This window comes from Euleptes europaea, chromosome 5 (assembly GCF_029931775.1).
Source record: "Euleptes europaea isolate rEulEur1 chromosome 5, rEulEur1.hap1, whole genome shotgun sequence".
NCBI classification, from domain to species: Eukaryota; Metazoa; Chordata; class Lepidosauria; order Squamata; family Sphaerodactylidae; genus Euleptes; species Euleptes europaea.
Window position 1 is genome coordinate 35926381 of NC_079316.1, and position 133878 is coordinate 36060258.

Below are 133878 nucleotides of genomic sequence, written 5' to 3' on the forward strand. Positions count from 1 at the left end.
AACTGTGTGTCCACAATCCAAGTGCATAACCAGAGGTTTCCCTGTAGTTTTCAATCCGGAGAGCACGAGGGGGCAGAAACAGCTTATACATTCAACAAACTGCTTTTATAATACACACTGTGTGTGTGTGAGAGAGAGAGAGAGAGGTGCTGTCAAGTCGCAGCCGACTTATGGCGACCTCTTATGGGGGTTTCAAGGCAAGAGACTAACAGAGGAGGTTTGCCATTGCCTTCCTCTACATAGCAACCCTGGTATTCCTTAGTGGTCTCCCATCCAAATACTAAGCAGGGCTGACCCTGCTTAGTTTCCAAGATCTGATGAGATCGGGCTAGCCTGGGCCATCCTGGTCAGGGCATAATACACGCACAAAATATACATATTTGCCTCTAATTTAAGAAAGGATTATTAATTCAGAGAGAGGGCAGGGGATGGTTTGCGTGATTTGCTTGAATAAATCCTGTTAGGAGCTCCTTCTTTTCAAGAATACAAGGAAGCTTTTAGTGGCTTATAGGAGAGACTACATTTGTCAAGACAAGTGATAGCCAGGGGGGTTTCAGTCCCTGCTGCTATCAGCACCTCTGCGCTGTCTCTCCCAATCAGCATGAAAAAAATAAAAAGAACAATGTAAAGAGACAAAAAATGCTCAAGAAATTGGTAAATCTAATTTGGGTTGGAAAGCTCCCGCTCTTTCCACTCTTTTTATCCCTACATCTCTTCTCACTGCAGCCATAGGCAACAGTAAATAACTATACAGATTAATGTTTTGTTAGGGTTTTTTTTAATTTCCATCTTCTTCCTTTGCATGCTAGACCAGTGTATGACTAGTGTTTTGTAGCTATTTTTTCCTTGACATTACTTGCCAATGCTGACAATGCATGAACCTTGCTGGCATACACATGGGGCTACATTGCTATAATTATGAATGTGGTGCAGTCTCTACTACTGAAGCCACTGTTCTGTTTGCTTTTTCCTGTCTATGCCACTGTGCACTGCAGCATTAGATGCTTATGTAGAAATAGTGAAGAAATTGCCAGTCAGAGAGTTGAAAAAACAGGATGCATGAAGCGTGAAATCCGAAGCCAATGTTCTGGTACTCTAATCCCTTTGGAGACCAAAGATAACAACCCTGCTATACTTTTCAGGTCTTAACTTTTATCTCAAATAACTTATTTGGTCCATATCTTATACTCTTATGTTCTGTACTTTCCCACAAGTGGGGAAAGTATCTGGTTTATAAAAGTTACATAGCTTGGAGCTTTGAGTATCTAAGATACATCTAATTTCCAGTGACCCCGAAGACAAGAGCATTAAATGTCAGTCTGATCTTCAGGCTTACAAGTAGCCTGTTCATTCTTTTTTTCAATGTCACTCACAATGTACACTGACATTTTAGGCTTCCTATCATCTACAAGATTATCTATATCATAGAAGAAAATATTTGTTTCTAGATTAAATCTTACTTTGCCAAGGAAATCATTTGTGATTTCACCATATGATAATATGATCTCAGCATATAGTCAAAGATAACCGTTTTTATAACATTCTCTTCAGGACTGATATACTACTAATGTAGTAGTTCATCCTTTGTTTGTTTTTAAAATACACAATAATGTTAGGATACAGACAAAATATATATTTTTATATATATGAATGTCCATGGGATGCAAACAAAATAGTAAAACATTACCTACCCAGGTCTCACACATAGGGTTGCCAATTTACCCATTGTGGCAGTTGATTTCCTGCTACTGCTTCCTGGGCCCCTTTGCTGCTCGATGAACGGCAAAGAAAAAATTGGAGTGAGAAGATGTAGTCAACCCATTGAAATCACTTCTGGCTAAAACCTGAATGTGATGTCACCAGTGCTCAAAGATTTTGCCAATCACTATAGCACCAGAGAGATTGGTAAAATCCTAGAGCATGACCAGTGTCACTTCCAGGTTTTGATGTCAACAATGTCTTTCTCCCCATGTCCCATCCTTCAAAGTCTTCTGGAGCTTCCAAACAGCCCTACTCACACACCTTATAAAAATATGTGACATAAATTTTTTATGTAGCACAGCTGTGTGGCACAGAGCATAAAATGAACATCAGTCTATCAGTGCTGTGGTTAGAGGGATCTATCCTTTTACAACTGGGCCCTTTGTACCAGTGTTAAGACCTGTTTAGTATGTTCAGTGAGGTGAGGTCCTTCCAATGTTTTATAGGCTTGGGACATAAATGAATGTATTTAAAGGACTGGGAAAGTAAAGAGTAGATAATCATGCATTTATATTAGCTTTGTTACCACTTTTGGTCCTAAACTATTAAATGAGTTGTATCTATTTTCTCACCATACCGAAATGTAATTCATTATTTATTTATTATTTTTAAATGCTTTATATTCTGCCTTCCAATATTAATTACCGATTGCTTACAAGGGTGGCGTCAGTTTTTTCTAGCATGAGAGGTTTAGGAATTAGATATTTTATTTTATGAAGACGCTATGCATCTGTACAAATAAGAGGGGGACCTGTGTGAATTTGTGAAGAGAAAATTGCATCCTCCATCTCTGCCTCCCCCATGTTTTCCCTCCCTCCCACTTAGCGTTAATTCCAGGTTGGAAAATTCTTGGAAATTAGGGGTGGGGCTTGGGGAGGGCAGGTTTGGGGAAGGACATCAGTGGGGTGTAATACCATAAAGCCCACTCTCTAAAACAGCCATTTTTTCCCCAGGGGAACATATCTCTGTAGTCTGGAGATCAGTTTTAATACTGGGAGATCTCCAGACCCCACCTGAAAGCTGGCAGTCCTACTCCCACTGATTCCTCTTGCCCCGTACTCTGCCTTTTATCCCTCCTATCAGATTCCCTCCCACCCATGCTAGCCATGGCTCCACTTCTTTCCACTCACCTTCTCCACCTGGTTGCGGTGGCTTCTGTAGTATTGGGTTGTATTCTGGGTTGCTATGGCAAACCAAGACATTGCTCTTAACTTTGGTGTGGTTATCCCCAATTTATTTACGTTAACAAATCAGATTTATTTTTGCAAATGCTGAATTGTAGCTGTGGCTGGCCAGCCCTTGACTATTAGATACAAGGAGGTGAAAACTATGTCTATTTAGATCGAACCTGTCACAATCAACACTTTCTGTGGCCTGAAAAGGACACTGGTTCAGCTAGCACTAAGGGCATAAATTATGTGTATTCCGTGTGTTTATATACAGAATTGACCCAAGCAAAGGGGCACGTATGGGTGAGAATGTAGAACCCTGCCCACCACTTGCAACCACTCTTGCCAGACCCTTTTCCCCAGAGAGGTCATTTCAGTATTAAAACTCGGTTGAACTTCTGAATTTTTCCTCTACACACCTCTTTTTTCCTCTTAAAATCAGACTTGATACTCCCTTTCTCTTTCTCTGTTATTGGGCCAGTTCCTTTGTTAAAACACATAAAACTGTCACATGTAATTCACCAAAATTGTTCATGATTTCCCCCTAGCTGGTAGTCACAAGATAGGATCTTGATACTATATTGGAATATGGTGCCAAATATAAATTGGAATCTGAGAATAGCTCAGTCAACCATGGAAAGATGTTCTTAAAAGTCAAGAAAAGGAACGAATGGCTAAGATTCAAAACACTGGAAGGATAAGAGGATGGTCAGATATGTTCAGCAAGTACAGAAAGCAATGGAGCAACAAAGGGACAGCAGGGAGGAGACATTGCTTGAAAACTAGACTTCAGAAAAGACGGGAATGGATTCTCCAAATATGTTAGGGCAAGAGGAAGAACATCTTACAGGTGTGGCAGTTGAATAGAATATGGGTAGTAGCACTTAGCTAGAGTCTGTAGGCTTCCTCTACAGATCCATTATGGTTACTGTGTGATCATTATGTAACCAACATTACTATATGGTGGAAGATACAGCCCATCTCACTAATTTGGCAATGACCGTGATTTATAGCTGGAGGTCTTTATTTCATGAGCTCTCATTAACTAATCCAGCAGCCAGCAACACTTTGGGATTGGCATCAACTCTGCATAATGATGCTGTGGCAGATGATGGTGTTTTTAAAAATGATTTGGCCTTTATATTCACACATTGCTTTGGATTCCGCACTTCGGGAGCACGTGCCGAATGTGCGATACGTGACATTTCAGACATCTTTGCCTGAACTGATGAAGACGCTGGCTGGTCCCAAATCCAGTCCCTCCCATTGTATTCTTTCCAATTGAAGTGCTGAAAATTACCTCCTTTCTTGAGCATGAGGCAGATTGTAATGAGGAAGAAGTACGGCATGCGTTTTTCTTTTATGTTGACATCTGTCAAGTTGAATTAGTGCAGCCAGTATGTCATTTCACGCCCTAGAACTGCTTGCACGAGGGAGAAGAGAGCGCAGCTACTGTGCTGTGGAAGGCAGGCAGATGCTATTATGTCCAACAAAGGGCTCTGTATTCTAGTTTTTAAAATGCACGTCAAGTTATTATTTTATAACTTGCTTCCTAAAAGGACAAAGTAGATCTAATCATTGGGCTAGTGCCATTATCCAGAACAACTGCAGAAACTGAAGTACTCTGAGCTCGATAGGTCTTAAAAAATGAAGCGCATATTTGATTCATTCGTGCTGATGAGTCACTGTAAATACTTGTCCTTTCTCTCTTTCTCTCTCTCCAGCAATTTTGAATCCCCACTGATGTATGAAGTTTCAGAGCACCAAAGTAGTGGCACAGACAGTTCAGGAAGTAGTCTGGGAAGCTCTGTCACAGCATGTAAGAAGGTAATGTCTCTCTAAACTTGCACTATTCTTTGTCAACAGCTCAGTTGTGCTGTTTAACTGTTGTTTGAACAGTAATTAGAATGAAAACTGCAGCTAATGCAAAAACTAAATGGAAAAATCAGTATTAGCGTTTGAGAGTCGGGGTGGTATTGTGGTTAAGAGCTGTGAACTCTAATCTGGAGAACTGGGTTTGATTCCCCACTCCTCCACATGAGCGGGGGACTCTAATCTGGTGACCTGGGTTGGTTTCCCACTCCTCCACATGCAGCCTGCTGGGTGACCTTGGGCTAGTTACAGTTCTCTCTTTTCCAGAGGACAAACATGGGTGGATCAAACATTGTCTGTAAGCTTTGCATTGTTTTCCCCTGATCTATGTATTTGGCCGATTACTTCTGTCAGTTGCACAGATAGGGTACCCAGCAATGAATATTGCACTGATATCCTGTGATATCTTCTGTTTTTAAGGAACGTTGTGTTTTCAACTATTTTAACCAGCACTGAACTGAAAGCATTAATGAGTCATTTTTTTCTGATTTTGCATTAACAAAACAAGGCTTTCATATCTCTCCCAGGAGAAGATGCATGTGCTGTCTTCACATCAGGAACACACGACTGTTTTTTTGAATGTTACTGAAGATGCATAGAAACAGGAAGTGTGATTCAATCACACTTCCTATTTTAGTGCTTTTGCGTGAAAGTACTCTAAATATCCAGGCTTTTACTGCAGTTCCTTAACAGCGTGTTTAATTATCTGTGTAATCTCTCACACACAAAATCCATTTAAAATGCATATGATTTGCCTGTATTTCTGAGGTAGCAGGACTTTACTAGGGCTGTTGAATTAAAAAAAATTCGGTATAGTTCGGATTCAGCTGAATTCGGCCCGTTTAGATTCGGCATATGCCGAAGTCCGAACTCCCCCACTTTGGGTCCGTGCAATTCTGCGGGAATTCAAAGTTCGGGGAAAAAATTCGGCCGAATAAAGCCATTAAAAACACAACCGTGCCTTTCCGCGGCTCTGGGTGGGGGCATTTTTGGGGTTAGAGGTCCCAAACTTTCAGCGGAGCTTCAAAGGACCCTTCTTGCCAGACCCCCCAAGTTTTAAAGATTGGGTCAGGGGGGGCTGAGATATGGGCCCCAAAAGGGGTCCCCCCACCCTTACTGTGCATCTCTGAGCAGAGCTTGCCGCCCACGCACAGAGCTCCCAGCCCCGACAAACACCTGAGAAGTTTGCAAAGCAACCCAGCTGCAAAGCAACACAAACAAGTAAAGCAACACCTTTGCAACTATGCAAAGCATGGAAAGGGACAGAGGCAGCTAGCTATGCATAAGGAGCAGGAGGGGGTGGAATTTCCCCTTTTGCATCGGACTCAGGACCAGGAAAATGCATTCTTTAAGTCACCATTTGAAAATCAGTTTTGAGCAAGGATCAAAATAGACCTAACCAATCTTATGAATGAGGGAAAACCTGAGAATACACAACTGAAGCCCCCCCCTCAAACCAGGGAGAGAGAGACTCGAGGGGGCACACACACCCCAGGCAGAACGGGTGAAAGCCCCCTTTGGCTTCCCCCCCACCCACAGAAACTGCTCTCTCCCCACACACACACAGACTCTGCTTCCCCCCCACACCCACACACACAGGAGAAAAGTATAGATTAAAGCCCCCAAAGGGGTCTTACTGTGGCTGTCTTCTGTTCCATTAGGAGGGGCTGGGAGGAGGACTGGGTAATCCAAGATGATTTCATTTAAGCACGGGACGTTTTGCTCTGGAGATGCATACAGGGTGATCCATTCATCCCAATAGGGAAAAGGGGAAAGCCCATATCTCGGGGGGCCCTGACCCAATGTTTACAAAACTTGGGGGGTCTCTTAAGAAGCCTTGTCTGAAGCTCCACTGAAAGTTTGGGGTCTGTACCCCCCAAAATGCACCCCCTGCAGCCACAGAAAGAGAAAAGGGTGGAGCCGATATTTCTGCCCCCACTGAACCCATCTTTACAAAACTTGGGGGGGTCTCTTAAGAAGGCTTGTCTGAGGATATCTCAAAAGTTTGGGGGCTGCACCCCAAAAAAGCGCCCCCTGCAGCCACGGAAATGGAAAAGAAGGGGAGGGGAAAGGGGTGGAGCCCATATCTCGGGACCCCCTGACCCAATATTTACAAAACTTGGGGGGTCTCTTAAGAAGGCTTGTCTAAAGCTCCACTGAAAGTTTGGGGTCTGTACCCCCAAAAATGTGCCCCCTGCAGCCACAGAAAGAGAAAAGGGGGGAACTCATATCTCGGGACCCCCTGACCCAATGTTTACAAAACTTGGGGGGTCTCTTAAGAAGGCTTGTCTAAAGCTCCACTGAAAGTTTGGGGTCTGAACCCCCAAAAATGCGCCCCCTGCAGCCTCGGAAAGGAGCGAATGTGCACAAGCACCCACACACATACACACACGAGGATTTCCCTCTCTCTCTCTCTCTCCCCGGCCGGGCTGCACATCAGCTGATTCCTCCAGTACTCAATCCTGACTGATTGGCCAGAAGAAGACCCAGCTTGGCCACCGATTGGCCGGGGGAGGAGAATGCTGCTTACTGACGGTTATGCTGCTTACTGATGGCCCGAATTGGCCGGATTTATTCGTGAACTCCAGAACTCGCTGAATTCGGCTCCCCCTTTTCCTGCCATTTTTGAGTTCGGTTCCTCCCGAACTAAAAACCGCCGAATCGGGAAATTCGGCTGTTTTTCAGTTCGGGCCGAACCGAATCGACAGCCCTAGTTAGTACTATAAGATATGTTAATGTACAAAATCTTATCATAAATCACCACTGTCCATTACCTTCTCTCCCACAATATATTACATTAATGATGGAACTGCAGTGGCAGAGAGCAAATTCAGCATCTCATCCTATTTTTTTTTTTACTTTTGATTAGTTATTGCTGGCAGAATGGAGCCTGTGAGGTAGCATATGAGATGCCACAATGCTTCACTGCCCCAGTTCAGAACATGCAGTAAACAAACCCCTGGTGTCACCTCTTATTGTGCGTATCCTAAGCTCATCTCTTTTTGATGAGCTGTAATTAGCCATAGCAATTAAAATTATTGGGCAAGAATATGCTGCTGTCTCATTTGTGGAGCAAAGTGCATTTAGGAATGTATCTATTGTATACCAACTGTAATATTAGTTTCTTAACAACTAAACTTAGGGACATATGTGGTTGCATTGAATCTAGAAGATGTTTTTTCCCCTCTGCCCCCTCCCTCAACCCAGACAGAACCATTTTCATTCCCTAAACTGCTAGAATGTGTTTTGAGTCACTGATTTATTTGTATCCTACTTTTAGACCTAAAGGTGCTCAAAGTAGTTTGCAACATCTTAAAATATAATTTGAACGGCTTCTTTCACCTTCTCCAGATCTCAGTATTTTAGCCCCCATTCATGAGACCCGGTGGCCATGTGCTCTAATTTCTTCCTCCCGGGGCTAAAGATCTTTTCATGCAGTAGGATCCAGGCTTTGGTCTGCCTCATCTGAGAATGGCAGTTATGGGAATGGTTGATGCATGCACTGGGTCCTTCTTTCCAGGATTTAGGAAACTTTCATGTCCCAAGAGCCAGTTGACAAATTACTGGGGAATAACATCTGTTCAGACTAAATATACTTGGGAAACTTTTGTTACAAACCTGGTGTCACTGATGATTTTAGCAACTCTTCATATATGTATTTACTTCATTTAATGCCCACCTTTCTCACCGAGACCGAAGGCAGATTACTACAGATATGTACCAATTCTGTCAGACAGCATAAGATATCCATTAAACAATTCAACAGGACATGGATTACAGAATTAGAAAACAAGGGCCTGCTCACAGACTTAAACTGCAGCAGTTATTGTGGCCGGATGGAAAGGGGAGCAAGAGTCCAGCCTTGGGTCAACGAAGTGGCTCTCACACTGCTTTCAAATGACCTGTACCCATTTGGCCAGTCTCCAATGCAACCAGAAAACTGTTTAAGGCTGGCATGACATACTATAAACAGTGTAGAGAGGTGGAAGACAGTATAATAAAGGAGATGGAAGACAGTGGTGGAAGACAGTACAGTAAAAGGAAGCTGACACATAAAATAAACCTTGGAGTAAAGGAGTACTTATATCCTGAAAGCCCTGACCTGGATGGCCCAGGCTAGCCTGATCTCGTCAGATCTCAGAAGCTAAGCAGGGTCAGCCCTGGTTAGTATTTGGATGGGAGACCACCAAGGAATACCAGGATTGCTGTGCAGAGGAAGGCACTGGCAAACCCCCTCTGTTAGTCTGTTAGTTGCCATGAAAACCCCCAAAAGGGGTCGCCATAAGTCGGCTGCGACTTGACGGCACTTCACACACACATATCCTGAAAAGAAAAGGTCAGCATTAGGGTCCTGCAAAAAAAACAAAAAAAAAACGGTAAATTTCAGGTTTATTGGGTCCCTGCTGTGTTTCTCTCTGACAATTTTGCCTTTGCCAAGCTTCTGAAGGTTCCACTTTGCAAAGAGATAAAATTGGCAACTGCCAACTCATGTACATTTTCTGTGGTGGCTCTCACATTGTTGTTGTTTTTTATTCATTTACGAAATTTGCATCCTGCACTTACAAGGGCACCAAGGCCCTTGTGTACCTGAGACTATTAGGAACAGAGATGCCTGCCTCCAGGTGGGACTTGGGGGATACCCCGGAATTACAATGCATATCCAGACTATAGAGATCTGTTCCCCTGGATAAAATGGATGCTTTGGAGAGTGGAATCTATGGCACTGTACCCCACTGAGGTCCCTGTCCTCCCCAAGTTCCACCCCCTTATCTCCAGGAGTTTCCCAACCTGAATCTGGCAATCCTACTCCCCATCCCCTGCCAGTGGCTGGGGGGACCTGGCAACCCTAGATCCAAGATGGGTGTCAGTGTAGAGTATGGGAGTATTATCAGTCATCTGGCCAAGGGACCCTCAAATTCTGGAACCAGCCTTGAGTTGAGGGTATCCACAAAGACTCTGTGTCCCAAATCCCTGCCATTAAGCACTATATTCAGCATTCTTAAGAGATGCAGGTTTGCTTCTAAGGAAGGAAATTCAACAGTCACCCTGAGCATCTTACTTCACTGCTGAACCCCAGGATTTAAAACTCAAATAGTGTTTCAGAAGGAATACAGACTTTCCTTTCTTGGACTTTATTTAAGCCTTTAAGACAGAACAAGTAGCTTATGAAGATAAAAAGAAACTTTCTTCTCATTTAGATGAACTGAGAATTCATTATAAAAGTCAGGAATTACGGGATTATGTGACGCAAGAATTTGAAAAGCAAGACTAGTGAATATTCCCAAAGGAAAAGTCTTCTTTGAATTAAAACTGCCCACTCTCACATTTGGCTTTTAAATGCTTGAGCATTATCTGTTGGTTTTTAAAAATAAATATTCAATTATTATGATGTCTGAAACTGTGAGTACAATCTTTATACCATTTTGGCTTAAAATAAAGAAAGAGATCTTATTTGCATAGTGATATTCAAAAAGAGTTTCTCATTTCTGGCCTCATCTGAAAAATTCTGTAGTGGCTCATACATTATGGAATATGGGATTATCATTTGGTGTTCATAAATCCTTAGTATTTACACTCTACCATAACATGTAAATAAATTTATCAGCATGCCCCAGGAGAGCAAAACACCGACAGTGCACATGCCAAGCATTGGTTGTAGAGTTGGAGTACTGTAGTTCGTTTGTTTATTTATTTCATTTATCTTTCTCTCCAGTGGAGACCCAAAGCAATTTACATTGTTTTCCTCTCCTCCATTTTATCATTACAACAACCCAATGAGATAGGTTAGGTTGAGTGCATGACTGGCCCAAGGTCATTAGCATCCTATGTATTTTTTTCCATAGGTATTGAGTGTTTTAAAATAGAATATTCCATTTATTTTGTCCCATAATACATCGTAATCAAATATGAATAGACGTTTGTATATTTTTATGTAGAATTCATTGAACTGATTGGAAGGGAAATTCATGAGTTTCTGTTTTCCTTCCATTTAAGATCATGATTTACCAGTTAAAGTATAGTGTGTACGAATGTATTAGCATGCTTCAGAAGCAAGAGGTTGCTCAATGGCACTGTGGGGAATAAACCCCATAATTTTTTCTTCAAAAGTCAAACCTTCAGTCTAATGAAAACATCCTTTTAACTCTTCTGCTACATAAACAGCTAAGAAAAAGCCCATCTTATTCCCATTACTATGAACAACTGACCATTTTTCCTGCTAGCACTGCTTCCATGTTAAGGGATTGCCTGTTTCAAATATGCATTCATTTACATGAATTAACACAAGCAGGTCTATGCAAATTGCTGTTTTTTCTGAAAGTAATCTGATAGTACAGAAGCCTACAGGGAAACAATTAATAACGTTATGTAGTTTTATTTAGTTATTGTTCCTGTTGTTACTTTTATTGCTCCACAATGGCTAATGTAAAGCAAAACTCATCCTTCCAATCAGAAGAAAAGAAAAAGTACAAGTTAAGCTATCTCTTTGTCCAAGGAAAAAGAAATGAATGTTACTGTCCAGTTGAGGCATTCATTTATTAGTGTCAGGATACAATACACTTCTGACTTATGGCTGCCTATGAATTAATTACCTCCAAAATGTCCTATCGTTAACAGTCTTGCTCAGCTTGCAAACTAAGGACCGTGGCTTCCTTAATTGGGTCTTCTTCAGTTTGGTCATTTTAGCGTCTTGTAGTGGTTAAGAGTGATGGTTTGGAGCGGTGAACTTTAATCTGGAGAACTGGGTTTGATTTCCCAGTCCTCCATATGAGTGGTGGATGCTAATTTGGTGAAGTGGGTTGGTTTCCCCACTCTTGCACATGAAACCAGCTGGTGACCTTGGGCTTGCTACAGCTCTCTTAGAGCTCTGTCAGCCCCACCTACTTCACAGGGTGTCTGTTGTGAAGAGGGGAAGGGAAGGTGATTGTAAGGGGGTTTGATTCTCCCTTAAATGGTAGAGAAAGTCAGCATACAAAAACCAACTCTTCCTCTTCTTCTTCCTCTTCCTCTTCTTAGAGTTCAAAAAGACAAATTAGTGGGTTCTAGATCAAATCAAGCCTGAATTCTTCCTAGAAGCTAAAATGACCAAACTGTACTTTGGCCACATTATGAGAAGATAAGAGTCACTGGAAAAGACAATAATGCTAAAGAAAGTTGAAGTCAAGCAGGAAAAGAGGAAGACCCAACATGAGATGGGTTGACTCAGTCAAGGAAGCCTTAGTTTGCAAGACCTGAGCAGGCTGTTAATGATAGGACCTTTTGGAGATCATTCATAGGGCAGCCATAAGTCAGAAGTGACTTGATGACACTTACCACACACACACAAACAAACAAAACCCTCTGAATACCAGTGCCAGTAGGCTACACCAGGGGAAGGCCTCAGCCTTTAAGCCATGTATAACTGCTTTCTCCAGAAACACTGCTTTCTCACTGTGTGAAACTGGATGCTGGACTAGTAGATTAAACATTAGTCTGATCCAGTAGGCTCTTATGTTCTTATGTTTCTAACTCACTTGCAAGTCAGGCTTTAATAGTCAGAACTTGATTTCTTGGCCCAGCTCTCCCATGGCTGCCATCCTGAGGTACATTGCCATTACACTGACACTCTTACTCTCAGGTAGTGTAGTGTTGCCATGGTGACAATTTCAGGCTCTGGCCACTCAGGCCTGGTTTGACTGTTTTGGCAGCTTATGGTAATGGCCTCACTGATGTTTTGTAGACCTGCTGGGAAAGGTGAATGAACAGCAGTCGAGACTCCCGGTACATGTCAAAAATGGTGAATTCAGTTCCCAAGCATAGTAAGAGGGTTTCTTGAGAATATTGGACAGAAGATGAATGACTAACATGACAGAAAGTGAATTCATAACAAATTCTAGATTCAAGCACCACAGAGATACAGTCCTGAGCAAAAGAGAACCAGAATCAATTCTGTAGAGAAATCACAAGAAGGAGCCAGAAAATCAACAGCGGGAGATCAGATGTTGACCTAGAAATAAATAGGGCACCACCCATCTTTTGCCGAATCTAACAGCCTAGATGAAGGTGGGTTAGTGACTTCTTAGAGGACATCATAAACTAACAATTCCCCTCTCTCTGCTAATGTTACCTTATGACTAAAGTCTTGGAAAGCGGACAGACCCTTTCTTAACACATTATTCCCATAATACCAATTTTCCCATAATACCAATTTTTCCATAGTTCCGGATTTCAGAATGTTTTTCACTTGGATACTACGGTGACTAGTTTGAAAAGTAAATTTTAAACAGAGTTCTTTGGACAGTGTTTCATTCACCTGGTAAAATGTCTAAGGCTGGCAAGGCTTTCAGTCCTTTCCATTAAGTGCTGTTCATATTTTAAAAATCACTGATATTCTTGACATTGATTCCAAAAGGACATAAATTTCATCCATTGTAATATTTATCTTAAATCAGTGAATTAGTCCAAACCAAGAAAATTAATCTGCCATTATATCTTTAAATTGCTTGATAACTCAGTGTGGAATTAGTTATGAAACTTCTCTGAGACTACCAGTGATGCAGGATCCAAGCCTAATTATTTCAATGCAAGAAAGACTATGAAATTCTTTTGTTTCTACAGGTCCTCTGCAGCAACAGCTTGCTAGAGTCAACTGACTACTGGCTCCAGAATCAGAGGACACCATGTCGAATTGGCATTGTAGAAGACAAGTTAGAAAAGAACTACACCTCAGTAAGTTCTGTAAAAAGTTGACCTATTGTCAAAGAAAGGGGAAGGAGCTTATTGAAAACCATGCCTTTAGGGGCAAAAAAGCAGTCAGTTATTAATCAATTGAAAATGAAATTAGGATACTGTTATCCATATTTATTTATGATTTCCATTTTTGGGACTGGTTCACGCATGCATTTTTGTTCATGCCATATTCGAGTCCAATAGCTCCTTAGAAACCAACAAGATTTTCAGGGTATGAACTTTCAAGAGTCAAAGGTGGGGAAGCTGTAGGACTTGCAGGGGCACCTCACTTTCCCTGGTTCCCTCCTCCCCACACTAATTTTCTCTTTCCTTCCTCCTGGCAGCCTCCCTTTCCCTGCTTCCTTTTCTCTTTCCCACCCACCCACCTACCTTTTATCTGCCCCCCCACATCTTCAACTATATTTATTTATTTCATTTATACTCTGTCTTTCTCCACTGTGCCAGCGTAAGGCCAAAGGCTGGGCGGTGCCCTCCGAGTCCTCAGCTCCCAAGGCAGGGCCCATGACATCCATAATGAGAACCCAAATCAGCTTATATCATTCTCTTTTCTTCCACGTTATCCTCACAACGACCCTGTGAGGTAGGCTAGACAGAGAGTGTGTGACTGGCCCAGGGTCACCCAGTGAGCTTCCATGGCAGAGTGGGAATTAGAGCTCCCATGGCAGAGTGTGGTCTCCCGGATCCTAGACGGAAACTCTTGCCACTATACTGCAGTAGCTTTCGTGAGGTGGCTGCTATTGAACAGTAGGAAGCAGCTGGGCCTGAGTGAGTCATGGAAGTGATGTGGTAGCAAGTCATCCAGTGGTTCTCGCCATGCCTGGCCCTAATGTGTCCTCTCTCAAAGGCCAAAACTCCCCTCTGCTTTCCACTGATACAAAACAAGGCATGAAGGCTGGCTACACAGTTGCACTTGCCTAGCAATGGCCACTTGGAGTATTAATTTATTAAAGTTATAGAAACTGCTTCTGTCATTTTGAAGGGTTTTAACCCTAATTTATTTTAATTTTTTTTTAATATTTCCAATTTTTTTTTGCAACCTTGAGGCTTTTTTCAGGTTTATGGGGAAAAAACTGTCTTATCTGTACATGGCTCATGGCTCCAGATTTAAGTAAGCCATGTTGAGTTTTATATAAATATATATAGAGATAGATAGTATGTGATTCAGAACTGGGGAGGGATTGCAGTATGGTATAGCCCGATCTCGCCAAATTTCGGAAGCTAAGCAGGTCAGTACTTAGAAAGGAGACCTCCAAGGAAGTTTCTGCAGAGGAAGGAAATGGCAAACCACCTCTGCTTAATCACTTGCCTTGCTGGGGTTGCCGTTATGCTGTACATTGGCTGCGATTTGACAGCACTTTACACACACACACAAAATGCATAACTGTAATTTTGACTTCCAAGCTGATTTTTTTAAAGCAAGTTTTCTTTAATGCTGTACTCCAATTAGTTATGATTTAGCAGTAGTATAAGGATATTTCAGGAATAACAACAAACTAAAGCAGGGGATTATAGCAAAGAGCATCAGTTTGCTGTGCATCTTACAGACCTAGGGTTGCCCACCTCCAGGTAGTAGCTGGAGAACTCTTACTATTACAACTAATCTCCAGCCAATAGAGATCAGTTCACCTGGAGAAAATGGCCACTTTGGCAATTGGACTCTATGGCATTGAAGTACCTCCCCTCCCCAAACCCCACCCTCCTCAGGCTCCGCCCCCAAAACCTCCTGCCAGTGGCAAAGAGGGACCTGGCAACCTTATGTAGACCTGCTGATGCGCTTGTCTTGCTTTCCACCATTGCTCTTCATACTTCGGAAGCTAGTTGGGAATTAGGGGTGTGTTGCTCTGACTTTCGAGTGTGACATTCAAGCTCTCATTAAAATCGCTCAGTCTTTGCTTATTGGGGAGCTTTGTTTCCCTGAACCTAAGCTGTTATTATTAGGGAGGTATTTTTAGTTCTAATCCTCAGCTTACTACTCAGTCTTTAAAACACCTTCATTATATTCTGCCAAGAAAAAAAGAAAAGAATTGTTGGATATTTAAAATTGTGACAGTAATGAAGCTACAGGCCTTTTTGGGGAATGGTGTCTTAGTTGCCCCTGTGGGAGTTATCAATGCCTTAGTAACTGTCAGACCACACTGGAAATCTCTAATTTAAAGAGGTAGCATCACTCGGTTGCAAATAAATCTTTAGTGTTACAAGCTCACAAAAAATTTACTAGCTCCATCTGCTCCATATGTTAATCATTTGCAGCCCAAAAGGGGGGGGGGAATATCCACTGTGTACAAAGTTTTCCTATCTAGTCATCTACATACAGTTCTTCTTCTCCATATTACCAAAACCCAGTTAGAGAACGATCCTAAGCAGATGTACTCAAAATCCTATTTAATTCTATTCAAGTGTTTTTAGGATGGCACTTTTTACTGCCAGCGGATCTATATGCCTTATTTCAACGGCCATGGCAGAGTCAGTATAATTTTGTAAAAATGTATTGCAAGGCTGTTTGCAGGACCTGATTTGGCCCCATTCCTAGTCACCATTCTGCACCTATTGGGCATCTCAGTTGTGAATGCTGAGATCTGAGTAAGAGGCTCTTTAACGTCCTTTAATGTGAACAGCAGCAGAGGTTCTGTCAGCATTCTCCATGTGCTTTAGCCCAGTTATACCAGTGTTGGATACAAGAGTGGAAAGAGCCATTGTTGCTGTCTCTTCACCCTATTTTGGATTACAGCTCTTGTTAAAAACGAGTTGCTGACCAAAATCATAAAGAGTATAAGAAGCATATTACAGCAGAGCTGTTTGGATTTGCCTCACATGCTAGGGGGTTGCCAAATTCCGGGTACTAGCTGGAGATCTCCTGCTATTACAACTGATCTCCAGCCAATAGAGATCAGATCACCTGGAGAAAATGGCCGCTTTGGCAATTGGACTCTACGGCATTGAAGTCCCTTCCCTCCCCAAACCCCGCCCTCCTCAGGCTCTGCCCCAAAAACCTCCCGCCAGTGGCAAAGAGGGACCTGGCAACCCTCCATGCTAGGGGGTTGCTTACATTCCTGTATTGTGTACAAACCTCAGTGCCTGAAATAATCAGAGCAGTGGGTGTGAGGGCACGTTGTTGGCGTATGTTAGGAAGCGTTGCAGCTCAACAGACGAGTAAGCACAGAAGACTCAGCACATATAAATAAGTGCTCTTTTTATTCACAGTGTCAAAATGCTCCGCTTGGTCACCAATTCTCCACAACCCACATCTATACAAGTACTGTACAATATATATACACTTCTGGCCCTGTCCAGCAGCCAATCAACAGTTAGCCACCCAGTGGTCAGATATCATCCTGCTAGAACCAGTTCAGTCCAGCTTTTCTGCTCAGTCATCAGCAGTCATGTGACACCAGCTGTCATCTGGCTGTCACTTAGATTACAGCAATCTACCTGCTTGCTATGTTCAGTCTTAAGTTCCAACACACGTATGGTGGGAAACGTATTCCAAATTATACAAACTTTTTCATTTTCCTGCTTGATACTGTTACCTAGTTTATTCTGTTTTGCTTTGCTCAGAGTGTACTTGAGGTAATTTTTGGACCTGTCCACACAATAATAGGATTATAATACATGCATGACCGTGACTAGATGAATTGGGCCTTTAGCCAGCCAGCTGCGGTAAGGCCGGTAGCGCCAGGTGGTTGAATGGTATCATACTTGAGATCCACTAGAGCACTTAAAAACAGCAGCCCCGTCGGGACTTCCTCAAGTTCTTGTTTATGCACTTGCATGATTTTGCTGCTATCATGAGTGCAGGGCTCGCTGTGACCTGAATGATGTGAGGTATATAGAACTGGTTCCCGGCTAATTATTAGCATATTGTGCAGAAAGAACCAGATGGCATGCATGGCATAAATATTTATTGGTATTTTTTTTAGTATAAATCAGAAGTGACAATTAATTATACCAAAATCAAAAAGAGTAAACTTTCATGACAAGACAAAAATTCACAGCTGTCGAATCTGTGAAATATGAAGGGCTCTGGCAACACATGCCAGTAGTTAAAATAAGGGCAGTCTTTAATGTACCTCTAGTCCCTCCTGGGCATTTTGAGTTATGGACTCCTGAAATATAAGTGATGCAAGGTTTCAGTTACATTTTTTCCCTGAGCAGTTGTTAAAATGTGCTTAGGCCTTTTAATGCCATGTGTGACTTGGGGTGGTGGTGGCAAATATAGCCACATATGTACTCTAACTTAAGACAACTTTCTCACAAAGGGCAAAAATGCATGGTTGCTTTAGCCTCCTTTATTCCCTGTTTCATCCAGGATTCAGCCAGGATCGAACGCATGCGTTTCGCTGAACATGTGTTCGATCCTGGCTGAATCCTGGCTGAAACGGAATAAAGGAGGCTAAAGCGACTATGCGTTTTCGCCCACAGAGGCCCTCCCCAGTCAGGGAGAAAAACATTTGAGACTTTCCAGAAATAACTTCTTACAACCTAGAATATCAGGGTTGAAGAAGACTAATAGTCTTTGAGGGAAGAAAAAGGGAAGAGAGAGAATTGGGGAACTGTTAAGAAGCTGAAAAAAGGGTACCAAGAGAAGAAACCAGAAACTGAGAGATGACCTGTTATATATCTGATAGGTCTCACTTTTTGTTTTGTTAGCTCTGTGTTTTCTATGTTCGCTGATCTCACAATCTGTATTAGATTCAATTGTCTGCTTGCCTTCCAATCCAGTACCAGTTTTGCATTTGTTTCATCCACTATCCAAAAATGTAAGGGTATGTATCACCTTATTACACTCCTACTTTAGGATACATTTCCCCAACAACTTTAATGGATATCCCCCATATCCTGTCAAGGTTGGCCAACCTGCTTTTTCCAAATCTACCCATGCTAGTGGTTTTTCATATGGTTTTTCCAAATCTACCCATGCTTGTGGTATGCAGTTAACATTATCCCCACATCTATTTTGAACTTAATCACTTTCTTATTTCTGCTTATTTTTATATCCACCATTGTTTTCTGTTCTTTCTCTCTGCATTTGTGACTGTTGCCAAAAACAGTGTGTCTGTGCTGCTGTAGATCTCAAGAAGTCATTCTCTGCCATGTATCTCATTCACTTTTTCCAAGATTTCCCCCCCTTTCTTCTGCTTCTGCTTCTTCTACTATATTGGCTAATACCCCGATATCAGTGTTACTATATGCGGATTATACATTTTTGTTAGCTAGATCTTCTGTGGGACTCCAACAGCTGGTGAGAGCCTTTTTGGGATATTGTAATGCAGAGAGGTTGACAATCAACCAAGGGAAATCTAAGGTGATAGTGTTTTCTAAATCTTAATCACCAAAAGAAGTATAATTGGCAAATTAATAGGAAACCTGTAGAGCAAGTAACCCAGTTTTGTTATTTAGGAGTTCAATTCCAAGCTAATTTGGCCTGGAGAGCTCAATTTAAGAATGCTGGTAACAGGCCTTAATCAGAACTTTCGCGGAAGATCACAGGGGTGCCAAGTTGCAAGGCTAATGTCTCTTTAAGGGCAGAACTAGGTTTACAATCTCTGGAAACATGGGTATGGGTAAGGGCCTTTGAGTTTTAGCTGAAAATTTTATTTGCCACAGAAGCAAATGGGTGCCTCTATCTATTAAAATCTGGGTCCTGTGCTACCTCATTGAAGAAATTAATGGAGACCAGACTCCAGTTGCTGGATTTTAGTAGTAATACTGAGTTGGAGATATTGGGAAGATCAGCAGCACACTTTGCAGTGAATAAATGTTAGTATAACTTGGACTTTATCAGCACCACGAAGAGAGCCTGTAGGGTATGCTCCTTTTTATACTTAGAATTGTCTTAACCAAAGGCTCCCTTACCATATTTAGATTTTTTAACTGTTCCTCCGTACAGAAGAGCATTTATGCTTGCAAGATTAAACTCTGTCCCTTCTCAAGTAATGCAAGGTCAAATGCCAGGGACTGCGTACTCTGATAGACTTTGTCACTGTGCTTCTGGACAGATAGAAACTTTGAAGCATTACTTACTGGAATGCCGTACCTTTTGCAGTATTAGGGATTTATGGATTACTCCTCTTTTCTGCAATAATGAGGGGCTGTCAACACCAGATAAGAAACTCTTGGCAGGCGTGGATTTAGGAGTTACATTGGCTGTGGCCAATTTTTTTGCTTGCGTAATTAAATCCAAATGACCTAAAGCATGGTAACCATGCAAATGGAACACGTCTGGGTCAGGTTGCCTGTGCTGTTGGCAGAGTTTGTGGTGGCCAGATGCAATAGAAGTCAGGTCAAGAGGTGCAACAGATGATCAGAAGGTTCAGCTTTTCTTACTCATGTGATAGGACAAGCTATACCTGCCAAACTCCCTTTTTCTATATACCTGTTAAAGGCTCAGGAGCACCACTCAATCCTTGCAAATTAAATTTATGGCACTGAGACATTATAATCTGCCTCTTGCCTTTCAAAACACACGCACATTGGGTTGTGATCAAAATTTCCATCTTTCTCTGTTGTCGGACTTGCATGCCTTAGGCAAACCTGAGAGCCTGTTTGCAGAACCACTTATTTGCTGCTTTTGCATCTAATGGCCTTGCTTCATCTTCATAGGCAGAAGAGGAAAAAAGAATTAGGGCCTAAAACATGTTTTTTCCTGTCTTCTTTCCCCCTCCTTTTAAACATCTAGCTTAATTTTAAAAAGACAGTCTTGAGAGAACTTGAAAGCTTACACACTATTTTTGTGTCATTTTGGTTGTTCCTAGTAAACAGTATCATATAGATTTGTTGGTGTGTTTTTCTTTGACCGACATAGCTACCTGCAACCTCAGCACAGACTATGTGTTTTTCAAAGGGGATGAAAGGTGGCGGAGCAAATGACAGTTTTGGTGTACCATACAAGATTAGCAGTACAATCCTAAACAGAGTTACATCCTTCTGTTTTTGATAAAAATGAAAGATAATTGGTCAGCATGTTCAGAAATGGTTGATATTTATCTAAGGCCATCCTGCTATTTAAAATGAATACTGTTCTTTCTGTCTTACTGAATAGTGAGTGTAGGCGGTTTGTTCTGGGCGGCACTCCCATCAAGTTACATGTGTGTCTGAAGGAGAAAGCTATTTTGCTCTCAGTGGGAATCTTTAAATTCCTCCAGCTGATAGATTTTAATGAGAAAGTTAAAAAGTAAATACAACTGTGCAGAAGGGAGAGAGAAAAAAGAATGTCGTCATTTATGCTTGGAATTTGCACTGTTGTCTTGTTAATAATGTAACATTTCTGAATAAGGCACTCTTTTGGCTGCAATATAAGTTGCTATAGAGGTTTTCATTGTTGAGTCTTGATTCTTCTGTTTTTTCCTCTCTTTGATTTTTCTCCTTTCCCCATTTCTGCAGGGATCTTATAGTGCTTCCTCCTTAGATTGCTTTCTGGTCAGATTTTGGACAGACAATCAGCTACATTGTTATCTGTAGTAAAGTTTCAACCCGGACATTAAGGTTTGCAGTAGGCAGGTGCAGACTAAGAAGAGTTTCTTTTATTGTAAGCTTTAAGTGATGCTTCTGATATACTAAACGGAAAAATTAAAACTTTAATTTGTTTTATGAATAGTTTGGCAGTTTGTCATAATTCTGAGTCAGATTATCTAGACACCCTAAATAGCTGCATCTCATTTTGTACGCTGGGGAGCTGACCTGCTTTTAATGTACTGATTTGGAATTTCGTATTATATTCCATGAGAATTAATCTGAGTTTAGTGCTCTTTACAAAACTGTTGTCTTCATCCTTCCCACTTCCCATTTTGGAATGCATTAATGACAGTTTCAAAACTCAAATATTTCTATTTCCTTGCAGGGCTAGTGCTACATAGGTCTAGGGTTGCCAGCCTCCAGGTACTAGCTGGAGATCTCCCACTATTACAACTGATCTCCAGCTGATAGAGATCAGTTCACCTGGAGAAAATGGCCGCTTTGGCAATTGGCCTCTATGGCATTGAAGTCCCTCCCCAAACCCCACCCTCCTCTGGCTCCACCCAAAAAACTTCCTGCCGGTGGCGAAGAAGAAAAGAAGAAGTGTTGGTTTTTATATGCTGATTTTCTCTACCACTTAAGGAAGAATCAAACCAGCTTACAATCACCTTCCCTTTCCCTCCCCACAGCAGACACCCTGTGAGGTAGGTGGGGCTGAGAGAGTGTGACTAGCCCAAGGTCACCCAGCTGGCTTCATGTGTAGGAGTGGGGAAACAAATCCAGTTCACCAGATTAGCCTCCGCTGCTCATGTGGAGGAGTGGGGAATCAAACCCGGTTCTCCAGATCAGACTCCACCACTCCAAACCATTGCTCTTAACCACTACACCACACTGGGTCTCTCAAAGAGGAACCTGGCAACCCTACATAGGTCCCTTTCCATGTGGGCTCTTTAAAACCCACTTTGGCTTCTGAAGGCAAACAATTTTTTTAAAGTTTCACACACCCTAAAGGATAAAGTGCAACAACAACAAACCCTGGATCAAAACATATTTTGGGAAAACCCAGATTAAAGCTTTATTAACTGTGGGAGGATGGTCTTTTATTTTTAAAACATGTGAAACCTTTAAGAATATCCATCTGCCTTCAGAGAACTCAAAGAAGGTGTGTGAACTCAAAGAAGGTGTGTGAAACCTCAAAAAATCAGTTTGCCTTCCGAAGCCAAAGTGAGTTAAAGAACATGTTTGAAAGAGACCATGGATGCTTTTCAGTAATGGCTGAACATATATGAGATACCTGCATTCCAGACCTACAGACTCACTGTAAGAAAGGGCAGATGTTCCAGGGATTCTAGTGTGCAGAGTTTCATGTGTGCTTCAATGCCCCATGTGTATATCAGAGCTGCTGGAATAGGATGCTTTTGTCTAGCACTTGTTAAAATGTATGGTTGCACATTCAGACACATTTTTACATAAATTAAAATGGATCATATCAAAATAAGGTGCCAAAAGCTACCAGATACCTGAAATTATTTGGGCAACTCTTTTCCTGTCACAATATGCAGTGTTGGCTTGAAGCACTGTCATGGGAATCAAGGTTTTGGATGTGCTTCCAAGAGAAACATCAACATTTCTCATTCTTATAAATATATTTTCACTCTTCTTACCGTGAGCCTGGTTTTATGAGAATGAAACTCCATTTAATCCAGTGTTTTCATTTCTGCCTTCTGTAGCTGTTTTCTTCTCCCCCCTCCCCCAACTCAGTTTTGGCATCCATGAAATGTAGCATGAGAGAAGCACTCTATCAATTTCTTCCAGCTAATTAGTCTGAATACCTTCCAGCGAGTTGGTTTATTCTCTGCAAAGAGCGTATTGCTGTAGAGTCTTTTCTTGACATATTTTGCTTAAATAAGTCATCCCTGAGTCATTTACTGTCTATAGAACACACACTGCTCCTGGACCACAGGCATCGACTGGAGCTGCATAAATTGAGGAGGGGAACTTGGCAGGGTGGAACGGTGTCTCATGGTTCTCTTTTTGCCTATCAATTATCCGTAACTCAAAGTTGAGTCACCCATAATAATATCATGTAACTATGGGAGCAAACACGCAGTCCCAGTGCTCATGTGAGCATCAAGTAAGTCATCAACTGTGAGGAACCAGCAATCACAGTTCCGTGAGAGCATGTGGGCAGTTTGGAACCTGGTTGTACTTTGCAACGTGTTCCATTGGTGCTGAATTAATCATCAGCTGTGACTGTGGCAATCTCTCTGCAGAGAAGGCAGTAACTCGGACCCTTCATACATAGCCAAAGTTCGAAAGAACAACCGCAAAAACCGGCTTTCTATGATATTACTGCATGCCTATTGATATTTGATGTACACGTAAAAGGAATTCATGGCACAATATTAACTGAGCCAAAACAAAGTGCAAATTGGTTCAACAAAATTTTCCTGCGATCGACAAAGCGCTTCAGCCTTAGGCGACATAAGCTTGCTCTTTCAAACTATCTCGCAACCTCTCTCACCTTCTGCAATGCTCTAAAATACGTCAAGTCAGTCAACTCAAAATTCTGAGGTCTAGTTTCAATCAAAGGTTTACAAAAGCATGGATAATAGACCCAATAGGAAACAAACAGTAGCCCAGCTACTGAGATATTTTGAAAGCTATTTCTGTAGCCCTCTGTGTGCGCCATTGCACTCATAGAGCTCACCATGCATAGAGGGAGAGTGGGTATGAATGTGCTACCCCTGCCACCAGCCTAGATGTGATCACCAAGTCATAAGCACAGAGTCCATGGACGTAGGAAGTGTATTTGCACAGGCACCATCCCAGTAATTGGGATGTTAAAACAAGTGTTCCTGCTCACAGGAATGGTGCTATGTGTAGAGTCCATGCTCATGAGCCAGAATCACATGGGGGTGGGGAGATCTGTGTCTGCTCCCTCTCTATATGTGTTCATTTGAACACCTGTAACACCATCTGTAAAGGGCTCCTGACAACATGGTTTATCTCTCGTATCTGCTGTCGTCTTCATAAATTTTACGATTTTCTCTGGGAAGTCTGAGCCTGGCTTTGCTGAGGAGGGTGGGATATAAAATTGATAAAATAAATAAATAATGCCACAGCTAGGCTCATAATAGATATATGTTTTGCTCAAAGACCAAATGGTGATGGAAAGTCCATTGTTGCAGCCAACTTAGGCAACCCCATAGGGGTTTCAAGGCAAGAGACAGACACGATTTGCCATTTCCTGCCTCCGCATAGTAACCCTGAACTTCCTTGGTGTCTCCCATCCAAGTACTATTCAGGGCTGACCCTGCTTAGCTTCTGAGATCTGACAAGATCGGGTAAGGCTGGGTCATCCAGGTCAGGGTAAAGTCTAAATGCTGATGGGCAATGTCTCTAGTGATTTCTGCTGCTCTTCTAGGGAATCTCTGAACACTGCGTCTAAACTTTGAGGAAGTATCCCTCATAACACCCCTGTGGAATAAGAGGAATGTTGGCCTACCTTGCCTAGGATATGCAACTATGAAGACTGGCTTGACAATGAAGTCTTCCTACCTGATATAAGTTATGAAGAAAACAGGAAGATTACACATAGCATGAGCAAGATATACCCTCTCAGGCCTAGTTCTCACAAACAGATGAAGTGATAAATGTATGTTTTGTCTGTACCACTTCTGAGTGTATGTGGGAGCTTCTTCAAACAAAAGCAACTTCCATACCCATTGAAATCTAGAACCATTTTCAGTTGTCATGTTTGGCCATGTGTATGAAGAGAGAGTACTTCATGTGATCATCCCAATATATGCAGTTGCCATTGTACCTGAAAGGATTCTGAACATGTATACCTGGACTGAAAACATGTGTATTGCCCCTTTCAGACAAAATTGTGATCTTGCATAGTGGGCGAATCATATGTAGAGAGTTCTTTCTGTCTGTGCAGTTGCCGGGCTTCCAGTAGAAGTGACCATAATGGCTAAACAAGTCTTAGGATTCTGGTTCAGCTTTCTCTTTTGCTAGTTTCCTTTGAGCAGGAATCATTTTTTCATGGAGGAGCATTCTGTCTTGTGAACGCTTACTTGCTTTCCTAAGTTGTATACTCGAGGCATAGGCTGACACCACATCTGTTGTTTGTGCCAGTTAGGTCTCTACATGGCATTATACAACTAAAAAGAAAGATTCATTTAGGGAACAATATAAAATATGTGCAAAGCAAGCATCCATTATCAAGAGCTTCATGTAGTTTCTCAGCAAGGGATATGTCTTTTTTTCACTGAGATCATTTGGATGGGCTGTTTGTGACAGGAACAGTTTGGCGATGTCTCACAAATTTACAAAAGAACTGCAGGGAAATGATTAAATAGGCTCGTTTATCAGGCAGGTCACAAGCCTCTACTCTCTTCTGAGTGGAGGCACACAAATAATTCCTCAGAGAAGCAGACTTTTCTTCACCTCTGCATGGGGAAAACAATATGAATAACTATGTCAGAGTTCTCTGAGGGATCTTCATATAAAAACTCTTACAGATGTTATACCTGATGTATTAACAAAAATTTATATAAAACACCTAACCAATTTAGTATTTCCTGAACAATATGGTTACTAAGTATGCTGCTTGTTGTTTTGTCCACGGATCTTTACCTGTGGGGTCAATATCACTGTGGGGTAAATCCTAAATGGTGTAATATTGTAGGTAAGATTGTTCTAAAATAGAGATAGTTAAAGCCAGAGAATGGACTGATGAAAAAAATGTGGATATAAACATTCAGACATGCCTCCCTTTCTCTGAATTATACAGTGGCATTTAGGGCTCTGAGAACATATATTTATGTTGTCAAATTAACTGAATTGATGACTCTAGCAGAAATGAACAAGTTGACAAGTACCAATGATTCATGACTCACATAGTACGTTTGCAGCAACTGGTGTGAAGATGCTTCTGTTTTTACAGACATTTACACGTGTGTGTGTGTGTGTGTGTTTTAAAACTGGCATGTGAAGCAGAAAAAGAGGAAGACCCAACAAGAGATGGATTGACTCAATAAAGGAAGCCACGGCCTTCAATTTGCAGGATCTGAGCAGGGCTGTCAAAGATAGGACATTTTGGAGGACTTTCATTCATAGTGTCGCCATGAGTCAGAAGCGACTTGACGGCACTTTAACACACACACATGTGAAGATATAAAAATACTTACCTCAACAAAATCTAATGGTTTCCAAGGACAGACACAACAACTAGAAGAATGTGGTAGCAGCTCTGACACTTCCAGGTGAGAGTTAAGATCAAATGAACATTAGCATGAAAAAGTAGAAAAATTAAAATAACGTTTGGTGGGAATTCGTAAGGTTTCCTCAGTAGAATGAAGGAGTTACCCATTAGTACCAGCAGAAAATTTAAAACATCTGAAATTCACATACTTGAAAACCTCAAGTTCAGCCATGGCTACATTTATCTGAATTATACAGAGTATATATTTAAGTTGATAGACGAAACTAAACGAATTGATGTTACTTTAAACAAACAAAAGGTTACAATGTAAGTGAGAGACATCCACAGAATAAGGTTGCTGTCCCCAACTTGGGAAATTTGGGGGTGTGCCTGGGGATGGTGGAGTTTGGGGAGGGGAGGGAACTCAGCAGGGATATGATGCCATAGAGTCTGCTCTCTGAGGCAGCTATCTCCTCCAGAGGAACCTATCTCTGAACTCTGGAGATCAGTTGTTGCTATTGCAGCCCCAGCTGGAGGTTAGCAACCTTACCATAAGTCTTTGTGGCATGTCCTTTTGACTTTGTTCTGAGCTTTTTGTTGTTGTTACACTTGTATTGTGAAACCTGACTTACACTGGACTGCACCATTTTAGTGAGTGGTGACATTTTTAATGCTCCCTTGCATGTAATGCTCCCTTGCAAAGTACTGTGTGAGTAGGGTTGCCAGTCCCTCTTCACCACTGGCAGGAGGTTTTGGGGGAGGATCCTGAGGAGGGCGAGGTTTGGGGAGGAGAGGGACTTCAATGCCATAGAGTCCAATCGCCAAAGCGGCCACTTTCTCCAGGTGAATTGATCTCTATCAGCTGGAGATCAGTTGTAATAGCAGGAGATCTCCAGCTAGTACCTGAAAGTTAGCAACCCTATGTGTGAGTCATGAATTTTTTCCCCCTGCAAGTACTAAAAAACTAATATATGAGGGCGAAAGTTCTAATCTAGCTAGTTTTCTGCTTATGGGGAGTTTTATACACAGGAGAAACTTTACAGTGAGGCGATCCAGTCTAATCTACCTTCTCGATTTTGGGGTCTGAAGACAGGATTCAGTACTGGCTGGGAGCAGGAACAATACGTGAGTACGGGCAAGGAAGTAAAATTATTGGGAGGCACAAGAGACTGTACAAATTGGATAATTCACCGAGGACCTCATGAGGGGAAAAAATATGGTTTCTTTACACTAACCAGCTACCTCTTTTCTAGTGTTTTCTGTGCAAACAAAAAGGGATACATAAAACGAGAGCAGTATATGCAATGAAACCAAATGCTAGTTGGCCTATTAAAAACAGAATCCTTTGCCCCATGATTACATATCAGCAAGCTTATTATTTTTAGTTATTGCTTCAGGGGGTTGTACTAAGATTACGGTTCAGTAGCTGAAGCAGAAGAAATGTTCCATTGCCAAAGGACCTAAGCAAAACCGGGACTTTAATATTTTGTTAAGGTAGGAATGGGTGGAGGAGTGTCAATGCATCATATTTTTCTGTCAGGTTTTGTGTGTGTGTGTGTGTATGTGTGTGTGTGTGTGTGTGTGTATGTGACAAATAAAAGCTCCGCATAGTTCATCATTTTGGGAGGCATAGTTAACAAAATGACTCACCACCTATTTTAAGAGTTTAATTGTAACCGCTGGAAGGGCAGAAATATCATTACATTCATAATGCATTGTTAACAGCTGGATGGTGTTTTGAGTCTCCTCCTTCGGAAACATGGGAAGTCATGCATTAGTCTTTTCAGTAATTGAACCAGTCACCACACTCATACATACAGGCTGTGGAATCGGTTTTTATTAAAAGTCACAATGTCACAGCCCGAAATGGCAAAATAAGGGGGGGAATCGAAAAGAGCTCAGGTAAGATTCACACTTCATTTGATGCTTGTTTGGGGGAAAAACTTTTGGAAAGGATCATTAAAAGTGTATTGAAGCACACTCTTCCCTGCTTATATTACTGTTTTGCCTAGGGGTGCTGATGACCTGGGGGGGGAAGGTCCTGTCCCTTTAATAGAGGCCTAATGGGATGTTATTTACCAGCTGACGTTATTTACCTGCATGCTGTGAAAAGTTTCAACTGTCCACTTCTACCCATTAAGTTTCTACTGAAGGGACAGGGTATTTTAATCCAGCCTTGTTGACAACCCTAGTTTTGACTAATGTGATGCTATTTTAGTACCCTTCAGTGTAAGTCCTGTTCATGGTAGAAAGTCATGGTGACCACAGTCCAGCGCACTTAAACCTAATATTTGAAAGATTTGAAAAAATCTTTGCCCAAAACCATGGTAGGTGACTTGCACTCATTTAGAATACTAATGGTGAGAAAGGGTACTAAATATAGGGGATACATGGTATATACTTTTGCTTGCAGGAGAGAATGTGCCATAAGTTGCATAGTATCTTGCACAAGTGGAACCATGCTGTAGTACACAGTACTATACAGACTCTTTCACAAACTCTTGGTGCAAATATTGGCAGGTCTTCAAGAGTGAATATTTTCCTTCCATTCCTTTGGCTCCAATCCTTGATCTATCCACCATGGCCTAGCCCAGGGGTGTCACTCATTTGTTATGAGAGCCAGATATAGCATAAATGTCACTTGGTCGGGCCAGGCCATGCCTCGCCAGCCCAGATCAGGACTGGGGGGCAGGGCTGCCTCACGGGCCAGATAAGAGCTCTCAAGGGGCCAGATTCAGCCCCCAGGCTGTATGTTTGACACCCCTGGCCTAGCCTTTATTAATGTAAACAGATAACCAATGGCAATGCTCCCAAGAACTGTCTGTAGCAGGGGTGTCGAACTCATTTGTGAGGAGGACCGAATATAACATAAATGTCTCTTGGTCGGGCCGAAGATGTGTAACAAATAAATAAATAAAATGTAATGCCAGGTACAGGAGATACAAACTTTATAGAAGACACAGGCAAAATCAATTATTGATATTGTTTTTTTACTTAAAACACAAGCAAGCATTTTCTTTTATTTAATATTGTAATTGTTTTAAGAATGTTTGTATTTTAAGTAAAAAGTTAAGTAAAAAATTATATCATTAATTGGCTTTGCCTGTGTCCTCTATAAGGTTAATATTTCTAGTCCCTCGCATCCATTTTAAAACTGCGGTGGGGTGGGGGCAGCTGCCTTGGCTGGCGAGCTCGCAGCGGACTCGCCAGCCAAGATCTGGACAAGGTGGTGGTGTCCAGAAAGGCAGGGAGAAAGAGAAAGAGACAAAAAGAGTGAAACAGATAAGAGAGAAAGGGAAAGAGAGAGAGAGAAACAGGGATAAAGAAAGAGAATGGGTAGACCTGGCCTCCGGAAGGAGACGGGTTTTTCCCCCACGGAGGCCAGGTCTACCTGTTGGTTTGCATGGCAGTAGACCTGGCCTCCTGACGGGGACTTCTTTTTTCCCCTCATGGAGGCCAGGGCCAGGTCTACCCATTGGTTTCTATGGGCGTCTGGAGGCCCATAGAAACCAATGGGTAGACCTGGCCTCCATGTCTGACCGCCTGTCTGACACCCCTGGTCTATAGGATAGTTCATATTCATTCTATAGCTCTCTGACAAATGCTTTCATATTCGCATTTGGAGATAGGATGTGGTTGAAGAAAGTAGTGCCTCTGCTTTAGTGTTGCTTCTTCACTTACGCACTATGAGGTCCCATTGCAGGATGAGATTTCAGGTTCTTCAGCATCCCTGCCAGCCAAGGTTATGAAATGTTTTCATTTGACATCTTTATTTGGTAAAATAATTTGCCTTTTTAAACTAGTCTTATCATTCTTTGCTTTATTGCTTTCAAGTCCTGAAAATGTCTATAGAGAACTATTTAAAATGCAGATAAGAGATAAAGGATTTGAACATTTTTTTGAAAATCATCTTCCTTTGCTTCCTTATAGCTGTTACTAATTCTTTCTAATTCCCTCATCTTATTATAGCAGTTCTGATTAGCTATACTAGTTTAATCCATGCTCTGTGCATTCTAGAATATTTTATAGAGAGGGGAAATAGGCAAATAATTGTTTCAGTTTTTCTCAAATTAAAGGCTGCCTGAAAATAGAACCTTTCACAAATCTCTGGAACACATTTATAACAATATATTTAATATAAAAGTGTCTGTGCCATAGACCAAGAACCCATTCTGGTCATCCAGAATCAACCATTGGATTTATCAGCTCAGTCTAGATAGGATTTAAAGTATGAAGTATAAAATTCATTTTTGCAGATAATCATTCCTGGCCTCAGGCCCATTTGCTTTAATAAAACTTCATAAACTTGATATCCTCAGTGGTAAGCTTCTTCTCATATACTAACAATCTAATGTTTTCTTGAAACCAAGGGCATTTACTGCCACATTGTAAAATACATATGATTTAAGGAGATACCCATATCTCCTCTCAAGAATTCATATGGGTCTCTTACTTCCTCCTCAAGTCTGTCCAATTGCACAACTTTGCATAGTCCCTCTGTATTTCTGACCTTGATGCATTCAGTATGCTTCTCAGAGCATGCCAATGAGGAAGCTTAACTGGTAGGGTTGCCAGGTCCCTCTTCACCACTGGTGGGAGGTTTTTGGGGCGGAGCCTGAGGAGGGCGGGGTTTGGAGAACAGCTTGGAATTCAGTAAAGTTGACTTGCAATTGACCAATCTGGGGTCCATGTTGTCATCCTTGGAGTGGTGGGAGAATGGAAACGGGCCCACTTTATCCCAGCAATACTGTGCCAAAGCTCAGTGCAATATTTCACTTGTGTTCTGCAAATCTGCTGCTTGGCATCCTGGCCTCGACAGTCTTGGCAGACGGTGTTGGGCACTTGTCTATGGTGACCTGGCAGGCACATTTCTGAAGGCCTGTTATCTATCATCAAGACCCTGCACAGCCAATATTGATCAAAGGGCACATAGCTGCACATCTGTTCTCTTGCTTTTTCCTGTGAATTGGCAGAATACTTTTAATACAATCTAAGTGTGGTTTATTTGACTTGACAGGTTTGTGGCTTAGCATTTTGATGCCCACCAACACAAACAGGGCTGTTCTGCAGACTGGAGGAGCAGATGGCTTACCTTGTAACAATCTGCTGAAGGCACCATTTTGTATTCTCCTAACCAGCATCAGAAATGGCGCCTCATTCTTCAAAATGAAACACTGAAACTAAATTTGCGAAAAGTTGGCCTTTTGCCTTTTTCATAATTTCCTGGAGTTGCATTTACTTTCCCCCAAAGAAATATAATGTAAAATGGTATTTTTTGTTTCCAGTCTTTAGCTGACTTCAGCTTTTATAGATGTGCTTCCAGATGTCGAAAGTATTCAAAGGAGCGATAATTTGGAGCTGTTCGGTACTTAGTTGCGATACTGTGGGGAAATTATTATTATTTTAAACCACTTTTGCACAAAGTGTCTGATCTCCCTCCCCAACAATATCTAAATTGAATCCGCTTACTTCAAGTCTGAACCAACAAAATTAAGATTAGAATATGAATTGGGAAACATTCCAAGCATCATTGTTATGGATATGGTGTGGCTGAAATCAACACGGTACAGATCAGTGTGAATAGACACAATCTGCCTGTTTGTTCCTCAAAGTAAATGGGACAGAGGTAACCCAGTGCAGGGTTGTTGCCAAATAAAGCACAATGAGGGTGATTTAAAGAGCAGAAGCTGTTCACGGGAAGGATTCTTGAGGGGGATCCTCTGAAACATTTCTTTTTCAGGCCTACCGGCCTTGCAGGACTTCCCTCTTCAGGACTTCCAAAGCTTAGTAACTTCCATTGGAAGAAAGATGATTGAGGTGAAAGTCTGTGCAGGGAGAAAGGACTGAGGAAGGATTCATCACCTGTCCACTGTTTACATGCCTATATTCTTCCCTTCCATGTTTTTCAGGAATTTGGTGCCACTCCCATTCTAACATACAACCCTATCAGATTACGATTGCAAAGGCAGCGAGTGCATGTGTAGGTGGGGGAAATCAGTATTGTTACTAGAATAGTAAGTTTCTTTTCAGTGAATTAGCCATTGTCAAATGAGCAATACAATAATCTCAATGTATGCAATTTCTCTTCTGCCTCTGAAGACAAATACAGATGTTAATAGCTGTAACTGCAGCTCTGCTCAGTCGTCTCGTCTAAGCAAGAGCACCACTTCTGTCTCCCCTTACATCCTTCAGTTTTCTTCCACGCTAGCTTAGCTTGTTGCTGCTGTTCAGCTCTCTTCTGTGCCAAACAAGAAATTATGTCTGCCATGAGTCAAGCCATTTTACAAACATTGTGAGTGAATGTTCCCAAGCACTCTGTAGCTCAAAGCAGCTTGGGGAGTGCAGGGGAAAAGAAACTTCAGCCTTCCCTCCCTACATGTTGTTTCTTGGGCCAAAACAGTATGTGGATCCCCACAGTGGAGCATATAGGGGCCCCCAGCATCTGTTTTGGCTCAAGAAAACAGTGCCAGGGGGAAGGCTGAAGGTTCCTCCCCCTAGCAATGTTCCCATCCAAATTGGATCTTGGAGCACTCAGGAATGTTAGTTCCCCGACATCATATTTGTCTATAAAATGGGTCAGGGAACCTCAACCTGATTTGTAGCAGAGGTAAGGTCTGATTTCACCCTGTGACACCAACCATGAATGTGAGCACGAAAGAGGCGGGATCAAGTGGGGTGTCTGCTGTGGTTGCTCTTTAGTGGGGACGCAAGCTGGGTGTGCCTCCTGGTGCAGTGTGCCTGACAACCAGTGCCACCCATACCTAACCCTAACCACACACTTACCAGGGCCAGCTAGCCAAGCACTGATAGTTGCTGGGTGCTGCTGTGTCTGGGTCCACTTGCCTGAGTCATCTCGGTGAAGAAGTGGCTGCCAGTGGGGAAGGCAGAGAAAAGAGGGAGGGAGGGAGAAGAGAGCAGGTCCAGGCTTGGTGGTGGTGATAATCGATGAGAAATAAAGCAAAAACAAGATTTCTGTAATGATTTTTGGGGTGGAGAAAGAATGCTTGGGAAGGAGAGGAAGAATGATTATGAGAGGCTGGTAATGGCAAACCACCTCTGTTCACCTCTGTGTAGAGTTGCCGACCTCCAGGTACTGGCTGGCGATCTCCTGCTATTACAACTGATCTCCAGCCGACAGTGATCAGTTAACCTGGAGAATAGCTGCTTTGGCAATTGTACTCTATGCCATTGAAGTCCCTCCCTTCCCCAAACCCTGAGGCTCTGCCCCAAAAACCTCCTGCTGGTGGCAAGGAGGGACCTGGCAGCCCTACATTCGGCTTAGTATTCAGCATTTGTATACGTGGGAGGGTATAGTATAGCCCATCTCATCAGATCTCGGAAGCTAAGCAGAGTTGGTACTTGGATGGGAGACAACCGAGGAAGACTTGGCAGAGGAAGGCAATGGCAAACCACCTCTGCTTAATCACTTGTCTTGGAAACCTTATGGGGTTGCCATAAGTTGGCTGTGACTTGACATCACTTTACACACACATATGTGAGTGGGATTCTAAGGCTTAATTCTTGTTTCTCTGCTTGCTGCTATAAAAGCCGTTGATTTTAGTTTGGTTTTTTTTAAATCTAACTATTGCAGCTGCAGTGCCTAATAGACAGTGCCTTGGTGTTGATGATAAGGTATGCTCAAGCCTCCTCCATTTCCCCTGCATTCTCTTGATGTCAGAGCCATAGCCATCCTTCTGTCAGGACTTGTATAAACTAGTACTTTCCCCTGTTCGTTATAATGTGTGAAGAATCCAATGGATATATCATGTGCAAGCTAACTTTCCTGTACATTTCATGTGCCCCGCACATCCAGTCTTCGTTTTATTTTGACTCAGTTTAAATTATACACCAATTCGTTTGTTTATTTAGGTATTTCCATTCCACTGTTCTCCCTAATGAGGACCCAAAGCAATTTACAACATCGTTTTCCCTTCCTCCATTTTATCTTACATAAGAACATAAGGAAGGCCATGCTGGATCAGACCACAGTCCATCAAGTTCAGCAGTCTTTTCACACAGTGGCCAACCAGGTGCCTCCAGGAAGCCCCCGAACAAGACGACTGCAGCAGCACCTTCCTGCCTGTGTTCCAAAGCACCTAATCTTCACAGCAACAGCCCCGTGAGGTAGGGTAGGCTAAGGAAAAACATCTGGCCCAAAGTCAGTTTGCATGGCAAGGTGGGGATTCAAACATGGGTCTCCCAGATCCTGGTCGGACACCCTAACCACTACACCGCACTGACACTCAATTCACTGTGCCCGGCCAAACTTCTTTTCTCTACAGACTGACTGTCCAACATGCTTTCAGTTCTCTCTCTTCTCAAATACTTTTGCAATACTATGCCTTTAGGATAGTAAACCAAACAAATCACTGCCCAGAATAAGTTTACTCCTTCTGATGTTAAACTGTGGTTGTTATCCAGAAATGAATAATATGTTAGATAAAACAAAAATAACTCTTGTATAAATTATTCTGTTTCCAGTACGCAGGCAGAATTTGACAGTCTGGATTCTGAAGCTTTGGCTTTTGACTTTTAAAATATTGTTTCAAAATGTTACAAAGATGCAAGGAAAGCAGACTTGTGAATGTCTCACACCTTTGCTTTCCCTAGTTCAGTTGTTAACTCCCTTTACTTCCAGTGAGATCCATGAGCACTGGAAGTGAATGGCTTCTGCCTGTAATGTTTGACTCACCACTGTAGTCCCTGAATTTAAGTAAACTGGGGGGGGGGGGAATCATATTTTTTTTTTTAAGTCAGCTTTCCTTTTCTAGCATCCAATAGAAACTGTATTTTTTTTCCCATTGGGGCCTTCTATAATTCAGTTGTACTTGGACAGAACTTTGAACTGGAATAAAGGGAGTGAATTGGTGCCGCACCTGAGATAAATATATGCTAGTAATCTCTTAACAGGATACACTTTCCACAAGCGCTCTGATCTACTTATTTCTGTTATCAGCGGAAATACAGAATCCATTCCTGTTCCATTATACTTGGTACAGAGGCAACACAAAAGCATATTTGCATGTATCTGCTGCAATATTGTTTTAGGCTTATGTACAGTACATTTACTAAATTAACCCACTGGGTGAAGAAACTAGTATCTGTTAGCAAACACTGTTTATATGTAAGAAGCAATTAGTATGCCTGCACATCTTTCGGTTCCTTTCCCTGGAACAGTAAAAGCAGTTGAAATTAATATGATTTTGCATAGCAATTTGGAGTGTTCAAAGAACTACATGTACAGTGAGGGGAAAAAGTATTTGATCCCCTGCTGAATTTGCCCGTTTGCCCTCTGACGAAGAAATGACCAGTCCATAATTTTAATGGTAGGTCTATTGTAGCTGTGAGAGACAGAATAACAACAGGAAAAACCCCAGAAACCCAGAAGACAAAAGTCAGAGATTGATGTGCATTATAATGAGTGAAATAAGTATTTGATCCCTTTGCAAAAGATGACTTAGTACTTGGTGGCAAAACCCTTGATGGCAATTACAGAGGTCAGACGTTTCTTGTAGGTGGCCATCAGGTTTGCACACATCTCAGGAGGTATTTTGTCCCACTCCTCTTTGCAGATCCTCTCCAAGTCAGTAAGATTTCGAGGCTGATGTGTAGCTACTCGAACCTTCAGCTCCCTCCACAGATTTTCAATGGGATTAAGGTCTGGAGACTGGCTAGGCCACTCCAGGACCTTAATGTGCTTCTTCTTGAGCCACTCCTTTGTTGCCTTGGCCGTGTGTTTTGGGTCATTGTCATGCTGGAATACCCATCCTCGACCCATTTTCAATGCCCTGGCTGAGGGAAGGAGGTGCTCACCCAAGATTTGACAATACATGGTCCCGTCCATCGTCCCTTCGATGTGATGAAGGTGTCCTGTCCCCTTAGCAGAAAAACACCCCCAAAGCATAATATGTCCCCCTCCATGTTTGATGGTGGGGATGGTGTTCTTGAGGTCGTAGGCAGCTTTCCTCCTCCTCCAAACGCGGCAAGTTGAGTTGATGCCAAAGAGCTCGATTTTGGTCTCATCTGACCACAACATTTTCACCCAGTTCTCCTCTGGGTCAATCAGATGTGCATTGGCAAACTGCAGACGGGCCTGTACATGTGCTGTCTTGAGCAAGGGGACCTTGCGGGCTCTGCAAGATCTCAGTCCTTCACGGCGTAGTGTGTTACCAACTGTTTTCATGGTGACTATGGTCCCAGCAGCCCTGAGATCATTGACAAGTTCCCCCCGTGTAGTTCTGGGCTGCTTCATCACCGTTCTCATGATCATTGCAACTCCACGAGATGAGATCTTGCATGGAACCCCAGACCGAGGGAGGTTGACAGTTAGGGTTAGGGTTGTCACCTTCTCACCAAGCTGCTTGGCATTAGTCTTGTAGCCCAGTCCAGCCTTGTGAAGGTCTACAATCGTGTCCCTGACATCCTTGGACAGCTCTTTGGTCTTGGTCATGGTGGTTAGTTTGGAATCTGATGGATTGATTGCTTCTGTCGACAGCAGAACCCTAACCCTACCCCTAAACCTAATCTGGCTGGTTGATAGGGGATCAAATACTTATTTCACTCATTATAATGCACATCAATCTCTGACTTTTGTCTTCTGGGTTTCTGGGGTTTTTCCTGTTGTTATTCTGTCTCTCACAGCTACAATAAACCTACCATTAAAATTATGGACTGGTCATTTCTTCGTCAGAGGGCAAACGGGCAAATTTAGCAGGGGATCAAATACTTTTTTCCCTCACTGTAATGTCACACCACCATCAATGGCTGAGAACATGGGATATAAAATCTAAAATAAACAAATGTACAGCAATGATCCAATAATTTATATAGCAACCTTTTAAGGTAGGTTGATATTTTATCCCCATATTACAGTTGTGGGGCTGAGGCTGAAAAATAGTGACTTACAAGTCATCAAGAGAGACCATGACAGAGGCAAGATCTGAGGTGAGATTCTCTAATCCACACTGCAGACTCTTACAAAGCGTCTCCAAAGCAGTTAATGGGCTGAGAAAGATATTAATTTGCTTAGAACTGCCTTGACAGCCATTACATGAAATCAGTTAATATATGCAATTTTCCAAGTGAAGTAGCAGTGACTGGTTTCACGCCAAGCTACTTTGTAGCTTGTAGCAAGATTTTTTAAAAATACCAGCAAGGGTTGCAATTGTTTCCAAGAACAGTTTCCAGGCTGTGAAGAACTCTAAAAGTTGTTTTGTGCCTCCAAAAGGGTTTATGCTGGTGTTTCCCAACAGCAGCCTTTATCACAAATTGTTTCTGATGCTAAAGTGTCAAAGACTGTGAGATTTCATTGTTCCATGGAAACAATTGAAGAATCCTGCTGGGCATGCGCAAGCTCTTGGGAGTGCCAAATCTTGGAGTTTCTTATGTTAACTCAAACTGTCCTTCATACAATTGAAAATGTGTGTAATCAGGATACACACATTTGTGATCAGTTATACAGTATCTGACAGAAACAAGAGTTAAAGGACATTGTGTCCCACTATGGGGAAACCTTTCCTAATTAGGGCCAATGTATTTGTGCAGAAGAATAGCAAAACTAGCACACACTCTTATTTGATTCAAACACAAATCACCTGCTGATTTTAAGGACAGGAAGCAATTCTCTCATACACAGTTTAATCAAGCTAAACCTCTTGCATGACACATAGACATTTGGAGCGCAAATAGTTCAAAATATCCTGATTGTCAAAATATGGCTTTCTTGCCAAAGTCCCAAAACTTTCTACATGGTCAACTTCATGATAGCAGACATCACTCCAGCTGAGGCTGACAGATTTGAGAAAGGTGGGTCTTCCCTTTGTACATTTCAACAATTCTTGGATAAAGGAGGAAAGGCAGCCCAAGGTACTATACATGTACAGAAACAGAGAGGTCAAAGATGTCCTTTTTAAAAAAAATAATCCTTGTATAGGAAGAAGGATTTCTGGTAGAACCAGGAACATATCTGTGCTTGCAGAACAATATTATGATTGTTTTCTGTTAAGATCTGCGGTGTTTGTTATGTTTGAGAGTGTATAGACAGAAAATTAAGAAGCTGGCCCATTTTCTTCCAAACTATGGAGGAAAATCCTGTCTGCGGAAATGGAAAGGTATGGAACTAAATTGCTTCCACCATGGAAATCTGGTCAACAGCTGCCTAGACTGCATTCCCCTATCTCACTTCTTTTTATAGGACTGATTGGCTTATTAATCATCTGCAGACTCATAAGACTAGCTGAGACATGTGTCAAGGCACAAATCTTTGTTTTCGAAAAGACTGTGATGATGCGTGCATGGGTGAGTGAGAAGTGGGAGGACGGGGGGAATACATTCATTTATTTGAATCTTAGAAAGAAAGAAAGTGTAAATGTGAGAAAGGATATTCATACTTAGTATGACTTACAGTGCAATCCAATTCATGCCTTCTCTAGAGGAAGCCCCACTATGTTCAGTGCTGCTTTCTTCCAGGATTGCACCTATCCCACATGTCCAGTGTAAAATGGGTAATGTGGTCTCTTCACTGAAAAGATCTCTTGTCCCATCCCAGGAATATACACACTTGTATGGTGTGCATCATTCAGGGACTATACACACTTCGATTATACGCATCAGTCTTTATGGAGAAGAAGGTGCTTTTGTATTTGTAAGTTTAGAGGAACCTTCACAGAAATGTATTCTGAAAAGGAACATTATTACGGAAAGCAACCTGCAAATGCGTGAAGTCCTGACCTGCCTGAGGCGGTCAGGAAGGCTCCCACTCTCCCGGCTTTCCACAAACTATGCAAAACTGAATTATTCCAGAGGGCTTTTCTACACAGGCAATGGTGTACCACAAAAGGCATCACAAAATTACTTAGATAAATCATTGGGGACTGTTGCCTGTACTACTCTATAATTTGCAGTGGGTTGGCTCCCATTGTGTGATTTTGCATCATTTAATGTGCCATATTATCACTTATGCTTTGCTTCAGTTATGCTTCTAGACTTCTGGATGGATCTACAACCCAAATCGATTTCATTATTTATTGAATGTCCCATCTTCTTGACGGTATTGACTCACTCAGTGTAATCCGCTCTGGGTCTCAGTGAGAAAGGCAGATTATAAATAATGTAAATAAATAAGTGTTCCATGATAGTGGTCAAGCAGGACACACCACTGCCATTCATCATTGTCACTTGTACATATTTTTTTCAGGACTAAGTGGGGAAAGATAAAATATGTCCATTAACAATGATGTGCTTGTGAACAATTTACTGAATACCAGGCCCAGAATACAATGTAAATAGAGCAGTTTTATTGCTGTGGAGATATTTGTAATAGTTTATGGCTCTGACACTTCTAGCAGGGAAAAAGGCCTCCAAGGAGCCACCCTTGCATAAGCTTTCATGGCTACAGTGGCATGTACCCACACAACCAATAAATATTTGATTTAATTGAAAAAGAATATGCTGTTTGTGTTGGGAAATTACATAACTAAGGGGGAAAACAAACCGTTTAAAGTCAAATAAAATTCCTTTTGCCCTTTCTTGGGTTCTCCCTAGGAGGGCTGAATGTTTCCATCTGCTACACAGGCTGTCACTTGCAGATGGCCATATTTTGTACATGCAACAGGAGCATATCACACGGGCTTAAGCTTTTGTGTAAAGCCCGGCACATACGCTGGACTGTGACGCTGGCATACAATGAACACAATGAATCTTTTTCTGTTGCCTGACAGGCCCTCTTCTCTGAATATACCTATACATTCCTTGTGGCAAATTGCCTATGATCTGACTAATCACAGGTTTCTGTTGCAAGGGGTAATCTCTTCGTAGGCTTGAACCCTGGAGAGCCCTGCCTCATTGCCTATCTGCCCTTCTTTCCCCCATACTGTGCCATACTGTGAATCTATGTTATGTTATTAGCAGTGTTTAGTCACTTGATACTCTTAACTTAGGGTTGCCAACATCCAGGTACTAGCTGGAGATCTGCTATTACCACTGATCTCCAGCTGATAGAGATCAGTTCACCTGGAGAAAATGGCCACTTTGGCAGTGGCATTGAAGTCCCTCCCCTCCCCAAACCCCACCCTCTCCAAACCCCACCCTAAAAACTTCCCGCCGGTAGCAAAGAGGGACCTGCTAACCCTACTCTAACTCCAATTGACAATATATTTTTTAAGTAAATGGCGTTTTGAAGTGAGTGTTCTCTTCAATTTCAGCATGCTGAAGTAGTCTTAGAAAACCCACATTACTACATGCTTCAGGTCACAGGGTCCTTCCAGTGGATATCGATAATTTTTTCTGCAGTGTGGCTGAATCCTGTCCATTATGTACCTTGACCATGTGCATCACGTGTGTGCCAAACCCATAACACATAAGATGGGGCTTTCTTGTTATATTGCTTGAAATATTTGGTTCCTGTGCTGTACTATTAAGCCAAAAGGTGGCTGTAAACATTATGGAGAATAGCACTACATTTTCCTTCTTTCCCTGGTTTCATAAGGTCTGCTGAAGAAAACATCTGGTGCTATAAACACGTCGAGACTGTGATTCTGTCTGTCTCGGTATAATTTGCTGTTTTAGAGAATTGGTGTTAGGGAGTTTGTTTAAATCTGGTTCCCTGTCACAAATTTAACTACTCTCTTGGCAAGGAATAGACTAAAAATGCTGTTAAGGAGAAATTTCAGCATCACTGCTTTGCCAAAAGCAAAGCCAAAAACATTTCAGAAGCAGGCTTGGGAATGCTGAGGTCACTCTGAGATAGGACACTGAGGTGACAGGAGAGTGCAGTGAGCCATAACCTAACTTAGTGTGTGTGTGTGGGGGGGGGGTTTCACTTGTTGCTGTGAAAGGAAAGTAGGCTAAGAGAAAGAATGCTTCTGTCCTGCCCATGGTATTTGTGACAGTTGACAGAATTGTAATAATAAAAACAAAGCAATTGAAATTGCTAATAAATGTAGTACAAATTTATTTATTTGCTAGTGTCTCAGCATCCAGATCAGGACAAATTTGAGAGGTTTTCTCAGTGAACAACTTCGCAGAAGTGTCACAGCTAATTGTCAGTTGCTGGGATCTTAAAGGCTCAGATTTTGGAATCAACAAGTACTCACTCCCACTCCCAAACAGGCAAAGTGCTGTGATACCAAATTACTATTTCTCTTATTGGAAGTCAATTTTGCTGCCGGTAGTCTCCCCTGCCCCCAAGATCCCAGTGCATTCCTTGTGTGTGTGTTTTAAACTTCCTTCAGGTGGCAGGCAGATATCCTGCATCAGAAAATGTGAAGTAACTTTTAACTCCGTTTCTGTCTTTCCAATGCTCTTCTCTCAAATGAAAAACAACTTACCTTAGACAATTCTGTCTTTTATGTTAAAAGATGACAAATTGCTAAACATATTTAGAAAAATATTTTTAATTGTTAGAAACTTTATAGATCTTCAGAGGGCCTTAAGAGTCTTATCCGTTCCTCTGTTTCCCTCTCTTTCTCTCTTGCTTTCAGGTTTGCTTTGTGAATCTGGATGCATGCAAAGGTGATTGTGATGAAGAACACATGAAGCAGGCAAGTGCTGAGCTAATACAGTCATACCTCGTTTTATTGTGCTTTGCTTTATTGTGCTTTGAGCAAGTCTATCAGCACCATTTTTCCAACAGCATGTGCTCACTTCGTGCCTCTGTGTCACATATTGGTAATTCTTGCAATATTTCAAACTTTTTCATTATTATTACAGTACATTTTTAGACATAATGCTATTGCACCCTTAATGTGTGTGATTCGCTTTATTGTGATATTCGCAACCGAACCCGCAATATCTCCGAGGTGTGCTTGTACACAAATAGCATGCATGGTACACAAAGAGCCTGAGATTGCTCATAAGAAGAAAAAACAGAAGAATGAACAGATGTCTCAATAACTTCCAAGCTCCAGGAAAATAACATATCATGATGACAGAAGCTACAACAATCATGCGCACAGCCCCCACTTGGAAGTGATGTGAGCATAGCCCTTTTGCAAGCCCACTGGCAAACTAAGACACTTATATGGATATCTCATCAAATGTGAACCAGCTCACACATTCAAAGGTGGGGGGAAAGCCCAATAAAGCCATAGCCCGATAAAGTACAAACCCATCACCTTAAATTAGGACACCATATGCCTGATGCTATCAACAGGAGTTCATTGCTATAGCAGGAGGCATTTTAATCAAATGACACCTTGCCTTATCCCTGCAGCCAGTAGGATAAAAATAGGACCCAGGGAAGGCTAACATAGAGTAATACCATCAGGTATCTTGGCAACTGGAAGGAAGCACCACTATGCTTCTGTGAGAGCTGTGCGTCGCTCACCCTCATATGCCTGTGAATGTCAACTATTGGTACCTAGTTGCAGGGACTGGACACCTCAGCAGAAAGTGCCTTGCAAAACTTGCCTCATAGAACTATTATGTTCTAAGCACCCTGATTTTTTGTCAGATTGGCCACTTCATCTCAAATAATCTGATCCCACAAAACAATCCAAGAGCTAGGGTTTCTGTAAAATATGATCGTCTTGAATTAATTGTTGGGTGGGTAGTGAGAGGGAGCCAGCCATCAGCCCCATAGATACTTTACTCTGGACTGTTAGGCACTTATTTCACAGAAAGAGACTCTGAGCATCAGAATTTGGGTAGGAACAAGGATCTTACCCACTATGGAAGAGTCAACCCCTAGTACAATCCGTAACAGATTACCAGAATTTTCTTGGCAGCCATCAGGAAAGTTGATCCCACAAAATCCAGACTATTTATTCTTTTAGTTCAAACATCATGGTTTGGCTTTATAGGAATGAGCCTTGGCCTTACATGCTCCCTCATGTGCCTCTTTTTTGCCATCAAGTCACAGCTCACATATCGTGACACTGTAGAGTTGTCAAGGCAAGAGATGTTCAGAGATGGTTTGCCATTGCCTGCCTCAGCGTCACGACCCTGGTATTCCTAGTTGGTCTCCCATCTAATACTAACCAGGGTTGACCCTGCTTAGCTTCTGAGATCTGATGAGATCAGGCTCGTCTGGGCTATTCAGGTCAGGTGTGCCTCATACTTACCTCATATGCTCCAATTTCTCCCATCCCATCTTGATTTGTGACAAACAAACCATTGCTGTTACATCCAGATCTGGATGTCTGCGCAAACCAAATTTGGACACCCCTCCCCCAAAATGTTGGTTCCTTGTTTAGGATTGCAGGCAATCTATAGTTTTCCACAAACCAGGTTGTGGAGAAAAAAACTGAAGTATGAAAAAGAGCAGAGATGGAGAGCCAGGGGAGGGAGCACATGAGCTTGAGGCTTCCAGTTGTAACACCAAAAAAAAATGGTTTTCTGTTGTAAGACCAAATCATCCGAACTGGCTCATAGTTAAAAGTTTATCCCTGAATTTTGATGCCCCAATCTCCCTTTACTTAATCTCATGTATTCTTTTCCTGACATTTGGGGATACAGTGAATGTATAGTCTCCTTTTTCTTTTTCATGGCCTCTTAAATACCTGAAAACTGTCCACGCTTCCCTTCTTAAACTTCTTGTCTCTGGAACAGATATGTGTGGTTTACTCAATCATTCTTTTTATGACTTGGTGATGGGCAAATGGGGGATTGCTCCAACCACTAAGGTGATGAGTCCAATAATATACTTTTGTAGAATGGCCATCTGGATATTCTGTTATCTTCTTAATTTTCCCTACCTACACCCAGACCCAAACATTTCTATCACTGAATCTAAACAAAACCGCCCTTGGCTTTTCTCAATTGCTCTGTTTTTACAATGGCAAAATCTAGTAGATTTAGATTTTTTTCTGTATTGGGGATTGACATTATCAAAAAAATTGTTTGCAATTATTTATATATTTGTATCCTGATTTCCTTCCTGATTGCTTACAGCATCATTCTCCCCTCCTCCATTTTATCCTCATATCAACCTTGTGAGGGAGGTTATTCTGAGAGAGGGTAACTGGCCCAAAAATCAGCCAGCAAACTTCCATGGCAAAATGGAAATTCAACCCTGCATCTTCCAGATCCTAGTCTAACACTGTCCACTATGCCATGATGGCTTGTTGTATGTAAGGAAATTTCCAAGCTTTAACAGTTCTGCTGTGTTTAGATAGGTACTATAACTTAACATACCAGTGCTAAACAAATTGGAAATTAAGGTAAAAATCTTAAAGGCTTTTACTGGAAGAGTGCACAAGCTTAATGAGCAAGCCTTCAATATCTCTGCCATCAGAATTATACCAAGGCAGTTCATAAAGTCAAAATTTCATTCACCTAACAGCAACATCAGTGCTTGAAAAAAAACTCACGGCAGGACCTTTTCAGTATTTAATTCAGCTGAGAACAGCCAAGTTGTTCTCTCCTAATTGCCTTCAGATGATTAGTCACTAGTTGAAAATCTTTCTCCAGCTGCTTTCTATAACCAGGGGCTGGAAAAGCTCAAATATTCAATAAATGTCTATACAAATATAGATATACAGTTTCAGAAACTGAGAGCATTTTTCATGTAAAATGGCTGTTTGAACATGGAGACAAGACTGGGAAACTTGACTTGAGAAACCATCCATAGGTGATTTCATAATCCTTCCATTTCTGATATTTAAAGAACCATATAGTGGGGCAGGATAAAATCGTGCTGGAACCTCTGGCCTAAATTTGAGCTTGGCTGATTGCCAGACTTCTTTTCAAAACCGTGCTTTGAAAGGCATGCTTCAGCACTAAACTATATGAAACAGTAATGAAGAAAATCATGCCCCAGAGTGTTGTCATTCTAACTATGAAGGAATTCACTAAATGCTATGTGTATGTTGCAAATACCTACATTTGCAAATACTGACATTCTAGTTAACGATCCTAGCCAAATTTTGTGAATTTCCAATAACAACTTTTGTTAATGTTAATGGACATCTAAATTTACTGATGTATGTCCAAAAGTGGGGAAATATATATCTACTTTTAGACATTTCACAGAATTCACTTGGAATTTGTCAGCATCAATATGCAAATTCTCTACATTTTGGACAATCCATGTAACACATATATATCCAGTTCTCTGTGGATATTAGTAAGAATAGGAATAGAACCTCAGAGGAGTCAATCACAGAAATACAACAAACCATACATATCTGCTGATGTCAGCTCAACCCTTGTCTAAAGACATGTTGCTAAGGAGCAGTTTAGTTTTCATTGCAAAGTGACCTTTTAGATCTGAGGGAACTCTGTGAGTGGTTTCATCACACGCTGAGTTGTGTTGCCACCAGCAGTCACCTGGGAACCTTTTTTAAAAAGCTTTGTTTTGCATAATCCTTCAGGCAGCCAGATGTATGATGAACCCATGAAATGATTGTCTTGTTTTCACGTTCAGGGAGTGGAATCACCTTGTGGTGAAAGCTGATAGAGCAGGAAAGGAATTTGGGGAGATTAGGTAGAGTTGCTACAGGCTTGGCTAAGTTTTACAAAAGGGTTCAATGTCTTTGTAACTGAAATTTTAATGTAAACTGAATAACAAAGGCCCAGGTCATAGAGCTAGAAACATTCTCTTAAATTCATGTTTTAGGACAGAGAGTTCCTTCCTGAGCTCTAACAGTCTTGTCTTGGGCTGTATTTTTTATACCTACCTGTGCCCACATTAGGGTTGCCAGGTCCCTCTTCGCCACTGGTGGGAGGTTTTGGGGGCAGAGCCTAAGGAGGGTGGGGCTTGGGAAGGGGAGGGACTTCAATACCATAGGGTCCAGTTGCCAAAGCGGCCATTTTCTCCTGGGGAACTGATGTCGGCTAGAGATCAGTTGTAATAGCAGGAGAACTCCAGCTAGTACCTGGAGGTTATGTAGAAAAACGGCAGCACACAGGCTCACAACAAATAAAATTAACCACAATTTTTGAGTTTCAATTTTTATTCTTATCACTATAATTATTTTCAATATTTACAACCACATTCAAACAATACACTCACAGGTGTTTCAAACGACATTCAAAATTCTGTATGTAGCACAAAAGCGAAAAGGGACCAAAACACTTGCAGTTCCCAATATAATGGTGCAGAATAATAGAGCTGTGGCAGTGCGCAGATTCTTCAGCAAATAAGTCAAAGTGTGATCATAAGGAAGTGTCCAGAACTCACAGTACAAACACCCAGCTGGCTGAAATAGTCTTCGCCCCGCAGGGCGGGAGACCGGGGAACTCCGGCACAACAAAAGATGGAAGGAGGAATGCTTTCCCGGAATAAGTTCTCACGTTTTCGCTAGTAAGCTTTGTCAGCCAATATCTCAACAAATACAAATTTTCAATGTCCGACCTATTGGTTCTCTAGCAGGATTCACAAGGAATTCTCCAGCTGGAGAATTATATATATATATATGATCGCTCAATAGGTAAAAGGTGGGGTTATGCCTCATCTTATTTTTGATCGCTCAATAGGTAAAAGGTGGGGTTGTGCTTCATCTTATTTTTCTTGTTCTACAGAGATTGATCAGTGTCTCGCCAAATCTTCCAAAGCTTATCAACTCTATGAATGTACAGCCCCCAAAAGAGAATGAAATTATTCTGCTGAGTGGATTAACTTCAGGAAGCCTCCAGGCTGATTTTGAAGTACCCCAGGTATGAACTTTAAATTCGTTTTGAATGCCTTCACACTCTTAACAGGTATTTCATGTATCCTTATGCAGGTAACGCATAAGGATGAATTATAGCTAGGACTACAAAAGAATATTTGTGTATAAAAAGAGAACAATGTTTTAGAGTGTTTGCATATATAACACGCTTCCATTTGTTGCTACCCCTTGTATGTGTGTTATTTATAAACGTATGCACAAATCCAAAATCAAATATTGTATTTAATGCTTTAGTCACAGGCCTTTAGCATTACAGCAAATATAGGTGGGAACATATAACCAAACAAATACTGCACTTAAGTTTTATAAAAGTAGCTAATTGTAAAACCAATATGTTTTACAAATATCAAATCACTGCATTCTAGGTAATGAATACACCTTTCCCTTATCCAGCTTTATTCTAATTTTAGCTATGCTTAAGTGTAAGATATGCTGCCTGTGTACTTCTGACTTCTTTATCCGTTTTATAGGCAGCTTTTTGTGGTGTGAACAGAATGAGATTCTGCCTCGGTCATTAGTCAGGAGGCCGTCAAAGCATGTCAACCAATGGCTGTTGGCACTCAATTGGTATGCTACTGATTTCAGGATATGTGAAGATGCAATTAAAGACATGGCTCCGATCCAGATACAGTTACTGGTGTATTGTTGAAAGTAATGGGACTTCAGTTAGCCATGGGTAACTTGTTCCATTGGGTTTAATGAGGCTTTGTCTTGACTAACTTTATTTGGATTGGGCCTTATCAGCAGGAGATTAGCAAGTGGGTTTGGGTAATTCGAATCAGCTTTTGCTTTGTAAATGACATAATAATATTTGTCTTTTCTGATGATGACTGGAAAAGTACTCAAAAATGGCAGCAAGGAAAAAAACACACGTTAACAACACAGACATGTATCCATTGTATATAAAACACACACTCCCATGAAACCTCTTGAGCCTGTTATCCTCATATTTACCCCATGTAAAACAAAACACCACAATATCCTACCAACATGCAGGAAATTTTACAAGTATTTTTAATTGCAGGAAGTATTTAGAGAGAGTAAAATTTTTAATTAAAGTTCTCTGTTTTCCTTTGACTCGCATAATTCTTTGGGTGTTTTCTCCCCCCCCCCCCCAGTGTTCTTGGCTGGCAGATGTCTGTCTGGTTCAGTGTGCAAGAGGAAACAGAAAGAACAGCACAAGCTGCCTCATCTTTGAAATAAACAAGTTCCTGATTGGGCTGGAACTTGTTCAGGAGAGGCAGCTGCGTGTTGAAGCTAGCATCTTCAAGCCCGAGGATGATACCAACTGCTCGGTGTCGTCAATAGAGGAAGATTTTCTTACGGCATCGGAACACTTTGATGAGGAGAATGAGGCTGATGAGTATATAAATGGTAAAAGTCTGGCACTCAAGCATGTCGGTTGGCTATGTTTGTAGAAATGATGCTGGATGTTCATTGATGCATACTTCTAATTGCTGCTTGAAAAGCAATATAATGAGATCAAGATAAAAGTTTCTTGTACCATTAAATATCACTGCTCATGAGACATATCTGGGGTCATTGTACATGGTGGCTGCACTCTACAGTTCATTTCACTTAGTAACCCTCACTGTTCAGGAAGGGCCATCTGGTTATCAAAAGATTAACGTATTGTTTTCCTTCTCCCAGATCAGGAAAAGCTAAATGGCACGGAACCTTCATCAACATTCAAAAAGTATCAAGGGAAAGGACTTGAAATCCTAGATTGCAAACAGGCCAGATTGCCATTTACTCTAGAAGCTAATTGTGTTAACAAAGGCAGCGCAGCTCCAAACAGGACTTCAAGTTCATCTGAGGAAGACTTTAATTTTGGGGGGGAAGGCAGTGTTTTACAAACTGTCGGTAAGGCCACCAAGCAGCTACACTGGAAGGCTAATGTAGCTGGGAAATCTAAGCCTTCCTCAAATACAGATGACCCGGAATACTCTTCTAGGGGTGATACAGACAACTCTGATGTGTCAGAAGATGCATCTTTGGCTATAATGGCGAAGGAGGAACTGATTTCTTTGGATGATGGAACAGGAGAACAAGATGGTCATTTAGACACATCCGTGTGTGGAGATGAAATAAAACCTCACCCTGCTGTGCAAAATGAACAAGCTACGGCAGGTCAGTTTGCTACAAATTTGGCAGAGTCTGTACTGCAGGATGCCTTCATCAGATTATCTCAGTCTGCTTTTACCAACGAGGCTGCCATCAGCATCTCTGTTGGTAACACCTTAACTTCAGCCACATGTACAACAGAAGATGAAATGGCTTCCCGGCCATGGAATGAACTTCCCAAAATTGTCATAGTTCAAAGTCCAGATGGCTCTGAAAACATATCTGAGTGGTCTGGATCTAGTTTACCAAATCTGAGTCCTGGGTCTGAAATGGAATGTCCTACCGAAGTTGCAGATTTGGTTCAAGACAACACCTCCAGTGGAAGCACTCAGAGTACTTTGGAAGTAGCTTTGGCCTGTGCAGCTACAGTCATTGGTACTATTTCAAGCCCACATGCGGCAGAGCAACTTCACAGCGAACAGGAACCAATGAACTCTGAAAATGATATGGTTGCCAGTGAAGAGTTAGGGCCAAATCCTTCCCAAAGCCTCAATAACTGTACTTCTGTGGACTATTCTTTTCCATCTGCCCTGTGCGGAATGACTCAAGTAGCAAGTGCTGTTGCTGTTTGTGGTCTTGGTGAAAAAAAAGATGACACGTACCCTGTAACTTCAACTGGACTCTTATCTGCTGCAGAGGCATCAGCAGCCATTACTCTCCACTGCAGTATAGCCATAGGGAGCAGCATGGAGAATCTGAACAGTAGCATTGCACAAGCATTGTTCAAAGAGGCATCCTTAGTGCTAACAAATCCAGAAACATACAAAAATATAGGGGAGTTTATGGAATCCGTAAATGGGAAAATAGTTCAGGCTGCGAGAAAACCACCAATTCCACACTTGGATGAAGTCATAGTTGATGAACTTGCCCAGAACTTGTCTAATATTATTCTGAGGCACTCTGTGGAAGAGGTCAGGAAGAACCAGCTTAACACCAGTTCGGAAAGAAACATAGGCATGAACAGCCAGGATCTTTTTATTTCAACTGCAAACAAACTGCTTTTTAATGTGCTGTATTTGACTTGTAAGAAAATGAGTGATATTTCACAGCTTAGCGAATGTTCGAATAACTTTGCTGAAGAAAATTCCAGCTGGCAAGCAATGGACAGCCAACCAAAAGAAGCGATAGACAATGTACTACAGCAGTGCCCAAACTACTCAAATCATGAGCCTTCCCCTGGTACTAATTCTGACAAGGATCTTGTTCCTTTAGCAAGTTCAGTGAAAGACATCAAAGAGGAAGTCGTGGCAGTTGCTCAGAAATCTGCCATGCTTCCAACAGATCTGTCCCCTAGAACCAGTGGTCATAGTTCACCTACTGGAAGGACATCACCCAAGAAAAGGTATGTGAAAAGAACTACAAGAGATTGTTCTAAATCCACGAATCCCAGCAATAATCATACTAAGCAAGAACTCAGATCGTTTACTGGCAGGGAAAATACCACAACTGGAAATGAATGCAAACACGGTATTCAAGAACTGCCATCTTCTCGTGCTCTAATAAGTACAGACAGTCAGGAAGAGCACATCTGTGATGCAGCATGGCACAGTGAAACCCAACTCAGTCTGTCATTATTGGGTAATCAAAGTTTGTTGCCTCCCCAACTTCTGCCACAGTTGAAGCACCCAGCAGATGACTACTGCTTAACAGATTTTGCGGAGGAATTGGCCGAAACAGTGGTCTCCATGGCGACAGAAATAGCTGCCATTTGCCTTGACAATTCAAATGGCAAGCAACCCTGGTTCTGCGCATGGAAGAGAGGAAGTGAATATTTGATGCCTCAGGCTTTGTCATGGCAGACCATCAAAAGGAAGAAGGAAACAACGCAGTCTAATGGATCTGTTGTGAGAAAACATAGGCCACCTAGGCTTAGTGAAATCAAGAGAAAAACTGATGAGCATCCTGAGCTAAAAGAGAGGCTGATGAATAGGGTAGTGGACGAATCCATTAATCTTGATGACACACCAGATTCTAGTTTTGCCAATGAAGTGGCCGCTAAAATTATGAACTTAGAGGAACTCTCTATGGTTGATAATGTATGGCAGAGTCCGAACCATCCTCGGAATAGACTGCTCTGTGACCGGTGGAATAGAGTCAATGCATCTAGTTGTGAAAGCATTCCTGAAGAGGATTCAGATTCCAAAGGGTCAGCCAATACTTTGGGTCTCATGAACACCCTAGGGCAGTCGATAAGCAGAACAAGTTCCATCTCCAAACAGTCTAGCTGTGAAAGCATTACAGATGAGTTTTCAAGATTTATGGTCAACCAGATGGAAAATGAAGGCCGAGAGTTCGATTTGTTACTTGACTACTACGCTGGGAAAAATGCAAATAACATCTTAACTTCTGCACTGCAACAAGTGTCCAAGAAAAATGGCCACCTCAACGTCCGGCCGAGTTGCCCATCTAAACAGTCAAGCACAGAAAGCATAACAGAAGAGTTTTATAGATATATGCTTAAAGAAATAGAAAAAGAGAATAAGGAGAATGTGTTCTCTGCAAGGAATTCAAAGGAGTGGGGTAGCAGTTTATTACCTCCTTCCCAACGATCACTATTTTGTTTTAGACAGTCCTCGATGCCTGATAGCAGATCTTCAGCTTCAAGGCTAACAGTGAATGTGCCCATCAAGGCAAATTCATTAGACGGTTGTTCCCGCAATGGTCACCAGGATTCTTTAAGTGTACAGCCCATCAGCACCGTGTCCTCTTCTGGGCTTTGCAAATCAGACTCTTACCTGTACCAAAGATGTAGGTCAGATCAAGTAACAGACATGCTGATTCATGAGACTTGGGCAAACTCCATCAAAGCTCTAATGTGCAAGAACAAAATAATTGTGGATGAACTAGAGGTTACAGAACCCGAACAGCATCCCCATGACTCTCCACTGCATGTTCAACAATACGCAAATAGGTTAGCAGCAAATATTGTTGAAAGTGGGAAAACTTTAATTGCCATCCATCAAGATTCTACAAATAGAGAGAGTTCAGACGAAAGCAGTCCTGTCCCAAAAGGGATGCAGATCTCTAAACCAGTAGGAGATAGAACAGACTTAGATGTGAAAAGGCAATATTTTGCAGCCTCTGGGATGTTTCCAAAAAAACATACTAGCTCCTCTGCATGCCTAAGGGAAGTGCCTTTAATTCAGATAGAAACTGATCAAAGAGAAGACCTTGATAAAGGCCCAGAACCCCTAATTCAAGTTAACATCTCCCCTGGAGAAACAAGGGAGCCGTTCAACAAAGAAAGCCCTTCAGAAGCAGATATGGGAAGACACGTGGTGTCCTTTTCAAACAGCAGGTAAGAATCATGGTCAGATTTAGAGATGTGAATGAGAAAGTTATGGTGCCCAACACATCTCTGTACATAGGGTAGGACTGCAGAAATGTAAGCAGAAACACATGCACAGATATAAACGCTCAGAGCTTCCCGCATTTCTGGCCATATCCATTTTCTCTGACTCCCCCCTCCCCCAAAATAATTCAGTTTACCAAATCTTTACAGTGTTCTGCTTCTCTTGCTGGCTAAGCCATCTGTTTTCATATGCCCATATCACATGTTGCAGTTTTTGTGTGAACATGCGGGGGGGGGGGACACTTGTATGTCTATCATAATCTGTAACTATAACTATGAATAAGCTGCAGATACATGCACTAAAGAGCCATAGATGCCCAGCAAATGTGGTACAGATCACATAATGGCCCTATATTTCCCTGCTATCCAGAACACAGATACTTCTCCTTTGCCTTTCCATTCAGCCACTATATCCTTCTCTTTACACCCTAGCATAAAACTTTGGATGGGTAAGCATTCTTACTGGTGATTTCTTCAATCATTGCCATTCTCTGCCCCCTTGACCCATGCTTTCGCCCCATTGGCTCCACCAGGAGAAGGGAAGTCCACTTGCCCAGGGGCTGTGCTGGTCTCTGGGGGGCTCTGCCTCTGCACCCCCTGCCCCCTGCTCTTCTAGGGCTACACATATTAAAGCCAGTTGAACAGAGAAAAAATAATAATTGCTGTTCTCCAGGCTCTTCAATTTGGCTTAGACCCCACTGTATATCTGATACTTAACAGAATGATTAATCCACCCCTAGTCAGATGAGAACAGAGTTAATTAGATCTGTGAATTGACATGTGCTGGACTGAACATCATTTCTCTGAAAGTTGTTTAGATGTTGCTCTTGCTTGCTAAGAATACACCTCAAGATTCTATAGTGAATTCAGATGCATGGCAGTTCGTGGAAACATTTTCTTAACTGATTGCTCAGTAATTTTAAACTGTGCTTTTTATCCTATGAAAAGAGAGACAGGCCTGATTGTTCTGTTCATATGCCTTCTGTTAGTTTGTGCAATATAGCCTGATCAGTAGAACAGCTTTCACTCATCTCTCTGTAGTGTGGCCGGGTCCTTACCCAGAGAAGGTGCTTCCAATGTCCCAGGGCGAAGTGCAGCGGCAGTGACCTCACCCATTTGTCCAGCAATCCTTTCTCCCACCCTCTTCTCTCGCTTGCTGTGACGTATAATGAGTCATCCCGTGTACCAGTGCTGTGTAGGAGATTATACAATGTATTTTATTGACTGACTTTCTATGGTTGTTCATCTCCAAGTTCCTTAGTAATTGTGGCAATTTAAGGTGCAACATTGAGTAACTGCTTAGTGAATCAGCAAGCCATATAATGAGATATCCATGCATGCTTGATTAAAGGTGCAATCTCCAGGTTGCAACCTGCCTAATGGGAAGACCATTCCTCATATAATATATGGGTTACTTTGGATTCTGGCAAAAAAAAATGCAATACAAATCAGTATTTTCTGTTATTATTTTGATATTCTTGAGCCTATAAAAATCAAGACTGATCAAATTACTGTTAAAGCTGCTTATGTTATTGTTATATGTTATTGTTTTTGCAAATGTGTTGTTTGCTGCTATAGCTAAGGGCGTCAGTTTTAATGCTGTTTAATGTATTTTATTGCTGTATCTATGGATTGTTTTAAATTGTTTTAATAAGATTGTCAGAATAATCCATATATTATATGAGGAATGGTCTTCCCATTAGGCAGGTTGCAACCTTCAGATTGCACCTTCAATCAAGCATACATATGGGAGGGCCTGTGGCTCATTGCTAGAGCATCTGCTTGGCAGGCAGAAGGTCCAAGGTTCAATCCTCAGCATCTCCAGTTAAAGGGACTAGGCAAGTAGGTGATGTGAAAGACCTCTCTACCTGAGACCCTGGAGAGCCACTGCCAGTCTGAGTTGCCAATACTGACTTAGATGGACCAAGGGTAAGGCAGCTTCATGTGTGGATATTTCATTATATGGCATGCTGATTCACTAAGCAATTACCCAACATTGCATCTTAAATTGCCACATTTACTAAGGAATTTGGAGATGAACAATAGAAAGTCAGCCAATAAAATAAATTGTATAATCTCCTGCGCTCTGAGCCTGGCTTGGCCAGGAAAGGGAAGCCTATAAATCCAATAAATCAAAGATGTTTGGTTCATGATGCAGTGGTGTTTTGAAGCAGGGAATGTTTTCTTACAGATTTCTATTTGCCTTATCAGCAAGAACTTGTTCTTTTTTTTCCTCCAATCAAAACAGCTCAAGTACAAGACGTTGCCCAGAGCCTAAAGTCTCAGGGGAGGCCAGAGCCATGGAGGAGTTTCCAGTGCCTCTCAGCAGCAGCGATGAAAGCACAGGCAGCAGCTGGTGTCAGCTGGCCAACGATGAGGACAATCCTGAAGATACAAGCAGTTATTTGCAACTCAGTGAGAGATCCATGAGGTAACCACAGGCCCTTTGAACTGTAAGGGATAGAATCACGTGTATAAATGTTTCAATTGTCATTTGCTCAAAACTAATGTTGCTAGAATGTATGGGGGGTTGAGATTTCATAAGGTGCTGCAGGAGGCCTCATAAAGTATTTGGAAACTGTGAGAAGAAATTGTGGCCCAGCCCCAAGCGACTGCTTCCTGTTTCCTCAAGGAGAACATCCTCAGACAAATAAATGAGAGTTCACTGTTGTCTGTCCCATCTTGTGGACACACTTTTGGGCCATTTTACATCTTAATCTGTGGCACCTATCTCTCTTTCTCTACTGGGATGGACATAATTGAAAAATAAATGTTGGGTGACAAACGAAGAACATGCTCCTTCTTTCCCTGCCTAGTACCTCTCTATTATCATTTCATTGTGATCACAGACAGCCAAGAGCAAAGTTTCAGCATGAGAACTTGTAGGCACATGTTACCACATTATGACAGAGCTCACTAGAGTTGCTAAGCCTACAGAAGAGAAGAGAATTAGGTTTTCGGCAGCTTGTCCCATTGCTCAACAATTGGTAAAGATTCCTAGTATTCAAGTGAAACCTATGTTGCTGCTGAACCCTAAACAAAGGAGCCAAGTTTGCCACATCTAAAAGCTTTTATTTCCAAAGAAAACCATGGTCGATTTCACTAGGTCAGGAAGTCACATATGGGTTAATAGCCAACCATCCCTTTTGATGTTCATATGATATGAATTACTCCATATGAACAAATTGTTGCAGTTTGGTCTCAAGATACTTAGTTTAAAAAAAAATCAGGTGAGCAATGAAATCCCTTGCCTTATCTCCTCATCACTTGCACTTTCAGAGGTATTTAAATTTTTGAGGGTGTATTCAAAGGCATCTCTGAGTACAGTGTGAGCCTGGTAATTGCTTGATGATCAAGTGAAGACCAGCATATATGTGAAACAGCCATCTCAGATCACAGAGTTTTCATATAACCTCAGAAACAATACTATTCAATATATGCAGTTCACACATTTGCTGCAGTGCATCAAGGGACAAGTCATCAAGTGATGAGATGCTAAAATGAATACATGGGCATGTATGAATCAGCCTTCCATAATGTGTGTGTGTTTTTCTGTGTGAGACTGTGGGCTGAAATGGAATCTCCATTTTTACCATATCAAACCACTGGCGAGATGTGGTTCCTTGCCAGTTCATAGCATCATATGATGTGACCCAGTTGTGTATTTTTAGCAAATTCGTCCACATCCTTTGTTTTGCCGGTAACGATTTGCTGAGTAGAACAAGAGCTGTGGGCCCTCCATCTGAGAAGCAGAACAGCGGCAGTTCTGTCTGTCACTTTGGTTAACAATGTATTCAAGTGCATGCTGCTGCAGACTGGCATTAATGCTTAAATTTTTGCATCGTCAGCAATGGCAACAGCAGCACCACTAGCAGTCTTGGCATTATGGACCTGGAAATTTATCAGGAAAACATGTCATCTTCTCGTACTATTAAGTAAGTAGCTGTCAAGGTGACCTCTGATCTTTGGAAGTGCTGTTCCATTTCAGCTGAAAAACATTTCCGTCATCCAACAATGTGCCAAACGACCCCAATGCCTTCATTGTTCATCCTGCTGCTTCCCAGCTGCTGTTTTAACTGCCTGGCAAGTCCCATCAGTGACAAGTACAAGCCTATGGTTAGGCTGTTCCAGGATGGATAATCACCGTCTGATGGAAATAATACCCATCACTTTCACATTAATTTTGCAGGGTGTTCCACAGTGCAAATTAATGCAGCAGCGCCTCATGTCTTTGATACAAACTCCGTGGCTTTTCAGTTGGCAGTCTGAGCTGCAGTTTCATTTATTGCTTTCTGTGGCTAGTAGCTGCCAATTTCTGCCTGGCATCAGCAGCTGTCTGCAGCAGACACAATCCTGATCTGGTAGTCCCTGAAGCTGTCTACACAGAGGTTCTAGGTGCACATTATAGCCCCATGGAGCAGGGATTATGACCATGAGTATAAACCAAATGCATTGATTTAACTTCTGTGAGAGATTTTCAGAGCAGCAGCCCAAAGTTAATAACAACAGAACAAATTAGGTTGAGATGAAGAAAGGCAAATCTTTCCATTTTCATTGCGAAGCAAATATAACCCAGACCACTCCTGGCATGTTTGAGTTTATTTCTGCTACGTTGGCTTAAAGACCGTAATGGTCTCAAGAGATGTGCTGCATACATGCCTAAAGATTCTAGTACTCTGAAACATGATGAAATGTACTGGTGGGTGGTTTATCTGACAACAACAAACCTTGATATGTTGTACACCGTGCATCTCTCCCTCTGAATCTTATGCCCTGCAATGCATACAGAGCAAGATTTATGTCCTCCGTTGCAGTCACTAGAGCTGAAGCACATAATTGTGCACACAAGTGAAAACTAGGCAAGGAAACTTTGCCTTGCAATGACACTTCTGGAAATACACAACTCAGTTCTTAAGAGCTGTGTAGGAACTTTCAAGCTGAGATACGGCCAGTGACAGAAACCTTTTTTCCGATTTTCTACAACATGCACATGCATATGGGTCGACATTTTAGGAAAAGGACCAAAAGAAAAGACCTGATCTTGATAGTCTAACCCAGAAAGCCAACTGATAACTTTGAAAATGGCAGTAGTTAAAGATTATAGATATAGACTGGGATCCTGAAAACTGCTTAGGTATGCACAGACGGCTTTGTGTGTAACCTGAAGCCTCTCCATTTCCCTGCCCACCTCCCCCATTTGAGGCTGCTAGTTTTGCTTGCTGGGCAGCTGTCTGGATGGTTTTGAGAGAGGCCAGATTCAGGATGCCTTCCAAGCAGAAGAAACGCCACATTGCCAGGCAATGCGATCCGAATGCTTTGAAATGAAGCACTGCAACTTAAGCACCCACCGTGTAAGGCTCTCTAACAAGAAAAACATGGAAGCCATTCACTAGATATGCTAAGCAAGTTTAACATTGAGCCACAGGACTTGTTAAGATAGTTGCTCGTACAGGGAAGTAAAAATCCTAAACTGTGATTCATGAAATAACTCCCCACCCATTATAGATGTTAACTCGCTTAGCAAACCTAATGAATGATCTATATGTTGTTGTTTTCTTGATTAGATTGCAGTTTTCTGTAGAGGCAGCATATACATTTTCAAAATACATTTCTACATAGTTTTGGCATCATTATATTTCACGCTGTACTTCCTGCATTTCATGGCCCCTTATCTTGCTGTTTTCTTCTTCTTCGGCAAACTTTACATAAAATGATAGGCTGCGTAGTGAGGATCCAATCCTGGCATCTGAAGGAGTAGGCTTTCATCCAAAAACGCTTGTGCTGGAAGCTCGAAAGTGCCATGAGACTCCTACTTCCTTTGCTGCTACAGACTTGACACAACTCAGGAATTATTAAATAGGGATGTGCGATTATTTTTCCATTTCCATTTCATTGTTGATTCAACAGTGTCATCTGTTTTTTGTCACATTTCTTGTTACATGTCAGTTTGCAGAGGGTAGCTATGTTGGTTTGCAGTAGATAGGGTTGCCAGTTCCGGGTTGGGCAATACCTGGAAATTTTGGGGGTGGAGCCTGGGGAGGGCAGGGTTTAGAGAGTCCAATTGCCAAAGCATCCATTTTCTCCAGGTAAACTCTCTATTGCCTGGAAATCAGTTGTAATAGTGGGAGATCTCCAGCCACCACCTGGAGTTTGGCAACCCTAGCAGTAGAAGAGCTTGATGTGAGTCCAGAAGCACCTTAGAGACCAACAAGATTTTCAGGAGTCAAAGCTTTCAAGAGTCAAAGCTCCCTTCTTCAGATACAGGTAGGAATGGTAATTCCCTGAGAGATAAAGGTTCAGGGGTATCCATCCCTACTTGTATCTGACAAAGGGAGCTTTGAGTCTTGGGCCATTAACGTAAGACCGATTTGGTCTGCTTCTCCCCCCCAATGTAGCGGTTTTCCAGTGGTCACACGCACGCTGTCCCCGCTCTGCGGATCAAATCTACCACGAGCGCGATTTACTTGCGTGTTTTCCAAGACCCGTCTTATTGCGAAATACAGATCACAATCGAGATAAATCCAGTTGTTTCATCATGCGTGCACTTCCGGGTTGATATTCCATTAGTCCTTGCCACCCAAGACTGCGTGTGTGCGTGCATGTCAGCGAGTGCGTGTGTGTGATAATCACCCGGCCAAACGCAACCGGGAGTGATTTTTTTTTTAATAGCGCCTGGCTGCCCTAAAGAGGGGTGTGTGTGTGAAATTCCCCGCCAAAGAGAGGGAGGGCTTCTCCGGTAGATCAGCCACCTGCTGACACCAGGCCCCGTGTACGCCTCGTGCCGAGGCCGTGCCTCTCCCTCACAGGCTCACTCCCCTCAGGGGCTCAAAACTGCCCCTCCCCTGGCCAGGAAAGTGAGCGGGCGACGCCGCTAAGCCTGACGAGACAGCCCAAGCGTCCGCTCGTCTCTCACTGCTCCCGCAGCACCCGCCGAGCCGCCGCTCAGCTGGCCGGCGGACTCAGTGTTTCCTGCTCTAGCCGCGCCTGCCCCGAGCTTTCGAGCCTCCTGCTGCCTCAAAAACGGAGACGGTGGAGCTGCGGGCCGGAGAGCTCTGCTTTTTGCTGCAGAGCAGGAGGGCAGGAGAAAAACTAACGTCCTGAAGTGAGTTGCGTTGGTATACCAGCATATCATTCTAGGGGGGAGAAGGAAAAAAATGAAGACGCCAAGCACGCACAATCATGTGACTGTGATGTAATGACATTGGTAGCGACAGAGCACTCCCCGAATATCCCACGTTATCCCATGTCCCAAACGCATGGAGCATCGGGTGGTGCACATAGTGTGGGATAGGAGACGGAGGTGCATTTACTTTTATGATCCCAGATTAAAATAGTGTGAGATGAGAGAGAGATTAACCGGTGACATCTTGCCCATGCGTTAATGGCCTTGAAAGCTTAGATGTTGAAAATCTTGTCGCTCTCCAAGGTGCTACTGCATCTAGCGTGCCCAGTTTTGTTACTGCTTTTGTTCATTCCCCCCTATTTCTCCTCTATCTCCCCCCCCCTCACATTCTTATTATGTTGCACTGATTGGCTGCTGCTGTTCAGGCTGGTGTCCTCTTGCAAGCCAGCTGATAAACCAACAGAGGAAGTCTGACTTGTCTTCTGGCATCTCCCAGGCTATTCCCACAGCAGCAGAGGTTGTTGGCCTCGGTGAACCCTAGGAACTATCATCTCTAGGTTGTGCTTGCCATTGTTTGAGGTTCATTGTGGGGCGGGGGGGCTACATTTCACAGTGTGCACCAAGACAGCAGAAGGAAGAGGGAAGGGGAGGGAGAATTCCTCTGCCTGCCCAGAAGCTGGCCGTTTGCCCCAACGAGCAGCCTTAAATCACCCTACAGCATCAACAGAAGTAGCCACTGCAGCATAAAAACCTACCCAGCAAGTGTAGTTGGGCAGGTGGGAGGAGAAATAATAATGAGGGGGGGGAAGTGGCACTTGTCGATTTGTCATTGTTTCCCTTCAGTTCCCTTGCCCAGAACACTGAAACGAACAAAGCTTTACCTCGATGGGTAGCCGTGTTAGTCTGTCTGTAGCAATAGAAAAGAGCAAGAGTCCAGTAGCACCTTAAAGACTAACAGCATTTCTGGCAGGGTATGAGCTTTCATGAGTCACAGCTGTGACTCAAGTGAGCTGTGACTCACGAAAGCGCATACCCTGCCAGAAATGTTGTTAGTCTTCAAGGCGCTACCGGACTCCTGCTCTTTTCTAAAGCTTTACTGGTTTGTTTGTTTTCCGTCGTCCCCTGCCCCCCATTAATTTGGGAATGAATGGGCATCCCTAATATTAAAGATTCGAATGACGTGTGATGTACTTTGTGTGCAACATAGATGCTCCTTTTAGTCTAGTAAAACATTGGGAGCCCATGATAAATCATGGGAGGGGGAGGTTAAAATATTGGGAAATTTTCCTTCCCTAGTGCAGTTGTTTGAGATTGGAGAGCATTAGGGATGTATGAATAGTTTCTGTTCACCTAACCCTAAATCTCAGAAGCCTTGTGTTGTGATGCAGTTTTTCTATAGCACTAGATTGTTGAGGACTAGAGATGGGCAAAGGGAAGCCACCCACGTGAAATGGAAAGGAGGAATTGTGTTGGGGAATATATACCTCAGCATTCAGCCCCTGACCCTAATTCACACACACCCTTGCCAGGATGTTATAATTTGGGTGGAGTTCTGCCCATGTCACAGACTGAAAACGTTCTGGGGAGGTAAAATTAATTGGAGGAAGTACTTTTCCTCTGGTCAAATAAATCCCCTAAGGTCTCTTTTATTTACCAAGTTACCCTTAATAGTCTTTCACATCCTGTACCGGGGGAGGGAAGTAGGGACAGGGGATGAATGCTTTATGCTTCACACACCTCAACCCTAATTTCACGTGCCACCCCCCAATACTTGTTAGCAACTCAGTCAGGTCAGTTCCTCCCCTCCCTTCTGGCTTATCGCCCCCTCCCATGCCTTCACTGCATTATGCTTAATGGGGGGCAATGAACCCCATCAATTTTGTTGGGCCATTTTTGAGTTGCTTTTTTAAAATGTGTGAACTAATATTTTTTTGCATAGCTGGAGAGTACTCCTGAGAATCTGTGGGTGGCGGTTGTGTTGACGCCTTACTGAAGGTGATACAATCGGTGGCGTCTCAGGGCTCCTTCTGAAATCATTTCACCTTTCCTAAAGGAATATCTTGCTGCACCCCTAAGTGATTTACAGTAATTGTTTTTTTTGTTTGTTTCTTAAGTGAATTAGTAGACGAAGACACATTCCGTAACACGCAACCAGAAAAGGGAGAGGGTAAGTTAAATATCAGGACATGGCGATGTAAATTGGCTCTTAAGGCATCTGGCTTCATGAAATACAAGTTCCGATTTCACTCTTTATTCAGAATGCACTGCTGATCTATCTGTGGAAACCGCCAGTAAGCAAAAGGATCTCTTGGTGATAAACTTTGATCTGGAACCAGAATGCCCTGATGTAGAACTGCGTGCCACCCTGCAGTGGATAGCTGCATCAGAGCTTGGAATCCCCGTTATCTATTTTAAGAAATCTCAGGAAAATAGAATTGAAAAGGTATGCCTTTTAGTGTTTGGGTAAATGTTAGTGTCATGTTTTCTTGGCATTGATCTTGCAACAACATTTTACCCCTAAGCATTTTTGCCTTCAGGAGCGGTTTATTGTGAAGTTGGAAGGTATGAAATGAACTGAAAGATTGCATTCTGTCCCGCGTAATATGCTCAGGGCCTGTGGGAAACTACAGGAGAGGAGGATCCATTAGGAGATCCTGAAAATCTCCCCCTCCAAGATTCCCTAAGCTGTCAAGGTCTTGAGCAATTCTCCCATCCCCCTTTCCCCTCCTTTAACATATAGCTGTTCTCAACATTTTCTGAAACATTTTTGTTCCTTAGTAAGCCACTTTTTGAGGTTATTTTTCCTGTTGGTTAATATACAACATAGTATTTTTCTACATACCTGGGGAGCATCCCAAGGAAGTAGAGACCTCAAACTAACCTTCACATCCACAAAGGACCAATCAGTTAGACATCATCATAGGAGCAAAACATGTATTCAGACAGACGTTGGGTCAGAATGGTATAAATTCTCACTTTTAGATTTTGCTCCCCTACCATCACTGAGACATGTCTTACACCTCTATCTCACTTTTCTTCCAAGGAGTTCAAGGTGGCATCCCTGGTCTTTATCCTATTTTATCTTGATAACAAACTTGTGAAATGGCTTAGGTTGAAAGAGAGGGACTGGTCCAAGATCGTCCAGTGAGCTGAATGAGGATTTGAACCTAGGTGTCCATGGTCCAGTTCTGACTACCACACCATGCTGCTATCATGCAAACTCTAGGAATGGCTTCACATTAAAACAATATAGAATTACATTGTCCTGCATGAAAATATCCCCCAAACCTCTGAGGGTCCCAGTGGCAGGACACAATAATCCCATGGACTGGCTTCCTACAGAAGATCAAGCAACGACTTTGACTGCTGTAGTTTATTTAAGCTACTGCAGATTGAGACAGAAGGTGAGTAGTAGAGGGATTTTTTAAATAATCAAATAGAACCCCATGAGAGGGGGAAAGCATCTGGCATAGCGACTCATACAGTACACAGCTGTATCACACAAGGGCTGGGGAGCCAGGGTGTTGCCATCTTAGAAAAGTGGAACACTCCTGCCAAGCCCTAGCATAGGATCTTATAAACTCATAAAATCAGGACCCGCATCTTATAAAACCTTGAGCTTAGTGTTAGGAGCAGCAGAGGTATTGTTTAATATTGTCCAAGGGAAAATATTTGGGAATCATAAACTTCGTCTATGCTGCATTCAGTAGCAACTGCCCAAATTGTGTCCCATTATAGAAACAGCTGTCAGCTTTACCATATGCTTCTGTAAACAGTTCAGCCAACTGCAAAACACACATACCCCAGAGAGTGAGGAAACACATCCTGTCGGCAAGCCTACCCTTGGAAATCACATGCCTGGTTAAACGCCTTTCAAATATGGGTTTAAGTTTGGAACGCCGTATGCAAATAGCTAACAGCCCAAACGGTTCCAAAGGCATAATAGTTTCTCTCACGCATTGGAGAAGAGGAGTGATGCAGAAGGAGAAGCCTAATTAGATATTGATTGTGAAATTCAAGAAAATGAAAAGGCTTTGATTTCCATTACGGAGCCAAAAGAAAAGCTGGGACTGAATGTGTGGCACACCAACACCCACAACTCAATAAAAGAGAGAAGCACAAGAGTGGGCTCGGTCAGGATTTTCCCCAGCTGCTTGAAAATATAAAGGAAACAGATTTTTTAAAAAAGGACTTGTTATATAACAATACAACATTATTGTCCCTTCTGGATTTAACTTTTGCTGCCAAAGACTTACTGGATTTTCTGGCGCTTCTCATGATTTTCTGGCGCTTCTCATACATTGCTGGCAGACAGTTTGGCACAAGTAAAGTGGTATATAAACGTTAGACGAGGACACATCTGGGTTCACGTCCCTGTTCGGCTGCGAAGCCCAGTGGGTGACCTTGCATTAGTTCCTTGCATCAAGTCTGCGGTAGGAATAAAGCGGAAGAGAAGAGGAAACAGCGATGCTCTTACCTGTAACTGTTGTTTGTCTTTGGTCTTCTGTGCAGGCCAACACAGGGACTGCACAGAAGACTGAAGATGAACCATGCATGCCACCCTGAGTTTGGAGGAAGGGTGGTGTAAAAAATGAAATGGATAGATGGATGGAAAGTGGCAAAGGCCTGTTCTACAAGGGGGGACTATCCCCCTCACCAAAGTTGAATTTTTGTAGGACACCAGTGGCCAAATGATCTGTTAAAAAACAGGCTCCTCCTCAGTTTAAGTATTTTGTCACAGTCCGCTGCAGCAGTGTAAATGTATATTAGTGCACTGTGTGGTCCATCATATTTGCAGGTGTGTGGGATGACCTGCACTGACCCTTGGAAGTATGTGTGCATGCAAGACAGCGTCCTTATCTACCTGCACCTTTCCAGTGCTGTTTTCTGAGAATTACAGGTGCTATCAATATTGGGGCAGCCTAAGCAAGGTCTCCCTTTTGGCCAATATTTTATATTTGCATTGTGGCAGCATCTTCATAACTAATCTCCACCTGCCTCTCAAAGTGGAGAACCAGGTTTGATTCCCCACTCCTCCATATGAGCTGCAGATGCTAATCTGGTGAATTTCTCCACTCCTACACATGAAGCCAGCTGGGTGACCTTGGGTTAGTCACAGTTCTCTTAGAGCTCTCTCAGGCCCACCTACCTCGCAGGGTGTCTGTTGTAGGGAGGGGGAGGGAAGGTGATTGTAAGCGGGTTTGGTTCTTCCTTAAGTGGTAGAGAAAGTCAGCATATAAAAACCAACTCTTCGTCTTCATACACACATGCACGTTTTTGGTTTCTTATCACTTGATTGCTCAGATAAATCATTTAATTGACAGAGTATATGAACTGGCTCCAGTGAAAAGTGATTAAACTATGGTAGCTCATTCACACAGGCATGCCTTTACTTAATACAGTAGTCAGTGAGCAATGACAGATTAAACGTGGCCACAGAATGTAGAACTGGCCGTCTGCAGCCACAGGACTCAGCACCGACCCAGAAATGGCCAGGCAGCCGGGCGAGTGCTACCTGTCTGCTTCCAGCCTGCAAGCAAGGCTAGATTGGCCCTCTGCCCAACAGCAGCCTATCATGGGCTATGCTGGGCGAGCTCCCTTTAGGGGGGGGCTGGAGCATGATGCTGGCTCCTGGCTGCATCACCCCAGCCCCTCCCTTTAAAAAGCCTCTGCCCATCAGCTCCTGGCCTTGTTGTTCAGGCACTGCAGACCCCCCCTCCCTATTTTATATGTTATGTTTATTTGTAGTTTGTTGTGGTTTTGGCATTGGGCCAGATCCATTTATGGTGGGGGGCTGCACCTGCATGCCTGCTCCCCTGTTTTTGAGGACCCCCATAAGGGGTCTGGGTGGTCAAGTCCTAAGGCAAATGCCCAGCTCAGGGGTTGTCATATGGCTCCACTCCCAGGTGGCAAGGGTATTACTTAGAGGCCCATGTGGAGCCACTGGATCGCCTTTCTGGGTTTTTCCCCAACACTCTGGTTGGGGACGCATTTCATCAGCTGACAGGGGGGGTCGCCCGGGGCCTGGATCCATGCCTTATGCAGCGCCAATGCTCCACCTGCTGTAATCAGTAAAGCTGTGGCCTTTTTAAACCCAATTCTTGATATCATTTATTCATTTCTCACCCATTTCCGCTGCAGAGCTGCAGTTGCCCTTAGGCCCACAATGCTGGAATATTGAGCCAGCATGTTTATTTCATTAACGCAAAAATGAAAGAACACATTGAATAAAACCCACCCTAACAGTAAAAAATGTTCCTCCAGTTTTTAGATGTTGTGCAGCTTGTCCATCAGAAGTCCTGGAAAGTGGGCGACATCTTTCACGCTGTGGTGCAGTTCTGCAAGCTCCATGAAGAAAGCGGAGAGCTGATGCCCAGCCTCTTTGACTGGCTTCTTGAGTTGGGATAAGAAAACCTCGCCGCACTCTTTGTTTTCGTTTGTGATCCATCTTAAGTGGCAGTGGTTTGTGAGTGGCCCTTTTTAAAAAAAACATCAGCACAATATACTGAGCAAGAAGTACACAAACTCTAGCAGTGCACCGTGACTCAGTTTCAGAGAAACTGCGCAGAGAAAGGGAAAGACCATTCTGTCAGGCTGGGGGGGTTGGCACCTTGCATTTTACAATGTACTATTGTAGAAGACAGGATGTGCATTTTAAATGAGTGACCCTGTTATGACGGTTGGGTGGAAAAGGTACCCACTTCCTGTCATCAGAGTATGTGTCGGTTATATGTACCGACTGATCCTCAAATCACAGTAAGCAAGGCAAGCTGGAAATCCTTAATACGTGTAGCCTGCTTACTGAGGTGGTTTGCAGAACACTAACCAAATGCTCACGTAGGAGGCTGCGTCTCTCAGTGAATTCTATGTAATTATGTTTCAAAGTCCTGCAGAGGAGCAGAAAAAGGAATCTGAGCCCTTGTCTGTAGCCACTCAGCCGGTATCCCTGTTCCACAAACAGGAATAAAACATTCAGATTGTCAGATGAGTCTCTGAAACTCACCTAGTATTTTTTTCCCTGCAGTATTATGAGACTCTGTGTTCCAGCGCATGGAACACTGGACTGCCCATTAACAGAACTGAGACCCACGCACAGCTCCACTTGCTGGAACATTGTGGGCAAGTACGTGCACCCTCATACCTCACTCTTTTTCATCTGTAATGATGATTTGTGTTGTAAAGTTCTTTACAATCTTTGAAAAAAAAGAATGGTTTAAAAAAAAAAAAGGATTCAACATTTCTACTCACGTTTTACAGCCTGATCCAGTGCATGTTGACTCAGAAGCAAGTCCCACTGAGTTCAATGGGACTTACTCCCAAGTCTTGTGCATAGAATAGCAGCCTTAGCCTTTTAAAGTTGTTTAATTTAGGCCAACCAGAAAAATAATATGCTGTACCTTCATAGAATGGGCATTAATTTCTGAGGGTTTTTTTATACGAATAATACCGTTGAAGCATAATTTATTTATAGAGAATATCTTCTTGTTGGGTATTTAAATATTTGGGGTATGTATTAAAGTTCTTATATGTTTATCAGTTTGCAACTTAGATCTTCAGATAATTAGCTGTTTTCATACTTACATTTATATATTCTTTGGTACTAGCTCAAGAGTCTGGTTTTAATTTACAGCCAAGAAAAGAAATCCAATTGTCATAAAAATATTCAATTGTCATAAAAATATTCATCTAATTACCCCACTAAATATCTCCATTCAGAATGCCAATGCTTTAACCTATAGGAATTAATTATCACATAATCTGTATTTGCTGCTTTGAGAAACAGAAACTTTTTTTTGATCGTATACCAGTTCTGCCTGTATCTTGAAAAATATAAAAAGCATCTTTTATTTTCATTGAAAAAGTATGTTTCTGTGATAAATCAAGAAATAAAATAACTTTTAGCACCTATTTTTGAAATAATTTTAAATAAATTATAAGCAAGAGCCATTATTACCACTATTAGTCCTCCTAGTAAATCAGTTTTCATGCCTGCCTGCCCTTTCTCATATATTCAGCAAGCAAGACAGTTGCCCGAATTTTGAGTCCTAAATGTTCAAGCGACTTTGCTGAAAATACCATTACAATAGTGAAGATTGGTTAACAGAAAGGCCAGCTGACTGTAAGCACTGACATTAGCCAAATTGCAATGAGACTTGTTTTTGAGAAGTGCTACTACCCAAAAAGCCACCAAAACCTGTACGCACTCAGTACCTCTCTGAAATATACAATACATTTTTGGAGAATTAAAAATGGAAATCATGTACTGGGAAAATGATATTTATTTTTAGGCCAAGGCCAGTTAGTTGTCTGTTTTCAGACTTTTTGCAGTAGTAGAATAAATGTTTACTTATCCTACAAAGCACAAATAATATAGGTGATGTGTAACAGTGTGATGAAGTTCCTTTCTGTACATTTCCTCTTAATATTGCAGCCTGACCTGAAATAAATTTGTGTTAACAGCATGTGTCATCTTTGTCTTTTGAATGTTCCTTGCGTACCACAAAGAATAAAGCCATACTAGCCATCTACTTAACAACAAAATCTGTCTCATATCAGACAAAAAATATATATTTTTTAAAAAAAGCTGATTTGTTTCAAATTAATTTTGTACAAACAAAGAGACTTGGAATGTTAACACCCTCTGAAAAGGCTTCACTTTTCATAGGTGCTGAGCATCCGGAACTCTTGAAAATTGTTGGATTATCTATAAAGCAAGTAATTAAATTTACCAATATATCCTTATTATGCTTTTCGAAGTTATTTAGGCTGAGGCTATGAAAAGCCTGATCTAATAACAGATAAGTCAAACTGAAAAATTGTAGAATCAGAACATGAATTCCAGAAGGCTAGCTGTGTTAATCTGTTGCAGAAGAATGGATATTGTGGTTGAGCCTTGCCAGTCATCTGCCAGCAGATCAGCTTGGTCTGAAAAAATGCCTTCATTTGAACTACCTTGCCCCACCCTCAACCCCGAAACGGCATACAATACTGAAATGTGGCTGGTGATTACGAGGAAAGGGAGACTGAATCTTAAAAGGATGAATAAACAAACTTTTCCAGTTAAAAATAATTGTGTGTGTGTGTATAAAGTGCCGTCAAGTTGCAGCCGACTTATGGCGACCCCTTTTTGGGGTTTTCATGGCAAGAGACTAACAGGTGGTTTGCCAGTGCCTTCCTCTGCACAGCAACCCCAGTATTCCTTGGTGGTCTCCCATCCAAATACTAACCAGGGCTGACCCTGCTTAGCTTCTGAGATCTGACGAGATCAGGTTAGCCTGGCCCATCCATGTCAGGACAAAAATAATCATACAGGTTGGGTATCCCTCAGCCTAAAATCTGAAAACCGAAATGCTCCAAAATCCAAAAGCCTCATAAGCCTCCTAAGTTTGCCAGTTGCCATCTTTTCGCCACAATCCCTTTTAGGTACTTCCATACTTGGTCTCCCACTCTAACCTTCCCAGGCAAAAGGTACTGACGTTTCACCAGAGATGCATCCTGAGCCAGCGCAGCTCTGAGCCGGGCAAGCCAGTTGCCTCAGTCACTCACCCCCATGGCTGCTGAGAAAGGAACCAAGGCACACTTCCTGCCCCCTCCTCTTCCTCTCCCTCTTCTGCCCACCAAACTATACTGCTCGCTACCACCGGCCCCAGTGGGTGCAGCCACTTCCAGGTCCACTGGCTGCTCAGCTGCCGCAGTGGCAGCTGCCCCTCCTCCGCCTCATGCGAGTCTGAGTCCCCTCAGCAGCGTTGGTCTTCCAGGCGTCCCATGGGGAGCTTTTGCTGCTGCGGCCCCTTCTCCAAACAAGGAACAGACAAACGGGCAACATGAAAAGGGGAATTGGGAATCCCAGGCAGAAGACTGCCGAGGAAAAGGAGTGTGCCAAGAAACACAAAAGAGCCATTCCACTCCGCTGTGCCAGGAGCTAGCATCAGCAACATGAGGTGAGTGGCTAGAGGGGGGAAAAACTTCCACCTGGAGGCAGCCCACCCCACACTCAAGCCCCCTTCCAGCTCTCTCTTTTCTTGGGGCTATTTTCATCCTAGTTGCATTATTAAGCTACTAGCTAGCCATTGAGTATCCCTTATCCGAAAAAATCCGAAATCCAAAACTCTTCTGGTATTTCGGATAAGGGATACTCGACCTGTATAAATAATGGCATGCAAAATAGTTAAATCTTTTAAATGTAAATATAAAAATCAATACCTTTTATTTCAGCTCTTATTAACCAAGCAGAATATATCTCAGCAACCATGTCTAGCATCTTGCCAGGGGCTCCATAAACCTTCTCTTCTGAAGCACTAAAAACGGGAGTTGTTGAGCAACTGATAGGTCACCATACCTAGGTTGTTAGGCTTAGGAGGTCACAAGCTTCCAGGAGACCTATTTTAGCTAGAGCGTCCTGACCCAGCAAAGGAAGCATGTGTACACAGCTGAAGCAGTTACAATGCTTATCTGGTACTGATCAAAATAAATGGAAGCATTTGATGGAGATGACCATACCCATCCTGAACCATTATGGCCATTTTGTGCAAACACCACTGAATTGGGAGTGAGCTAGTGCCAGCTTTGCTAATGCAAGTTGTCAGTAACTAGGGTGACTCAAACTCATATTGGGCTGTTATGCAACAGAGTTGAATCCTCCCACACCTCTAATACCAAGAAGTTTCGTTAGGTCTTTGTTGACAAAACAAATGTTTCAGTAATTTCAAGCTAAGGGTTTCTTTGTCAAGAAAACACTTTTTAAAAAAAAACTTTCTGGAGTCTGTATTGTAGAAACAAATGAAGCATCACATTCCAGGGCCTAAAGCAATGAAGCCAGTGCTTCACTCTGTAACCGACCTCACAAGTGAGACTTTCACAGCCTTCACAGAAAGTAAACCACAATAATAGCAGAGGATCCTTAGGGGAAGGCTGCACAGGAAAAGTCAGGACAGATCTTTCAATTTGCTTGACATTTTCAGGACACTACAGCAAACAGGCTCTTGCATGGGATTTTTGGTTCAAAAATGCATTTAGAAACAAGCTTTCATACCAATACACACACAAAAAGGTCCTGGATATTCTGGTAATCACACAAGTTGAGTTAATCTCTTTGCCATAACTGAAGTAGACAAAGAGGGCTAAAGAAAAACATAGCTGTTAAGTAATAGGAACTAAAGAAGCAGTCATGCCTAGACATTTATATGTGCCCTCAACAGGACTGCGTCTAGGGTCAGCTTTCCTATTTTCCCATCCATTCTGCATCTGGAAAGAGCTTTCCTGAGTTGGACAACGTGGCTAATTTGTGCTTAACAATGAAAAGAAATGAAGGTCAAAAAATCAGAGCCCTGTTTTATTCATTCAGCCAGGGGCAGCTCTGCCACAGTATTATAGAAAAGCACTGTGAGCCTCTCTTTTCACCACACAGATAATCTGTCAGGTGAATAAGCTGCAGCACCTGGTCATCTGGAGGCTCAGTTTCCCTGATTCTGCCCCCTGTGAAAATCGGGGGAAGATCAAGCAAACTCAGCCTCCATGCAGTCAGGCTTAGGGTTCATGCTGGAAGTCCTTACCAGAGGAAGGAAGGGACTCATGCCTCTCTTCTGTTATGCTATTGCAATGCCAACCCTAGCAGATATATCTTGCACTATTATTAGATTAGGATTTATGATTTTAATTATGTTTTAATCTTATATTTATATATGTATATATCTATTTATTGTTGTGGTTGTTGTAAGCTGCGCTGAGCCTAGCCATGCCAGGAAAGGGTGGGGTATAAATGGAATTAAATAAATAAATATGAATCAGTGTAGTGTTTTGCACTCTGCACCACGGAACTCCAATGAACCAATAACAGACAGTACAATTGATAATACAATGTTAATAAAAATGTTTTTAAAATGAACATCACTCCTGGATCAGTAACGACCCGATGCTTGCACAGGGGACCACCTCTACCTAACAGAAAATTATTCTATGCTCAAAGAAATTACTTTTCTTTGTACTCATCACCGTTTCACAGTGTATGATCTGAAAGAGAGGAATTAACATCTCTCAAAAGAGAACTCCCAGTGGAATGGGGTGAAGTTTTACTCTTTGATATTTTTTATTTATTTCCTTTTAACTGGGTAGTTTTTATATTTAGACTTGTATATGCTGCTACTCACTCTAAGCCTTCAGGCTGGGGCATGCTACAAATCCAGCATGTAAGTACTAATACATTAATCACAATATTTTTTCCATAGCACAGTGGTAGAATAACATATCAAAAGTTCAAAATCAATGTTTAAAGTGTGTGTTAATTCCCAAAATCCCAAACAATCTTTTCAACATGCCAGGTTTCAAACATTTTTATTAAACAAAAGTATTTATATTGAGAGTAATAATCCAACCGGAAATGTGAGTTATACAAGTAATACGTAGTATGTACTTAATAACAGCATGATGCATCTCCTCCTCCCTCCCACCCATCCCATCTGGCCTACAAACATGTTGCTTATCACAACTTAACCACTATATTTCAGTGCTAACTAATGGTTCATGCAACACAGCTAGATAACATCAATGAGTGCAGTAAACGTCTACTTCAGCAAAAAAAAATTTAAAGGCAAAACTGGTTTTTGAAGGGCTTAATGGTTATTGACTGTGTAAGAAACTCATGAAAGCTGCTAGGAAGCTGGGTCAGATATCATCTTCAATTAACGCCATATCCTGCATGTATTATCCTTGCTCCCTAGAAGAAGAATTAATAGATTAACAATGAATTTAACTTGTATTACTATATCTGATTCTGAACTCCTGGTCCCAGTGTGGATAATGAAATCAGAAATACAGGGACAGGTACAAAAGGAAAGACATTTCTGCATATACAGGGAAAACCCCAAAGTATGTAAAAAGTATTAGTTTGCCTGAACTCACACACACACACACACACACACACACAAATACCAGGAAATTCTTTTATAGAAGGGACTGGTCCAGCCTGCATATGTGTTGGGGACATCTCATAGACCCATGATACTGGGCATCTGTTCTAATTACTATGGCCGTAGAATCAGAAAGTAATGGAGGGGGTGTTGCTGATGGGGAGATAGCATCATAAGAGGGATGTGGGGAGAATAAACGGTGCAGTAGGGATGAGGAAGTGATCACATGGAAGGGGAAGGAGACAGAAGGGAAAGGCAAAGTTGAAGAATAAAGGGAGAAAAGAAAACATTACAGAAGGAACTACCGGGAAGCAGAGATCTAAAGCAAATACTTTTTTTTCTTGCTTCCCATCAGCTTCATATTTCATGACCAAAACTGCAATTGATGTATAGGATTTAATTTAAGGGGTACATGAACAGCATCCTATAAACAATTTGCAACATTTTTGAATCCATAATATACAGATATGGATCTCAAATAATATACAGAAAATATGGATCTCAAAACTTTTTATGCAATGTGCTGGATCAGTAATATTTACACCCATCCCTCCTAATGGAAACCAGCTTTCTACTTCCCACGTAGTTCAACAGGTTCCCCGCCTTTGCAACTAGATGTGCCACATCTTTTCCTGAAAAATTGTTCTAGTTTAATAGTGGAGTATATGCTTTGGGTGGAGTTGGTTCTAGATTAACATGCAATCCTATGCCTCTAAGGTGCTGTGTATGTGTTCATCACCGTCAAGTCACTTCCGACTCATGGTGATGGTATGAATCAATGTCCTCCAAAATGTCGTATCGTTATCAGCCTTGCTCAGGTCTAGCAAACTGAGGGCTGTGGTTTCCTTTATAGAGTCAAAGGTGCTACTGGACTCGAATTTAGCTGTTCCTACTGCAGACCAACATGGCTACCCTCTGAAACTGTCAATCAATGGATTTAACTAGGATTAACTTTGCATAGGATTGCACTGTCAATCTCTGGCATCTCCAGTTAAGGCATCTTGATTAATATTTTTGTTAGTAATGTAGGTTTTCTTCAAAAAGTCTTAAAGGTTACCACTCTGGTAAAACCGCTAAAGACATACTGCTAAAACATATTTAGGTCAGGAGTGAAAGCAGCTGTAGAATCTCCAGGCTTCTTTAATGCATCCTCCCATTAAAAATGTCCGAGTAATAGGACAAAAATGATACAGTTGTTCAATTGCTGTACTGTTCCAAAACAAGCTTCTACTTATTTAATCCTGAGTTCTCCAAACCTTTGTGCAGATTTGAACCAATGTAACTAGTCTGGGAAAAGAATACGCAATGGAAACAACAGCATAGTTCAGACTGAACAACTCCACTTATTCCACATTGCTTTTGTTCTATATACCATATTGTTCTATATACCTCTTTGTCAGTAAGACCATTTCTAGTTGAAGTATTAATTACCTGTAATTATTATATCGCCTTTGTAGTTGAAAGCACATGAAAATATCTCATCCGTGTGGCCTTCTAGTATTTGAATGCATTGTCCTGTCTGAGGATCCCAGAGCCGAGCAGTTTTATCACAGCTGGCTGTAAGGATACGACTGCCTTGAGGATTGAAGCAGATCTTTTAAAAGAGACAAAAATTATTTTTAAGAGGTAAGAAAGGCCCATCACATCCTTTCAGTTTGTCCACCATGACTCATGCACACCCCTTTTGTGTATCCAGTTATCCTGGGATAACAGTTCCTGAATTCCATTTGGCCTTCTGTTTATTTAATGCACTATAGATGGTTCAAGAATGTAGGAGTTGCTATGAAAAGCACTCATAAATAGGGATATAGGATTTTTATTTTACTACAGATGCTAATTTTCTGCCCCCAAGCATTTCCCCTCTGCTCTAATCAAGCTGATTGCAATATACATTGTACCTTTGCATCCTTTACAAGCATTCTTTACAACACCCTTCCTGACTTCTTACTAGGATAAAAGGACTCAAGATTTCTACTCTACTGTGCCTGATGAAGGGAGCTTTGACGCTCGAAAGCAAGTACCCTGAAACTCTTGTTGGTCTCGAAGGTGCTACTGGGCTCAAATATAAGTACAAGGAAGACGCTATACTTGTGTCATACACCTGTGTCTGCCTTATATTCATAAAACAAAACAAATCAATTAATTCAGCAAGAACAGCAATTTATAGTTAACTCTCCTCAGACCCCACACTCTTACCTTTTGTTATTCAGGTTGAAATCCCACCAAAAGCACTCAGACACATTGGCACACAAATAATGGTATGATTTTAGCTACAAACTGCATGGGTACAATTTCTCAATTAGCACTTTCATCACATAATTGTCAATCCCTGTGCTGGATTCATACAAGAATAAAACACTACAAGGAAAAAGCAAATAGTGAAATTGCTTCCCCGGGCGCTATTCAAGTGGCAGGAGATTTTATAAACAAGCAGAAGTCCACATGAAATATGTTGGATTCTCATACTAGTAAACTAAGGTCACTGAGAAGGAAAACTACAAGAGAATTTAACTTTTCACTTACTTTTGAAATCTCTCCTCCATGACCTTCAAGTTTTGCAATACATTTTTTGTTTTCTGCATTATAAACTCTTGCTGATCCTTTAGTGAAGAAAGAAATTAAATTAGTACAGGGTTTTCCTGTTGACAGCATTCGTTCTCCTCAATATTGTGGACTTAGTCCTAATCCTATCACAGATAAAGTTTTTGTAAGAGACTTTAAAGGGGATACAAGAAATCAAGGGTCAGAAATTTACTAACATAATGTTCATATCAAACATGTTCCAAAGGTTCTGGAGCTCTGTACTGATCAAACAAAGGGACCCAAGACAGATTAAAACATTATTAGCAACTGTTGGTGCTATCATGGATACTCTCCATGTTGCTTCGAGGTTTCTATATCCCAAACCAGTCCCCAACATCCTGCCAGAGTGTCTCTGTTCCAAAAGGTTTCTTGGTGGCTTCTACATGGGGTCATAATATTCACATCAGCCTTCAGGCATGTAAGGTGCAATTTCCCATGTAAATTACTGGGAGTCTCTGTGGGTTACCATTTGGACGAATCTTACAGCACAGCAAGAAAGAGCCATTTTGTTCTCCCATGGTTGTTTTTCAGCCAGCTGACAAGACGCAAAGACATTTTAATTGATAAAATAAGTTACCTACCATCAGCTGAGGCAGTTGCAATATGCTGCCCAGTGTAATCAAAACAAACATCTAACACTTCATCATCATGACCTGTTAAAGTTGCCACACGTTTGCCAGTCAGAGCATTCCACAGCTGTAATTTAGACAGAGAGCAGAAAGCAACTGTGTTGTTAAATAATTCTAGGCAAACAAAAGTTCATTTGACCAAACTGTTTGATGCTTATGTCAATCATTATGGCTGTTATTCTACACAGAGTTGGTGCACAGCAGAGTAACACATGCTTTCCACTAAATGATATCAATGCAAGTCAGGTATCAATTGGAATTTATTTAATTCTAGTAGCTCTTTTGGAGAGCCATCTGGTTAAGATTGACAGTCTAGATCTCTATAAACACTAACACTTCCCTTTCAGATCAGGTTGGCCTGCAGCATTCCACTTTGGGTATTCCTTGGGCTTATGGTGCAGACAACAGACAGTTACAACTGAATGGAGAAATGGACAATAAGTTAGCCACCAGCGAGTGACAAGGGAATAGTGATTCTGGCAATGATTATCATGATAGAGTGATGGGCTTCCTGGAACTTTGATGTATCAAACAGGACATTCCATTGAGTTACACTTGTCTCACCTCTGCAGAAAGCGGCCACAACTCCACAATTTATACAGCTATTATAATTACAGGCAAATCAGAGATGATACAATTAACGGTGCACTCACCTTGCAGAAAACAGATCCATGTCTGGGATCTGACTTGAGACACAGTCAGCCCCCCCCACACACACACACAAAAAAAACATATATTTCCAAATATTCTGCAATACTGCAGGTGATTCTGGGCACATTCTTAGCAAAAAAAACTTCCTATACCCAATCTACTTTTGGCAGAACAAAACTTTGAGTTGGCTCTGAGTACAGGAAACCCTTCCATTCTTGCATCTGATTGCTCTCTATATTATACTGATCTAGCTCTCACAAGAAGGCAACCCATATCAAAAAATGTCTCTCTAGCTAATACTAGGGATGACTGCAAAATCCAATTGGACTGCATTTCGTAATCCGAACTGTCCCCACTCCCTCAGATTGTTCATCAGATCAAATCCCATTCTAAGGAACTGACAGTGAAGATGACAACCACATTGCAGTCTTTCAATCCTGGCATTTAGTTTCTGTAAACGACTAGACTACTTCTTAGACAAGTGATCCAGGCACCTGGCAATTTCTCTGCATGATTGGTTTACTTCTTAGAGATGAGAAGAGCACACTTACAGCCACTCAGAAGCAATCCAGAAATATAGGGAACCATTTCTAAGTGCCTGGCTTACTTCACTGAGAAGCCAGAAATACAAACTTCTGGGCTCTGAGACTTAATTGAGGCATTTATAGAACCATCTCTAAGGGCACTTTCACACATACTGAATAATCCATTTTTAATCTATTTCCAATGCACTTTGCAGCAGGATTTTGCTGTGTGAAATGGCAAAATCCTCTTGCAAACAATTGGTAAAGTGGATTGGAAGTGGATGGAAAGTGCATTATTCAGCATGTGTGAAAGTGCCCTAAGAGTCTGGATTGGAATTTTTCTTCTCTATTGTCTCCAGTTTTTGCATACACTGAGGAAAAATGATTGGGGGTGTTCCCTCTCCATTCCAGGTGTCACACGCTGTCAAATTTCACAAACTTCAGCAAAAGATCTTTGGCTCTAATCCTAAGGAGAAGGACAGAAATGTGGAAATCTGCTCATCCCTAACAAAACTGCTGACATTAGCTAACCTGCGACAAGAAAAACTTGTTCTGATAGCACTGTGATTATACGAGGGCTCCCATACGTTTAGATGAGGGGGCAAAGTGTCATTAATCAATCATGAATCCATGGATCACTTTCCAATGTTGAATATGATAAATAAAAATTGATCATGTGATGCCTCTCTGACACATGTTGAGCAGCACAGGTGTAAAATTTACAATAGCATTATTGAAGTATAGATACTAAAACACGTATCAATAAACATGTACCAATAAACTGATTTTCAGATATGCTAAGTATTTAAATTTCTCACTTTATATACTGAGAGAGCCTCTTATTTATATGTGTTTAGTAACATTTTGTCAAGAGTAACACAAAATGTTCAATGATATTTGAAAATATCATTGAAAAAATGTATGAATTAAAGGATGGAAGGGAAAAGTAAATGTTTCTGAATCCAGGTCCCAGGAATGTAGAAATTAGTTGATTGTTAAAAGGTTCATTTAAAATTATTTGTAATGTACCATGGACATGCTAACTACACATTTTACAAGAATCCTACTTTCTTACCATGCACGTTTTGTCCATTGATCCAGTTACAATCAGAGTACAGTCCCAGTTGAACTGTGCACTACTTATTTCTGCCCGGTGGCCTATTAAAGTATGCATTCTCCTGTTAAAAAAAGGCATAAAAATTCAAATGGTGTATCTGCTTCAAATCAGGGATACACACATACCACACACATTTGGTCTCTGTCTGCCAAACACCCCTTTCTAGAAGTCAGTGAAAGGACCACTAAATGATCTGATGTGCTCCACATAGCATGAGGGTAGGTAAGGGTAGGTAGGTCCTGTCTCACTAACCTATTAGAGTTTTTTCATAGCGTCAATAAGTATGTGGACAGGAATGAGCCTGTGGGTATTGTGTATTTGGATTTCCAAAAAACTTCTGACAAAGTCCCCCACCAAAGACTGCTAAGCAAACCTCATAGTCATGGGATAAGAGGACAAGTCCTCTTATGGATTGAGAGCTGGCTGAAAAATAGGAAGCAGAGAGTAGGAATCAATGGTCAGTTCTCACAATGGCGGGATGTGAGCAGTGGGGTGCCTCAGGGATCTGTGTTGGGACCGGTGCTTTTCAACCTGTTCATCAATGACCTGGAGTTGGGGTTAAACAGTGAAGTAGCCAAGTTTGCAGATGACACCAAATTATTTAGGGTGGTTAAAACAAAATCGGGTTGTGAAGAGCTCCAGAAGGATCTCTACATACTGGAAGAATGGGCATTAAAATGGCAAATGAGATTCAATGTGAGTAAGTGTAAAGTGATGCATATTGGGGCAAAAAATCCCAACTTCACATATACACTGGTGGAATCTGTGCTGGCAGCGACAGACCAAGAAAGGGATCTTGGGGTGGTAGTGGATAGCTCAATGAAGATGTCAACCCAGTGTGCGGCTGCTGTAAAAAAGGCAAATTCCATGCTGGCCATAATTAGACGAGGAATAGAGAATAAAACTGCTGATATCATACTGCCCTTGTACAAATCTATGGTGAGACCACACTTGGAATACTGTGTACAGTTCTGGTCACCACACCTAAAAAAGGATATTACAGAGCTTAAGAAGGTGCAGAAAAGAGCAACCAAAAAGATTAAGGGAATAGAGCAACTGTCCTATGGGGAGCGGTTAGGACGCTTAGGGCTGTTTAGCTTGGAAAGAAGGCGGCTAAGGGGAGACATGATAGAGGTCTATAAAATTATGCATGGTTGGAGAGAGTGGACAGGGAGAAGTTTTTCTCCCTCTCCCATAATACTAGAACACGGGGTCATCTGCTAAAGCTGGAGAGCGAGAGATTCAAAACAGATAAAAGGAAATATTTTTTCACACAACGCATAGTTAAATTGTGGAACTCCCTGCCCCAGGATGTGGTGATGGCTGCCAGCTTGGAGGGCTTTAAGAGGGGACTGGACATATTCATGGAGGAAAGGGTTATTCATGCTTATTAGTTAGAATGGATACTGGTCATCCTACATACCTTTTCTCTCTAGTATCAGAGGAGCATGCCTATTATTTTGGGTGCGGTGGAACACAGGCAGGATGGTGCTGCTGCACTCGTCTTGTTTGTGGCTTCCTAAAGGCACCTGGTTGGCCACTGTGTGAACAGACTGCTGGACTTAATGGGCCTTGGTCTGATCCAGCATGGCCTTTCTTATGTTCTTATGAGTATTTGCCACAGATATACCAGTGTTTACACAGGACAAGTGTGAAGATCCAACACATAGGGATGCCTGGTAGACATGTACCAGGAATCTCCAGTTTGTTGTAGCTCCTGGTCTCACAGGCCCTGCTTGTTTGGATCATACAATTCAGCTTCACTTCATAGTGTTCCAAATGTGAAATAGATCTTAAGTAAAGGTAAAGGTGCAAGCACTGGGTCATAACTGAACCATGGGGTGACGTGCCATCCCGACGATTACTAGGCAGACTATGTTTACAAGGTGTTTTGCCATTGCCTTCCCCAGTCAAACATATTCTTCTACCCTAACACAATTCAGGAGCAAGAAAGAATTATACAAAAACTGAACACTCTCTTACTTGGTAAAAGAAAAATTATTTATCCAATGAGTAGGCTCTCTGTACCAAAGTGGATGATTAAGCAGTGGATAGGCACAAAATCATAGGGCAATAACAAAGCTCTCCTGTTGTTTTATTGCTAAGGGGCTCTGGATCAGAATGTAAAATTGTTTCATATAAATACATTACAAAGAGATGGAACTATACTATGGTTCAAGGAATTCCAATTTTTATCTGAGTATCCTGAAATTAACCAATATGAGTAAGGCATGAATTTACAGCTCACCATGGATTATACTTATTTCTATGAGCTCAAAACTGCCTAATACAAAATATCAATTCCTCAAATGTCCAGTAATTTGAAATACTTAAAACAGATACTACTAATCAAGGAACCTAAAGTTATACTAATACTCCAATCATTTCATTTTTGGTGTCATGCTCTGGATATACCCATATCAGTGTTTGTGATAACATGCTGACACACTAAGAATGGTTCTATTGAGATCTGCTTTCTCTAATACAACAAGCATTTTAGTGAGCTCACAGAATGCTATGTTCAACAGTTATAATTTTAACATATCACCAAATCTAGCTAACTTATAAAGCACATTTCAGTTGAATGAAGCAAGAAAATTAGCTAACAATGCCTCTTCTAGTGAACAGGTTACAAAGCACTGGGGCCTATATATCATTAATACTAACCATTCAGTAGTAAACATGTACTAAAGGGCCCATAAATTAAAGTGTATATATTTTACTTTACTTTCCCTAGATTTAACAGCCATTGGCTATTCATCTACCATTTCACACATTAAGTATATATATTACATTAGAAGAACCATCAGTGCAGGGATCAAGCAATGAATGAAATGAATCTAATATGAAATACTTGTAGTACTTTATTTCTTGTTCAGTTATTAGGCTGCATATAGAGGTGTTTCAATTAACAAATTCTGCTGAATGAAAAGATGCTGAAAACAACTCTTCTGAGTAATTATCCTATTTGTTTGCTGCCATCACTAAAAAAATCACTCATGTATTCACATTCCTCTAAATAATTACTTTATGTAATTCATATTGCGCATATCCTGCCAGAAATTTTGTTAAGTCTTTAAGGTGCTATTGGACTCTTGCTCTTTTCTACTAATATTGCATACTTGTAATTGCATTACAGTGCATTCCTAAGGAGAGTTACTCCAACCTAAGCCCATTGAAATGAATGCATTACAGTGCATTCCTAAGGAGTGCATTACAGTGCATTCCTAAGGAGAGTTACTCCAACCTAAGCCCATTGAAATGAATGCATTACAATACATTCCTAAGGAGTGCATTACAGTGCATTCCTAAGGAGAGTTACTCCAGCCTAAGCCCATTGAAATGAGCCCATTGAAATGAATGGGCTTAGAGTGGAGTAACTCTCCTTAGGAATGCACTGTTAGTCTTTCGGTAATATAAAGACAAGTGGGGGACCCACAAGGACCTGCAGGGGCATTTCATCTTCCCCTCCATCCTCTGCTTACTATTTTCTCTTTCCCTCCGCCTGAAAGTATAATACATCAAAATATGTCATCTACCACTACTTTACTATGGTGATTCACATTATCAATCATCATGAAGAAATGTTCTGTTATGTCTCTGTCAACAGGAGCCCAGATCTGTTGCTAGAGTACCACAGCGAAGTGATATGCCTAGTATTAAACTTTCTGTCTTCACTAAATTTTCTGATGCCTTAAAAACTTTCTGATGTTCAAAATACGAGCAAACCAAGGCAGATAAGTCTTTCTGCACCATTTAGAAACCCTTGTAAATGTTCATTAAAACATAAAACAGGACAAGGTTTAATGTAGTACCTGCCTGTGCCAACATCCCACACAGCAACCGTATGGTCAAAGGAACCTGTGATGATCCTGTCTCCTGTGGTGTTAAATGATAATGCAATAATCTCTGCAGAATGCCCCTAAAAGTTATAAAAGGAGGTTTCACATATTTGCAAATATAATGATACACAGGTCATTAGCATGTACTTTATACACAGGCATGAGAAAGGTGTACAGACTTTTTGTTTGTTAAGTAAGGTATCTCAAGGTGGGGCACACAACTTCAAGAAATTAGGGGTTTGGAAACTGAGAGCACAGATATCTTATCTTCCTAAATGGCATCAAATTTGGCAGAATATATCTAAATGAGTGAAACAGTGCAAAGATAAATCAGAAGGTGAAAAACGTGAAAGAACACATTCTGGATGGGCAAAGTAATGGGTAATGCTGGACATGAATCAGGGAGACATGGGGGCCAAATCCCCACAAGCAGCCCATTCCTGAAGGAGGAGGTAGATCTGCGGCAGCCGCGCCACCTCCTCAGGGGCTTCCTGGCTGCTGAAAGGACAGAAAAAAAAATTTAAAAAATAAAAAGTGAAAATGCCCCCATAGAGCAAAGCGAAGCTACGCCACCAAAAACGGTGGCATAGCAATGCCACAACTTGAGGGGGCGTTCCCGTGGCAAAAGGGGTTTGGAAACTAACATCCGCTCCACCCCTTGGAATGCCCTGGGAAGACACCCTCCCCCATGCCGGCATGGGCTTTTCCTTCCAGAAATTCCCTGCCAGAGTGGCTGTGCTGGCGGCAGAGCCCAGCACAGCTCCCTGACACCAGAGTGTTTGCCCTGGGATGGCGTAGGTGCTACTTCATTCCATGATAAGGTAGGACCTACGCCGGTGTGGGGTCATGCCGGCTCCTAACGAACTTCAGCCCTCCCCCCCACTGGAATGCAGCCTTAGTCAAGGCTAAATGACTTGGGTCAGCAACTACTTCTCAGCCCATCATAGTTCTCACAATTGTTGTGGGGAGGGGAGTACATTAGCCCGTGCACATTACCTGACACCAACAGGCTTAGACAGGTGTAACTCTGCTAAGGAATTTACTGTGAGTGTCATAACTTGGTGCACAGATGGCATGAGAGCTCTTTCATCTGAGCCAACAGAAGTAATGAGAGAAAGTGATTTTGCTTTACTATTCAGTTTCTTGTGTGAGAAGATTTATCTCTCTCTCTCTCAGCAGGACAGCTCCATTTGGTAATAAGTAATCTAGAAAATAAGCCGTAAGGCACTAAATAGAACCTTCATGTGTATAATCTTAGACACTAATAGGCCTTGAAGTAATTTTATAGTGCCTTTGGGTATAGAGGAAATATTGAAGTATATTATAACACCATTTTAATTAATAAAGAAGTCCATTCTACTATATAGCGATAATGCATTAAATTAGGCAAAATGGGATATTTGATTAAGTCACAGCTTTTGGTCTTCCTTTATGCTTTCTTACTGCATTATAGTTGCTAAGAGATCTGATCACTGGGAGAAATTCTAAGCCTTTAATTTTTGCAAGAGGTAATTAAAAATGTGCTTATGATAGCTATTTCAATTGGAACCTATAAAAACAACAAACCATCAAAAGAACTATAAAAAGCTGCAACCCACTGTTAATGTGACCACTTCTTCACCATTCTGTATGTCCCATAGTTTAGCTGTGGTATCCATACTTCCCGTAGCAACCAGGGTACTTTGAAGATTAAATGACAAGCAAACCTGTTACATAAAAGAGGAAGGAAAAAATCTTTAAATAAATACTTAGGTTTCCTCCTTGCTCCTGGGTAGAAAGTATAGAATGGAAAAGTGACAGGACAGCTTCAATAGAAAGCTAGTAATTGCAGGCCATTAGAATTAAGCATACCAACCACAGCAGGACACACCCATTCATCACACAGACTTTTCAAATATCTTCTCAAGAAAACCAAAATCAGTTAAGTGATCAAAGTCTCTACCTTTCCCTTCAGTGTTACAGGGAAGGATTCAGAAAGATCCTGAGATGGGAGATTTTTAACCTTCCTCTCAGTACCCATGGTTTATAGCACTAGTTTTGCTTTGCAACTTAACCCTTTATTGATTATATAGCAGAGTACAGGGTTGGCTCAGCTACACATGCAATACTGGAAGTCATCTTTGCAGCCAAATGCAGTGGTGACCGTCATGTTGGAAGCAAGTTACGAGTCTGAGCTCTTGAGCTACTTAAAATATTGCTGGCCAAGCATTAAAAAACGACTCCTTAGATGCAATATCACAGAGGTTCAGGGTACACTGGAACATTGTGTTGGGATTCCCTCTACCTAGGGCAGCAAAAAACTTTAAATAAAACTGCCTGGAATGTCTGTCTTGTTTGGAGTAGGCAGCAAGGTTTATCACTGGCATGGACTAGCTCAGGGGTCGCAAAAGTGCGGCTCCCGAGCCGCATGCAGCTCTTTGAGCCCTTGAGTGCGGCTCTTTCCATGTCCGGGTCCGGCTGAGTAGCGAAAGGGGTGGGGGGCGGGAGAGAGTCTGCGCAGGAGGCGCTTGGGTTATGTAGGAGCGACCATGTGCCGTTGCTGCTGGCGGGCCTGCTGTGGGAAGAAGTCTGCGCAGGAGGCACTCGAATTACAAAGGAGTGACCACGTGCTGCTGCTGCTGGCTGGCCTGCTGTGGGGATTGGGGGTTTCTTAAGCAGCGGAGGGAGCAGCCGCCGTTTCGATATTTGCACGGTAAGCCCACCCGCTGCCTCTTGGCTTCTACTGTTGGCTCCTCGAGTCCCTCTTCAGAAAGGCTTGAGAGAAATTCTCATTGCTTTGGATGCACTTCGCCCGGACGGGGAAGCCCTGTGCAGCGCCTTTCTCGCTTGAGGGCGCCCACAGCCCGGAGGGGAGGGGGAGGCAGAGAGCGAGCTGCCCCGGTGGCCGCCACCTCCCCCCTCCCTGCCGCGCAGGCCTCTCTTTCGGTACGGCCACTCTCGCCCCCAGGGCTGCAGAGTGGGTCCAAGGCCGTGCTCAGGCCGCCCCTGGGAGGGGGGAGGGGGCTGGCGCAGTGGCCTCGAGGGAGGGAGGGAGGAAGGGGCAGTTGGGGGACTCTCCTTTCTCCCCCCCACCCGTGGAAGCCGCCTGGGCACGAGGCCCTGCCTGCCTGCCCCCCAGCTGGGGGGGGGCTCCTCCAGCCAAGCCACCTTGCCCGGGCACCCGCCTGCCTGCCCTGAATCTGGAGCCCGTCGGTCCAGAATGGTGGGGGGGTGTGAGCACCTGCCCCTCCCTCTGGCCAGGAGGGAACTGGCATGTCCGTGGCGGGGGGGAAGGAAGGATGGACTGTGCATCTCCCCCTTGTTTGTTTGCATGGAACACACACAGACCAGGGACCTGCTGGCCTCTTCCTCTGTACCTGGGATCCCTGGACATCTGGACCCTCGCTGGGTGATGGTGGTGGTGGGGAGAAAACAGTGGGCCTTTTTGTCTGGCAATTGTTAGCCCTCCCCTGGCCTATTACTACAGGTTTCCCCTCTTCCTGCTACTTTGTGCCTCTTTCAAAAGGAACCGGGGGGGGGGGGTTTACACTCTCCCCACAGCCATTCACCACCCCACTGTGCAGTAGGTGCTCTACTGGTTTCCACTTCTTCTAAATTTTAATTAAAGTTTATTAAGTTAATAAACAGTGTACCTACCTATATAGTTTGCGTTTAAAAAATTTGGCTCTCAAAAGAAATCTCAAATCGTTGTACTGTTGATATTTGGCTCTCTTGACTAATGAGTTTGGTGACCCCTGGACTAGCTGAACTCCAAGATTTGTTCTTCAAGCACAAAGAAATTGCAAATTCGGGATGGGAATAGAACTTGTCGTTTGAGGCTTTGTGACGGCTGATGAGTAGGGCCTCCACAAATGAGTCTAACTTTCCAAATGAGTCTAAATTAACTCTGGGTGAAGTGGGTGTTTCAGAATCCTGAGATTTCATTGCATGATTGAGAGTCTAGATGCTGCAAACGCTATGAACTGCTACTGCTTTGTCACTCTTCTCTTTTACCCTGTAATTTTTAGATGAACACATCCCAAGCTATGATGTCACAGCACTGCACATTGCCATACTCCTATTCCACATCATTTTCTGTTTGTGGCCGGACAGGGTAACATGGTATGCCATGGCACCATGCCACATGTCAACTTGATGTTATGAAGAAAGGGGAAAGGCAAAATTGGAATGATAACTATATGGCTTGGATCCACGGAGAGATTCCCGCATGTGCTAGCATCCTTATAAAAGTAGAAGTATGAAAAAAAACTCATGCTAGCCCTTGGTATTGCACAAGATCTTGCACAAGTGGAACTACACTAAATCTACATATAATTCCACTTGAGCATCATTGGATTCAAGCTCATATCTCTTGTAACATCTAGGGAGGCCCATGAGGGAGGAAGTAGACAAAAATGTTCGCTCAAGTTAGGATGGCTTCAGTCTTGATCAAAAATGTGCAAACTGAATTTTAATTTGAACATCTGTATACTGCGATGTACTAATTTCATAATTATTTTAATTTTACAAATAAGAGGTAAGAATTAATATGAAATACCCGACTTGGGGGAGAAGGGAAGTTGAAGCTAGGTTACTTCTGACGAGGTCAAGACAGAATGTGACTACTGAAGTTTTTTAAATTTGGAATTCATTTAAAAAACCAGTTAAGTTTTAAAAGCTAGGTAAAAAAAAAACCTTTGGCAACTGGTAAAAGCTTGCAACTATTTAAGGACAAAAATACATCTATCAAATTAAACTTAATTAACTGGCTATATTTTTCACTGTATTTTTTTTAAATAACAAATTGTGTTTTTTGTGGCTTTTAATATTGTTTCAGTGAGAATTAGAGAAAGCCAGACCATTTAAGAGAGGTTCAGAAGACTGAGGTATTTCCATAAATAACAATGAAATGTGGCACTGCCTATATAAAGGCTCATGTACTCACTATCTCTGCAGTATGTCCTCGAAAGGTATAATAGCATTTCCCTGTATCCACACTCCATAATTTGCAGGTCTTGTCAAATGACCCAGTAGCAATCTTGTCACTAAATTAAAAAAAAATCATTGTTTTCACTGGAAAGAGAATAATTAAATCCACTTAATCCACTGAGTAGTAACAAAAAGTAAAATGGGATTTATTGAAAGAACTAAAATTGATTTATGTGTTTGAAAAGAAATAAAACTTTTTAAACAATTTTTTAAAATTGTATTAGAATACAAGTTATGTTAAAGGTAGGTCATTATCAGCCAAGGCCAACTCTTGCACCCCACATCTCTGGGAGATTTCTTAGGTCTTGGGCAAGACTTACTGGCCATACTTAAACTTTGCTGTCACAAAAGGCAAATCACTCTGAAGAAGGAGAGTTGGTTTTTATACCCTGATTTTCTCTACCTTTTTAAGGAGACTCAAACTGACTTACAATCGCCTTCCCTTCCTCTTCCCTCAACAGACACCTTGGGAGGTAGGTAGGGCTGAGAGAGTTCAGAGAGAACTGTGACTAGCCCAAGGTCACCCAGCTGGTTTCATGTGTAAGAGTAGGGAAACCAAACCAGTTCACCAGATTAGCATCCACCACTCATGTGGAGGAGTGGAGAATCAAACCTTGTTCTCCAGATTAGAGTCCACCGCTCTTAAACACTACTCTCACGCTAGCCAGATAATAAGGTGAGGAAGCCATTATTTCCAAATGGGAATTCCTTCAATTAATTTAGTGGGTTGAAACTACTTTTTGAAAAGCTTGCTTTGACTCTAGAATCCACCTTTATTGATTAGAGATTTATATAAGAATTGTTAAAGTCTGTGACTAAAACATTAATAAAATTGATGATGATTTACATAAGATCTCATACCCTGCTTCTCTGCCATTTGCATCTTGTCTACTGAATTTCTGATGAACCACACAAGCAGTCCCTGGCTATGTAAAACTCAGCCAGTTGTAACTGCTTCTCAGCATAGCAGATGCCTAGTCAGTTTTACATTTTATCCACACGAAGAAAACAGATTAGAACCACTGATGCTGTTTCTTAGTAAATGAACCCTGTACAGTTCAGAATAGTATCTTTGGAAGAAGGATTTTCCCCAGCAGAAAGCACTTTCCAACTCTTGTACACCCTAAAATTATCTGTTATACCTTTGACATTTTGATTCCTCACACCACCTATATGGATCCTAGGCCAGGTTGGAGGGGGTTCAGTTTTGTAGCTCAGTGCATACAGACAGCATATACAGCCATGCTAAAGTATCTCAAAGATTCTGAAAAGTTATATACCCATAGGGATTATTGAAAGCAATTGCATAGACCACATTCCTGTGTCCTTCCAAAGTATGAAGCTCTTCTCCTGATGCTGTGTCCCATAGTTTGCAAGTTCTGTCATAACTTCCAGTGATAAAGCTAGAATGTATAAGCACAATTTATTTTTAGCAATACTGCAGTCCTCATAAATAACACCTCAAAAAAATCAAATTTACACTGCTTACAATGTCTGCTTTCTCTTGAGGCAAGCATCCTGTGCACTTGTATAGCTGATCAGTTTGCAGTTTAAAACAAGCACCAGTAGAGCGTATTTGCATCTGCACAGTTGTCAGCATTCATCATCACAAGGGCAACCAGCCAGGAGCCACTATGAGTGCATTCTCAGAACTTACTGGATTGCTGGGGTTGATGGGAACAATTGTTTTCTCAGCAGATTCGATTTTGCAGGCCACAAAATTACAATTTTCTTTAACTCATGCAACAAATCATGCTGAGGAAAATTGGGAATAACTTACAGGAAGGACAGATAGATATCCTCTGTGCTTTTTCTGTAACAAAAGAGGTGTCGGAACTCATAAGGTTGCACCAACTTCCACCAGTTCCCCCTTCAGGACTTGGGAGGGCCCCCCACCCAAAGGGTGCCAGTGCTCAGTACTGGTAAGTACCACCACCACCACACAAAAAAACAAAAAGCCAAGGATATCCTCATTTTAAAGAGCACTGTGTCATGGCAAATTACTCCTTCCTCTCTTTATAAAGGCAAGGTTTCTGATGTGGGAAGAGGGAGAATTGGCAAGGATAGGGAGAACAGGCAGGGATGGAGGCAGTATGCAAGTGTACCATCAATCACTTATTAATGTCAGCCAAGCACTGTAGATATTTTGACAAGGACGTTCACAAAATGTGAATAGTTTCAGGTGAAGCATGGGGATGTTTGTCCACCACTATTAATTTTTAAGAAACCTCTGTTTCTTGTACCTTAACCTTAAGATTAATCCATTGCTGAATGAAGTCAATGGCTTTCTTTCTAGAAAAAGTTAATCAGCCCTATTGACCCATGCAAATTCCAAAAACAAGAACAAAATCGATGTAATACTTTTCATTAGGACCAACCCAATTGACACAAAACATTGTGCAAGAAAGCTTGAAATATGTTTTGTGTCAACTGGGTTGGTCCTAATTGTAATGGATGGTTTCAAGTTCCACCCTCCAGGAGCCTAAGTGAATAACTTCCAAATGGTGGACTGGAATGCTGAATGGAAAAAAAGAAGGAGTTTGGCAGTTTAACTGCTGGCCAACCAACAGAGTTGAGGGTTGTTGAATTTTAGTGGAAGAAGGGTTAGGACCTCTGCTGGTTAGGCAGAGTTTAGGTATTTTGAAGATAGGTTTGGATGCTGTTCCTGTCAAGTAGAAAGGGGGGAGCCTATAATGATTTGGGAGCTGTTCCTATCAAAACCAGTAAAACAACCAAACATCCAAGTGACACATACCAGTGAAACGAACCTGTTTCTTCATTGTTTTCATTAAGCATACTGTGTGGTTCCTTCAAACCTATTATCCCCTTATAACAGGACAAGTGAATGCTAGGTGGCACTCTGAGTCTAGGCATTGCTGTCATTGAGGATGAGAAGACTAAGCAGTCTCCAAAGTCTCAATTATAAAAATAAAAGGACAAAAAAAAATTGTAGGGTGTGAAATTTAATTCCTTAGTTTCTAGGTGTGGAGATAGGGTAACATCACATCATTAAAAGGCATTACACAGACTTTATGGGGGAATTTAGCATTGATCAATATGACTATACAACTTTTTCTACTTCAAGGATACCTAATTCAGCCAAGAAAGGAAGAAAATTGTCAATAAAACCAGATCTGGGTAAAGGCTGTATTCTCAAAACAAGGTAATACCACCTAACATGGTTTAATTGACTCTATTGCCTTGTGCAACACCTTAAATTTACTTCCAGTGTTGTTAATACTGAGGCTATAACATGCTTCCTATTGCTCTCAGTCTGCAAAGGAACTGTGCTTCTCATCGGGCATTTGGGACAATTTTAGATGGACTTGGGGTGCTTTCTGTATTTCTGGTAAACAACAAAGAATGGATGGAATTCAGCTTCCCAGAGAATGTGCTGTAAGATGATACCATGCCAGAATAAAGTTAAACTAACTGCCTGCTTGCATCCCTCAGAGGATGCATGCAATATCACACCCTAGCACCATGACTTGACGAATATTTTTCACTCTATCTTTTAAAATTTTGTAACATCTAGCCTAATGGTGAGAGCAAAATCTTTCACTATGTTTGTGTCAATCTGACTGGTCCTAATGAAAGGTATCACATGGATTTATTTTGTATCTTTCTATAACTCAAACGTCTTCTCTTTCCCATGTTTTCCACAAGCACAGTGACAGAGTAACAGCGCTTCTAAACATTTAACCCCCATTTTTAGAAAATACATTTCCAATACTCTGTATATTTTCAGTTACTTAAAAATAATAGTTACCTTCAGAAATAAAATCCACCAAACAACATTTGAAAATAAGACATAATGCTCTATTTACATTAAACTAAGTCTCCAAGTGATCCACTGTACTATTTTACTAAATCTGCTTTCTGCCCATAATGACATTTTACTCTGATACAAGAGGAGGTTTTTGTGCTAATTTATAACTCCAGCATAAGTAAGTGGAAGAGGAAGGCTCCTCCAGAAAACAAAATACAGCTTTGAGAGAACTGCTGCTAAAATTGTTCTACATTACCGGTTTCAAAGATCATCTTAAAAATGAAGACATTTGGGAAAAAATATGTGGCATTGTTTTCCTTAACATCTCCAGTCTTCATACTGATCTTTAGTAACTGTAACTTAACTAGAATCTCTGAATAGGATATTTGTTATAAGGCATCAAATACAATTTATACTCAGATGTGCCATTCCTATTGTACGTGATACACTTTGAATTTAAATGCCAACACTTACCAGGAACCAGATTTGTTAAAGGCAACATTAGTCAGAGGCAAAATATGTGCCCGAAGTACCTGAAATATATAAAAATGGTTAATGTGATTTTCTTCACATTCCTAAGAAACTTTGCCTTCACTTATCCAGTTGCATGCATACTACAGTCAATGGGCATGATTCAACCAAAATTACACATTTTTAAGCCCCGTGGATTTCAATAGTAGTGGTTATTTTATTTATTTCAATATAAAAGAAATTTCCCACTGAGCTTTGTTCTAAATCATGCTCAATTTGATTAAATCAATGCACTATAACAATATGGCTGAGCTATAAAACACTCAAATCCTGAACAAGTAATATTACTATTTTTGAATGCCTGGCCAATATATGATTCCCATTGAATTGTACCAGCATAACACAGACAAGTGGAGCTCTATTCTGGTTCCAATTTTTCCAGTGATGCGTGAAACTGGTATCATCCCAAGTGTGCGGAGACAAGCAATCATAGTGTCTATCCATAAAAATGGTGACAGGACGAATCCATCTAATTATCATCCAATTGGTCTCTTGTCTTTAGGAAAACTCTATGCCTCTTTGTTATTACTGGGTGATTTCTAGAAAGATTCTAGGTCCTGGAAAAGCAGGCTATGTTACTACAATAGATTATTGCTTAGTTTTATATCAATAAACCAGAAAATATACATCACTCCGAGAAGCAATTTATATATGGTTTATATGGATCTCCAGGCGACTTTTAATTCAATCCCAAGGGATCGTTTGTGGGACAAATTAAAGAAATCTAATAAAAAATTGTTATGGTTAATCAAGAAGTTATATGACTCTCCTTGGACTCAGGTTTGCTGTAGTTTGGCAGGCCATTTGTCCAATTCTCTCCCTTTACAGAAGGGCATTCTGCAAAGATGCCTGCTAGCTCCATTATTGTTTAATTTGTATATAAGTGTGTGTGTGTGTGTGTGTGTGTGTGTGCGTGCATGCGTGTGTGTGTAAAGTGCCGTCAAGTCGAAGCTGACTTATAGCGAACCCTGATATGGCAGCCTTTTTGAGAAACCCAAAATTCTATTCTCCTAGGGAAGAGCCAGCGTGGTGTAGTGGTTAAGAGCGGTAGACTCTAATCTGGAGAACTGGATTTGATTCCCCACTCCTACACATGAATGGCGGAGTCTAATCTTGTGAACCAGGTTGGTTTCCCCACTCCTACACATGAAGCTAGCTAGGGGCCTTGGGCTAGTCACTGTTCTCTCCGTACTCTCTCAACTCCACCTAACTCACAAGGTGTCTGTTGTGGGGAGAGGAAGGGAAGGAGATTGCAAGCCAGTTTGATTCTCCTTAAAAGGTAGAGAAAAGTTGACATATAACAACTAGCTCTTCTTCTTCTCTTATGTTGGCTAAAACCCCAATATCAGTGTTATTATATGTGGTTGATACACTTTTGTTAGCTAGATCTCCTGTGGGACTCCAACGGCTGTTGAGAGTCTTTTTGGGATATTGTAATGCAGAAGGGTTTACAATCAACCAAGAGAAATCTAAGGTGATGGTGTTTTCTAAATCTAATCACCCAAAGAAGTATAACTGGCAAATTAATGGGAAACCCGTAAAGTAAACCAGTTTTGTTATTTAGTTCACTTCCAAACTAATTTGGCCAGGAAAGCCATCTTAAGAATGCTGATAACAGGCCTTAGTTGGAACAAAGGCCATAATACAGGGGGGGTTTACAGCAAAGGAGGCCACTTTGTTCCTGCTGCTATGTCAGTCTCTAAAGCAAAAAAAGTAGGTGGTCAGCTTCTCTATGGGGCTCCGGTGTGGATTGACGCCTGTAGAGAGACACTAGATTTCCTTTTGACATTATTTTTACAGAAGATCACAGGGATGCCAAGTTGCATGGCTAACATTTCTTTTAGGGGAGAACTAGGCTTACAATCTCTGGAAACACTGGCATGGATAAGGGCCTTCGAATTTTGGCTGAAAATTTTATTTGCCACAGAAGCAAATGGGTGCCTCTATCTATTAAAATCTGGGTCCTGTGCTACCTCATTGAAGAAATTAATGGAGACCAGACTCCAGTTGCTGGATTTTAGTAGTAATACTGAGTTGGAGATATTGGGAAGATCAGAAGCACACTTTGCAGTGAATAAATGTCTGTATAACTTGGACTTTATCAGTACCATGAAGAGAGCCTATAGGGCATGCTCCTCTTTATATGTAGGATTGTCTTACCCAAAGGCTCCCTTACCATATTTAGATTTTTTAACTGTTCCTCCAGACAGCATTTATGTTTGCAAATTAAACTCTACCCCGTCTCAAGTAATGCACAGTCAAATGCCAAGAACCGCATACCCTGATAGACTTTGTCACTGTGCTTCTGGACAGATAGAAACTTTGAAGCATTGCTTACTGGAATGCAGTACCTTTTGCAGTATTAGGGATTGGTGGATTACTCCTCTTTTCTGCAATAGTGAGGGTATGTCAACACCAGATAAGGCTAAGAAACTCTTGGCAGGCATGGATTTAGGAGTCACGTTGGCTGTAACCAATTTTTTTGCTCACATAATTAAATACAAAGGACTTCAAGCTTGGTAACCGGTTGGTTATTTAAATTATTTATTTGTTGTTGTATCTAGTGTGACACTGCTCAAGGCCTGTAGGCTAAATAGCAGTATCATTAAAGTACTGTGTTGAATGTGCAATGTCCAGTGCACAACAGAAGAAGCTCCTACGGGGGCAGCATATGGGAAAACAATGTCATTTCCCTGTTTGTTCCCAAGGTTTGCCTCCTGCATCTACTCACCCTTTTCTCTCCCCCTTCCTCCCACCAGCCATGGAGCTGGGATGCTTAGCTATCTCTCTGTTTTTATCCAGCAGTGTTGGTTCCTAAATAATTTTTTTTGTTTCTTTAATTGGCTCTGCTTCACTGCATGCTAAATAATCGCTCTACTGACATACTATTATGCTAGAAATACAGAAAACATTATTACCCAGACAACTGCAAAGAAAAGCATAGGCTTAGGCAAATGGTTCTGTCTTTATTTAAGAGGTATTGCAGACAGACTCAATGTGCTATGAAGTAAAAATATTATATTAACCCTTTTGGCAATGCCATTCTACATATCTTTAACTGTTCCTAGCAAAAAGAAAGAATACGGAAAGGAACTTTGTTACTCATTATTGAATAATGGAAACCACTATATTAATTCACTGTACTCATAAGGATGGAGCCCCACCAGCGTTCAGTTCAGTCCAGCTTTGTCCTTCACTATCTGGGAACAAATCTTTAAGTGGTCTATCATATAAACATGCTTCTACTTCCTAAGATTCAGTTGGTTGGGGAAAGAGGGCTGGTGATTTTAGGAGAAATTTATTTTTAATATGTGACAAGTCCAAGGGGGCAGGTTGGTGCCACTATTTCTGCGACTGCAGGAAGGTGTGGCAGGTAAGAGGAAGGGAGTGTCAGACATAGAGCTGTAACTCATTCCCATCCCAGCCAACACACGGGAGCTAAGCAGTCTTGTCAGCAAGCAACCAGGTCTGAAATGGCTGCTGCTAAATGCCAGGCCATTCTTAATGTTTGATAAGAAACCTGGCACATATCATCAACTGCTGGGTGAACAAGAAGGAAGGAACTAATATTTCCCAATAAACGAGATGACCTGGGAACTGACACAATTGTTCCTAAATGTCAAGCCCATTGTGCTCAGTGGTTTACCAAAGAGCTAGGGTAAATGACAGAGCAGCCTCAGTAGAAGGGAACAACTGGGGCAATTTGTCCTGGGACCAAACCTTAGCTCCAGTAAATACATTTGGCCAGTGATCCAGGCACATTGTTTACCAGAATTCTTGATACTTTGTTTAAAGTTTCTATTAAAAGAGGAAAATATGTGTTAAAGTGTAATGTGACATTGTATCTCGACATGTAATTGTGACATTATGGAAACTGTCCCAAACCATATGAAGTAAAATATGCGTGTGAAAATATGCGTGTGAAAATAAACCTATGCTAATTTGAGGCTAAAAAATTGTTTAAAGCACTGATTATATATAGTCTAGATTAAACTTGTTACATTAATTATTTTTGTTCTTTATAGGGGGTAGTAGAAAAGCCTCCAACATCACTCCTGCCTCAGGCCCCTTAAGCCCTCTGAGTACCCATGGAAAACGAAGTGGTTGAATAAATTATTACAACATAAATGGAGATGTTGTGTGCATTAGTCAACCCACAGTGTTAATCTCTTTCAGAAAAAGAAAAAAAAAAGACTCTATAGAGCCAAAGAATCCTCCTACCCCACCACTGTTAAAAACACCAAAAGATAATTTGCTAGTTAGGATAGCTCAACAGTGCCATCTGCCCCTGTGAAAGAGGTATTGCAATTGTATTAGAATACAAGTTAATGTTAAAGGTAGGACATTATCAGCCAAGGCCAACTCTTGCACCCCACATCTCTGGGAGATTTCTTAGGTCTTGGGCAAGACTTACTGGCCATACTTAGGCTTTGCTGTCACAAAAGGCAAATCACTTTGAAGAAGGAGAGTTGGTTTTTATACCCTGATTTTCTCTACCTTTTTAAGGAGACTCAAACTGACTTACAATCACCTTCCCTTCCTCTCCCCTCAACAGACACCTTGTGAGGTAGGTAGGGCTGAGAGAGTTCAGAGGTAGGTGGGGCTGAGAAAGCTCTAAGAAAACTGTGACTAGCCCAAGGTCATCCAGCTTTTTTCATGTGTAAGAGCAGGGAAACCAACCCGGTTCACCAAATTAGCATCCACCACTCATGTGGAGGAGTGGGGAATCAAACCGGGTTCTCCAGATTAGAGTCCACAGCTCATAACCACTGCTCTTAACCACTACACCATGCTGGCTCTCAGCCATATTAGATATGTGTCCCAGTTTGCTGAAGTAAAAGACCAATTTCCTCAGCAGTCACACTTTTCAATATGAAAACTAATATTCTTGTTAGGGAAGGAGTATAATGCATGAAGGGCCTTACAATTGTACTAACACTTCCTGATCCTTGTACCTGCAGAAAAGTGGAAAAGTTAGGCTGGAATTCAAAGACCCACTCTTCAGGTATACTGAAGGGCATACCCAGAGGATTTCTTTTTCTTTTTCTTTGCACAACAGGAAACCCCCCCCCCCACAATGCCATGAAAAAAAATGCTTCTGAAACTGCCCTTGGTGGCAACAGGGGTGAAGGTTGCTCTTCAAGTAACACAAGTATAAAACACCTTGGACATACTAATTGTGTGATTTACTGGGCCTAGCCATATGTTTTTTTCTCTGGGCTGGAACAAGTAATGTCTGAACCTACACTGTGTAGTAGGTTGTAGCTGATATAGTGCCCATGAGACAAGCTGATTTCTGAAGCAGTGGGGACATACAGCACTCTGTACAAATAGGAAATGGGCTTTTATAAGTGAGGCGACTGTGCTAATTTAACTTTATAACAAATTGAAATTAAATTCATTATCTGCTGTACACTTGTCAAAAATGTCAGCTTTATTTAAATCATTTGCCAGTCAAATCACTTGAAAACCTCTATTCTGTCCTATTTATTTAATTCAGTGCACATGGAGTCTATATAAGCTGCATTTTCTAAAACAGGACACCTAGAAAACAGGTACAATGAAACTGAGAGATGTGGTAACGATGTTCACAGTCAAATCAACACAGGCCATCAATCAATATTCATACAAAGTGCTTGTGGAATAAGGAGTTTCTGTAGCTAAAACAAAGATCAGAAATTCTCACACTGCTCTTACCTTAAAAAGATAGAATTTGTGGTCCACCTGTTGCCGAAGCTTATCTTGTAATCGTGATATTAAATGCACAATCTGATCTTTACGTGAAGCTGTGATAAGAGGTTCTGCCTTTCTAATGTCTTCTACTAAAGCATCTACGTCTGTACTGAAATAAAATAATAAAACACTACTTTTATTGTCTGGAAAACTTGTATGTTGCATAAATACACAGAGCTTGCAGATCACTTAGTTTAAGTGATATCAATGGAAATCTTCGAAGCAGAACCCTACACAATAATGTGACATTCTTCATAGCTTTGAACCACGAAGGTTGCATATTACTGTTCACAGAACATCAGGTTCTCAAGTCAAAGGTAACACTTCAATAATATCAACACCAAGATTAACATATCTTAGTATTTAAATCTCAAATGTCTTATCAGTGCCAGAGATCTTCTTACAAAGGTCTTTGTTGCTATCCTGGCCCTGATAATAAGTAAATTTCATGTCTTCCAAAAATGCTTTCATCTCAGTTGTGAAATGGAAACCACATGCCTTTGAATGTTCAGCCCTAACAAGGAAATTAATGGTCATATTGCCAGTTTTCCAAGAAAAACAGAATCAGACACTTATGGAACAGGATGGTTTGACAGCATTATGATTAAAAGACTATAATATCTTTTTAGAGCTGTTTAGCATATTTGTACATATCAGTTAAATAAATTGTTTTGCATCAATACAGAGTTTGGTTACCTACACTAAGAGATAATACTTACGCAGCACTGAGATCTAGTAAATCTATGGATTTGGTTTTCACTTCCCCGCCTTGAACATATTCCAAAATAATGCCTTTAAAGAAGCATAACAAGACAATTATCAATGTCAAGCTGGCTAGCAAACACTACTAAAGGACAAAACTACAAAAGCTGACCTTTATTTTCATAAACGCTATTGATTTCAAGAGTGCCACTTTTAATTTAAACCATGGAAGAAATCAGCAGAATCAGGCAGATAACACAAGTTTCTCTACCGACACACAGGTAGAATACAGGTATAGATCCATAGAACTGTGCACCGGAAAAGTGATATTTGGACATTTGTTCCTCAAACAGCAGCCTTCACCCTAAACACATAGCAAATAACTGAGGGTGTTCATCATAAGACTTGAGAATCTGCTGTTCAAAGGAAAAATGTCAAATAGGCCACTGGATTTAGAGCTTACCACTCCAAAAGCAGCTACTTTAGATCCCAAGCATAGTGTCTGCATGGAAAAATACTGACACATTATTATAAGCACATGCTGTACTGACAATTCATACAGCACTCAATGACAGTGCATGGAATTAATTTCAACAAGATGAAAAAATGATACTAGGAAAAGATTCTGGAAATAGCAGGCGCACTCCTATATAGGTGGGAGATAGATTTACTGATGTTCAACATTTTGTTTGTGTTTTGTTTAAAAGAACTACACAATTATTCTCAGGTTGAGTAGAATAAAAGAAAAACTTAGATGCCAAGGTTGTTGTGTTAGTCCTCACTAGTATCCCTAATATTCATGTAGCAGCTATCTAAAATAAGTACTATTTGGGTGGAAAATCCAGTTTATCAGTAACTACATATTGGTCTTCCAGTGTTAGGACAATATGAATTTTTCAAACAGAAATGTTACAGAAAAGTCAATAGTCTTTCTGCAACAACTAAATAACAGCAGTACTGCTTTAAGAAAAGACTTTCAGCTGGGAGTAGTTGCAGGGGTTTTTTTGTCAACTGAATTTTAATTTTACCTGTGTAGCAATGAGCTCAGGTTGTCTGCATACTGCCAATCACATGGTAAAGTGATCCTGAATCAGCTATGCCTTGAAAACCTTATCAGCATTTAATTGGGAGTAGGTCCCACTGATTTCAACAAGTTACTCCTAAGTAAGTATGTATGCTATCTTAGCCTCAGTTACAACCATACCATTTCACAATTTCTATAGAATGCCAAAAGTCAGTCAAGACTTCCTGGCATAGCAGCCAGCATGCACATGACTAGTTCTGCCCATGGCATTACAGCTAACCCCCAATATAGGCTGACTAAAACACCCAATTGTCACAGAGAAAAAAGCTCATGTAATGTAAATTGGTGGTTAACTGGTAGTAAGGGAAAGGCTCTCTGCACATCCTTATACATACTCTTTCTAGTTATTATTACTTTGCATTTCATGGCTGAGCCTGCAATCTCATGTACGCTTTCCTAGGAGTAAATCACATTTAATGCAATGGGAGTTACTTCTGAGTAAACATGCCTAGAATCGGGTTGTAAACTTTTATACTAGAAACAGAATGTGGGGTGAGCCCTTAAATCCCGCCCTTAACAAACCCTTTGCCTTCTGTGATTCTTCCTCTCCACCTTTCTCTCTGTATTTGCTCGCACAATGACCTCAGCCAGACTATGCTGAGGATAAAATGGAAGTTGGGAGAACAATGCATGCTGCCCTTAGCTTAGGGTTGCCAACTCCGGGTTCAGAAATGCCGGGAGATTTGAGGGTGGAGCCTGGGAGAGTGGGGTTTAGGGAGAGGAGGGACCTTGGTAGAGTATAACGCCATGCAGTCAACCTTCTCGAGCAGAAGTGGAATAAATGTTTTGAATAAAAAATAAATAAATAATGATATATGTAGTCTGGAGATCAGTTGTAATTCCAGAAGATCTCCAGCTCCTGTAATGCCTAAAATCATTATATGCTATGGGAAATGTATGCTTTTATGCTCAGTCCGCATACTCACATTTATAAAGATGCTAAGCCCAGGATATAAGGGTTAGCATCTAGCACAATACCATGTGAAAGCACATGTATGTAATTGACATGCAGCCCCAGGTATAAGGGGTAAAGTATTGATCCTTGAAACAGATGCCCTAATGTGTAATCATTTAAGTTAGCATGAGTCTGGCAGACGCCATTATGAGCTGCCAGAATGAAAGACTACATTGCTTGCCTGGTATGGCCTTTCACCAGTAGAAAATAACAGTATCTTATCTTATCCTTAGGAATGTGGTCACAAGACCTAATGCTTGCTTAGAGACAGCTTTGACCAATATCTATACGCCATGCTAATTAAAGTAAAATAGACAACCAATGGGCAGTGAATCTACGTAATTGTAACATCCCTAAACCAAAGTTATACACGTTGTTGCAATCCTTTGTTCGGTGTGTGAATTGTCCTGCGCATTTGGGCAGTTCTCACCCGGTATGTATATTGGGCCTAATAAACAACTGCTTTAAACTCTCAACCTCCTACTGTGTTATTGTCATTGGAAATTAATACAACAATGCAGGCATTTCACCCCCTCCTGGAGACTGGCCACCCTACCTAGTAGCTTCTTGGCAGAAGATCAGAATGAGAACGTAATAATAAATGTTGCTTTAAAAAAAACACAGTTAACCCTTTCATCGCCCTCTCCGTGTCCCCATTAGCTCTTCCGTCCTTCTCTCCAGCCTTCCTGTCTTCCCACCGCCTTGGCTTGCTCCAAAACCCAACCCCGCGCATCCCCCTCTTCAGCCTCCCCGGCCCATCATCCTCTTCCCTCCCCACTTCCTAACATCCTCTCGGGCAGACCCCTTCCCCTCCGCCCTTGAACCGTCGCTCCGCACCCGGCGGGTAATATCGCAGCAAGAACCGCTTCAGCTTCATCTTGCCCCCGCAGGCCCAGGCCTCAGAGCCGGCCCCGTCGCCATAGAAACCAAGCCAACCGACGCTCGCGGCAGCGCGCAGGCGCAGCCGGGGACCGCCGAGCTCCACCCTTAGAGGGCTGCGGACGGGCAGGCGTCGGCCGGTTGGTCCGCGCCGAGGCGGCGGGAGTTTCCCCAGCTGTTGCTATGGCAGCAGAGGGGGGCGCGCAGTGGCCAAACGCTCCCTGTGGCATCATAGAGGAGGCGCAAAGGAAACGCAGCAGCGGCTTGCAGCGGGAGTCAGTCATGGGAGGCTTTGCCTTGGGTTTGCCGCTTTCTCGATGCCCGTCTGTCCCATCTGAATTTTCAGAACTCTGCATGGGGGCTCGTGGTTGAGTTTTGAGCATTCGGGTGGGGGAAATGTGCATCCGCGGAGCAGCACATCCAAGGCAAAACCGCTCATGCATATATATTTACTCGGGAGTAAACTCTGCTGAAATCAGTAGGGGTTTGTGTGTGTAAAGTGCCTTCAAGTCGCAGCCGACTTATGGTGATCCCTGTTGGGGTTTTCATGGCCAGAGACTAAGAGAGGTGGTTTGCCAGTGCCTTCCTCTGCACAGCAACCCTGGACTTCCTTGGTGGTCTCCCATCCAAATACTAACCAGGGCTGACCCTGCTTAGCTTCTGAGATCTGACTGTCTGATGGGTCCTATGCAGCGCCAGCAGAAAGGAAGTCCCCCCCCCCACACACACACACAGAGAGAGAAAACATGTCGCTTTTAGGATTCCAGAGGGGTAGCAGTAATTACTTTCTTGGGATAAGATAAGCAGGAGTCTAGTGGCAGGTCGATTTTATGCAAAGTGTGTAGGAAGGTTGGAGCAGGGCTCTGTTTTCAACCTTTGTTCTCTAGAGCTCGTCTCCAGATTACAGAGATCAGTTCCTCCTGGAGAAAATGGATTTTTTTGGGGGGGAGGGTGGACTCTATGGCATTGTACCCCACTGAGGTCTGTGTCCTCCCCAGGCTCCACCCCCAAATCTCCAGGAGTTTCCCAACCTGGATCTGGCCATCCTACCGCCTCCCCTGCCAGAGACTGCAAGGGACTTGGCAACCTTTGCCCTGACCTGATGTGATGAAGTTTACTCTGACTGGTTCAGGAAAACCTATGCTGGAATAAATGTTAGTGCTTGAACTTCTGTTTTATAGCGCTCAGTTTAGGCTCGGTCTGGAATACTTAGGGCTGGAGTGGACTCTAGTGAAAAGTTGCTGAACTGGATTTTGTGTATTGATCGATCAAACTTGGGCACAGTAGGGACTAGTCATGACATAAAGTAATTGTCCCTGTCTTTTGAAGGGTTTTTGTAAACTTCATTTTACTTTGCCAGTTACTCATACATTTGGAGTGTTCCACCCTTGCTGCTTCTGGTTGTACCCTTGCGTGTACATCTTTCTGTCAACTGATTGTAACAGTAGCCCTTACTTTTGACCAAGCATATAGGACAAACATTCTACATACACGCAATCGCCTGTACTGAACAGAAAATCCACATGGTGCCATTTTCAGAAGAAATAGTAATTGCACATACCGGGAAGAATGCATGTAGCGCATTTGCCCCATACTCATTGTCACAGCACCGGGAATGTTATAACTGAAAACTGCTAATATACTTGACAAAATGGGCTCCAGTTTGCAGACGCTTATGCCACAATAATATTAAATTTGTAACACCTTTATTAAGACCAACCAAAATAACACAACACACTGCAAGTTTTTAAGTTCTCCACAACTCTGTATCAAGCTACATGTTAAAGAAAGGGGTGTGGAGGGATTAAAAGGGTTGTTCGGTCCTCTTAGACCTGGGCCCTTGTAGAATGCATTCTGGATTGGTGGTAGCAGGCTGGATCCTTGGCATGCTGGAATGACCACATGCAGAGTGTCTTTAGCTCATTGTTTAACAATCACAGCTGGACCAGGACTCTACCCTGGTGGGGAGGGGCCATGGCTCAGTGACAGAGCGTCCGCTTGGCATGCAGAAGGTCCCAGGTTCAATCCCCAGCATCTCCAGTTAAAGGTTCTAGGCATGTAGGTGATGTGAAAGACCTCAGACTGAGACCCTGGAGAGCCACTGCCAGTCTGAGTAGACAATACTGACTTTGATGGACCAAGGATCTGATTCAGTATAAGGCAGCTTCATGTGTGTTCATGTGTGTGTACCCACCTGAACAAGGTGGGATGCAGCATCCGGATAGGCTCTGAGCCCTAGCCTCCTCCTTGTTAGAAATTAAGAATTGGGTTTGTGAGGCTCATATGATGGCTTCAACTTTTCCTAGCATGATTGTCTTTTCCAGTGTCTCTTGTCTTCTCATAATGTGGCCATTTTCTCTTGCCATCTGTCTATTTCTGGTATTTCTTCTTGTTCCCATTTTGTTGCTATTGCCATCCTAGCTGCGGTTATCATATAGTTGAATATTTCTTCTTTGTTTTTTTTCCATGTCTGGTGGTAATATTCCCTGTAGCATAGGTTTTAGGATCTAAAGGAAAGATAATTTTCAAAACTTTTTTTGTATTTCTCTATAATCCCCTAGAGCTTTATTGGTCATACAACCTCTCAGCAGGTTGATCTGGATATCTAATCAGGGTTAGCAATGACCACGATTTAAGAAAACAACATAGATCTTTTTCAAAAGCAAAAATTGCTGTTATATGGTCTCCAGCGTTCAATATGTAAAGTTTTAAAATGGAATGCAGAATGTATTGCAGATTTACAGTGGCATCCTAAGAAGAGTTACTCCCTTAAAGTTAATGGGCATAGAGTATAACTATCTTTAGGATGAAACTACTAATTGTATCAGATTGTGCCAGGGTGCAAAACAAATTTTAGGGATGCATCAAAGGCTACTGAGATAGAGAAGCAAAGCAGTGGCCATTCTCCCTTTGAAAAATAACAGCCAGCAGTTCATTAAATGCTTCCCATGTGCTAACTGGAATGCATGGGTACCTTGTAAAGCAAGCAGTAGAAGGAAAATGTGGAGCTAAATTTTAGGTGATGGTTACTCTAGACTAGATTCCCTAGAAGCCAAAGATAGGTCATTAAAGATAGGCTGTTAAAGATAGGACATTTTGGAGGATATTAATTCATAGGGTTGATGTGAGATGGAAGAGACTTGACAGACACGCACACATTTGGAGTAAATAAGAAGGTTCCATAATAGATGGTAGAAACAAAATTATTTGAATAGATGGTCAAATTAGAATAAAGTGAGGCACATTTGGTAATATGTTATGTGTAATGTAGGTAGGAAGATGTTGTGTATGTTAAGTTTGAGTCTATACGTTGTATTTTTTTTCTTTTTGAAATTGAAAGTTTAAAATAAAAATGTATTTTAAAAAACTCTAGGGGATCATAAAAAGAAATGTTAAGAAACAATATAAACAAAGGGTTTTTTTTGGGGGGGGGGGTGTTACAGGAAAAAATATGTGTAGGCAACAGGGCCAAGTAATGAAATACTAGAAAAGTTTCTCATTTCAAATAAACAAACAAAACCCTTAGACCACGGTCACACAGCCCGGATAACCTACAAGAACCAAAAAACCCTTAGTATTATAGGTCAACACAAATATGGCATAGGTCAGAGTTTAATAATCCACAAAGCATTCTCATGACACCCTGCTGCTTATCCTTTGAAGATAGACTTTTCATGTTTCAAAGGCAGGAAATAAGATACAATAGCAGAAGGCTTCTAAAACACTTTGGGGAATAAGATTACTTGGCTTTTCCAGTGCATGTGTTTGTTTAATTGTCTCATTTATGTCTAGGAATTAATCTGTGGTGATGGTGAGGCAGAGGCAAGTTAGTGATTTATGGTAAATGAAGCAGTGCTTCTAGACTGCTATGATATTTTATGCCAATAAAGGTCTGATTTGATTTGATTTGATTTGACTGCTATGATACAGAATTTGGTTTGTGATTTCCTTTCGAGTTCACACAGCAAATACGTTTGCTGCTCACATACTTGTTTTGCCACAGTGACCAGCACAAAACGTATCTTACTAGCACATGACTATTGCATGGTTATAGATATGCTTGTCCCCATGTGTGCAAACAAGTGGTCGCAAGTGTTAGGAAGGCATACCCGGTCATGGCTGCTTAGCATGTATCTACTCCATCTGTTTCCAGGTTTTATGGTCTTCTACAGAAGGTATACAATGCAACAAGACTGTTTGCCGCATAAAACGTTAATCTGCCCTTTGTATAGGGTTGCCAGGTCCCTCTTCATAAATGCAAATAGCAGTCCTGGCTGGTTACAATGAGATGGTCAATCACTAGGGTTGCCAGGTCCCTCTTCGCAACTGACGGGAGGCTTTTGGGGCAGAGCCTGAGGAGGGCGGGGTTTGGGGAGGGACTTCAATGCCATAGTGTCCAATGGCCAAAGCGGCCATTTTCTCCAGGGGAACTGATCTCTATTGGCTGAAGATCAGTTGTAATAGTGGGAGTTCCCCAGCTAGTACCTGGAGGTTGAGGAGGAGAAAATAGACACCACTGTACTAGTATCAAAGAATAAGAAATTCAGTACAGGAGCGAATAATACTTATAAGTGCAAACAAATATTTATATGCTACCGTGTCTAATACAATACGCACTTCATAAATATACAAAAAGAACCATTCATACAGTTGTAACACACATACACAAAATCATCTCTAGGATGGTGGTGAATGGAAAAAGTTCAATAAAAAGGTGCAGTTTCTCTCAAGATATGCTCAACAGTCTTCTGTATTCATCCCATGCAGGTAAGTAGAGGTAATAAATATTAATTCAGGAGGAATAACTTCATGGAGGATACAGCTGTTTCAAATTCTTGACAATTTGAATTCTTCATCAGTCCTTCCTAGTACAATTTATAATAATTTAAAATTCAAGTTGATCATAATACTATGTTATTACAATACAAAAATAAGTTCTATAATAAAATATATACAAAAATACTTACAAGCATTTTCCTCTTATATTGCACATCTTGATAATAAATTACAAAGTGCTGGATATAGTTCAATTCCCACGAAGGGTAACATTCACAAGTGTAGCCATGTATGCTACGTGAAACTAACTATCTAAATACCTATCAGCTGCGAGAGGCTTCGAAGTTAACTATGTACATCTGTGCCGTCTTAGCCACAAAGCCGACCCTTCTTAAAGGCATACTGCACAATAGTTTAAAGGAAGCAAGACAAGTCGTTTTCTAGGTTTAAACCATATGGGGTAACAGTATTCAAAATGTGTATGAAGTATGATTCCTTTTGCCTCAATAGTCTCTCATTGTCTTCCCTGCTGAATCTCTTAGGATTGAGGTGCCAAATCACAAAGAAACACAAGTCGTTTTCACTATGCCGGAGGCGAAGGAAGTGATCAATGACTGGAGCTGAGGTTATGTGGGATCTGATCCTAGATCTGTGTTCTAATATGCGCGTTTTTATGGCTCGAATGCTAGATCCCACGTAAATCTTGCCACAGGGGCAAACTAAGCAGTAAACACAGACGGGACTTCGCAACTGACGGGAGGCTTTTGGGGCAGAGCCTGAGGAGGGCAGGGTTTGGGGAGGGGAGGGACTTCAATGCCATAGTGTCCAATGGCCAAAGCGGCCATTTTCTCCAGGGGAACTGATCTCTATTGGCTGAAGATCAGTTGTAATAGTGGGAGTTCCCCAGCTAGTACCTGGAGGTTGGCAACCCTATCAATCACACACACACACCCTTCCAGCTAGAAAGATGGCTTCTAGCAAGGAACAGGGTTTCGGAGGTTGAAAAACCTAGAGAAGTCTTTTCCTGGAGACTTCAGAAAAAGCTTCTTTGACCTGCCCTGCCTATTGGGTGGGCAAACAAAGATGTTAAAACTTCTTGCTACAAGAAGGAGGTCCCTTTTGTGCTGATTCAATTGAAGCAGACTGGGGCTCTCACCTGGGGCTTACTGAAGACAGCCATTGCCATGTGGAGGACTGCAGGCCTGAACAGAGGCGCCAAAGTAATCAGGAACCTTTAGATCCATTGTAACGTTTAAGTTAAAGAGCCTGCCTTAGATTAACATTCTCTAGGGCATGTACAGCGAGAGAGACAATTGAATTACATGTTTACACTTTTCTTTGGGATCCCTTGCTCAATCTGTTGCTGTGCTGAGAATATACATGTGGGCATTTTCTTTTTAAATAAATGTTTTATAACTTTTAATGCTGGTAGCGGCTTTCTGTACCACATAGACCTCCACCATTTCAGACATACTATTTTAGAAGGAGCGCCAGGAAAAGGGGAGGGGCAGTCATTTGGCAAGTGGCTACTTCCCCACTGGTGTGCAAGTGCAGTAAGCTGTTCCTGTGGTAACCAGATGCTGGGTAGCAAGTAGGGTTGCCAGGTCTCTCTTTACCACCAGCGGGAGGTTTTTGGGGCAGAGCCTGAAGAGGGCGGGGTTTGGGGAGGGGAGGGACTTCAATGCCATAGAGTCCAATTGCCAAAGCGGCCATTTTCTCCAGGTGAACTGATCTCTATTGGCTGGAGATCAGTTGTAATATCAGGAGATCTCCAGCTAGTACCTGGAGGTTGGCAACCCTAGTAGCAAGAGGCACAGGCACAAGGAGAGGCCTTAGAATGGTAGTGAAGGGATGCTGGGAGCCGTGGCCCTCTCAGCAATTAGTTTGTACAAAGGCCAGGGGGTGGCAGCGGTTGAGCCGAAAGAGGGAGATCAAAATCCCCTCAGTTTGGGGGTGCAGGACAGAACAGGGCCTGCAGGTCTGTTCTGCTAGAGAAGGTATGATCATAATGAATGCATAAATGGAAAAGGGTACTCCAGTAGTCCCATGGATTTGGGTGAGGGCATAGGCATGTTCTGAGGTCTAACAGTTCAATCCTAATATCACTTTCTTGGGAGTAGCCTCATTACATAGACCTCTGTAAAATTCCGAGCAGACCTATTTAGGGTGGCACTGCAAATTTCTGAATTCATAATAAAGCATAAACAACATAATGTTCAAACAAAGTTTATTTCTTCATATTTTGGTCTCTTTCAAATATACTCAGAATGTTCCAATATAAATATTTCAGTTACATGCATCCAAAATTTCTGTAAGAACACTATTATTTAATATAGATTGTTAGCAAAAGTAATGAACACCTACATATTTCTTATATGAATAGTAAATAAAAACATTAACCTCAGACTACAGATAGTATATGCAATCATATATTATGAACAACCATTAATACATACTGTAATATCATTGGCCTGCAATGGTGATGGGCACTGGCATGTGGATCACATGACAGGGGGGATGTGGACTGTTCCTTACTAAGCCGCATATGGTATATAATACAATTTAAACATCCATTAGCCACAAAATGTGAACCTATGTAAATAAACAAAGCAACTTTTAAGTGATGTTTTGTTTACAGTTGTTGAAATATGGACAACCTTTGGAGGCTCCAGACAATCCAGGGATTAGCAGCCAGTGAGCACACAACAGTGTACAATTAAACAATTCCAACCTATTTTAAGTTGTTTGATCTGATTCATCCTCTAGCTCCATTTCAGAAACCATGTAACCGTGACATTTTCTTGAACATTTTCCTCTTCTTGCTGAAAAACAATGATAAAATGTCTTCACTACAGCGTTATGATGATGCAGCACTCCTACCTTAAAAGAGAGCTTAAGATGATGTCCACTACTACTGGAGAAGTAAGGAATAAAAGTGTGCACTTCTAAGGTGTGCAGAGCCATTCTCCTTGAGAACGGCCACTCTACTACAGATATTTGTAAGCACACAACCTTCTGTGGTTAATAAAGTGGTGTTTTTATACTCTTGCCAAGGAAACTTACCTCAGCCTGTAGAGGTGTTTCTTCACCCAACCATCCTGAGGGTTTGCACAAGTTATTGATCCTGTTTTAAGATGAAAGCTAGAAAGTAGGGGGAAAGAGATTATAATAACTTCTTTAAAAAACTTTTTTACAGAGCTGTAATTAGTAGAGCACAGGGAAAGGGATGTCTTTTTGTATTGCTCAATAAAATTAAAATCGAAATGTAGTTAGAGTATTTTCACAGAGATGAAAAAACTGATCTGATGTATTGCACTACAGTGGCATTAACCCCATGTGTAGGACTTGTGGCATGGTGTCTACTCACCATAGCATGAATTGAAAATGGCTGTGAACTTTTGTTCATTTATTTATTCATTTTGTAAGATGACTTGGAAATATACCTTCCTAAACAATTTCCCCTGACCTTTGAAATGGCAGGACAGTGCAGGTGGAGCAGGTAAGTTCACCATTTTTCATTTTTTAAACTAGCTGTAACTTAGTACACACGATACACATCACTAAGGACAAACATTTTTAAAGCCCCCTTCACATAAACAGTATTTTTTTTAAAAAAAACTTCTCGAAATGAATAGAGAACAGATGTCATCAACTTGCACATTCCAGGCAGAAAATAACAAGGATCTCCACTATATATTGGGAAATAGTTGTATTTTCCCCAGTGTGGTCTGAAGGATAGGAAAATGTGATATCCTTGGAATGGAAGTACTTCTTTGATATTCCCATATGACAAATAAACAACAGCCATGAATTTGTTGTACTGTAATAGTTTGTTGCATAGCTACTTTGGACATGTCATCTGAAAGTTCCCCTGGAGAAAATGGCCGCTTTGGCCATTGGACACTATGGCATTGAAGTCCCTCCCCTCCCCAAACCCTCCCCAAACCCCGCCCTCCTCAGGCTCTGCCCCAAAAGCCTCCCGCCAGTTGCGAAGAGGGACCTGGCAACCCTAGTGATTGACCATCTCATTGTATCCAGTCAGGACTGCTATTTGCATAGGTGAAGCTACTAAACTTAGCTTTTAAAAAAAAACCAAACATTAATGTGACTCTGAAATGGTAGATGTTAAAAATAAGCTAATAAATAAGATGCAGCTATAAAAATATAATCAGATGCTTTAAAATATTCTGAAGATGTTAAACTACAAGCAAAGATCTCGCATTGTGAGAAATGCCAGCTTACCTATTCTCTTGCATTTTAAGAATCACTGGCAATATGGGGCTTAAGAACTATCCACAAAAAGTTTTTTTTTTTAATGGACTGTATGGCTACTAGAGAATTTGTTGGATGAATTTTTGATTACCATTTTTTAGGGCTAAATAGAAAACGTGTGAGTTGGACCACTATTCTTATTTACTGATACAGTCTGATACAGACTGATACAGTCATTTTGCTCATTTATTTTCTATCCTGCTCCTCCCTGGCCATAGACAGGTTTGGGGCAGCCCCTCCCCGGCCATAGCCAGGCTCAGGGCAGCTCACAACATACTTAACAATGAAAACACAGTTACCAGTTAAAATTCTAGTACATAAAACACTATCAGCGCCCTTAAATTATTACAGTAGTTGGGTTTTTTTTTCCTCTTCAATAGAGCGATGAGTAACAATTTGTTTTTTTAACTTACATGATCGCATTGATGTCACAAACTTCACTGGAAAGCTGTCTTGTGAATCCAATAATATTCCTTAGAGGCAAAGGTTTCTTCATATAAGAGAGGCAGCAATCTTCGTTACTTTGGGCTGGAGTTGATAAAATATGGCATTAGGAGCAAGCACAATTTTAATTTATATTCTTTCCCCTGCCTAGTGTACACGTTTTGGACTGGTTTCCTACCAGTGATGTAAAGAATGTTCTAAACAACTTTAAAAAAAAAAAAAAACTCCTTGAGAACCTACTATTTCATGTTTCAGTTTTCATATCCCAGCATTACAGGGATTTATTGAACAGGAAGATTTCAGAAATACTACTCACCTTCACCAGTGTCCAAGAATAGAAACAAGCACAAAAAAACACCCAAGGCTATGTTCATCTTGTTCAAGCCAGTCAATACCATGCTGCTCTTTGTGTATACCTGTAAAAGGTGGCTGTTCTGATCTGATCCATTCAGCTTCAGTCATCCTGCTTATAACACCTGCTTGAGGTCTCAGGGAATTCACCAAAGGGTGTGTGTTCCATTCTGCAATAGTGGGGATTTCCCCAAGAACTTACACCTGTTCACAGTAGCTAATAATCGACTCAATTATGGCATATAGGCAGAAGTTAATTGGGGGAATGTTTTGTCTTTCAAGATGAGAGAAGGGAAGTTCAGCCAGATGGAAGGGGAAGTAGAAACAATCTGTGATGTCATTGAGGGAAACATGTGAGGTTGTGTGAAGGGGCAAGAAGAGGAAAATCCAAAAGACTAAGAACGTAAACACTGAAGAGGCCTTCTAGATTAGAACAATGGTCCATTTAGTTCAGCATCCTGCTTCCCACAATGGCAAACCAAATACCTCAGTAGGCCCACATCAAGGACATAAAGCCACCCTCTGTGCTGCCCCTCCCCCTGCAAATGGTATGCTGCCTCTGAACTTGGAGGTCCCATTCAACCATCATGGCTAATATTTACCGATGGACCATTTATTTATCCCATGCTCTCCAGAATCTGCTTGAGATATGGTTTTCTCTAATCCCCTTTAAAGCCATCTAAGCTCATGGCTGCCATCTCACGGAGGGCAGTGAGCTCGAATAGGAGGCACCGCATATTGAAGTATTTTCTTTATCTATCCTGAAACTGTTGTTTATAATTTTTGCTGGGTGCTTCCATGTTCTAGCATTTTCCAAGAAGAGGAAAAGTTCTATCTTTCTCTAAACTTTGTAGAATTTCATAAATCTGTCATAAACTAAACTACAACCTCCCAGTTCTTTCGTTTTTCCTCATAAAGTATTCCAGCCCTGTAATCATTTAAATTGTGCTTTTGATTTCAATTTAAATCTTACAGCACATTCCTGACCTTTAAGGGTGAAAGCCCTTAGGAGGCCAGGAAGGCGTTGTGCTGGCGTTGGGGCCCTCCACACCGGCGTCCAGGCTACTTATGCCACCGTTAAGTGGCCCCAACGACAGCGGGGAGGGCTGTACACTGGGCGCCACCAGCTCAGGAATGAGCTGTAGTGTGGAGTATGCTTTTTTCACTTCTGCCAAGCACTAAATTGACATTTTCATTGAGCTATTTATCATGAGCTCAAGAGCCATATCCTGGTCAGTCACCATCAAGTCAAACCCCATCAATGTGATATAAGGATTTTTTTAAAAAAAATCTCCAATGTGTGTCTCCTCACACTTAATTACATAGAACCTAATTAACTGCTTTGTTAATTTCAAGAGATTGACTTGAAGCTCATGATCCATTTTGGTTTTTACCATCCTGAATAACTGGGTGTCGTCTGCAAACTTAGCTACTTTACCTATTCCAGATCATTTATGAACAAATTCAAACACACTGGTGCCTGTACAGATTTCTAGATGACTAGACTGCTTATCTCTCTTGTCACAACTGTCTACTTATAATTCTTTCCTTTTGATTTACCTGTTTCTAATAAACAAGAAGATCTGTCTTCTTGTCCAATGACTATTAAGTTTACTCAGAAGCTTTTTTGGAAGCTTCTTGGAAGTACAAGTACATGTCTACCAGCTCACTTTTAGTCACAGGCTTGTTAACATTCTCTTGAGTTGATAAAGAAGGACTATGCTCTGTTGAAGCCATGCTGATTCCTCCTCTTTAGGTCTTGTTCTACTGTACACATAAAACTTTAGTCCTCTGATAGGGGGCCCAATTTTAGTGACATTGAATATTATTGTTAGAACATCAATGGTTTTGTATCCAAGTTTCTTAAGAACTTTGTTGAGTGCACTATATACATCTGGAGACATGTTAATGTGTTCCATTGAGTCACCATGGCTAGTGAAGGGTTTATCCTCCATGAATTCGTCTAATCCTGTTTTAAAGCCATGTAAGTTAGTTACCAGGAGCCCCGTGGCGCAGAGTGTTAAGCTGCAGTACTGCAGTCAAAAGCTCTGCTCACGACCTGAGTTCGATCCCGACGGAAGCCAGTTTCAGGTAGCCGGCTCAAGGTTGACTCAGCCTTCCATCCTTCCGAGGTCGGTCAAATGAGTACCCAGCTTGCTGGGGGTAAAGGGAAGATGACTGGGGAAGGCACTGGCAAACCACCCCGTAAACAAAGTCTGCCTAGGAAATGTCGGGATGTGACGTCACCCCATGGGTCAGGAATGACCCGGTGCTTGCACAGGGGACCTTTACCTTTTTAAGTTAGTGACCATCACTAAAGCCATTGTCGGTGAATTCCACAAGTCACTAGTGCTTCTTTTTATCTATCATGAATCTACTTTCCTTCAACTTAATTGAGTGTTCTAGAGTTCTGTTATGAATGAAGGGAAAAAAATCTATCCACTTCCCACAATACATAATTTTATAAACCTCTACCTCTCCACTAAGCAATTTCTTCCCAAAACTGAAAATCTCCAAACTTTGTTTTTCATTACTGGTGTAAACTGGGTCAATATTTTCATTGAATTCTCCATTACGATGCAAGATCTCTTTCCCAGTCAGTTACTGCCAGTTCATACCGGATCAATGTATATGTAAAGTTAGAATTTCTGTGTCCCAATGTGTATTATTTTATACTTAAGGTGAAGTTCATTCGGAGCGGTGTTTGGAAACTTCTCGCAATCCACTTTGATTTTTATCATCCTAATTAATTAGTTTTCTTCCGTGTACTTGGCCTGTTGACTGTTCATCTGTTATGAATTGTGATAGAGGCCTCAGGAAACATCCCAGCAGCTTTAACATGTCTGTATTTAGCTTTATCAATTAAACTAGGAAAGTTTCCAGTTTGCCACTGAGGATGACAGTTACAAAGGAAATTCAACATTTCCTGTATCAATGAACATACAAAGGAGAGAGGCTTGTTTGGACAAGCTTCAAAACAAGGTTTTGAAACAACTTTACCATACTTCGAATGGCAATTAAATAAACCCATTTAAAACAATACAAAATTCATGAACAAATTAAATAGCACTGGTCCCAGTACCTGCCCCTATAGAATCCCACTGCTTTCTTCTCTCCACTACGAGAACTGTCAATTTATTCCTACTCTCTACTTCTTGTTGTTCAACCGATTTTTAATCCACAAGATGGCCCATCCTCTTACTTTACTCAGAAATCTTTGATTGAGGCACTTTATCAAAAGCTTTCTGGAAGTCCAGGCATATAATATGTACCACTGTCTGTTCTGCTTGGTGATGGGGTTGATTAAACTACTTGTCCTGTGAAGTTTTGGCAAAATTAAGGATCTCTGTTGGTGCTGATTACAAGAACTGCAAGATCATTCCCCTCTGAAACGTGCTGCTTGAAGTTAAAAACAAAACACATGTCATACAAAGAGATGTTCTGATACACCAGAGGTCTTCAGTTTTGAATACCTTACTGACCATGTCTATGCAGAGGGAGCATGTGACTGGAAAGGGCACCAAAATGAAAAAGAACAGGGGAAGGGGCTGCTCTAAACCCTTCCCCACCATCCATTTTCCACTCAAAATCAAAGCCTAAGCTGATCTTCACCCACCCCTACATGGCATATCAACATGCATTTGAAATCTGCGGGAAAGCACCTAGACTTTGAGTCTGGGCAAATTGTGAACCATCCAGAAAAGTTTAAGCAGCCCTGTTCTCTCTCCTCCTCATTTCATTGCTTTGCTCAGTCATATCTACTCAAGTGTCTTAAAAATAGTCCTCTGTTGTATGCATGTGTGTGTAGAACTGTTACTTTGTCCCCAAAAGGGATGCCTTTCTCCTCTGTAGTTTTAGGAATAAGATCTCCTGTTTGAAACCCCACAACACGATTCCCTCAGCTGATGGTTATCTTAATCTGCATCTATAGCTATGTTAGTTGTTAAGCTCCAGTGCTAATTGTTTTATATTCCTGAACATGCTTTGTTCCATTTTCTTGGTAAGTATTGCTGGATATGCCCAGAGATTCGAGTGTAGAGTTGCCTTCTAGCACCCCTTGTACTGCTTAGACATTGTACTACAATCTACAACATCCCTTTTGTGTGGACTGGAAATTTTGAAATCCTCAACTTGAGTAAACCAAGGAAAGATAGGCTTCATGCCAAGTTATTTTTACCTCCCTGGTTATAAACAGGCAGTAAAATGATGGCAGTTAGAATCAGATTAATAATTTTCAGTTGGTCAGTTTCCTTGTCCTTACATGTTAATCTTGACCCCAAAATTGTTTCAGAGTGTGGGAAGACTTACATAGATGTGAGCATTAAAAGTCTTGGGGGCAAATTGCTGAATAGGGTTTTAAGTTTGTCCTTATAGAAGAGTAGGGACAAGAACAGAATATGAATTCTAGAAGGTACAGGAAGTTGGAACTTCTAAAACAAAGAGTCTTTGGTATGGGTGCTGCAACCTTTGCAGGAACTTACTGGACATGCAAGCTCATGAGCTATACCTCAGATGTCATCATCGGCCCAATTCCAGCAGCTGTGGCATTCAATTTTGATTTCCTTTGCCTGGGAGGTGCTTCTCCATTTGCAGTAAGTGAAATTGATTCTACTCCAAGGTCAAGAATTGTTTGGGGGCAACATCTGCTCAGAACCCGTGAACAGAACATGAGCCAAACCGGCAGGGTTCCACCATCCATGCCATCCCTAATTGTTAGGACAGCTTTGAGTATTATTTGATATTTAACGGATTTCTTCCAGAAAGTCACTATTTTCAGAATTATCTAACATTTGTGTAGCCTTCTCCTATTAACAAATTATTAGCATATTAGCAAATATTAGCAAATATTTTCTTTGATAATGAGAGAGAAGAAATGCAAACAAAGGCAAGGATCCTATGGTCCATTTCCAACAACAGAAGGGCATTTGTGTCACTGGGGTGCCATTTCCGCACATTCCCTCCCCCAGCTGCAGATCCCCAATTTATCCTCTATGTTGTCCATGAGGTCTCCTGACACTCAGGGGCAGAATCCTGTGGGACTCCAAGGGCTGTAGCTGGAGGGGAAATCAGGAAACCTCCACTCTTCAAGCTCCGCTTCATTCAAGGATTCAAGTCAGTCTTTTAAAACTGTCTTTGGAGATTGAGCTCTGGAGTTATCTATCTATCGATCAATCGATCGATATATATAGATATATATTCCCTGGAAAGACATGACCTGGTTATACCTGTCATTTTAGATTAACCTATGGAATTGTTAAAGTTAGTAACAAAGGGCTTCCTGTCATTACTTTGTACACTTGTGTACACTTGTAATTTATTTGTGAACTTTCTTTGGAACCCTCACAAAGGACTTAAAGCCGCAGGCTGAAGTCTGTAGATCATTTTGAGTCTGGTATAGGTCAGAAACTCAGCTTTGTATAAATTGGCCAGGTTCCACTTCTCCTACCCACCTTTTTTTATGAGGCAAAGGAGAAAAAGTGAGGGACTTTTTTTTCAAACAATAGTGCTTCGTGTATTTTATCCGTTTTAGAATTGGTGGGATTTGCATTTGACCTAATAACGTTAACATTAAGCCAGCTTTTATTGCAACACTTGAGATTATTATGGGAAAAACCCTTTCACAAGGCGTTCACCAGGAAGGACCATAGAAAACAGGAAGGGAGAAGTCCCAAGTGTAACTTCTGACTTTGAAACAGGCATACAGCACAAAGGAGGGAGGAAAGTTACTAGTAGACCTTAGCCAAGAGAACAACGTAAACATTTTGCTGTGTGATTCTCAGTTGATGTAATCTGGAGCAGGGCCAGCTTCCTCACATTCTCTTCTGTGCCTTGTCAGAAAGTTTCATCTTCTCATGCTAGGAAACTTAATCCTAGTGCTGTGTTAGTATAGCACAGTCTATTATGCATATTGGCACGGGGAACAGAAACGTAACGTGGAAGTTGCTTTCAAATTTAGAACATTTCCTGAAGGGTATACATCATTTGCAAGCCACTTATAAATGTTACGTAGCTTCACAAAGAGGAAGGAGGCAAAGAAATTGGCTCAACAATTAAGTTTCCCTCTTTAAAATTGTGGTTGTATGTGGGACTTCTGTCCCGTATGCAGAAATTAACATCACAAACTTTTTGCATTGCTTAGTTGTTCCCTTTTTGCATTCAGCTGCAAGCAGAATTGACACAGGCATTCTAATAAAGTGCTACTCTACTCCCCAAAAATCCCCCCACCCCGGGCAAGGTCATTTTATATGTCTTCTTGGAAGTAAATCCCTATCAGCAAAGGTCCTGCTTCTCCCTTCAATTTTCCTTTGGTCCCTTTGTTTTCACTCTAATTACTTCCCCTTTTCTGGAGCTTGAAACATTCCTAATATGTTTTTATCAGGTTTTATTTCCTGGGAGACTTTAAGTACAGGGTGTTTTTTTTTTCTAGCCAGCCAAAGTCACTGCTCATAATTTGTTTGGTTTTATTGTTTATTATCTTTATAGTACAATTACAAGGGAGGAGAAGACAAGAATATAGGGCTTGAGCCAAGAGAAAAAGTGGGGTATATCTGTTTTAATCAATAATAAGAGAATAAGAGCTGAGAATTTACAATTGATTCATGAGCCAGGCAGCCCACAGGAGAAAAGGAAATAATCATACTAGACAGAGACAGATGGAATGGACATTTAGAGGGACAGTAGTCCTGGGTAGTCTCCATTGTACATTCATCATCCTGATAGGACACTTGGTGTTGGAAAAAAATCACTATAAATTATCACTAATCAGTCTAGAAAAACCACACAAACACAGGAATGCAGCTGGTTGATTACAATGTCATCTGTTACATAAAAATTGAGTTACAAATCATGGCAATTGCTCACTAAATGGCTAGTGTGTAAACAAGCTTAGGGCCAAAATATATGCTGCGAGATCTGTGACTGAATCCTTCCAGTGTTTTTAAAAGCTCATTGGAACGATACTGAAGGCCCAATTCAGATCAGGGCTGTGAGAGGTGAAAGAAAGGGGAATCGAATATTCCCTCTGCCATGTACTTTTGCCAACTACCCCACACTGTTATTAGCTGGTAACACAGCCACAGCTTGTTACACAACCACAGAGGGGATTCAGCTTTGATTAGTGAAGTAATAGAGAGGGAAAAGTTAAACTCTCTACCCCCGCCATGCAGCACCAGTTTGAATTGGTCCTCGTACAGCTTCTGTTAGCATTGTAAACACTTTAAGTTGGATCTCATGTGCTGTATTTCTGAAATGATTTTAAATTGGTTTACGCATCTAGATACAGGCAGAGCAACATGGCAATGGATATCAGCCTCCAAAGATCCAGTCTCAGAACAGTCAAATTTATTACTAAAGATTATCCCTTTTACTTCATGGGTCACAATTTGGAGAATGTGATTTATAGAATACAGATAGTGGGGAAACCAAAGCTTCTGTATTATCCTACAGTGGTGGTTGCCCATGAAATTACCTGCAATACTATGCATATGTAGCAGGAACTATATTTCATTCAACTCAGTTCTAACTAAACCCAAATTGGGCTGCATGTAATGCAGTAACTTCTGAAAATGCTATTTAAGGCTGTCAGCATTTTATTCAGCAACTCTACTGGGGTTAAGAACATCATAAGAACATAAGAAAGGCCATGCTGGATCAGACTAAGGTCCATCAAGTCCAGCAGTCTGTTCACACAGTGGCCAACCAGGTGTATCTAGGAAGCCCACAAACAAGACCATTGCAGCAAGCATTGTCCTGCCTGTGTCCCAAAGCACCTAATATAATTGGCATGCTCATATGATCCTGGAAAGAATAGGTGTACATCATGACTAGTACCTATTTTCACTAGTAGCCATGAATAGCCCTCTTCCCCATGAACATGTCCACTCCCCTCTTAAAGCTTTCCAAGTTGGCAGCCATCACTACATCCTGGGGCAGGGAGTTCCACAATTTAACTCCCTGCCCCAGGATGTGGTGATGGTTCAAAAATACTCTTATCCTCTAAGAAAACTCCTTGCTTGTCCATCACTTTCATTTAAAAAACCCTTCTTAATTGTCTGTCTTGTCTTCACCACCTACAGGTGTACACAAGTCTATTCAACTTATGAGCAACTGTGTAGCTCTTCAGCTTCAAGACAGCAATTATACAGTCAGGAGGACATGCCACCTGTGTCCTCTCATTAAATACACTGTTGAATTATCATCTTCACCTAGCCTTCACCACATCTCGGAGCTCCTGAGATCACCAAGGTTAGACCGCTTCCACTTCGCCAAAGATTTGTTTTGTCCATTGCAACAGGTCAAACTCAGGGTTCTTCAGAGGAATCAGACTGGACCTTCAGGGTTCAGAGAGCAGGTTTAGGGACTAGACTCATAGAGTATGATATCAGATTTTTCCAACAACAAAATGTTGTTGTTTTGAGTGCTGGGAAATTACAATCTTCTTGGAATGGATACTGTATTTAAGGATATTTTGCTGCACTATTCATTGATGGTCTCAAAAGACAAGTTGTCTGATGAAAGTACTACATACTGTTTTCCCACAGCACTATAAACTAGTAAAATCCTAGTCATTTTCTCAGTGATCAGCTTCACGCAGAAAACTGACAGAAATAAGGCAAAGCACCAGCATGAAGTCTGACCTGACAGAAACCTACATTAATTTGAACCCTGCTGGGAATAGCCAGCAACTACCTGGCTTCATGAAGGTTTCTGTTCATTATTTCCCCCCACATATGGCAGTTTGCCATTAGCCTTTTCAGCTTCTCTTCTTGACATAGGTTTCTGTCAGTTGCTAGGTCACCCTGTCCACTTCTCGCACATGGGTTAGCAATAAGGGGGGGGGGGGAAAATGACAGAAAAGCTTTTCCCTGATCCTCTTTTTGATGTTGATACCCTAAGTCCTCCATAAAACCAAACTTCCTCCATTAAGGCAAGCTGATAGAATCACATGTTTTCACATGCCAATTACTTTGAAATACACATATCCTAGGGGCCATACTCCAGTTCCTCAGATATGTGTATTTCAAAGTCATTGCCATGCAAAAATGCTCTTTGGTCTGTGTAAGGTGCTTGTAAAATGACTATCTCTGACTAAAACATTTACTTTTCACTTATATCAATGCCCAGCATGCATTTTTTGTGGGATAACGTCTGCAAATGCTTAAAGGAAACCACAATTGGAAAACCCATTTAGCATTGCAGCAAAGGCTATTTTGAAAGGAAGTACTTTCAGAAACTTGACTGTTTTAACATTGGCTGGGGTCAAAATTAGCATCTTACACTGATTCCCCTGGTTGGGGCAGTGTCCCAAAACCTGATATGATGAGAAAGTAAGTAAATAGTCTAGGAGTAATAAGTTTTAAATTTCACAATTATCTCAACCTAAAACCAATGTGAGTGAGCTAGAAGTAACATTTACATTTCTTTTCTGGCATTTCCTTGTCTATCAGTTATCATTTAAAAAATACTTTCCAATACTCAAATATGCCAGCTCTAGTGTTGCCAACTTCCAGGTGGTAGCTGGAGTTCTCCTGCTATTACAACTGATCTCCAGCCGATAGAGATCAGTTCCCCTGGAGAAAATGGCCACTTTGGCAATTGGACAATTGGACAATTTGGCAATTGGACTCTGTGGCATTGAAGTCTTCCCCCCTCTCCAAACCCTGCCCTCTTCAGGCTCCACCCCGAAATCTCCAAGTATTTCCCAACCTGGAGCTGTCAACCCTAGCCAGACCAGTGAGAATCTGCAAGTTTCAAAAACTCATGCGCATAACTGTTCTTCAGTGTAATAGACCTGAGAGAGGAGAGTGGAAGAGAAGACTTGCACCAAGAGGGATTGGGGAGGGTCTGCTACCTTGCTCAGAGAGGTACCATTTCCTCTCTGTGTGGCTCCTCAATGTAACAGTTACAATGATATCTTATGATACCTAAAGCTCCAGCACCAGAGACTCCCTGAGCTGTTTGATGTACTGTCTAAAGCACCATCAGCCCGATTGCCCTGGGCTAGTACTCCATTGCAACAACAGGCTGTTCCAGGACAAGAGGCCGGATCACATCTGCAGAGGAGCCATGATTCCTGATTGCCTCTTGATCCAAAGGGAAGCCATTATGCCGAAGCGAGAGCATCACGTAGCCCTTCTCTGCATATTCCCCCCCTCCTGTGTATCCTGTGGGAAAAACATCCTCAGCTATCTACATTAAAGGATTCCCCCTGCCGCCTCCCTGGAATGTGAAGATTTACAACCTCTGGAGATTCGGTGGAACGTGTCCATCCCCAGGATGTGTGTAAATCATTGATGCTAGCTTAGATTGCAAATTGTCACTTGGCCCGATAGATCCCTTTTTGTTTTAGGAAGGAGCCATCTGGAGAATCTCACCCCCACCCACCCACCCCCAGAGAAGGGTATATTTTGCCCTACCCAACAAGGCTCAGTGCAGATCTTCCCCTTCACCCTGCCCTGTCTCCCTCATGTGCTAAGTTCCACACTCCCCCCTCCCTTTCAGTGACTTGACTAGGCTTAAGTCTCTGATACACCCCTCCCCCCCCCTATACTTCTATGCCATGGATTTTGGAAGATCTCCACTTCCAGAGATTGGTAAAGTATTCTAATTAATAACTCCCTCAATGTCTCTAGCTTACCTCCTTTATTTTTATTCCTAGTTTCTTGTATGTGTGTTATTTGTAACATTGAATGAATGAATATATATAAACACCTTTTTAATCTGGAAATCTTTGCTCTGTCTTTATTTGGGAGTCACTGAAAACAACCCTCGTAAACATTGGGCAATCCCTGCTTAATAAATACATAGTTACCGATTGCTCAAGCTAATTCCCCATCTAAGGAGCAATTTTGGTAACACAGCAGCCAAAGTAATATCTGTTGCTGCACAGCACTGGTTTTGCGTGTAAGGCTCAAGACCCTGGTTAAAAGGGAGAACTCCAAACCCACCTGCAAACCGTGTCATATATTTCCTCGACAGGTGACACAGTATGGCTGTATACAGCAAAACGAACCATCCACCATCATTTCCTGGAAAGATCCTCTTTTTAGCCCCGGTCCCATTTTCTCTTGTTTTGTTTTGGAAACTGCATGTGATATGTCTTTCCTTAGAACCTTTACTGGATGGCAGTGTTTTTGCATGGACAATACACAAGTCTCACCAGTTCCTCACAGCAAATCCACAGCAATGCTTCTCTTGTTAGCATATCCACTCCTCTGGAATGGCATTTGTTCTGCACTCAAACCCCAACACTGAGATGCTGGGGAAGTGCCAGATCCCCCTTGCAACAGCAGCTGCTGTGAGGAGAGGTTTTCTGAATCATACTTGTGCTTGTCTCCTGGGAAACTACTGAATAGTGCCTACACCATCATTGTAATGATGGCCAAGTCTATCTTATCTGCTCCTTTGAGAAAGTTTTAAAAATGCCTTACCATTTCAATTGTTCTGCCTTTGGGGATTATTTACCTTTTCCTACTACTTCCATAGACTTTGGGGGATCCATTTATTCAGTACTAGTGTATACATTCCCCACTCTCAATAGCAAGGTCATCACCTGGCAACAAGGCTTTTCTGAGTCCATTATATGGGTGAAGGAACATAGCACTGCTGCTGACAATACATTGGAGCTTGTGTTACTATAGGACTTGCAAAATCAAGTGTGGCAGAAGGGGATATACCATCTGGAAAGCCTCAAAGAAGCTGAAAGCCTCTACAAGAGTGGGGAAAGAGTTTCCAGGTAACTGTAAGAACATAAGAAAGGCCATGCTGGATCAGACCAAGGCCCATCAAGTCCAGCAGTCTGTTCACACAGTGACCAAACAGGAGACTCTAGGAAGCCCACAAACAAGACAACTGCAGCAGCATTGTCCTGCTTGTATTCCAAAGCACCTAATACAATGGGCATACTCATCTGATCCTGGAGAGAATAGGTATGCATCATGACTAGTAGCCATTTTGACTAGTAGCCATGAATAGCCCTCTCCTCCATGAACATGTTCATTCCTCTCTTAAAGCCTTCCAAGTTGGCAGCCATCACCACATCCTGGGGCAGGGAGTTCCACAATTTTGTGTGAAGAAATACTTCCAACAAAATCTACCTTTAAAACCAACCAAAATGACAGAAAACTGTGTGCAAGCTTCTGAGTTCTCCAGAACTCTTTATGAGACTGGATGTTTTTTTTTAAAAAAAAAAACTAAAGGAAGGGAGAGAAGAAAAAGGTTTTAGGCCACAAATATACAGATTCCCTAAAAGACTTAGAGCACAAGGAAAACACTGGTGTCCTTATATTAACAATATTGTAGATTAATTTGATGGCCCGGGGTGATCCGAGAGTAGGGAAAACTACCCTTACTTCAACAATGTTTTGTTGAGTCAATTGTGAATTTATTTATTGATTTTATTAAACTTGTATCCCGCCCTCCCCAGCAAAGCTGGGCTCAGGACAGCTCACACAATCTTACATTAACTACAATAAATCACAATAAAATCTTGCTAAAACAATAGTTAAAACCAGCCCCATAAAAATCAGTGCATCAGATGGCGCACTGATTATGGTTTATAAGCCACAGTAGGGCCTGCAAGCAGTCAGAGCCCCCCACGTAATAATAATAACTTTGTGGGGGGGATAGGGCAGGGTAAATAACCAAACTGCACTGATTAAAAATCCAAAATGTGACATCTCCCACATTCAGTATGAAACTATCATCATAATACATTCCTAGGATTGCCAGGTCCCCCCTCTCCATTGGCGGGAGGTTTTGGGGTGGGTGGGGCTGGGGCGATTACAAGTGCACATGGCCACGCGTGATGTGATCACGTCACTTCCGGGGGTAAACCCAGAAGTGACGTGATCACGTCATGTGCAGCCATGTGTGTGTGCGATACCTGCTCTTGAGCAGCTGGGTGGATTGGCGGGGAATTGCCCACCGAAACCATCTGCCTAGCAACCCTATACATTTCAGTAATCAAGGAGTGCAAAAGAGGTAGCGGACTGAGCCAGCTGTGCACTCGGCCATTTCCCAAGCTGCCTTAGCAGTTTCTCATTATTCAGGAACCTCTGTGCTGACTGGATTCATGCCTGATTTTTATATGCACTTGGCAGACAAATGGCAGCTTTTGTGGCAAAAAAATCCCCTCTTGGATTCAATGGGACGTTTAAAGAAGTGATTAAGATCTGGATGTAGAGCTTTTTTTCCTTTGATGTGCAACCAGACACAAAGTGTGCAGTTCCAAATGAACACTTGTACAGTTCAAAAATTACGTTCTGTTTGCTGACGCAAAAAGTGACAGACAATAATGTGAAAGGTCAAGGGTGTGGCTCCACCGGAGTTCTTCAGTGGGTACAAAGATTTCTGGTTTTGCAGCTTCGCCCTCTGCTTGGACAGCTTAGAATGCCTCCCATCACATTCTTGGGAGGAGGATGCTTAAGAATGCCTGGATATGATGTCCTTCCACTCTTTGGCCTTCTGTAGTAAAGTACTTACTTTACTTTATGGATACACTCCCAGAATTCTACTGGACAGAACTTCACACAATCCTCCTCATCCAAAACTGCTTCTATCCAGAGCTTAAATCCCGGCACCTCTTATACCTTCTCAGTCTTCGCACAAGTAAACAGTGGCAAAACTGAAGGAGACTCCAGCAGCCTGTTTGTCTGTACAGATGCAGCACCAGTGGGTACACTGAACTGTAAACCAGGGCCTAAGCAGTCAGAACTGAATTTATGCTGGAATCCTCCTGATGGCTTTTATAATAGCTTCATTCAGTTCTGGAGTCAAAATCTGCCTGTGCATTATACTTCTTCAGTCCTTTAGCTCTAATCCCAGATTGCAAGGTGGTGGTGGTGGTGGTGGTAGGGAAGGATAATCATTGGGTATTTACTGGTGATTAAAAGGTATCTGGCATGTTCTCAGAAGCATGCTTTCTTTTACAGGCAAGGTACAGCAAGGTAACTCTGTTATTAAAATAAAACACCAGGCTAAGTGAAAAGAGAGATTCGTTTTTTCTTCTTCTGTCACTCTCCACTGGGCCGGAGTATTCCAAAAACAAATTTCCTGTTGCAAACACTGGCAGCAACCCCCAAATTGTGTAAATCTCACTCCAGTTTTCTGCTCAAGATTCTAAATTATCATTGTAGACATCAAAGAGGAAAGAGACATGAAAGAAGAAAAGAACCTAGGGAGAAAAGGTTCTGGATAGAGCAGATTAGAATTAATTTGGTCAAGAAGGATGGGGTTGAAGCAGACTCAGTTCCAGCTGGCTTGCAGGTACCTCTGCCCATTCCTTCCCAGGAGAACAAAAAAGAAGAGTTGGTTTTTATACCCTGATTTTCTCTACCTTTTTAAGGAGACTCAAAGCGACTTACAATTGCCTTTCCTTCTTCTCTCCACAACAGGTTCCTTGTAGGGTAGGCGGAACTGAGAGAGTTCTGAGACAACTGTGACTAGCCCAAGGTCACCCAGCAGGCTTCATGTCTAGGAGTGGGGAATCAAACCCGGTTCTCCAAATTAGAGTCCCCCACTCTTAACAACCACGCCGGCTGCTTGCACATTTTTTCTTATATTACTGCAAATAAAAAAATCTAGATGCTTCCCTTTAAAAATAAAATAAAATGAGAACTTAGAATCCAGAAATGTGGCATGGCAGATTTCAGAGGGTATTGCCCCCAAATGTCTCCCTCCATAAACTATGATCTGTAGGCAGGAATGTATGGCAGTAAATGTAAATTGCCTAGCCTCTCCCTCTGGGCCCCCTCTGGGGGTGGTATTCAGGTTAAATTGCCTCATTGGCACTCGGCAATAAATAAGTGGGTTTTTGGTTGCAGTTTGGGCACTCGGTCTCTAAAAGGTTCGCCATCACTGTCCTAGAACGTCTAGACAAACTGCAAACTAAAACGTCAAGAACTCAAATGGGAAATTGCTGAACTTCTAACAAAAATATGTAATAAATCCCTTTGATCAGCCTCTGTACCAGAGGACTGGAGAATGGCCAATGTAACACCCATTTATAAAAAAGGTTCCAGGGGGGACCCAGGAAATTATAGGCCAGTTAGCTTAACGTCTGTTCCGGGTAAATTGGTGGAAAGCATTATTAAAGATAGAATTGTCAAGCAGAAAGAAGGGCAAGGTCTGCTGGGCAAAATCCAACATGGCTTCTGTAAGGGTAGGTCCTGTCTCACTAACCTATTAGAGTTTTTTGAAAGTGTCAATAAGCATGTGGACAGGAATGAGCCTGTGGATATTGTGTATTTGGATTTCCAAAAAGCTTTTGACAAAGTCCCCCACCAAAGACTGCTAAGCAAACTTCATAGTCAAGGGATAAGAGGACAAGTCCTGTTATGGATTGAAAGCTGGCTGAAAAATAAGAAGCAGAGAGTAGGAATCAATGGTCAGATCTCACAATGGAGGGATGTGAGCAGTGGGGTGCCTCAGGGATCTGTGTTGGGACCGGTGCTTTTCAACCTGTTCATCAATGACCTGGAGTTGGGGTTAAACAGTGAAGTAGCCAAGTTTGCAGATGACATCAAATTATTTAGGGAGGTTAAAACAAAATCAGACTGTGAAGAGCTCCAGAAGGATCTCTACATACTGGAAGAATGGGCATTAAACTGGCAAATGAGATTCAATGTGAGTAAGTGTAAAGTGATACATATTGGGGCAAAAAATCCCACCTTCACCTATACACTGATGGGATCTGTGCTGGCAGCAACAGACCAAGAAAGGGATCTTGGGGTGGTAGTGGATAGCTCAATGAAGATGTCAACCCAGTGTGCGGCTGCTGTAAAAAAGGCAAATTCCATGCTGGCCATAATTAGACGAGGAATAGAGAATAAAACTGCTGATATCATACTGCCCTTGTACAAATCTATGGTGAGACCACACTTGGAATACTGTGTACAGTTCTGGTCACCACACCTAAAAAAGGATATTACAGAGCTTGAGAAGGTGCAGAAAAGAGCAACCAAAATGATTAGAGGACTATAGCAACTGCCCTATGAGGGGCAGTTAAAACGCTTAGGGCTGTTTAGCTTGGAAAGAAAGCGGCTGAGGGGAGACACATGATAGAGGTCTATAAAATTATGCATGGGTTTGGAGAGATTGGACAGGGAGAAGTTTTTCTCCCTCTCCGATAATACTAAAACGCGGGGTCATCTGCTGAAGCTGGAGGGTGAGAGATTCAAAACAGATAAAAGGAAGAATTTTTTCACACAACGCATAGTTAAATTGTGGAACTCCCTGCCCCAAAATGTGGTGATGGCTGCCAACTTGGAAGGCTTTAAGAGGGGAGTGGACATGTTCATGGAGGAAAGGGGTATTCATGGCTACTAGTTAAAATGGATACTAGTCATGAGGCATGCCTATTCTCTCCAGGATCAGAGGAGCCTGCCTATTATTTTGGGTGCGGTGGAACACAGGCAGGATGGTGCTGCTGCAATCGCCTTGTTTGGGGGCTTCCTAGAGGCACCTGGTTGGCCACTGTGTGAGCAGACTGCTGGACTTGATGGACCTTGGTCTGATCCAGCAGGGCCTTTCTTATGTTCTTATGGGTAGGGCAGTACCTAGTAGCCTCTGAAAGGGGACATTTCCTCATGGGTCAGGAGGTACCGCCTGGCTGTGCCTGATGGCTCAAGGATAGACCCTCGGACACACAGAGTGTAGGTAACCGGAAACGTTATTTATCTAAATTATTTATCTAAACATATGTTTATCCTACTTGTCCAGGTTAGTTCAAGGCAGCTGAAGCAGACAGCTTGCTCCCGTTTCTGGCCCCTCATCCTGAGATTAAACTCTTTCTCTGGGGTCCATGAGGGAAAGCCCAGAAATGTGAAGTCAAAGACTGGAATACAGCAACTTTGCACACAGTTGCTCACATAACATGTCAAGTCGTGCCTTGAGGGCAAAACTACAAGAAACGGACATTTAGCTACGAAAAATGTGGGGGAGGCACAATCAGAAAAAGCCCTTCTGGCTGCTTTATTTCCCAGAAAGGAAAGAAAGATACCCATAGCAATTCCAAGAGGAAATGGTACAGGGAGTGAATAGAACACCACAGCCTCATCCATGTCGTAACCCCTTCCTCACAGCTGCTTTTTGCATCTAATTTATATGTCATATATATTGTTTGACCCTAAGTTCTTAAGGCATTTATAACACTGTAGTTCTGTGGTGGCAGAGACTTTGTGTAAAAGACAGTGATGTTTAGCTAATGATTGTTCTTAGGGAAATACTGTGAGAGCTGGCCAGCGATCACAGTTTTCCCATAATAGGTACATTTTATAGATTTTATACTTAATTGTATTGTATACTCTGTAGGGGCCCTGGTTTGTTCATCAGGGATTTGTGTGCTCTGTTTTCAATCGTGAGAATCTGTATGAGCTGTCTTTTGTACTATGCCTATTAAAGGTTATTGAATTGAATTGAATTCCCATAATTCTCTAGTCTCCTCAGCATCAGGGCCAGATAAAAGGTATTTTTTGTAAAAAATAAATAAAACAAAAATGGCCTAAGTTGTTGTGCTGTTTAATTGTGCAGAAACCAAACCCAGGTTCTGTCCAGACCTATACTTTGCTAATCCTGCGTGCCATATTTGAAATGCAGTTTTTATTCAACATGGGAAGGAAGAGAAGTGGTACATTTTGTGTGGAATTATTGGCTTGCCTTTTTTTGCTGACAAAACAGTTGCTGCTATCTGGGAATTTCTATGAAGGCAAAGTTCATTTCGACTTTGTATCTAGTGGTAGAACTGCTGTAGTAGTTCTGCCGTGCAGTTTAATGATTTACTTTCTTTGCAAAGACCACTTGAGTGATAGTGGACCAGATGCCTGTTTAGAAACCTACAACTAAATTCAAAATTCTGTAGCAATATAAACTGCAGTGGTAAGTAACCTAGGGTTGCCAGGTCCCTCTTCGCCACGGGTGGGAGGTTTTTGGGGAGGAGCCTGAGGGCACGGTTTGGGGAGGGAGGGGAGGGACTTCAATGCCATAGAGTTCAATTGCCAAAGCGGCCATTTTTCTCCAGGTAATCTGATCTCTATTGGCTGGAGATCAGTTGAATTAGCAGGAGATCTCCTGCTACTACCTGGCAGTTGGCAACCCTAAAGTACCGTATATACTTGCGTATAAGCCGAGTTTTTCAGCCCAAAAAAAGGGTTGAAAAAGCCCAACTCGGCTTATACGCGAGTCAATACGGGTGCCCGGCGGCGGCAACGGTTTCTTCCCCCCCACCACCCCAGTACGTCTTCTGCGCGGCGGCGGCGGTTTCTTTCTCCCCCACCCCATCCCATCCCATCCCAGTGCGCCTTCTGCGCAGTGGCAGCGGTTTCTTCCCCCACCCCATCCCACCCTACCCCAGAGCGCCTTCTGTGCAGCGGTGGTTTCTTCCCCCCACACCCACCCCACCCCATCCCAGCGCGCCTTCTGCATGGCGGCGGTTTCTTCCCCCCCCCATCCGATCCCATCCCAGCGCACCTTCTGCATCCACTTACATTCCTAAAAACTGAAGCCATTTTCTGGCCACATTCCAATCTTTAGTTCTCCGTGATCTGCATAAATTGGAAAATCGCAGAACTAATCATAATCCGCTTCAGAACATTTCCACGTCTCATATGAATATTCTTCAGGATCTGTCACAGAACACTTCTGACCTGCTGATAAGGGTGGCAGTTTGGTCATTCAAAATTGAGAAGATTATGACCAGGAAAACTGGAGACAATTGAATGATACGACCTACTACAAAAAACTCTCAACTGATCCAACTAAGAAAGTTCAGAATATCATTAAAACTACCATCTTTGAGGCCTCCGCTCTCAACTACATAGATAAGAACACAGCTGATTTTTTGCTAGTTGAATTTCCCCGGGTACCTATTTTCTACACACTTCCCAAGATTCACAAATCTCTTTCCCAACCTCCCGAGAGACCCATCATCAGCTTGGTCGGTTCTTTGCTGGAGCCTATTTCAAGGTATCTCGATTCCTTCTTACAGATCTATGCCAGGGACACTCCTTCATATCTATCGGACACAAGACACCTAATTTGAGACATTGAAGATTTATCTATTCCTTCTGAGGCTGCTCTGACCACGTTTGATGTAGCCGCGTTGTACACTAACATACCTCTAGATGAAGTTCACCTTATTATTGAAGATCTACTGCTTTCGCAACCGGAACAAACACCTCCCACTCATTTTCTGACTAGTCTTCTGGATATTCTCTTCGAGAATAATTTCTTTCGTTATCAGGATACTTTCTTCTTATAGATCCGGGGCATATCGATGGGAGCCGCCTGTGGCCCATCTATCGCCAACATCTTCATGATTCACTTTGAAAAAACCTGCCTTTTTTCTTCTACACAATTTTCATCACATATTTTTTGGTACAGACGTTACATTGATGATATCTGTGCCATACTCATCCATTCAGAAAATTTCCATAGCTTTTCATCATGGCTCAACACTTTGCATCATTCCTTAACCTTCACTGGATCTCATGACATCCAAGAGATTGCTTTCTTGGATGTCACCATTTTTCATCTTCCTAACAATAAGTTAGCTGTCAAACCTTTCACTCACCGATTCTGGTTCCAATTTACACTTTTCTTCCTTTCATCCATTGCACCTACGGTCCAACTTACTTTTTAGCCAATTTTTGTGCATCAAAAGGAATTCAACTAGGGAACAGGACTTTTTTGCATCAGCAGACAGTTTGGCATCGAACTTTCGAAGAAGAGGATATCCTATTCAAATTATTCAACGTTCCTTCGATAGGACTCATTCCAGAACAAGATCTGCACTTCTCAACAAGGAGCATTCTTCATTGTCATCAGCTCAACATTCTATTGACCAGAGGATTGTTGCCTCCCTGCAGTATTCACATTTGTCATATGACATAAAAAAAATCTTGGCTCGTCATTGGCACCTTGTGAAAGACATTCCCGGTTGTAGTCAACTTCCTATCTTAGGAATGAGAAAGACTAGGTCTATTCAGGATATGCTCATTAAAACTGATCTTCTCTTTCCCACAAGCACAACTCATGCAATGGGTCATCATAAATGTGGCCACTGCACAATGTGCCCCTATAGCCTCCCGATCAAAAAAGTCCATTCTATCATCTCCAACTTTTCCTACACCTTGAAACAATTCAGTAACTGTGGCACGGCCATGGCCGTGTACGCAGTCCTCTGCCCGTGCCGTTTGATGTACATTGGGTGCTCATCCCGCCCCCTGCGTCTTAGGATCGGGGAGCATAGAGCCCGCATCCGCGCACAGAATTTAGAGGAGCCCCTGGTGCAACACTATATTGACTTTCATCATTCTGATACAGACATTCTATTTTTTGTTTTATGGCTGTTCAAACCTAAACCTTTCTCTCTTAAATCTGCTCTTTGGAATGAGTGATTTGTCTACATAGTTCACCAGATAACAATGCTTTTAAAAGCAGTTTGGTCAATAGGGATCCAAGCCTCCAGGTGGGACCTGGGAATACCCTGGAATTACAGCTCATCTCCAGACTACAGAGATCAGTTCCCCTGCAGAAAATGGATGCTTTGGAGGGTCGACCCTAAGGCATTGTACCCCACTGAGTTCCCTGTCTTCCCCAAATGTCCAAGAGTTTCCCAACCTGGATCTGGCAACCCTACCCCCCCCCCCATACCCCACCAGTGGCCGGGGGGACTTGGCAACTGTATTGGCAACACTTTCGTGGGAAACAATGAGAATTTTACAAACAATTAAAGATAAATGAGCTGCAATTGACTCTGTATTTGTTGTGTTCTCAGGGTACCACTGAACCACAAGTTGGGAAGGCTTTTAAATTCGCCAGCATTTTTTCTTCTTTGTAATACTACATCTAACTGGTGAATGGGATGTGTGACATTGTGGTCCTCCAGTTTGGATGGGGTTGTGCTCTTTTTAGCTTGGGCACCTCAGTAAGCATTCTTTTTCCAGAAGAACTGGGCAACTACCCAAATGTCAAACCTATAATGTTTCAGATTATCCATCCTATAAACTATCTTTAGGGTTCCAATTCAGTCTGAGACCTCTGGGCTAACCAATACAAAGCAGGTTTGTGAGAACTCCCCTTTTGTACCTGATTCTTGATCACTCTTCCATGGCCTGTGTTGCTTAGGTCACCATCCTGAATGATCAAATAGTAAAGGAGTTGCCATAGTAGCCCTATGTCATCAGCAAGACCATGACACCTGTCTTGGTGGTGTTAAAGATACAGGCCTTACTATCAAAAGACTGACCACTAAACATGGTATGGTAGAGATCTGCTCATATCTATCTGTCAAATAACCAGCAACATTTCTCTCATTACCTTCTTAGATTTTGAACTCCTGAAGTTAGGGATCCCCACACATTAGTCCTACCTCACTACAATTGTTGACATTGTCAGGTAGGTGGATTCTATTTTTGTTATTTGGTATGTTCAGGCTTCTACAAAACATGCTTGCATTTATTTTTAGATACAGTATAAGCATAATTTTCATTTATAAAGATTTCCGCAATGTTTATGTAGTTCTTCTGTCCAAGCTCCTTACCCTCTTTCCCTCTAGTTCTATGGCACCTCACAACCTTTATAGATTTCCCCCCCCAACAGTTTTGTGCAAATCTATATTTTCTAGTGATCAGGCTCAACCTTTGGAAAAGATCAGCTTTTCCCTGGCCTCACTCTCAGTCTGTGACTCATCAGGCAAGAGGGAATAAGACAATGATGCCTTCACGTCATCCACTTGGGGGAGTCTGAGATTCTCTGCTATATGAATTTTATCCATCTCTCATGCACTAAGCCTATATGATTCCCTTACTTGAGAAATTACAAAGGACATACAAGATATAATTTATTTTCTCGTGTAACTATATATTAGATCATAGCTTTATTCCATTTCATCAATGGTTCATCAATAGCTGCAGATGGCAACCTTGCTACTGGTAGTATAAACCTTTCAAGGTTCTGAGACAGCACCTGGTTAACCGTAACAGTGATTTCTGGTTACAGTTGATAATTAGGAGGGCTGGAAAGAGAATGGATTAGGATGACTCACATAAAGGCCATCATATTAACATGAAACTCATGCTGTATCAAATTAGGACCAGGAAGATATGGTTCAGGTCCCCATTCTGCCATGAAATTCACAGGGTTAGAGCACTCATTTTCCCACAGCTAATTTACCTGCAAAGCTGTTGAGTGGGCAGGGTAGATTCCACCCTAAGCTCCATTGAAGAAGGGCAGGAAATTTTTTAAATAAAATAAATGAATACCATCCTAAAGAACAAAATTATAAATGCTAATTTAAATGTTAAGCTGCCTTCTAAAAGTCAATAATGACTTCCAGTGGTAGGCTTGTTCAATTTGAGAGACAGGAATCAAATGAGTGTCATTTACCCATCACAGATCTTTGCTGAAAAATACATACAGATATTGAAACCAATCTAGGGTTGCCAGTATCAGGCTCTCACCCAAGGCTAAGATGTTGGGCGTCATTCTCAGGGCTTCTGACTGAAATCTCAGGGCCCTCAGCTTTTTACTTTTACTTCTGTGTAAACCTTGTAGTGGTAAATACTACTGATGTTCAAACTGAAGGCAGGAGGCAATAATCCAGCACTAGCCTCTCTGGTACATTTTGTGTTTATTATATAGTTAATTTCCACGTTAAACAGGAGTCCAGGGCACCTTAAAGACTAACAAAATTCATTCCAGCATAAGCTTTAAGGACTCAGAGCTCACTTCATAAGATTAATCAGAAGCCCACGATTCATGAAACCTGAAGTTTTTTTGTAGTCTGTCAGTCTACTTAATTCCAATTTAATTTTACTACAGCAGACTAAGACAGCTATCATTCTGCAATTCATTTCAATTTTTAGAAAAACGGTGTATAGTGTTTTCCCTCTTTTTCAGGAAAGGAAAATTTGGGGGCAAATTGACACATACACAGTACAACAGCTTTGGCCAGGGTGGGCGGGTTATAAATCACAAAACAAACAAATAACAATAAAACACATTTCAAAACACACACACACACTTTTATTCCAACCTTTCTGCTTATTATCTAATGGTCCCTCAGGCTGAATCGGGATAGGGGAGGGGCCGTGGCCCAGTGATAGAGCATCTGCTTGGCATGCACAAGCCCCCAGGTTCAAGCCCTGGCATTTCCAGTTGAGTAATCTGGCAGTAGGTGATGTGAAAGGCCTCTGCCTGAGATCCTGGAGGGTGGCTGCTAGTCTGAGTAGACAATACTGACCTGGATGGACCAGTGGTTTGACTCAGTATAAGGCAGCTTGGTGTGTTTGTGTGTTCAGATCTCTTCACATATTCAGATACTATATGATACTAGGAGCCCCGTGGCGCAGAGTGTTAAGCTGCAGTACTGCAGTCAAAAGCTCTGCTCTCACGACCTGAGTTAGATCCCAACGGAAGTTGGTTTTAGGTAGCCGGCTCAAGGTTGACTCAGCCTTCCATCCTTCCGAGGTCGGTAAAATGAGTACCCAGCTTGCTGGGGGTAAAAGGAAGATGACTGGGGAAGGCACTGGCAAACCACCCCGCAAACAAAGTCTGCCTTGGAAACGTTGGGATGTGACGTCACCCCATGGGTCAGGAATTACCTGGTGCTTGCACAGGGGACCTTTACCTTACCTTTTATATATGATACAGCAATTATAGTTATGTATGTAAATAATATCATCAGTATCCAATGTAACATCAGGTGCTGTGCCATGAGTCTCAGGATTTGGGATGTGGGAATCTGGCAACCCTGTTTCCATGTG

General features: G+C 41.8%; 3 protein-coding genes across 3 annotated transcripts; 1 reads left to right on the forward strand and 2 right to left on the reverse strand.

Moving 5' to 3' along the window:
* The first annotated feature begins 4658 nt into the window (after window positions 1-4658).
* SPHKAP (SPHK1 interactor, AKAP domain containing) lies at window positions 4659-65919 on the forward strand. The gene is made up of 11 exons (XM_056850126.1): window positions 4659-4757; window positions 13398-13508; window positions 41673-41732; window positions 46654-46788; window positions 47921-48176; window positions 48453-52224; window positions 54533-54709; window positions 56127-56213; window positions 61516-61568; window positions 61660-61844; window positions 65666-65919. The coding sequence occupies exons 1-11, from the start codon at window positions 4674-4676 to the stop codon at window positions 65807-65809; spliced, it is 5064 nt and encodes a 1687-aa protein (XP_056706104.1). The 5' UTR covers window positions 4659-4673; the 3' UTR covers window positions 65810-65919.
* A 6066-nt stretch (window positions 65920-71985) lies between these two features.
* On the reverse strand, window positions 71986-100337 carry DAW1 (dynein assembly factor with WD repeats 1). Its single transcript, XM_056849896.1, has 13 exons — window positions 100232-100337; window positions 97373-97445; window positions 96618-96762; window positions 90864-90922; window positions 87901-88023; window positions 86577-86676; window positions 83251-83358; window positions 81626-81732; window positions 77769-77871; window positions 75471-75585; window positions 74830-74906; window positions 73738-73900; window positions 71986-72113 (listed from the first exon to the last, which is right to left on the reverse strand). The coding sequence occupies exons 1-13, from the start codon at window positions 100269-100271 to the stop codon at window positions 72079-72081; spliced, it is 1248 nt and encodes a 415-aa protein (XP_056705874.1). The 5' UTR covers window positions 100272-100337; the 3' UTR covers window positions 71986-72078.
* Window positions 100338-107809: 7472 nt separating this feature from the next.
* On the reverse strand, window positions 107810-110303 carry CCL20 (C-C motif chemokine ligand 20). The gene is made up of 4 exons (XM_056850325.1): window positions 110082-110303; window positions 109735-109849; window positions 108113-108190; window positions 107810-107871 (listed from the first exon to the last, which is right to left on the reverse strand). Exons 1-4 carry the CDS (start codon window positions 110161-110163, stop codon window positions 107823-107825), a joined length of 324 nt encoding a protein of 107 aa, XP_056706303.1. The 5' UTR covers window positions 110164-110303; the 3' UTR covers window positions 107810-107822.
* Window positions 110304-133878: the final 23575 nt, after the last annotated feature.

Bases quoted from the DNA above. Each gene is read 5' to 3' on its own strand.
- CCL20 (XM_056850325.1), bottom strand. From the start codon at position 110,163: ATGGTATTGACTGGCTTGAACAAGATGAACATAGCCTTGGGTGTTTTT. The intron at 109,850-110,081 runs GTGAGTAGTATT...TATCAACTCCAG, and splicing joins ATTCTTGGACACTGGTGAAG to CCCAAAGTAACGAAGATTGC. The intron at 108,191-109,734 runs GTAAGTTAAAAA...CCTACTTTCTAG, and splicing joins TGTGACATCAATGCGATCAT to CTTTCATCTTAAAACAGGAT.
- DAW1 (XM_056849896.1), bottom strand. From the start codon at position 100,271: ATGAAGCTGAAGCGGTTCTTGCTGCGATATTACCCGCCGG. The intron at 96,763-97,372 runs GTAAGTATTATC...ATTTTATTTCAG, and splicing joins TTACTAGATCTCAGTGCTGC to TACAGACGTAGATGCTTTAG. The intron at 77,872-81,625 runs GTACTACATTAA...TTTTTTTAACAG, and splicing joins TGGGATGTTGGCACAGGCAG to GAGAATGCATACTTTAATAG.
- SPHKAP (XM_056850126.1), top strand. From the start codon at position 4,674: ATGTATGAAGTTTCAGAGCACCAAAGTAGTGGCACAGACAGTTCAGGA. The intron at 13,509-41,672 runs GTAAGTTCTGTA...TCTTGCTTTCAG, and splicing joins TAGAAAAGAACTACACCTCA to GTTTGCTTTGTGAATCTGGA. The intron at 54,710-56,126 runs GTAACCACAGGC...TTGCATCGTCAG, and splicing joins CTCAGTGAGAGATCCATGAG to CAATGGCAACAGCAGCACCA.